At 41.7% G+C, this 144,179-nt stretch overlaps 1 protein-coding gene and 1 long non-coding RNA gene across 2 annotated transcripts; both read left to right on the forward strand.

Annotated features, from left to right (window-relative positions):
- The first annotated feature begins 43,245 nt into the window (after window positions 1-43,245).
- Window positions 43,246-44,848, forward strand: LOC125459908 (uncharacterized). The gene is made up of 3 exons (XR_009446746.1): window positions 43,246-43,291; window positions 44,388-44,498; window positions 44,639-44,848. It is a non-coding gene; the product is annotated as an uncharacterized LOC125459908 (long non-coding RNA).
- Window positions 44,849-63,085: 18,237 nt separating this feature from the next.
- On the forward strand, window positions 63,086-90,057 carry LOC125459911 (uncharacterized). Its single transcript, XM_048546898.2, has 7 exons — window positions 63,086-63,209; window positions 74,837-75,148; window positions 76,272-76,577; window positions 85,627-85,740; window positions 86,179-86,222; window positions 89,423-89,533; window positions 89,673-90,057. Exons 1-7 carry the CDS (start codon window positions 63,086-63,088, stop codon window positions 89,805-89,807), a joined length of 1,146 nt encoding a protein of 381 aa, XP_048402855.2. The 3' UTR covers window positions 89,808-90,057.
- Window positions 90,058-144,179: the final 54,122 nt, after the last annotated feature.

The following is a 144,179-nucleotide window of genomic DNA, read 5'->3' on the forward strand; positions in this document are numbered from 1 at the left end:
TACAGCACGTCTGTGGAGGGGTTGGAGGAGAGAGATGGTAGAATGTTGCTCAAAAATGAAATGAGGAGAGTAAAGCATTCATAGTGTTCATGCCGGAAATACCCTGCTGAAGATGAGCACTTGACTCATTTTCTGGTCGGTTTTCCAAATGAACTGGAATCTGAGAGGAATTCTGCATGAATGTTATCTAAATAGCATCATGTGACATCTGATTGCAGATGTGTGCTCAGATTGATACCTGTCGATGGCCCTTCAGTACTTTGCACGATCCTGTAGAGATGGAAAACTTCCTTCATTTTCACCACCATTTCACTTTTTGAATGTGCAGCGCTGGTTTAAAATTCACGACAATGCACATTATTGTGATGTTAGGAATGGCTGACTGTCCTCAGGCATATTTCCTCCATCCACTAAATTTGTTACATTTCTCATTTTCTAAAGAGAAAACTGAAATAACAGCACAGAGACTGGAATCCAATCACAAACCCTCCATATATTTACATGTGTACAGTACACTGGCTGTGGCCATTCAGCTCAGAGTCAGGGATAAAAGTAACGTTGCTGGAAAAGCCCAGCAGGTCTGGTAGCATCTGTAAAGGAAAAAACAGAGTTAACTTTTGGGTTCTGGTGACCCTTCCTCTGAACTGATGGTGGCTGGGAAAATATCAGTTTATATGCAGAATATGGAGTGGTTGGGGGGTGGGTAGGGAGTAAATGTTAGGATAAAGTCTAAAGAGAGAGAAAGACAGCTGGGCAGATAAAGGAGTTGCTAACGATCAGTCTGCGAGGGTGAATAGTTGTTAATGAGGACTGTTCGTGATGAACAATGGAAAGGTGTGTAATGGCAGGCTATGTGGTGACAAGGCCCGGTGTGTGGGGTAGGGGGCTAGGACATAGGCCCAAAAATTATTGAAAATGATATTGAGTCCGGAGGGCCATCGGGTCCCCAAGTGGAAAATGATGTGTTGTTCCTCCAGCTTGCGTTGGGCTTCCCTGGAAGACTACAGCAAGCCAGAGACAGAGATGTTGGCCATGGAACAGGGTGGTGCATTACAGTGGCAGGTGACAGGTAGTTCAGAGTCTTTTTTGTGAGCACAACGTAGATGTTCTGAGAAGCGGTTGCCAAGTTCACACTTTGTTTCCCCATTTTGTAGTCAGCCAAGAGGGAGGAGATTCTGAATGCTATATTTACAGTCTTTTTCCAAAATAACCAGTACACTACTGCAATACAGGACAGTTTATTTTCCAGAGCACCCGTGTTTGTGTGTGTGTAGGAGCAAGACACAGTAAAAACACCAGTTGTATCAATAATTTTATTAATATTCCACCGCCTGGAAAAACGCCAGTGACAGTCAGACCACTGGCTGCGGCAATATTCATGTGAAAGGAAAAGTGAAGTGGTGGGGGGGGATGAAATCCAAATAGAATTGGAAGGGGTATAAAGTGCCACAACACCCGCAGTGCCCATTGCTCCCTAAAGGCATCGAGAATGTCAGTGCAGACCATGTGCTCCTTTTCCAGGGACACCCGAGCTTGAACATAGCCATGAAGAGAGCAGACGGTCAGTTTAAATAACCCCCTCCATGGCGTGCTGTGTGGTTCTGATAACGACCAGCTTGGCCAGGCCTGGGAGCAGACGCACGAGGGGATCCTCTGACCCATCCGTCCCCTTTCGCATCGGGTGCCCAAAGATCAGGATTTGAAGTGCCACCAAAAGCAGAGGAGAAGGCCTTTAAGGTAAGTGAAAAAGGAGTGCAAATGCCCACACCCAATGTTCACATGGTCCACGGACTCCATAGTGCCACAAAACAGACAGTTGGGCTGGGAGTCTGTGAAACACTGAAATCTGTGCTTACTTGGAACTCTGTGTGCAACACCCTACTCCCCCAGACCCCTGAGGGAAAGGGGAGGGCTCCCATGTCGAGAGCCCTCTTCTGGGGATCCCCACCGCCTGGTGGTAAATGGGCACAGCAAGGTATGTCCGGGCGGCGGATGAATGAGAAGAGGTGGATGGTGTACAGCAGAAGTCTGTACAGGGGTTGCCCTACCTATATTGGTCAGCCAGGGCTCCCTAATTGGCCCAGGTTAACAGCCTCAGTCAAGGACCTCACAGTCAATGAGATTCACTTCATACCGGTCATTACACAAGTAATCAATTATTTTTCCAGACCACCTCAACTCTGACTTTCCTCGAACAAATCGAAACTGTGTTTCCACTTGAATATCAACCCTTTTTTATTCTTCCTGATCTATTTTCAGATTTTTAGACAAATGACAATGGAACAAAACTCCAGGTATTCAATCCCACTTCCCTATTATTTCTTCTCTTTGGAGCTGAATTATTTGCTGTGGACATTTGTATATTTCCACCTTGTTATATTTGGAACAATCAAGGGATCTTTCTGGCTTCTAATATTTCTCATAATCACGTTGCTTCTAAAGGTCAACATATGGAAATATTGCATCCATTCCCATGTGTATATTGTAGGACACTTGGTGTAAGGTCATAATCCCATCTTTACACCAGTGTACTGCCCCAAGACTCTCAGGGTGATAACTATTATCGGGTTAACTGACAAAACATTTCCTCAGTCAAAATGTTTAGTCTCCACCACAGATGCCTTTTTGATATCACAGAGTCCATTTATTTCATGAGATGATGTTGCCAGGGTTGGAGTGTTTGAGCAGTAGGGAATGGCTGAACAGACTGGGGACATTTTCCCTGCAGTGTCAGAGGCTGAAGGGTGACAATATAGAGGTTTACAAAATCATGAGGGGCATGGACAGAGTGAATGGTCAATGTCTTTTCTCCAGGGTGGAGAGGCCAAAACATGAGGGCTACGGTTTAAGGTGAGAGAGAAAATATTTAGATGTGACTTAAGGATCAACATTTTCGCACAGAGGGTGGTGCATGTATCACCTGGGTTGCCAGACAAAGTGGTGGAGGCTGGTACCATTCCAATATTTAAAAGGAATCTGGATGAGTACATGGATAGGAAAGGTTTTAGGGATTATAGGTCAAGTCCTGCCAAATGAGACAAGATTAATTTGAGCATTTCTGGTCAGCATTGAAGAGTTGAACCAAAGGGTCTGTTTGCCAGCTGTACAACTCTGTGACTCTATAATAGGTCTTTTACAATGCACGTAAAAGTCTTGCGGAGAATTCATATCAAAGAAGAAATTCTAACCAATGTCAGAAGGCTGATACGATTCCAATTTCAAAGGATAACAAGTTGAATTTATATTGCATCTTGTATATCACAGGCTGGAATCAAGGTAAATATTGACTCAAACTTAGCATCAACCCCACACTTCAGTTACAATTAAAAATGTAATTAATGACATGTATGCAGTATGTTGCCATTTTCCCAAGTTTATTGATATATTTGAAACCTCATGTCATTTGAAGTGCATTGCAGCAGCGTGTAAATTTATTAGCATAAATAAGGCAGATGGAAATACACATTTCCCCTTAGTAGAGGCATCAATAACAAGGTGTACACCTTTAAGATGAGGAGCAAATGATTTAGAGGGGTTTGAGGGACTTCATTTCATACAGGGAGTTGTGGGTATTTTGAGCTAACTGTCGAAAAGAGCATAGAGATGGGAAACCTTGAGACATTTCAAAAAAAATGTAGGTGAGAAGTTGAAACCATGAAGCAGACAAGGCAACAGGCCAAGTGCTGGGAAATGGGATTAGAATAAATAGACATAACAAGGCGTAGAGCTGGATGAACGCAGCAGGCCAAGCAGCATCTTTGGAGCAGGAAAGCTGACGTTTCAGGCCTAGACCCTTCTTCAGAAATGGGGGAGGGGGAGGAGGTTCTGAAATAAATAGGGAGAGACGGGTTTGTGGATCGAAGATGGATAGAGGACAAGATAGGTGGAGAGGAGACAAACAGGTCAAAGAAGTAGGGATGGAGCCAGTAAAGATGTGCATAGGTGGGGAGGTAGAGAGGACATAGGTCAGAGGGTCTAGGCCCGAAACGTCAGCTTTCCTGTTGAAATGCTGCTTAGTCTGCTGGGTTCATCCAGCTCCACACCTTGTTAAACTCATAATAGACTTCATTTTGTGAAACAGATTAATCAAAATATAACCTGACAACAATCTTATGTTTGATCTGTACGTGATTTCAAACACCAGAAAGTAGCTGGGAACTGCAATACTATAGAAAGCTACACCGAGTCACAAATAGTAATGTGATACAAGCAAAATCAAGGAACCTTCACTTTTTCTCAGAGCTTATTCTGATGAGTCCATTTGGGCCAGCAATCTCCAAGCATTCAACAATAGACTACAAATAGAGTTTCTGAAACTGAGTTCATAACATAGCACCTTCATGTCAGAAAGAGATCTTCAATCAAATGATAGGTATGTGGAGAAAATAAATTGACTCTATTCTTCTGGGCTGGACTAGAGTAACAAATTCATCACAGATAAGCACAGCAGTTGGGTGAGGCGTTATGGGGAAAGGTTGTTGATGAGCATTGACAGTAGGTATATGGATAAGAGGGGAAGATCAGTTCAATGGGGTCAGATGTCTAGGCCTGTGGTGGGAGTGTTAGATATCTACATGTAGTACTTAGTTCCTTTGGGTGAGGATCAGTTTCCTGGAGTGGTCTAAGTTAAACAGATCTGGTAAGATGGGGCTGTCTGCCAAGGTGGAATGCAATCTGTTAAACAGGAGTCAGATTTTTCATTCAACATGGGTTACAGCAAGTTTTATTCTTTTTTTTCCCCTCGTGACACACAGAAACGTAGAATGTCGGAGCAGGAGCAGGCCATTCAGCTCTTTGAGCCTGGTCATTTCTATACAATCCTGGCTGACCATCCAATTCAGTCCCCGTTCCTGCTTTCTCCCCATGTCAGATGGTCTGTTAAGAACAACTATATCTACACGTTTCTTGAAAGTCTTCAATATTTTAGTCTCAACAGTTTTCATGTAATTAACAAGTAACATGGAAATAACAAACAGATATTGTGCTCAAGAGCCTCAATGCATTTGGCAGTGCCTGTGCAAACAAAAAGAAATAGAGTTAACACTTCCTGTCCAGTGTGACTCTTCTTCAGAGCTGCTAAGTTAGCTGGAACCCTCTGATGCCCTTGACCATAATTCAAAGTGTGATCTGTTTCAGGAGGCTCCAGGCACCAGATGACTTCCTACCGGAAATGTCAACGTCCCAGATACGTAACAAAATATCGGTAAGTCGTGGCTTTCAGACATTCCAGTCACACCTAGTCTCCGAGTATCCAGAAACTGGAAGAGCTAAGCTTCATGCAAATACCCAATGATAATCATTGTATTGGTGAATGAATAAACGCAACTCATGCTTGTTTATATGACTTTTTTTCCTGTACATTTCATTGCAACGTTTTTTTTAATCGCACCTCAAACTGGGCATTTACCAAAGGTGAATGTGGTGCAAGAAATATTTCTCAGATACCAGACACCCAAGTGTTTCTTCGAATATTCTTCATATAACAAAAATTTCTTCTCTACTGAGAGCTACTTTATGAATTTCTAATTCGTTATCAAAGAGACCACCTGCTGACGTGCATATGTGCACAACCCAGTTAAGGTCACTGCATCAAGGTGAACTGCCATCTGTGGCAACTGACAGCAGGTTTTGCTGAAAAAAATGTGCAACATGGAACCATCTACATTTCGGTTTATTGTACAATACGTACCTTCAGCTGAGCTTACAGGCAAGTGGAAATATTGTAGGGCTGAGCTGAATACGTAAAGCACAGGGAGGCGATGGACTAGTGGTATTATCACTGGACTGTTAAGCCAGATGCCAGGTAATGTTTTGAGGACCTGGGTGCGAAACCCATGATGGCAAATGGTGGGACTTGAATTCAATGAAAAATCTGGAATTAAGAGACTCATGTTGACCGTGAAGCCATTGTACAACTGTCAGGGAAACCCCATCTGGGTCACTAGAGTCCTTTAGAGAATGAAACAGCCATCTTTACCGGGTCTGGTCTTCATGCGATCCACACTCAGAAGAATGAGGTTGACTCTTACCTAACCTCTGGGCAACTAGGGATGGGAAATAAGTGATGGCTTAGCCAGTTAATCTTCATCTGATCAATGTTGGCAAAAACAAAATTCCATTACAGACATAATTGTTTTGTTTACTGATACTTCCACTGAGCATCTAGCCTTTGAAATGTTTTAGATTTCAACTACTTACACATTTTGTAATTGAACTGCAGAGTTACTGGCTCTCTTTCTACTCCAGGATTTATGCTAAATGATCCGAACAACATTGCAGCAGATCACAGTTCTGTCGTCAGTCCTTTCACATTTATTGATTGATGGAAAACAAGAAGGCACATGCAGATTCTCCAGGATCTGCAGTTCCCACTGTCTCTAAAGCACAGGCATGACAGGATGAGGAGACATCATCTATTTAATAGTGGGGTCAAGTTATGATTGTGGGTCTGGTCTATCCAATGTGCTTCTGAGAAGACCATAGGTAATTTGAATCCAGGAGCAACTCAGAGGATCACAATTCAAAGGTGGTGATCCATACTGTGACTCGGGAAGCCTATATTGTTTACAAGGAGTACAATTGCATGTTATTATAGAACATTTCCACTCGCAATTATCTTGATGAATGCAGCTGTAACAACACTCTAGAGAATGACATTGTTCAGGACAAAGCAGCTCGTTTGACATAAAAACACAATATCTTAAATTATCACTTTACCTCATGGACAATAATAGCAGTTTAGAAGGAAACAAGCTGATCTGGACAGTCATTAACATGGTTCACACAGACAGTGAATGAATATGAATAACACATATAAACAGCAATTCTGTTATGTATTTAAAGTGAAATATTCCATATTATACTAAACCTACTTCTGAACATCTTTGTGAGAAAAGGAAAACAACAAATTGAAACAGTCACTGATTTACAGCCATTTACATGTTCCAAGATACTTGGAATGCCAGAGAGTCAATGGATTCCCGAGACAGAAAATTCTCAGTCAAGTTTCCTGGTGATGGGAGTATGTCGCAATCGGACTAAGGCAGAACATTGGAAAGAAGGTTGTAGAAGCATCAAAACAAACAAATCATTCAATCACCAATTCATAAGTCATGTCAATGAAAATATTTAGAAATATACATAAACACAATAAAATAAGTAAAAATAAGTAACCCAACATAAAGATCAAGTCCTTCTCAATTTTAAATTTGTGATTAATATCAGTTATTTGATAAGTCCTAGAATATTCCTTGCACCAATCTGGTGCCTTCCTCGCTCTGAACAAATTGTGAATACCAGTTGTTGGTGAAAAGGTGTTACTAGACAGTAGTCATTGATAACAACTTGTATGTAGATTGTTCGAACGAAATGCAGTCAAAGACATGATTCTCTAACGTAGAAACTTTTAAAAGTAAGAAGGAAAGGGATTTTGGCAGGTTAATCTAACATTGCTGCTCAGTTCTTTAGGATATAGGAGTGAGAGATTTGTAACTGCCTCCCACTTTCCTGCTCGCATTCTCAGGATGCAGTAGTAGCTCACCTCCATGTCCCTAAAATTGCTACAGTTACAGTAGTCTGCTTCTTCACAACAGTTTTTTTTTAGATTAGTTTCTCTGCAGTGTGGAAACATGCCCTCCGGCCCGACAAGTCCACACTGCCCCTTGGAGCATCCCACCCAGACCCATCAGCCTATAACCCACACACCCCTGAACTCTATGGGCAATTTAGAATGGCCAATCCACCCAACCTGCACATCTTTGGACTGTGGGAGAAAACCGGAACAAACCCAAGCAGACACGGGGAGAATGCGCAAACTCCACACCAACAGTCGCCCGAGACTGGAATCAACCTGGGTCCTTGGCGCTGTGAGGCTGCAGTGCTGACCACTGAGACACCGTGCCGCCTAAGTTTCATTTAAGAAGTTAATCACACTGGAAAACAACAACACTTGATTGTGCCCACAGAACAAGGAGCCAACAAATCAAATCATATTATCGAGGATTTAATGTGAAGCATTGCACTTAAAGGGCACGTCCAAGCAAAAAGAACTTGTGAAATGATCAATGGTGTCTGTCTCTGATATCCGTTCAGGCAACAGGTTCCAGATAACTCCCACACTCTGGCATAAACTGTTTAATCATCTCCCCGTTAAGCTTTTCCATCAACTTCTTTAAATCTATAATTCCCAAATCACTGACCTCAATATAACGGCTAATGACCTCTTCCTCATCTACTATGTCTCGGCTCATCTCTGTTTTATGCATCCCAATGAAAATCGCTCTGAGGCTCGTCTTGTTTCAACGTCAAAAACTTAATCTAATCCAATCAAGTCCCAACAACAACCTACTTCATACCTCTGCACCGCTCGGAGTGTCATCATTTTTGTGGCGGTTTTCAGTTACAAAATCAGCAGTTCATAATTGAAAAGACATGCAGTTTTTGAAGTCAAAAAATAATCATGTGCTTGTTGACTCACACATACGTAAGTGTTTAATCTGGAGACAGAGACAAGCGTTTCAGAAGCATTTGTCTTTCCTGTTCTCAGTCACAAATGATGGTCTCAGATTTTACCCGCAACATGTCTGTGTGGCATTTACTATGGGATGTTTATCTGCTGTGTATCTTGTGTGCAGGTACACATTTCTTGTGCTGCGCATTCGCTGTTCGTGATCAAGTCGCAACGTGCTCTGACAAGCACGTTTAATAAATGAATGGATATTTCTTTTTATTGTTGTCTCTTTCTTTCAAGTATTCCCAGAACTCGTTTGACACTGGGTCTGTCAGAAAAAAAAAATCAGTTATGACAATAGTTTAAAAATGGGAAAATTAATTGAAAAGTAAAATTTGGTAAATTGCTTTCGCCACAGTGACCAGGAATAATGATGTTATTTGAATTGTGCAGAACGTCCTTCTTGCTTAATCTCTGTGTGTTTCCTTGGTTGACAGTTGCTGTGGGCAATTCGGCCAAAGAGAAAATGTGCAGAGAGATTCTTCAGTTCGCATGCAATGCCCTTTCTCTTTTGAAATCGATCTCTCAAATGTTGTTGCTTACTGGTGGAGAGAAGGTAACAATACCTTTCTGAAGAAGGATGACAGGAAGTTATTCGCTGTCGTTCGCGGAGCAGCCTACATTGGTCTTGTGAATGTGACTGCCCGGGACGCTGGAACATATCACTGCGCAGTCACATTTAGCATCAAATGGTTGGTAAAAATGCTGCTGTGCAACTTGCTGTATATGGTAAGTGTCACCGCAGATAAACACGGAGTCTTAGCTGCTTAAAAACAAACAACAGCAGTAAACATATCAATTTGTTAGATCCAGACATATTGTGCAAAATATTTGCACTTAGTTAAAATGAAATGTGTTCCAGAATGCGGAAACTTTGAAGAACCAGTAAAGCATCAAAGTTTCAGACCTACATTGTATTAAAAATAAATCACTTGTGGGATGTGGGCATCACTGGCTGGCCAGCATTTATTGCCTGTCCCTAGTTGCCCTTGACAAGGAGATTGTGAGCTGCCTTCTTGAACCACAGCATTCCATGTGCTGTAAGTAGACTCACAGCATCATTTTGGTGGTAAATGACAGGTTTTGATCCAGTGAAACTGAAGGAACAGTGATATATTTCCAAGTCAGGATGGTAAGTGACTTGCGAGAAACTTGCAAATGCTGGTGCTCCCACATGTTTCTTGCCCCTACCCTTCCAGATGGTCATGATTGTGGTGTTGGATGATATTCTCTCAGGGTTTTTGGTAAATTTTTGCAGTGCATCCTAAAGATACACACTGTTGCGACTGAGTATCTGTGGCGGAGTGACTGAAAGTGGTGCCAATCAAGTGGGCAGCTTTTTCCTAGATGGTGTCAAACTTCTTGAGTACTTTTGGACCTACAAGCATACAGGCAAATGGAGAGCATTCCAACACACTCCTGACTTGTGCCTTGTAGATACTGGACAGGCTTTGGGGAGCCAGCAGTTGAGTTACTTGCTGCAGTATTCCCAGCCTCTGACCTACGGTTCTATTTAAATGGATGGTCCAGTTCTGTTTCTGCTCAATGGTAGCCCACAGAATGTAGATAGTGGGGAACTCACTGATGGTGATGCCACTGAATGTTAAGGCATGGATGGTTAGATTGTTTCTTATTGGAGATGGTGTTTGCCTGGCATTCATGTGGCCTGCATGCTCCTGACAACATTTCAGTCCAAGCCAGGATGTTGTCCAGTTCTTGTTGCACTTGGACATCGGTTGTTTTAGTTTTATGTATTTATGCATTATGCAGGGAAATTGATAGCAATACTTTAAATTTTTTTTGTATTTGAATATGGAGTGACAGGATGAATATCCTTGAAATTATTTGCAGTACTATGTGTTTTGAAATTGACGAAGCCAAGTTCTCAGTCCCATCACTTGGATGGTTTTTAGTTATTTTCTGGGATCCGGGTCCAATTCCTCACCCTGTTTGCAAAAGAAAGGTGCAGTATGACTAATCAATCATGTTTCTATTCTTAAGTAGTAACAAATTCTGGAAACTCTTTTTTCTCTAAAAACACAGGAAGTATATTGAAAGTAATTGAAGTTTTTTTTAATTTAATGTGACAAATATGATATCAATTTCCTGTGCTGCTCATAAGTATAAATAATGCAACTGTCGCGCAGGAAATGAATTGTTTTGTTCATTTGAAAAGTACGTATTTTTGATGAAGACGCAACGTTGATTTTACTAATTTGTATTATTTTCCATTCAGCTCCACCAGCTCCTCAGAAAATTGTCTCCATGCCATCCAAAGACTTCCTTTCTGCTTTGCTCAGACTCTAGTGCAGGACGTCTGACTTCTACCCAAAAGATGTTAACCCTACTTGGCACTAAAATGGTGCAAACAGCTTGACAGGATTTAGGAATGAACAGCAAGCAAAAACTGAGGATCTTTATGAAGTCATCAGCACCTTGGGATTGCAAGAGTCCCTTGCGAGCGGGAAAGTTTAAACTTCTTAAGTATATCACATTTCAAGCTTATTTCCAGCAAAAGCCAGCTATATTGTTATGAGTGTAGGTAACATTTTATAGTGTGTTACATTAAATGCTCATGTGTCATTCAAAATGGTGAAATACGTAGAAAGTGGTTATGATAGTTATTTGCATGTGATTGTGTCAAAGTTGAATTTGGTTGCACTTGTAGGGATTAAGAGTTTTCTTCGTCTGCGTTGTTAGGAGCTGATGTGCAGTTATCATGTATGACTTGGCAAAAACAAGAGATCTCTCCTGAGCAAAGGCCATGGAATTAATTTTATTTATAAACTTACAACGGGCTGAAAGGTCAATGTTAATTCTTGAAAAAGAATGGTCATATTGAATTTAAGTTTTCCATGAACCCCTCTCATCCAATAGTTCCAATTTGTTTTCCCATTCTTCAGATTGCCACATGCTTGATTAAATTCTGAACATATATTCAGAGCTGATTGGTTTGTAGCTGCAGAGAGAGTAAAATTATAAACTGAAGTTTATACCTTCGAGACACTCAAGCAAATCTGAAAATAAGAGACAACAAAGTGTGGAGCTGGATGAACACAGCAGGCCAAGCAGCATCTTTGGAGCACAAAAGCTGACGCTTCTGGCCTAGACCGTTTTTCAGAAAAGAGGGAAAGGGAGAGGATTCTGAAATAAATAGGGAGGGGGGCGGACCGAAGATGAATAGAGCAGAAGATAGGTGGAGAGGACAGTATGGAGGGGGGGAGGTAGGGAGGGGATAGGTCAGTCCAGGGAGGATGGACAGGTCAAGGGGGCAGGATGAGGTTAGTAGGTAGGAAATGGAGGTGCTGCTTGAGGTGGGAGGAGGGGATAGGTGAGAGGAAGAAGAGGTTAGGCAGGCAGGGACGAGCTGGGCTGGTTTTGGGATGCGTGGGGAGGGGAGATTTTGAAACTGGTGAAATCCACATTGCTACCATTGAGCTGCAGGTTTCCCAAGCGGAATATGAGTTGCTGTTTCTCCAACCTACGGGTGGCATCATTATGGCACTGCAGGAGGCCAAAGATGGACACATCATCTGAGAAATGGGAGGGGGAGCTGAAATGGTTCGTGACTGGGAGGTGCAGTTGTTTATTGCGAACCGAGCGTAGGTGTTTTGTAAAGCAGTCTCCAAGCTTCCGCTTGGTTTCCCCAATGTAGAGGAAGCCACACCGGGTACAGTGGATGCAGTATACCACATTGGCAGATGTGCAGGTGACCATCTGCTTGATGTGGAAAGTCATCTTGGGGCCTGGGATGGGGGTGAGGGAGGAGGTGTGGGGACAAGTGTAGCACTTCCTGCGGTTGCAGGGGAAGGTGCCGGGTGTGGTGGGGTTGGAGGGGAGTGTGGAGTGGACAAGAGAGTGCCAGAGAGAGTGGTCTCTCCGGAAGGCAGACAAGAGTGGGGATGGAAAAATGTCTTTGGTGGTGGGGTTAGATTGTAGATGACGGAAATGCTGGAGGATGATGCATTGGATCCGAAGGTTGGTGGAGTGATATGTGAGGTCGAGGGGGATCCTGTTTTGGCGGTTATTGCTTGTATGAAGGTATAATACTTTTTCATGAGACAATCGAAAATACGTTGCATAAGTTCTCAATGACTTCCTACCGTCGTTGTTCTGTGATAAAAACAAGGCTTTTAAAAGCTTAGCAATTTCAGAATTAAAGACTTCCGGCTGCTTCTGACGAGAGTTTGAGTGCCATAGGATCTCAACAGTCAGAATGAAGTGTTTCTCATAATCCGATGTCATTCAGTGAAACATGATTTGAAACTGGGAAGAAGTGGATTAAAGACAAGTTAATAACGCAAAATCAGAAATTCCTGAAAAATCTCAACGAGTCTGGCAGCATCTGTGGAGAGAAATCAGAGTTAACGTTCACGTCCAGTGACCCTTCCTAAGGATTCAATGACACAAAGTCATCCAGGCGAACCGAGCGCCAAAGGATGTAGAATTACTTTCCACAGGTCCTGCAGGAGACAGATATGCTCCACTGGGTGGGACATTAACGGAGATGCTGTTTAGGTAATGGTAGAACTGGAATAGCATCATTGCGTGATGCATGCATGAAGTATTTTGGAAATACAGAAACAGACAAACGTTTGAATAGAGAATGGGTTTTGACAGAACAGTTTTCTGTCAGCAGGTGGAATTGGGGATGGGGTGATGAGGGGCGGTTGATAAACTGAGTACATCAGAGATTAGGTTTAACTCCGAAAAGTAAAATACCCGACTTTAAAGGAGGCTATTTACTTTGGAATTGGAAAATGGTTTGATGTGTTAGTTGTGAAAGCACTTGGCAATTAATGCATTGATGGCCAACGGCCCAATGGTATTATCTGGAGACACATGTTCAAATCCCGCTGTGGCGACCGTTTTCCAGATCTGGAAAAGATCTTTCGTGGGAGAAAATCGCCTCCCTTCTCTGGTCTGGCCTGTATGAGACTCCAGACTCATTGTAAAGTGGTTGACTCTTAACTGCTCTCTGGGCAATTGGAGATTTTGATTTATTATTGTCACTTCTACGGAGGTACAGTGACAAATGTTGTTTTACATGCTTTACAAGTACATCGGAACGTACAGGTGCATCAGGGTAACAAGATGCATGTTCGTCCGTCCCTTTGTTTTGCTGTTGGAATGTACTAGTAGTGTTTTAATACATATTTCCATCAATTTATTCGCTATGCCACCAACTCCACATCTGCCCGATCAGTTCCTCACTCTCCTCTGCACAACAGGGGAAATTCATGTAGTTTGGTATACATCTGAGATCAACGCAACAGAAGTGTGGAAAGAGGGGAGTTTGTTTAAAGTTCCCAGTGTTCTCAATCGTGTGGAGAGCGGATCGGCTTTCCGTGCTAGATTTTCCACACAACACTCAAGCCCCCAGCTAGTGTCAGTTACACGATTCAAGATGAGAAATGTGAGCCTTTATTACTGTTTCTCAGACCCTAGTGTTGTGCGACATCCCGTGACCTATTTGATTCATTTTTAAAGTGTGATAGTGAAAAGCGCCACTGTCTGTAGCTTTTGCTTTCTTTTTGGCGAGGAACCTGACAACATGGCGTGATGTAAATTTGGTGGTACAACTTAGAATGCGGACTATAAATTTCGTAGCTAATCCATTTCATTCTCATGGCCTGAATTATTGACGATAGACCAGTGACATTGTGCATTTATTAGACATCACTTCATTTCACAGCATCCATGGACTTTCTACATCAAGATTTTTGCATGGCTTCTAATGACAGATGCAGAAGTGCAGGTCAAAGAATTGTTGAGAATCAAATTAAAAAAGACTTTAGTTCGATTCAGATGTGATCTAAACTCGATTTACATTTGGGAGGTTGCATAAAGTTTGCTTTGGCAATGTAATCGAAATAAACAGGGCTCATGACAGGTATGTTGGGGTATAAAATAAGCGTGAGTAATAGAGCAGAGAAACTGCTGTCATTACGTTCAGAAAACTAAACGCCTGAAATCACTGGTATGACAGTGTAACAAAATCTAAAATACTGGTTGACTAATAGAGCCAAATCAATAAAACAAAATGGCTTTAATTAACCTGTCATTAGTAAGTGTCGTCTTGATTCTGTAACCCAGTCCTGGGCACTTGGTGAGAAAAATCTGAAGAATGTCCATCGGTTACTATACGTTTAAAAGAAAATTTCCAAAGTTATTGTGATTTCAGCATTTAAAATGGATAAACGTCAGAAGGTATTAATTACACAATGAAGGGGCCAGACTGTGTACATGTAGGTTTTATTTATCATCCCATTCCTTTTATTAAAGTCAATTGACTTTTTCCTGTATAGTTGTGGTTAATTTTTGAGCCACAATACAATAGTTGGCCGGTGTGCAAAAGCCTACCTAGATCCTCAAAGGAGGTGGGCTCTACCTGCTGCGTGTGTTGGTCACTGTTTTCAAAACGATCTAATTCTCAGCTGTTTCTATTATTTTTGTCTAATTACTTTTCTGTAATTTACACAGAGCTATTTAATTAAATTTAATAGACACAATGATACTTAGAGATATGACACACAAATAAACAAACTTGCAGCAATATAGTCACATACATACTCTGAACTTGATTAACATTTGAAAATTATTCAGAATTGATAGTCACGTTATATGTTATCATCTGTCACATTTTGTCAGGCTCAACTTTATCCCGAATAATGAATCAGGTGGAGCGTGCGTTGTACCCTCCATGAGAGACGATGTCCAAGTTATCGTCCTGGCTTTTTATGGTAAATTTGCTTTATTATTTATAACAGTCTTCTCTGCTGAATGGAAACATTCAACTTCTCCTGCACCTTCCAGGCAACGGCAACCGTAACTTTCCAGACGCGTTGGTGCCTGAATGTGCAGTGGACGGGTTAATAGGTTTATTGTCTCTTGTTGCAATTCTTGTCAAGCGACGGATATCAGGCAAAACTGCAGGCAAGTTCTGATAGAACTCTGTTTAGTTGTTTTGTTTGGTCTACTCATTGTTGAAAGTTGTAACAGGGACTGGGTAAAATCCAGACTCAGATCTAGATATTCAGAGCAATGCAGATATCATTCAGAATGCTTGGCTTTCCTGGGTCTCAGTGCTCAAAAGCAGGCAACGCCTGAAGAGGAACCCTTAAGAATAATATGTCCATATCTCGATATTAATGTGAACCAAGGCTTTGGTCTCTAGAATAAATGCCAATGATAATGTAGCTAGTCTAGATTAAATACCTTTAATGCTGAAACAGGGAAGGGGATCAATCGTGAATGAGAAAGTGTGAAATGTGCATTTGCAAAAGAATATATTGGACTTTAGACTAAATCGAATCCATAAGTCGAACCTGATGTTATTTTCTATTGATGTCAAATGTGGCCACTTTAATCCAATATTGGGGAGCTCTTCATGCATCAATTTCATGATAACTTTTATTGTTGATATGAGTTTCATTCTCCAATAGGAACAGAGATTACTGAGGACGTACCAGACCAGCTGGAGCCACAGGTTAGTTTCATTCTCATCCAATCAGAACTTAAAATATGGTGCACCTTGGCACCATAATTATAGGAATTGCACTGAAATAGCAGAATTGTTTTCCGTTATGGCAGAACAATCCGTGAGTCTGGCCGAGTTAGCGTATCTTTTACTTCGCTGTGGCGCAGTGGTTTAGCACTGCTGCCTCAAAGCGGTAGGGACCCACGTGTGACTCAAGCGTTGGGTGACTGTCTTTGTGGAGTTTGCACATTTTTCCCGGGTGCTCAGAATGTCGCTGGGATAGCGTTTCTTTTACCTCGTTATCTTTCTACCCATTGCTAGTGGAATCAGTACCTTATTACTGCAGCAGCAGAACTTGCTTTCAGTTAATCCACCAAATCTCACAGACTTCGATGCTTGTTCTGCTGTTTTCTCGGATCCAGATGGACAACTATTCAAATGTGTGAAGGATCCCATTCCAGACCAGTTCTGTTTCAAGCAACATTCTCATCCACAGTCTTGTACACAGGCTCTCTCTGTGTTGATCTCTGACCCTGGGACGGGATAACCAGCTGAGCTCTTTTCTCTGCCAAGAGCCACTGAGACCAGGGAAGCCTTACTGTAATTCTACAACTTGCTGGTAAGACGACATCTGGGGTACTTTGAGCTGTTTTGATCCCCTAATTAAAGGTAATCTATCTTTTCACTGGAAGCAGGTCCAAACAGTTGTCGTGTCTGAATTAATACTGGTGACAAGTGCAAGTTACAGTAGGAATAGGAGGACTGAGCAGATAAATTTGTGGTTGAGGAGCTGGTGCAGTGGACAAGGATTTCAGATCATTGGAATCTCTTCCAGGATAGAAGTGACCAGTATAAGGATGGGTTAAACCTGAATTGGAAGGGGATATTCCAGTATATACTGGCGGGTGATTTTCTAGAGCTACACGGGAGGATTTAAACCAGTTAGCAGGAGACTAGGTAGGACTTAGAGATATAGTGAGGGAAGAGAACAGTCTGAGGCTGGTGTAGCTGGAAAAATTAACCAGTCAAACAGCCAAGGCGTGCAGGAACAAAGTAGAGAATGAGGTAGGACTGATTAATTAAATTGCATTTATTTCAGTGCAAAATGCTTCACAGATAAGGCAGATGAAATCAGGGCATAGTTGGGCATAAGAGGCTTGGAAATCATAACTGTTACTGAGACGTGGCTCAGGGATGGACAGGAGTGGTAGCTTAATAATCCAGGGTAGAGATGCTTTGGAAGGATAGGATACTGGGGTGGGAGGGGTGAAGAGAGGAGTGGGAGTAGTGCTTTTAGCTCATGAAGTTATTTGGATGGAATTGAGAAAAAAGAAAGGGAGAATCACATTGTTGTATTTGTACTGTAGACCTCCTTTCATCTGAGGTAAATTGAGAAGAAAATGGTAAGAAGATCTCAGTTATCTGTAAGAATAATAGAGTGGCTATGGTAAAGGATTTTAATTTACCAAACATAGACCAGGGCTACCATCATGTAAGGGTTTGGATGAAAAGGAATTTGCTAAGTGTGTACAAGAAAATTTTCTTATTCAGTATGTGAATATTCCTACTAGAGAAAGAACAAAATACAACTTTCTCTTGGGAAATAAATAAAAGCAAGTGACTGATTTTTCAGTAGGGGAGCACTTTGGAACCAGTGAGCATCATTCTGTTAGTTTGAAATCAGTGATGGAAAGGGATAGACCTGATCCAAAACTTAAAAGTTCTAGATTGAAGGAAAGCCAATTTTGACAGTATTCAGCAAGAACTTTCAAAAGTTGATTGTGTTAGATATTTTCTGGTAAAGGCACAAATGGAAAATGGGAAGCTTTCACAAATTAGATATTGAGGTCCCAGAGATAGTATGTTTCAGTTTGGGTGAAGGTAAAAGCTGGTAGATATAGGGAAGACTGGAGAAATTGAGTTTCTGTTCAAGAAAAAGAAGGAAGCATATGTCAAGTATAGACAGCAGGGATTGGATGAATCCCTAAAGGATTTTAAAGGCAGCAGGAGTACACTTGTTAGGGAAATCAAGAGGGCTAAAAGAGGACATTTGCTTTTGCAAGTGGAGTCAGTGAAAATCTGAAGGGATTCTACAAACACATTAAACTGCAAAACAGTAACTTGGAAGAGAATAAGGCCCCTCAAAGATCAGCAAGGCTGCTTCTGAGTGGAATAGCAGGAGATGGGTGAGATACTGAGTGAGTATTTCACATCAGTGCTTACAGCACAGCAGGATAGGGAATTTAGAGAATTTAAGGAAATAAATAGCGATATCTTCAAAAGTGTCCATACTGCAGAGCAGCAGATGGAAGATGTCTTAAAATGCATAAAGGTGGAGAAATTCCCAGTACCTGATCAGGTGTACCTGAGAACATCTTGGGAGGTGAGGGAAGTAATTGTTAGGTCCCTTGATGAGCTATTTGTATCATTGATAGCTACGGGTGGGGTGCTGGAAGACTGGAGTTTGGCTAAATTGGTGCCATTATTTAACAAAAGTGGTAAGGTAAAGCCAGGGAACTATAGACTGGTGAGCCTGGCATCAGTGTTTATTGTTGTTTATTGTACAAATTGTTGGAAGGGATTCTGAGGGATAGGAATTACATCTATTTGGAAAGGCAAGGAATGATCAAAATTGACAACATGGCTTTGTGCATGGGAAATAGTGTCTCACTAAATTGATTGAGATTTTGAAGAAGTGATGAAGAGTATTGATGACTTCAGAGTGCTGAATGTGGTCAATGTGGACTTCAGTAAGGCGTATGACAAGTTTCCACATAGTAGGCTGGTTAACAAGGTTAGATCACATGGAATACAGGGAGAACTAGCCATTGGATACACAAGTGGCTCAATGGTGAGAGACAGAAGGTGGTGGTAGAGGGTTGCTTTTCAGACTGGAGAACTATGACCAGCAGTGTGCCACAAGGATCTGTGTTGCATCCACTGCTTTTTCTCATTAATATAAGTAAGTTGGATGTGAACATAGGAGAAAAGGTTAGTAATTTTACAGCTGAGACCAAATTTGGTGATGTAGTGGACAGTTTAGAAAGTTATTTCAGGGTACAACAGGACCTTGATCAAATGGGCTAATGGGCTGAGGGGCAGGAGATTGGGAATGCTGCTGAACAAGGAGACTTTGGAGTTCAGGTTCATAACTTTGAGAGGGGAAAGATTTAAAATAGCACTCAGGGGAAAAATGTTCATGCAGAGGGTGGTGTGTGTGTGGAATGAGCGACCAAAGGAAGTGCTAGAACTGGTACAGTGACCACATTTATAAGGCATCACAATGGATATAGGAAAAGGAAGTGTTCAGACAGATCTTAGATCAGATTAATTCAGGATATCTGTTTGACATGGACAAGCTGGGCTGAATGACCTGTTTCCATGCTGTTCATCTCTATGATGCCACGGCTGTCGGACTACAAACTCATGTGCAGAGAATCAACTATTCAGGTTTCCCTTCCATCTCTTGTACAGATTACTATGTTTTTGTAGACAAACCATTTCAGTCCCAAGACATTACTGCAGAAGATTCTCAACATACTCTGATTGAACCAACCTAATTCCTTTTTTTATTTCATTCTTTCCCATCATAATGTAAGAAGTGGTGATGTTCAATGGCCATTGCACAATATTCAAAGCAATTCACAGCTGCTCAGACTTTGAAGCTGTTCATGTTGATATGTGTCCAGCTCTACATTCTGGCTGGAGCTGATAAATGGTAAACAACATCCATGTGAGGTGTGAGGCAATGACCACCTGTAACAACAAAGAACCTTAGCATCTCCTCATAACAGTCAATCACATTGGCAACAGTTACTCTCTGTTTGGCTAAGCTTCTGTGCTTCTGTGGAAGAAAACCCATCACAACAACTTATAGAATTTAACATCATTCAATGTCAATAATAATGACCATGGTAACTAACCATTGATGAAAATTTTCATCTGATGCTCTAATGTCCCTCTAGAAGGGAAATAATATATCATTAACATTTCTGACATCTAAGTTAATTCAGGCAAAACAACATGTGCTGCCTCTTCACTACATTCTTACCTAGTCATTAAGGGAAATTATTAATATGCACCCAAAACTGGAATGGTGCAATCAACCAGCACCCCATAAAGCATTCAAAAAAGTCAAATGTGAATACACTGTGTAATTTCCCCTCCCAGCCCCACACCATCCTGAATTGGAACTGCAGTAAAAAGCTGCTTCTCCACAGTCACTGCATCAGAATGTGGGAACTACCATCCCACATCAGTGTGTATACCTGATATTGATGTCAGATCAAGAATGTGCATCATCAGCATCTTCTCAAGGTCAATCATAGATGGACACTGTTCTCAGGAGAAATATCAAAAAAGAGTCTTGAGTTCTGTGCTCCATTGCACAAGCAATCTTTAATCAGGGGTCTGTTACCACATATGTGAGTAAGGTCAGCGTCCACTCTTAATCTGACTTTCATGTGGCGCCCAGTTGCCCTCTTAAACACAGCTCGGATCATAGGTTAATGACACACTGGGTTCCGCAGCAAAATGCAACATTTTTATACTTTTGCATTGCCATATTTAAATGTAACACTGATGCAATTCTTAGTCACACCCCCTCGTCTGTACATCCAATCCAGTGAACATGCAATCAAGGATGAACGGCTCTATCGACAACCCTAGATCCTCCCATAATATCATGATGTCTACCAGATCATCCATCATCTGTCTTTGGGATCGTATAATGCTTCTGACAATTATATTCCTTCCCAGACATTTGCCAGCTGCACCACACCATTTACCAATAACCTAAATAGCCGCTTATCACTAAGACGACTTTCAAATTCTGAACTAACTTTAGTATGACACAAGAATAGGGATATTACTTGCTACAAATTGTTACAAAGTCTCTAACATCAAAGCTAAAGTTATGATCACAGCTGACAAATTGAGAACACCCCCTCTCCCAATTCAGCCTGAGAGATCAAATAAACATTCCTTATGACATGACGGCATTTTACAACTCCTGCTATTTGTGTGCTGCAAAATAATTAACAGCTGAAGTTTCATTTTCAATAAATCTTTTCCAGTTCAACTCTCAACACTTTCTATTCCTAATTATATTTTGCTTCCTGCAATACATCTATTTGAATTCCATTAATGAGAGTGAAATTCAATCACTTTATAACTTTATCAAGCCATTAAATAAAACTTGTTTAGATTAAACAAGCAACACGGGGACACAACCATATCTTCACTTTGTATGTTGTAATCTATCTCTGACATTCATCACATGACCTTTGGATATAAGAATGTATTCAAGTTATCTACATCTGTAGTTAAGTTTCAATAGTTTATCTCATGTCAGTCATGATCTCTTTTTTTTACACATTCCACTGCCCTCCTCCTGTGCCAATTTATTTTTTGGCGGTCATTCATAAAAAATCTCCAATAATGCAATAGGCCTCTATAACGCCAACAAAGATTTCTTCAAGGAGTGCAACTAACCTTTTCACACTAATTTGTTGTTTGCCTTTCTCATTCCACAATTACTTAAGCAGTTCAGAACACTGTAGGATCAGACTTTTCCTTCTACTTTTTTTCAAAATAACAAACTCGAGACTGTGGCTAAACTAAGCCCTTTAAAACTACTCTATATTAAAATACTAATATGTTTAGAACTGCCTGTTTACCAAAGCCTAATTAACTTCCATCATGTTTCTTCCAGAAAGAATCTCATCTTATCCAATGTATCTGTATGGAGACTACAAATCAAGCTATGAACAGCTGCTGTACGTAACTGTCAAGCCTTTTTGGCCATCTTACATTCACAAAAAATATGCCCCAAGCAGCCATGATATCAAGTTTTGGTCATGTGCTGCTACAACAGACACTAATTTACAATACTTGGAGACAATAATGATCACATAAATAAATGAAAAATCTACTTCCTCCACAATAGCATGCGAAAAAGCAACACAACTTTTCACTTATAGGCATGATACACATCTCTATGTCTCTATTACTTCTTGAAGGTCAGTAATGCCTGGGGATTGCTTCTCTCAATCTTTTCAGCCACCACCATTAATGTATACACAAATGAATTCAGGTTCCTTACGTCCAGACCGTTTCTTGTTTGATTATATTCTGAATTTTCAAAGCATTAGATGATGCAATATGTAAAGCACCTTGCTGTATCAATGATTAAATTTGTATCAATTCTGTATTTTCCAGATTCCCCACAATCCATGAACACTTACCTGTCTGTGTACATCCTGGTCATATTCCTATTTCAGATATAACATCTTTGTGTAACATTGAAGGTCATGGAGTCGCAAAGCATGGAACCTTTGGATCAACTCATCCATGCTAACCAAGATCCCAAACTAAACTGGTCACACCTGCCTGCATTTGGCCAATATTCCTTGAAGTATAAGTGAGCAGTAGTGATAAGGGACTCTGAAGTCAGTGGCACAGGTGGGCATTTCTGTGGCTACAAAACAGCATTCAGCATGGTGTGTTGCCACCTTGATGCCAGAGTCAGGGATGTCTTGAGCAGGGAAAGGACATTTGGAAGGGAGACAGTGAGCTGCCAGGAGTTGTAGTCCAGATTGTTCCTGATGACACAGTCAGAAAGAGGGATAAGGTCCTGCAAAGGGAGCTCAGGAGTTAGGTAGAAAATTGAAAAGCAGGACCTCTAAATTTCTATTCTTGAGATTTGTTCTTGTGCAAGCGTCAGTAAGGCTAGGAATTGGGTAATACTACAGTTAAGTGTGTGACTAAAGAGCTGGTGAAGGATGGAGGGCCTTGGGTACATGGATCAGTGGAATGTTTTCCAGGCCATGTGGAACCTTGCACCTAAACTGGAGGGGCACAAATATCCTGGTAAGGAGGTTTGTTAGTGCTATTCTGGAGGGTTTAAACTAGTGTGGCAGGGGGTCAGGAACCAAAGCAGTGGGTTAGCAAGTAAAATAACTGAGGAAGTGACAGAACATGAGGTCAATCAGGCTAAAAGGAACAACAGACAAGGAGAGGTTACTGAAAACGATAGGGCTGGACGTCTGTGTTGTAATGTTGAACTGTGAGGAGTATGACAGGTAAGGAAAGTAAACTTAGAACATGGTTTAATACACGTAACTATGATGTTGTGGCCAATGCTAAGACTTGGTTCAGAGGTGGACAAGACTGGCAGCACAATGTTTTGGGGTTTAGATGTTTCAGGCGAGATAGAGAGAGAAGAAAAGTGATGGAGGGTATTTTTCCAAGGGTAAAAATGTCAGCTACTCAGAAACACAGATGTAAAGTAAAAGGGAGAAGTTTAAAGGAGATGTGAAAAACAAGTTTGTTACACAGAGTGTGGTAAGTGCCTGGAATGTGCAGCCAATAGGCATGGTCGAGATGCACACAATAACAATATTTAAGAGGCATCTTGACACATATATGGAAAGGCAGGGAACAGAAGTAAATGAACTGCATAGAAGCAAAAGGATTTTAGTTTAGAAAGCCAAAATGTGTTGGCTCAGTCTTGGTAGGCCAAAGGACCTGTTCCTGTGCTGTACTATTCATTGTACTTTGCTCCTGGTAATTTGTGTATTGGGTAAAAAAGGAAGTTGGTTACGTTATTTGGAGGTTAGCCATTCCAACTTCGGGATTTCACTGCAAGAGTTCCTCAATCCAAGCATCTTCAATGATTTCATCAATACCTCTCCATCATATGGTCAGAAGTGGGGATGTTCACCAATGATTACGTCAATGTTCAAAGCCATTTGCAACTCCTCAGATACTGAAGCAGTCCCTACTGAAAAGTAGCAAGACCTGTCCAAAATCCAGGTTTTGGCTGACAATGCAAAGTAACATTTATTCCATAAAAAATTCCTTCATTCCAAATAATGAAGCTAACCAATGACAGAGGATATAGACATTGCCCCGTGATATCAAATGACATCACAATCACTGAATCTCCAACCACTTACAGGAAACTGAATGAAACTAATCACATATAACCACTGTCAATCTACTGTAAATGATTGAATATATTTCTCAAAATCACCAAGCCAAATCTCTCCTCATACTTTCGGTGTTGATCTTAGTTACACTGAGATTTAAATAGATCTTTTTCAACCTTCATCAAATTTACAGATTCAAGTAGATCTTTTTCAACCTTCATCGAAGTTTCAGCCGTACTATGGACAATAACCTATGCCCTAATGGTTTCTCAACACAATGCTCTATAAAACTGCTCTGAACACAATCTAAGGTAAATCCTGAAATATTTATTCTCATTACATATCTCCAGTCTAGTTAGACATTCTACTTGCTAGGTGCACACATATTTCCTGATTTTTGGCATGCGCAATATTACCACTACTATAACAACACCTTTTGATCATTCCTGCATATTTGCTGTCAAATATTGTTCCTAAGGTCTACTCTCATCTGATTTAAAACCATGCTTTTCACAATGGAGATGTCTTTCCCAAATGCATTGAATCTATCCCCTTTCTAGCATCACCTAACTCCCTTTCCTGATTGCATAAATTCCAAGAAGTGTACATATCTGACTCCGTGAGTAAAAATACATAGCCATCATCACCATTCTAACTTAGGAAAGTGTAAATCTCAAGTGCTTTTCGTTAAAAAGTTCAAAAGTGCATAATTGGCTTTAATATATTGTTTTCTGCACTGATTTGTCCTTGATTATGGTATCAAATTGTCTTTGCATAATGTTAAGTGGTTTGATCCAAAATTACTAGTTATTATTACATCACATATTTCATTCAAACAGAATAATTATATTCATGTATTCCATTGACCACTGCAAAATCTGAGCTTCAGTTGAGGGACAGACATGAAACTCAACAGCTGCCTTTGAATAGCTGTGTGTAAAGGCCAAATAATGTCATCCTGCATGGTTAATCCAATTATTATTGTGGTTTCCTTGATTTCACTTCTTGCAGTTATTGTGGCAGCAGCCTATTGCTTCCAAACTGTCTGTAGTTAGAAATAATAAAATGACAAATTAGGAACAGTGATAGTCCACTCTGGAATGCTGGCATCATTCTTTGAAGTAAATCATCTATGACTCAACTTCAATAAAGTGCATTAATCTAAGACTTGATCTCATCATAGAACATAGAACACAGAAAAATACAGCACAGTACAGGCCCTTCGGGCCACGATGTTGTGCCATGGATTAATCCTAATCCAAAAATAAAATAACCTAATCTACATTCCCCTCAATTCACTGCTGTCCATGTGCATGTCCAGCAGTTGCTTAAATGTCACTAATGACTCTGCTTCCACGACTACCACTGGCAAAGTATTCCATGCGCTCACAACTCTCTGGGTGAAGAACCTCCCTCTGATGTCACCTCTATACCTTCCTCCTAACACCTCAAAACTATGACCCCTCGTGGCAGTCAATCCTGCCCTGTGGAAAAGTCTCTGGCTATCGACTCTATCCATGCCTCTCATTACCTTGTACACCTCGATCAGGCCACCTCTCTTCCTCCTTCTTTCCAGTGAGAAACGTCCGAGCTCAGTCAACCTCTCCTCGTAAGACAAGCCATCCAGTCCAGGCAGCATCCTGGTAAACCTCCTTTGCACCCTCTCCAAAGCCGCCACAGCTTTTCTATAATAGGGCGGCCAGAACGGGACACAATATTCCAAGTGTGGTCTCACCAGGGTTTTGTAGAGCTGCAGCATAACCTCGCAGCTCTTAAACTCGATCCCCCTGTTAATGAAAGCCAAAACACCATATGCTTTCTTAACAACCTTATCCACTTGGGTGGCAACTTTCAGGGAGCTATGCACTTGAACACCAATATCCCACTGTTCCTCCACACTGCCGAGAACCCTTCCTATAATCCTACATTCAGCATTTAAGTTCGACCTTCCAAAATGCATCACTTCTCATTATCCAGGTTGAACTCCATCTGCCATTTCTCAGAACAGCTCTGCATACTGTCAATGTCTCGCTGAAGCCTGCAATAGCCCTTGATACTATCAACGACACCTCCAACCTTTGTGTCATCAGCAAACATACTAACCCACTCCTCAAACTCCTCATCCAAGTCATTTATAAAAACCACAAGAGCAGAGGCCCAAGAACAGACCCCTGCAGGACACCACTCAGCACTGATCTCCAGGCAGAATACTTACCATCTACAGCCACTCTCTGCCTCCTGTCAGCCAACCAATTCTGAATCCAGACAGCCAAATCACCCTGTATCCCATACCTCCTGACTTTATGAATGAGCCTGCTGTGGGGAACCTTACCAAATGCCTTGCTGAAGTCCATGTACACCATATCCACTGCTCAACCCTCGTCAACCTCATCAATTAGCTTAAAATTTGTGGTATATCAATAGAAAAGTTTTTTTTTGATTCCCAGCCTCTGTGTTAATTATGTTTCATTCCTCAATGACATTCTCTGTGAATTCACACCAGAAATTTGGCCTACAAGAACCTGTCATGATTTATATATTGTCAAACCACGATCATATAATCAATTTGACTTAAAAGCATACCAGAGCGATACAACACATCCTTTTAATGCAACCCTGATGTGTTCATGATTCTGCAGTGTCCATCTATAAGGCCAAGCAACTTCACCAAAAAGTTTGACAGTATTTCACACTTGGACTGGAAACTGCAGTGATTGCTCCCAGGTCAGCTGGGTGTACCTCGTAGAATATAAATTCCCTGTTTGGGGCTGTTAATCTGGTCCAGTCGGAGTGTCCTGTCTGATAAATAAAAATAGGAATGTCAGAGGCCCTGTTCACTCTGAGAGCTGGCTCTGAGGGAGCTGGGCCAGCGTCAAGGACTCTCCACATGTAACTAAAGGGTGACTTGCTGAGGGGATACAGGCCTCAGTTGAGTTGTCTCAGTGGTGACAAGAGAAAAACATACCCCTGAAGAAATTTGCTTGCAACACACCCCTACTGAAGCCAACCTTGAAACATAACATTTTGCAAGGTTATAGTTACAGCAGGAAGAATGTTCTCGCTTATTGAGATTGAAATCATAAATTTAAAATATTCAAGGTGTCGTTTCATGCCTTAATCTCCTCTGGGCCCACTTTCAATGATTCTGTGTGCAGGTTGTGAAGGATGCTGGTCTCTCTGCTGTCAAAAAATATAAATTGATCAAAGTAATTCAACAATTCACAGCTGTGAAGGAAAGTGCATTGCTCCTGACCATCGGACATTTCCTAATATGGCTCTGAAACACATTTCTAACTAATCTGTCAGTCCTCTTTTGTTTTGCTATGTTGTCCCATAGTATCCGACATTTAGCTTTCAACATTACTGATTTGCTCTTTCGTTATCTACGACCGTGTTTAGAGTTTGTAAATAGAATTCGCGCTGCTTCCGGGTCAGCAAAGACTCCGTGCTTCATTGCAAACCTTGAACTTTAAAGCCTCTTACTGATCTCATCGCCTTTTACCAGATAACAGATTTGTCACTTTTACTGTTCTCGTGGTTTCTCAGTGTAGCGAGCTACATCTGCACCTAGAGTGTCAGCTGCTGTTTAAACTTTTTTCCCCTCAATGCATGACATTGAAATGATCTATGTTATTAACGCTGACGAATAAAACCGAAATTAACTTTCTCGTGTTACCCGAATGTAGGTAATTATTCATGATTAGATGTAACAGAATACAAACTGTGTTAATTCAACAACCTATTGTGACAGAATGCTCAGCAGGAATCAACAGGGGAATGAAAATTAAACCGGCACAGACCTAACACGCATGTGCCACAGACATGTAGAAATGGAAGAATTAGCTGTTAAATAATCCGAAAGAATGGGGGAGAGATTTGTACAGACAGACACAATTAAATCAAGCACAAAACTACACACATATAAAAGCATGTTGTGGAGGACGCACATAAAATGTACACAAACAGGTGGCATATTAATCAATGCAAACATGAAATATTAGCTTGGAAATTCACCGAAATAAAGCTTTTGAAAATAGAACAAAAAAGAGCAAAGAAAATTACAGCACAGGAACAGGCCCTTCGGCCCTCCAAGCCTGCGCCGATCAAGATCCTCTGTCTAACCTGTCATCTATTTTCTACCTGTCTGTATCCATTTGCCCCCTGACCATCCATGTACCCGTCCAAATATATCTTAAAAGACACTAACGTGTCTGCGTCTACCACCTCCGCTGGCACCGCGTTCCAGGCACCCACCACCCTCTGTGTAAAGAACTTTCCACGCATATCTCCCTTCAACTTTCCTCCTCGCACTTTGAACTCATTACCCCTCGTAATTGAGTCCCCCACTCTGGGAAAAAGCTTCTAGCCGTCCACCCTGTCTATACCCGTCATGATTTTGTATACCTCAATCACCCCCCCCCCCCCACCAATCTCCGTCTTTCTAATGAAAATAATCCTAATCTACTCAACCTCTCTTCATAGCTAGCACCCTCCATACCAGGCAACACCCTGGTGAACCTTCTCTGCACCCTCTCCAAAGCATCCACATCCTTTTGGTAATGTGGCGACCAGAACTGTACACAGTATTCCAAATGTGTTTGAACCAAAGTCCTATACAACTGTAACATGACCTGCCAACTCTTGTACTCAGTACCCCGTCCAATGAAGGAAAGCATGCCATATGCCTTCTTGACCACCCTATTGACGTATATTGTCACCTTCAGGGAACAATGGATGTAAACTGCTCACAACGACGGAAGGTTCAAAAATTGGTTAACGCCGCTTTTATGGCGATCAGCATAAAATTGAGCAGTGACACGGTGAGCAGTATGTTTTACACAGGGAGTGTTCAGGCTGGAGAATGAGCTATTCCACGTCTGCTGGGCACACAGAATCGAGACCTTCCAAACAGGATGGGTTAGTTGTCTGGAGAGAAACCCAAGCGGCACCAGAAATGGAACTCATCACCGCAAAGAGCTGTGGAGGCCAAGTCATTGAGTGTAACTTAGACAGAGATAGATAAGGTTCATTTTTGGTGAGGAGATTCTGGGATACGCGGAGAAGGCGGGAGAATCAGGTAGAGAAATACATCAGCCATGATCGAACAGCAGAGCAGTGTCAATGGACCGATCTGCCTAATTCTACTCCAATGATTTATGGTCTGCCGTGGAAAAGTGACCCACAGAGTCACTCCTGCGGAGAGTCAGAATGATGACAGCCCTTCCATGTAAGCTGTAATAATTCCATCGTTATTTCATTATTATATATTACAATCAGCAACAACCAGCCCCGATTGTAACACACAGGCATCAGCACTGGCGTCCAGTCATTAGCATCAGCTTCACCCGGACTTCAGCACTGGCACCGCAAAGTCACAAGTGGTATTAGTAATTCAATAGAAGCGAGACAGTCAGTAAAACGCCAGATTTCGATTTACAGCTAAGAGCATCGCGGTTTGAAAAAGCAGACTGCAGTGAACAGGCTTACATATTCTTCAACACTACAGCCCTAGCTCAGCCTCCCACGCACCCATTGTACATTCGCACCTAAACTTCAATTACGCTCATTATCACTGTCACGATCACAACCTGCTTGCTCATTGCCACATTAGCTCCATGCCACCGAGAATAATTATGTAATCTCCATCTGCATCATTTAGGCATTGGAGAAAATCCCATTCACCAACTTTGCAAACGCCAGCAACGGCAAAAGCCAATTAGGAACAATATCAAGCCACTCGCCAACAGCATCGCCCAGTCGCCAACAACTAAATACGTTGATGGGTAAGACCATTTATCTGTCAGAAATATCAACAAAGACACTGGCAATCACATCCCTGCTCAAGGGCAGCATTTCCCAGTCACATGCAAAGCTACCTAATGTGCAGTTACACTGTGCTGACACTAACAATATGAGCCTGTCACCTTCCCTCATCAAATGGACATTGACGATTGTTATTCCATCAAACTGTTTTCTGTTCTTTGAGAAACCTATTGCCTAATTTGGACTGAGGCTTAATTCTGTATATTTTTTTATCAATCTGACTGGTATTGCAATCGATTGAGTTTGAAAGGTCGTAATTTGTTACATAACAGACAAACTATTCCAGACTCGCTTGCAATGACCTTGATGTAACTTTTCAAAGTAATACGGTAAGAACAACATGTTATGTTCTCACACGGTTGTGTTTCCGCTTTATTGTCACAGTTCTCTCACGCGAAACATTGCGGGCAAACTCGACACCGCTCTGACCACACCTGCACGAAAAGCATCAGCAACAAGATCATCGAGTTTGCAGTTAATCAATTCGGAAATTATCACGTGATACAAAAATGTTCCATAATCTCTGGAAGAGCAGCAATATGTGAGGTGTATTTAACTCCCACGCTGAGTTCATATATTTGGTGGAAATGTAAAAGCACCAGTTCGTCGAAGTTGTGGCTTCATTCACTTTTTCAAACGCTCTGTCACAACTTGCTCATTGCCACATTACCTCCATGTCGTCCTGTACACTTCTGAATAATTTTTGTCCTAATTTACAGTGAGCTGATCGAGTTTGCTAAAATGGGAGTGCTGAATATCCTGTGCTCTATCTCAACCCTCGGCATTTACGCAGGTATTTCGACTTACAGAGGTCGAATAAATATTAAGGGGCATTGGGATTGTGTACACATTACTTCTGTTCAATGCGCGTGTTGCTTTTTTTAAACAATCTTTTTTAACCGTTATATTCTTTAACACATTGTTCACTCACTAACAGCCTTACGAATCATTGTCTGTTTGTGCTTATTTCTCACAGTAGCTGATGGGAGCTCTCTCCGGATGGTTCAGTCCCCCATCCGTTTGACGGCGGTGAAAGGTACAAATGTGTCCATGAATTGCTCTTACACACTTTTCGATCCTAAAGCAATCCTGGATGTTTCCTGGTCGAGACGAAACCAGAACAGGTCATTCGAAGTGACAGCAGACAACAGGGAAGTAGTGATATATTCGAAGCCATCAGCGGCCGAGTTACACCTGCTGAATGTGGATTTTCAGGACACCGGAATCTATCAATGCAGCGCGAGAGACTGGAAACATAAAATTTCTTCTGGGAGTGGGACTGAACTTACTGTGCACGGTGAGTGATGTAAAGGGTATTCTGCAGGTGTATTTTCAACAAGCATGTTCAACAAGAGGGGCAGCGAAATATTGCTTCTGGGTTTCGAACTGTGCTTTTCATTTTCACCGCGTTGCTGCAATCGCTGTCTTTTCGCACAGGCGCGTTGTTTAATGCCCGCAGAAATCAGCAAATAAGGTTTTAGACAATAATTAATGCCATTTCAGTATCAAGAACCGAAAGAACTGCGGATGTTGGAAATCAGACACAAAAGCAGAAAATTCAGCAGGTCTGGCAGCAAATGGGGAGAGGAATAGAAGTTATATGCTGAGACTCAGCTCCTGTTCCAGATTCTCCGGAATGCGGATTCAATTGCTCGTATTTAACCGGTCAAGCCCTTTCTGAATATTATATTTTTCAATGAGATCAGCTCTGATCGCTCCAACCTCCAAATAAAAGCGACGGAAAATACTCATCCCCTAAATACAGGACAATTCCGTAACAGCGGCGACAAACAGTTATTTTTCGTTGCTCATCCTCCCATTCAAATACAAACTCTTTTAAACATGGAGACCAAACTGACAGTTAGCATTGTCAGAGTGGTTTAACCGAAGCACTGTGAAATTGCCAAAAGGCTTATTTCTGACCTTGTAGTTCCTGTCCCCTTGCACGAAAAAATGTTCAGTTTTCCTTCTTAATTGCCTATCTCTCCTGCATTCTGACCTTCCAAGCTTCTTGTAGGATAGTACACAAATGCCACTGAGCATCTAGACAAAGAGTTTTGCATATTTCAAAAATATTCTGTTTAACTATTCATTTCCCAAAGTGCACAACATCATACTTTATAATTAATCCGCTAACCTCTTCCCTGTGTACAGCCTTGCTACGCATCTTGCTCACAGCTTTATTTTGTTAGTTTATTCTTTGGATGTGGACACCTATGGATATGTCAACATTTGTTGCCCACATTTATTTTTAATTTAACTGATTAACTCATACTGCACTTAATGGACCACCTTACTGTTGACAGGTACGATTAGTATTCTGGCTAGATTGGATAAATTAGGCAGAATTCTTCCTGAAGGAAAGCACTTGAGTCAGAATGGTTTTGACAACAATTGATGATAGTTGGCATTGACACAGTAATTGAGATTTGAATTCATTAAACATTGAAAGAATAATCAATGAAGAATTCAGTCGAAATTAGTAATAAAATAAATTTCTACCAATGCTAGGATTTGGATACACGTTCACAGGGCATTAATATGTGACTCTGGATTACTGAAAAGGTTAAATGAAGTACCCAGGGAGAGAGAAGACATGAAACCAAGGGGGAAAAAAACAGACAAAATGGAGATTAAGAAAGTGATAAGCACAGAATTCAAGTATAATAATCAATCAGGGCCACGTTGCAAAAATAATATGAACAGATCAAATTCTTAAAGAGTCATGCCTTAAGGACTTATTTCTTAATGGACATAGATTCACAATAAAGTGGATAAATGAGAAATGCACTAGATATCAAATGCATACTATATAGTTGGGATCACATGACTTGGTACAAATTGATGATGAATGCGAATTGAATATCCAGAGTGTTCAGTTTTTAGGAAGACAGATAGATAGGAAAATGAGGTTGTGTAACCTTGTTGGTTAAGGAGGGCAGTAACACAATACTGAGGCAGGATATTAGCTCACATATTATAGAATCTATATAGATATAACTTCAAAAGACCCAGGGGCATAAAATGAGAGTGGGGTATGTTCAAAGATCACCAATGTGCTAGCATAATATTAGGGAAAGCATTTGACAGGAAATTAGAAATGCAAAAGTTATAATGGCATTTGTAATTAAGGTGGCATTAATCTGCACATAGGTTGCGTAGTGCAAGTCAATAATAATATCATAGAGGCAAAATTCCTGGCGTGCGTATGGCATGGTTTTCTGGATCAATGCATTGTAGAACCATTGCCAATACCATCCTCAACTGGGTAATGAAAAGGGATAATAGGTAATTTGGCAGCGCAAGATCCCTTGGGGAAGAGTGACCATGGTATAACAAAATTGCTCATTAAGTTAGACAGTGACATTGTTGACTCTGAGACTAGCGTCCTGAAATTAAATAAAGGAAAATGTGCAGCATGCGATGGCAATGATGAATTAGGGAGTGTTAATTAAAGAGATGGTTGTGTAAAAGTGAAGAGAAGCATGTAAAAAGTGGCTTTAAGAGATGTGTTTTATCTTGGTTTCTTCCAGAGAGGTGGGGTGAACAAGTGACGAGCAGTCTTTGAGAAGATAAACAATCTGTGAAGTCTTTGGTGCCTTTAAAAAGAAACTGGAATCGTAGAAGCAGCCTGAAAAGATTTGGTCAAGTTCCAAACCACAAAACCAGGAATTTTTAGTTCTTAATTTACAGCAGAAATTGCTGTTCAAGTCTTGAACAAGTGGAGGCTATTTTCCCTTGTCTCGATTTCAGACTAAAGCCCAAAGTTCTGAAAACTAATAACTAAAAATCCCTGGTTCTGTGGGTGGAAACTTGACCAAACTCATTCTGTCTGCTTCTATTGTTCCATGTTTTTTTTAAAAAACACCCAATGTTTCACAAGTTATTTATCTTTTCATAGATTGTGGCACCTGTCTCCCAAAGTCTCTCTTTAAAAGAACCCAGGACAAAGGACACTTCTTAAAGCTTCATTGTCAAATTGGTAGCAGGAAACTGGCTTATTAGAGGATGGCAACAGAAATTGCTGGAAAAACTCAACAGATCTGGCAGCATTTGGGAGACAAAGCAGAATTAAAGTTTTAGGTTCAGTGATTCTTCTGAAGAATACTCTGAAGAAGTGCCACTGGATCTGAAACATTAATTCAGCTTTGTCTCCACATATGTGGCCAGACCTGCTGACATTTTACAGAAATTTATGTTTTTGTTTCTGATTTGTTCCAGGGTCTGCAGTTCTTTGATTCTTGAATACAGGATAGGTCTGGGTCATACTGTTTTTAGATACCAGCTGTTAAAGAACATTCACAAATGAATAAAACAAGTTACCAGCATTGCACTGCCAGTGCATTGCAACACTGGAGAATTTGGGCATCCCAGAAAGGCTGAGGACAGAATTATTCAGCCTAGGACTGGGAAGTAAGGCTGATACTATTACTCTGTTTGATGAATTCTATAGACTACTAACCAGGAAACAGAAAATCAGAGAACAAATTGAAAGCATAAATTATACAGAACTGCAAGAATTATGAGTTAGTTGTAAAGAGGCTGTTTAATTTTCCAAGCACAGACCAATATATAAACAATGCTAAATGCAAGCGTTTGTGGAGAGTTTCAATATCAGTATATTTTCAGTCCAATAGGAAAGAGTCACTGTTGGATCCAGTGCTGAGAAATAATTTGGCTCAATGGGATACACATCTACAGGGAGATAATTCGGACAAATATCTGTTATATTTGAAGATTTACATTGGCTCTGGGAATGTAAAAAACAAATTACAAGTAAAAGTAAAGTTTCTTTTTATTTCATTTGTGTGATGTTGGGTGTTGCTGGCTGGCCAACATTTGTTGCCCATTCCTAGTTGCTGTTGAGAAGGTTGGAGTTGGAGAACAGCCAAATGCTGTACGAACCTAATGGGTCTGGGCAAGATAATTGGCATTGAACGTGGCCAGGCAAAACTGCAAATGAACAAGAAATGACTTTTAAAAATGTAGAATTGTGTTTTATTATCACATGCACTCAAGGGATACAGGAGTGCAGTGAAAAGTTTACAATTCATGGTGCCATCTTGGGTACAAGGTACCTTGGTACAAAATCTTACATAAAGAGTAGAAAAATAAAGTTAAAAGTTCAACACCACTGTTCTTGTCAGTATAAAGTACTAAATAAGAAACAAAGTGAAAAGGTTCAAACTGCAGTCCTTCTCGAGCCATGGGCCTGCATAGGTTTTTACCATGAGCGCTCAGTATTTTTCACACACTTGGTTCAATCTTTCTCCCTGTGCTTGATCTCTCTCTGACACTGGGCTCAATCTGTCGATCCCCGAGCCTCAAGGCTGCCATCTCGTCATCGACCGCCTTTCACTGTCTCCTGCACTGGATGCAATCTCTTTACTTCTCAATTCCTGTGCTCCATAAACATACTTCAGGTAGAGTGAAGTTGCATTCCACAAATAGGTAAGGAAAAATAAAAGCTGGAATTTCTTGCATAAAGGAAACCATAGAGGGTAATTTGAAGCTGAAAGGGTGTGACAATGCAATTGAGAATCCACCTGATTAGAAGAATCTCAGATATCAGAAATTTAAAAAAATCTGAGAAGCAAATAGAAAGTATCAGCAGAGGATAGCAGGTAACAGAGAAAATAATCCAAACAGGTTGTATGGGTACGTGAATTGGAAAATTCAGATAAAATGATGTTTGAAATTGCATAGAGGCTGAAAAGGGAAGACAGGCACAAAGACATTTTGAAAGTCAGAGGAGTTAATTGGATACATTGTATCAGACTTTAATGACAAAGAAGATTCAGTCCAATTTGCAATTCCAGAGCAGAGAGTTTGGAAAATTGATTTAGAATTGCAGGAAAACAGATACCAGAACTGTTGGTTGTGTTTAAAATTAATAAATGTCCAAAAACAAATGAGGAGCTGTGTCACAACACCTAATTGTGAAACTTTGTAGATGACATTCTTTACTTTTGTAGTATAACATGTGAGGAACAATTTTAACAAGTTTCCATTAATTAAATCCCAGTGCCACCAACTCCTGTGAAGATTACTCATCAGTCCCATTCCACACTGCTCTGTGCAACAGCTGGCTTCTTTCCAAAGGAGATTAACATCACGTGGTATGAAAATTATACAGAAATTACAACTGAGTTCAACACAACTATAGAAAGGAACAAAGAAGGATTATATCAAATTTCCAGTTACCTCAGCCCTGTGCAGAATGCAGTGATGTACACCTGTGAAATTTCTCATGTTTCTCTCTACGTGCCAGCCAATGACAGCTACATGTTTCTTGATCAGGGTAAGATTCTCAGCTTGACAATAATCATTTGAATGGGATGTGTGCTTGATATAGAGGACTGTCTTGTTTTACTGGCCTGTAGCATATCATTCTTAATGAACTGAGTTTGAAAGACGCCACTGTGTTCATTGCAGTGCAAAGTACAATTCAGGTGGTACAGGACAATGTGGCACTTTTGAGCTTCAGTTGAGTGTGGCTATCAAGCATATTGTCTGCTATGAATAGAGAATATTTCACTCTAATGTGAAGAAGGTTGTTCCCAAGTCCTGTGGTGATTTGTGGAGGTTTGATAGGAATTTTGGTGATTGGAAATTGAGTGCAGATCTCGAGGTTACAAAATACGTGTGTGCATAGAGAATGAGTCATCAGGTAATGTACATGAACCCAAAAAACTGAAAGGTATTTTGTCAGAAAATCTAAACTGCAGCTTACTCTGGTGAAGTTTTAGTCAAAGTAGAGCTTAAATAAGCAACATAGAGATAAATTAATCAAGAAGTGCAGAGAGCCACAGGGATCAGTGCTGGGGCTTCTGCTGTTCGTGACCTATGTAAATGATTTGGAGGAAAACATAGCTGATGTTATTAGTAGGCTTACAGATAAGACAATGATTGGTGGAGTTATGGATCGTGAGGAGGATTGTCAGAGGATACAGCAGGACACACATCAGTTGTAGGCATAATCAGAAAAATGGCAGATGGAGTTTAATCTGGTCAAATGTGAAACGATACATTTTGCAAGGTCAAGTTCATATGATAAGATGTTAGGGCAGAATTAACCCATTGAAGTCTCCTCTGCCATTTGATAATGGTTGATATGCTCCTTACTCCTATCTTCCTGTCTCCTTCCCATAGTCCTTCAACCCATCACCAATTAAGGACCTGTCTCACACCTCATTAAATTTACTCATTGTCCCAACATCCACTGCATTTTGGGGTTAAGAATTCCACGGATTCACAACCCTTTGGGAGAAGTAGTTCCTGCTCAATTCCATTTTAAATTTGCTACCCCTTATCCTAACACTGTGCCCTCTCATTCTAGAATGCCCCACAACAGGAAGCATCCACTCCATGTCCATTTTACCTATACCTTTTATCATTTTGAATACCTCAATTTGATCTCGCCACATTCTTCTAAATTCCAGAGAGTATAGGCCTGAACTGTTCAATCTTTCTTCATACAACAAACTCCTCACTCTGGAATCAATCTAGTGAACTTGCTCTGACCTGCCTCCAATGCTACTTCATCTTTCCTCAACTAAGGGGACCAAAATAGTGCACAATACTCCAGATGCAGTCTCACCAATACCTTGCACAGTTGCAAAAATACTTCCTTACTTTTATATTCTATTCCTTTAGCTATAAATGCCAAGATTCCATTCACTTTCCTTATTATCTGTTGTACTTTCATGCTAGTTTTCTGTGACACATAAACGAGGACTCCCAAATCCCTCTGCACCAGTGCATCTCAAAGTCCCTCCCCATTTAGATAATCATAGAATCAGAGAAACATAGACACACTACAGCGTGGAAACAGGCCATTCAGCCCAACAAGTCCACGCTGCCTCTCTCAACAGCATCTCACACAAACCCATTCCCCTACCCCTGCATTTCCTATGTCTAGCCTACCTAACCTAAACATCCCTAGGCACTATGGGCAATTTAGCATGGCCAATCCACCTAACCTGCACATCTTTGGATTGTGGGAGGAAGCCGGAGCACTTGGAGAAACCCACGCAAGTATGGGGAGAATATGCAAACTTCACACAGGCAGTCGCCGAGGCTGGAATTGAACTCAGGTCACTGGTGCTGTGAGGCTGTAGTGTTAACCACTGAGCCACCATGCCGCCCAAAACAATAATACATTGCCTTCCCATTTTTCTGACCAAAATACATGACCTCACACTTATCCATGTTAAATGCCATTTGCCACATTTTGGCCCACTCTCCGAATGTAAATATTTCAATTTTTAGGGTTCTTATTTCCTCATTGCTATTTACCGTTCCCCTGTACTTTTGTGCTGTCTGTAAATTTGGCTATAGAGCCTTCTATCCCTGTATCCCAGTTGTGAATGGAGATTGTAAATAGCTAAAGCCCAAAGGTTAAACCCTGTGGCAGCCCACTAATTACTTTTTGCCATCAAGAATAAAACCCATTTATCCCTACTCTCTGTCTTCTGTCCATCAGCCAGTCACCTATCCGAGCTAATAAATTTACCCCTAATCCCAAATGATCCAACCTTGTGAATTAACCTTTTGTGCGGCACCTTATCAAAAGCCTTCCAGAAGTCCAGATATACTAATATACAGGTTCCTCATTGTCCACTTTGCTTGTTCCATCTTTGAAGAACTCTAGCAAATTAGTCAAACATTATTTGCCCTTCCTAAAACCATGCTAAATCTGATAGATAACACTTTGACTTTCCAAATGTCCTGATATTGCTTCCTTGATATTGATTCTAACTTAGCCAGCAACAGATGTTGAACTAACTATTCTGTAATTTCCCACATACTGCCTCCCTCACGCTTTGAATAGGGTGTTACATTAGCATTTTTCCAATCTACTGGAACCTTTCCTGTGTCCAGCGAATTTTGGAATATTGTAACCAATAGATTCACGATGTCCACTGATTCTTCCTTTAATACTCTACAATGTAGGCCATCAGGCAGATTAAGTAAAAAACATTAGTTCTGTAACTAGAGAAGGTATTTCTGAAAAATTGTCCAATGAAAAATATGGGTTGAAATTGGAAATAAAAAGGGAATAATCAACTTGATGGATTGTACTATAGACCTCCCAATAGTCAGAGGGAAATCACGGAACAAATATGTAGAGATACCTCGGGCATATGGAAAAATAATGAGGTTGTAATAGTAGGTGATTTTAATTTTCCAAATATTTACTGGGCCTCCCACAGTGCTAAAGGTTTGGATGGTGAAGAATTTATTACGTGTTGTCAAGAACGTTTTTTTTCAATATGTAAATATTCTCACCAGAGAGGGAGCAAAACTAAATCTTCTCTTGGGTAATAAGACAGTTCAAGTGACTAAGTGACATTTGGGCAACATTTTGTGTCTAGTGATCATAGTTCTATTTGTTTAAAATAATCATAGAAAAAGGTAAGTCTTCTATAAAAACTAAAAGTTTTTATTTGGTGTAAGGCAAATTTTAATGGTATGAGAAAAGAACCCTCAAAATTGCTTGGAGTAGATTTCTTCCAGACAAGGGACAACTGATAAGTGGGAGGTTTTCCAAAATATCATGCGAGTTCAGAGTCATTGTATTGCTGTTAGAGTGAAAGCTAAAGCTGGTGGGATTAAGGAGCTATGGATGAACAAAGGTGTTGAAGTTCTAGTCAAAAATAAAAAATAATCATTTATTAGGTATAAACAACTGGGTTCAAATGAATGTTTTGAACAGTTCAAAGAGTTGTAGGTGCAATTTTAACAAGGAGATCAGGAAGGTGAAGAAAGGACATGAGTTAGCCTCAGCAAATAAGGCTAAGGATAATCCAAAGAGATTCTACAAGTACTTTACGAGAAAAAGAACAACTGCAGAGAGTGTAGGGCCTCTTAAAGATCAAAGAAATTGTCTTTATGTTTAACTTCAGAAGATGGGAGAAATATTAAATGAATATTTTGCATTAGTTTTTACTGCGGAGAAAGAAATGGAGGCTAGTGAACTCGAGGAAATAAAGACTGATGTTTTTAAAACAGTTCACTGACAGAATAAGAAGTATTAAAAATAAAAACAGGTGGATTAATCTCCGAGACATGATCAAGCTTATCCCGGGACTTTGTGGGAAGTTAGGGAGGAAATTGCGGGAGCCTTCTCAGAAATATTTGTGTCATCTATGAATTCGAGTGGGTTCCAAAAGCCTGGACTATAGTTCACGTTGTATGTTTATCCAAGAAGGGATGTATGAAGAAGTTTGGGAACTATAGACCTGTGAGTCTAACTTCGGTGGAAAGTTGTTGGAAGTGATTCTGAATTATAGGATTTATACAAATTTTGCAGAGGCAAGGAATGATTAGGGATAGTCAGCATGCTTTTGTGGTGGACAAAGTGTCTCACAAACATAGTTGAGCTTTTTGAGGAAGTAATTGAGAAAATTGACGAGGGCAGATGGATAGACATTGTTTACTTGGACTTTAGTAAAGTCTTTGACAAGATTCCATATGTTAGACTAATCAGTAAAGTTAGATCACATGGATTCAAAGTGAACGTGCCAATTAGACAGAAAATTGCCTTAATAGCAGAAGATAGAGGGTGATGGTGGAGGATTGATTTTTGGACTGCAGGTCTGTTACCAGTAGTGTTCCACTGGGATCAGTGCTTCTGTTTGTTGTTTATATAAATTATTTAGATGAGAATATCCAAAGCTTGGTGAGTAAATTGGCAGACGACACCAAGATTGGTAGTATACGGGATAGTGAGGAAGGTTACCTGAGGTTACAAAGAGATTTTGATCAGTTCAGTGAATGGGCTGATGAGTGGTAAATAGAAATAAATTTGGATAAATTGTAGGTATTACATTTCAGTAAAACAAACAAAGAGAAAACTGACACAATTAAAAGTAGGGCTCTGCACAGTGTTGTAGAACAGAAAGACCTAAGGATTCTGGCACATAACGCTGAAGTTTGCATCACATATAGAACCGGTGGTTTCGAAGGCATTTTGTGCGCTTGCCTTTGTTGCTCAGACCATTGAGTATACGAGCTGGGACATTATATTTACATTGTACAGGATGTCACTGAGGTCTCTTTTGTGTCCAGTTCTGGTCTCCCTGTTATACGAAGGATATTATTAAACTGGAGAGTGTTCAGAAGGGATTTGCCACGATGTTGCCAAGAATGGAGAGTTTGAGTGATAAGGAGAGGCCAGATAGGCTGGCACATTTTTCACTGCAGTGTAGGAGGTTGAGAGGTGACTTTACAGAGGTTCATAAAATAATAAGGAGTATAAGTCAGCTGAATAGCAAGCGTATTTCCCCTAGGCGGGGGTATTTCATTTCAAGAGAGGGGCTATAGTTTTAAGGTCGCAGGAGGGAGATTTTAAAAAGACATTAGGAACAACTTTTTTTACACTGTGAGCAGTGTGTGGATTGAACTTCCTGAGGAAGTGGTGGATATGGGTACAGTTACAACGTTTAGAAGACATTTAGTTAATTACATGAACAACAAATGTTTGGAGGGGAATCAACCAAGTGCATGCAGGTGGAACTAGTTTGGAATTATGGTTGGCGTGGACTGCATGGACCGAAGGGCCTGTTTCCATTTTGCATGAAGCTATAACCCTTTCGTAGTTGGTGTTCAATTTCATATATTTCCATCCACCCCAATGCCCTGTGTTAAAATGCTCAATGATTTTCATTTTGAATTATTCTGGCTGACCTGTAGTTACTGGACAGAAACCTCCGCACGTTGTAACCTCAGATTAATTATTAGGCAGCAACCTGCAGTGACAAGGAACAGAATTGAAACCCATGTCATTCACACAATGACACCTGCCAACTTTCAGGGCCTTTGTGATGCATTCAATGCCGCTCACTATAATTTCACAGCCTGTGATTAAATTCCATGTAATTTAGTGTCCACAGTAGGCAAACAGTCTTTCTGGTTGATTTAATGTTCTGCACAGAGGTACGAGAACAGGGAGCAGCATCTTACAGATAGAGAAAACCAGCAGGCATATGTGCACTTTCATGCTTCGAACAAAAAGAAAAAGACAGGGGAGACAATCTCACAGTGGCAATCTGAAAGGGTTCAGGGCCCACTTTGACAGCTTTCAGAATTTAATGATCATGGATTTAAGAGGTATCTAATTGAAGTCTACATTCAGTAATGGTTATCACAAATCTCTTATTGATTGCCATAAAATGGATATGATTCACAAATGCCCTTAAGAGAAGGAAATCAATCATCCTTCTCTGGTCTGGCCTACCAGGCCAACAGCAAGTGAATGACTCTGATCTGTTTCCAAGAGATACTGGAAATATGCAGCAATTGCTTAGTGTCCAATGATATCATCAACCCATGAGCAACTGAAATTAGAAGAAATCTGCATGTTTGAAATATGGCAACTAACAGAATTAAATGTTCATATTAACACAAATAGATCATTTTTGTGTTCTTAATTTCTTATTGGACTTTATTCATGCTTCTGCAATAATTAGATTAGATTCCCTACAGTGTGGAAACAGGCCCTTTGTCCCAACAAGTCCACACCGTCCCTTGCAGCATCCCACCCAGACCCATCCCCCTATAACCCACAAACACCCCTGAACACTATGGGCAATTTAGCATGGCCAATCCACGTAGCCTGTACATCTTTGGACTGTGAGAGTAAACCGCAGCACCCGGAGAAAACCCACGCAGACACGGGGAGAATGTGCAATCTCTGCACAGGCAGTTACCTGAGGCTGGAATTGAACCCGGGTCCCTGGCGCTGTGAGGCTGCAGTGCTAACCACTGAGCCACCGTGTCACCCTAATGTTGCAAATTGGAAGGAAAGATAGAACTGCTGAATAGTCCCTGAGAGATGATTGCTTTAACATGTGTGTTACTTTTTGTCTGACATTGGCTTCTTCTCTTTAACTGCTAACATTTGACTTGTTCTCCCCTTTCTTTAGCTACCAGTGACAGTATTTTGCAAAAAGTGGCTGGATGTGCTGTAGCAGGATTACTACTTCTAGTGTTGGTAATTGTTGTGATACTTTGCAAACTTAATACAATTAAAGGTAAGACTTGTCACAAACTATGTTCAGAATTGGTTTTGATTATTTAGTTACAACTCAATGCTGCGGTGTCAGGAAGATTGATTAGTCATGTCTGGGGCATAGGTTTCCATGCACTCCAGCTTTGGGATCTTCTTCCCTCTGAAATCCAGTAGTCTAATAATAGAAGGGGCTAAAACCCAACCTACCCCTCATGCTAATTTTTCTATTCTTGAAAATTAAGATGAACCATATTTCATGCTTAATGGAAGGCAGTTATCAAAGTTCAGTGAATTGAAATCAGCTAATTCTGAATTATAAAACAAACTTATTCTCATTCTATAATAAAAGGGAATGCCACTGTGTTAATTGTGATGTGATTGGCCATGTTACTTGATCACAGCATAACTTTAGACTGACATGATGCCAAATGGTGTTTATAAATGAAATTGATCATTGATAAAAATGTTGTTCTCTAATAGGCACCAAGGTCACTTCAGTTAATTCCAAAGATAACAGCCAGTTCGAAGAACAGGTTTGTTTCTTGATCATGTTTGTTATTTGAGAAATAGAAAGTTGTTACAGCATACAACACACATACATCATTATTTCCTGAACTGCTGTGACATCAGAGCACCTCATGCCAAGCTCATCCATTCCTAATGATGCATTTGCCCTAAATACATGGTTAATGATCACTCAATTCTGCGATGACACCCATACATAACTAAACCACCAGTTTCTGCAAACTATTTACATTGTGTCACTGTAGATTGGATAGTTATTCAAGTGTACAAAGTGGCATATCCTCACTCAAAATATAACAGAAAATGTTGGCATATTCAGCAGAACAGGCCAAAGCTGTGAAGAGAAACATCTAAAGTACCTGGTGTAAGACATTTGATCATTTTCCATTAATTCTGTTATCCGCTTGTATTGCCCACATGAAATTCTATATGACATGCACGGATTGAAAGGGTGCTGTCATTATTCAAGTCCAGCCATAGTCTTTCTGTTCCATTGAATTCTAAAAACCGGGCATTTGTTTTGTTGTTCATCATTCCATTTCTATGTCTCAGGCAAGTCAATTGTGAATGCATATTCACAGAAATGCTTATTCTCAATTTGTATGTATTGACAAGTGGTTTGAAAATTGCCTGCAGGACACATATGCCTGGAAGCACACTTTTCACTGTTGGGTGATAAGGTTTTAAGTGCAGGTAAATGGCATCTGGGTGACGAATTGCTCAAGTGAAAGCAATTCTGATGCAAGATAACAAAGTGTGAAGCTGGATGAACAAAGCAGGCCAAGCAGCATCTCAGGAGCTGCTTGGCCTGCTGTGTTCATCCAGCTTCACACTTTGTTATCTTGGATTCTCCAGCATCTGCAGTTCCCATTATCACTGATGCAATTCTGATGCAATTTTGGTTTACTACACTCAGGCAGGAGCTTGTTCTTATCTTCCACGATCATAGAATTTGACTGAATCAAACAATAACAGTATAACCACAAGATCAATGCTGTTATCCTTTAAGCCTGATTTATCTCATGTATACTGTTAGCAATTTTTGATGCTGCACTGTACTTATAATTAAGACTCAGATGGTATTTCTATAATATTTATCTTCAGAGAATACAACAAGGAGAGATGAAGTTTCCATCTTATGCTCTTCTAAACTTCAGAGAATACAAGAGAAGTAGAAAGCACAGAAATAAGGAAGACCAAACTTTGTATGCAATGGTACGACTGTAAAACCAAACAATGTTTTCTAACTAAGGCTGCTCCAACACAAGTGCCTATTCCCATTGATGTACATTGAATACCTACAAAAGTTAATTTGACAAACAGCTGCCCTTGATATTTCCTTGTTACTTTTACAGATTAAAGAAGAGACAGAAGTAAATCCGACTTACGAGTCTCTGGATATGACCAATTTGCCAAAACAACAACAAGGAAATAGACTGAAAACGTGAAGATAAGCAAGTCCAACAGAGAATCCAGAATTGTATAAGAAAAATATCCAGTTTTACTGGGTCTAGCCATCTTCTTGAACAGATATGATGTCTGCCTGATTGAATTGGACTTATTATAAACCATATTATTGCCTATCAGAAAGGGTGCAAAGAATCAAAGATGCAAAGACAGAAATACGTTCACTTCTGGGCCTCTGTACTCCTTGGATAAGCCATATCTGTAAAAGTAAGGATTCTATGTATTAATTAACATCAGTTATTATAGATATTAAAGACAGTAGATGTCCCTTTTGTGCCCACTAGTTGATCACATTGGAGAGTTAGATCATCCACCTGAATCCACACTAATGCATTGCAGCCTTGCATTGTACCTTCTGCACATAAGAATCAGACCACACGCTCAACTGTTCTCTCCTAGGCTTTCTACTCCACCGAATCTCCACCCAACCCTGATTAACCTGAACCCACCAATCTATCCTTCTGTACATTTGTTCCTGATGTAGCTATCAAACTTCTCCTTCAGTTTCTTTGTGTTTATCACAGCTAAAAACCCTACCAATAGAAAATTGCATACACCAAACATTTGCTGTGTGAAGAGCTTCTTCACAATGTATCAAGTCATAAAAATATATTTCTGGATTATAGTTCTCATCACACTCTGAAGTCAAAGTACCATTTCCACACTTTTCTTTAAATAGTTTTCATCATTTAAAAGAAAACTGTCAGTTCACCTGAAGAAGGGTCCCAACCCGAAACTTCAAGCTTTCTTGCTCTTCTGATGCTGCTTGGCCTGCTGTGTTCATCCAGCTTCACACTGTGTTATGTCAGTTCATCCATTGGCTTTAAAACAAAACATTTACAGGAAGACAACAGTACCACTCAAACCAAAATCAGGAATGTCTACCCGATTGACTTTTCCAGAATACATATAACGCAACTCTTTTAATTTCAAAATGTATCCATCATTTCTTTGCCTGTTCTCAATGGTGGCATCTTCAAAAAGAGCTGAGGAGAGAAATCCAAATATGGACCAGACTTTGAGAAAGGTACATTCCTTTTCATCTCAGTCAGAATGTATTGGCTGTTTAGTCTGTGTCATGAATCTAGATACCACAGCTAGTGGCAAACTCCTATTACCATCTACTGATCAAAAAATTTAAACACTTTATGTTTCAATTAGACCAGCAGATGATTTTTTTTCTTTTCAAACTTGAAGCAAGATGGGCCTATTTCATCATTTTCACCATAACGAGTCAATAAAATGAAGTCCACTGCACTTCCTCCAGAACAATTATTTCTTCCTTCTGAAAGAAGACCAGATATCTGTGTACAAAAATTGAGGGATTGAGTTGATGCAATAAAATGAAGGATACAGACAAAAACAAAAAAAAACTTAAATATGTAAATAATCAAGAAAGACATACATAGTCTCGAAGAGTGGGCAAAGAAGTGGCAGATGGAATACAATTTTGGAAAATATGAGACTATGCAGTCAGTTGGGAATAATACAGCCATTGGCTCTTTTCTAAATGTGGAATGTCATCAAAAATCCGGAGCACAATGGACTTATAAGCCCTAGTTCAGGATCTTCTTAAAGTTAATATGCACATTCAGTTTGCAATTAAGAAGGTAAGTGAAATGTTAGCATTCATTTCAAGGAGGTGAGAATATAACAACAGGGATGTATTGCTAAGGCTATGTAAGGATCTGGTTAGACTGCATTGGAATATTGTGAGCAGTCTTTGGGCCCATATCTAAAGAAAGATGTCCTAAAATTGGATTGGGAGGGAAGTACATAAAAAGCTCAAAATACTGATCTCAGGAATGAAGGGCATGTCATACAAGGAGTGGTTGAGGACTCAGGGTCTCAACTAGTTGGAGTTTAGAAAGATGAAGAGAATCTCATTGAAACTTACAGAATACTGAGATGCCTGGATCACGTGGATGTGGAAAAGGTGTTTCCACACATGGAAGGATGAGGATCCAAGGTCAAAACATTAGAATGAAGGGCAGACCCTTTAGAACTGAGATGGGGGGAAATTTCTTCAGTCAGAGGGTTGTGAATCTGTGGAATTCACTGCTACAGAAGGTAGTAGAGGCTAAGTCATTAAGTATATTTAAGACAAAGGTAAGTAGCTTCTTGATTCATGAGGAGATTAAGGCTTATGGCGAGAATGAATGAGAAACCATGATCGAATGGTGGAGCAGACTCGCTGGGCTAAATGGCCTAATTCTCTCCAATATAGTATGGTCTTGTGGTCTAAGATGCAGTGGAGCGTAGATAACATAAAAGCATAACTGAAAGCTTTGCATTTCGATGCATGTAACATTTTTAACAAAGCAAAAGCGTTGACAACACACATTGACATGGCTAAATATGATGTGATTTATCCTTATGGAAATGTTACTACAGGATGGGAAGTTTTTAGTTCTGAATATTGATCAGTCTATGGCAATGAAGAAACATAGGAAGCTTGGTATAAGTGAAGAAGTAGCACTACGTCTCAAAGATGGTATGTGTGCAGCAGTTGGAGCTGACCTAAATTTAGCAGAGTAGAGTGGAGAATCGGTTTGTGAGGAGAAGAGGGATAGTAGGCGATGTACAGAAAGTAGACGAAAAAAAACAAGTTGGATGCTTTGGCTAAAGGGACAATAATCATGCCTGAATTTAACCTGTAAAAAGAAGTAGAAAGATTAATTTGGTAATAGTTAACTCATTGAAGACTCACAGGATTAATTTGAGATTGTTTCTTAAAACTGTACACTATGGAACTAACCATACACTCGGCTTGGTATTATGTATTCCCACAGAATTAGTTAATGATTTTCGAGTAATGCCCATCCTGAGCAAGCCATGATCATAACTTGATTGAATTATAAAGCAAGTTTGATACTGAAAAGACTCCGTTCAAGACTTATATTTTCAACTGTAAGAAGGGCTAAGGCGTGGGCAGAAAAGATGAGCAAGCTGAAGTGAACATGAATATTAGGCTATGAGATTGCTTAGGAGAGAATCAGTTGCCAATATTTCAGTAGATATTTCAGAATATTCAGAGTATTTGTTATCATAAGTAAAAATTTCAAGTGGATGATCCTAGTATTCTTCACTAAAGAATTCAGGAGAATTTCAAACTGTGGGTAATAACTATTTAATTGTATAAAACTGACTGGCCAGTCAGAAGACCAGTCAGAATAGTAACAAACAGCATAGAATGTCTCAAAGATCAAATGGACAAAATAAAGCAGAACATGTGATGAGCCTGTGTTGCTGGAGCTGCCTGGGCCCACTGAGGCTGTGTTGCTGGTGCTAACTGGGGGCCCGTGATGCTCTGTTGCTGGATCTGCCTGGGCCCACTGAGGCTGTGCTGCTAGAGCTGCCTGGGCCTACTGAGGATGTGCTGTTTGTGCTCCCTGGGCCTGCTGCCTTGTCTGGGGCATTTATAGTTTTCACTCTTAAGGTTCTACATGGTAGACTAATTAATAAAGTTAGGTCACACGAGATTCAGGGTAAGCTTGCCAATCAAACACATAATTGGACTAATGGCAGGAGGCAGAGAGTGATGGTGGGGGGTTGTTTTGCAGACTGGAGGCCTGTTACTTGCAGTTTTCCACAGGGATCTATTCTGGTCTTCTTTTGTTTGTCATTTATAAAAATGATTTAGATGAAACTGCAGAAGGCATGTTTAGTAAATTTGTGAATGACACCAGAATTGGTGGCATAGTGGACAGCGAAGAGGGTTTTCTCAAATTACAAATGGATCTTGATCAAATGGGTCAATGAGTTGAAAACCGGCAGGTGGAGTCCAATCTGGATAAATTGCAATGGAATTGCATTTTGGTACAACAAACATGGGTGGAGTTCATACAATTAAAGATAGGGCCTTGAGCAGTGCTGTGGAATGGAGGGACCTTGGGGTGCAGGTATATAATTCTTTGAAGTTTGTGTCACATATAGACAGAGTGTTTAAAAGACATTTGGTACACTTGTCTTCATTGTTCAGTCCCTTGAGTATAGGCATTGGGAAGTCATGTTGTGGTTATACAGGACATTGTAAGGTCTCTTCTGGAATATATTGCCAAGCTCTGCTTGCCCAGTTTTAGGAAGGATATTATTAAGCTGGGGGCAGAAGTGATTTACCAGGATGCTGCCGGCTACAGAATGTTTGAGTTATACAGAAAGGCTGGATAGATCTGGACTTTTCTCATTGGAGCACAGGAAGTAGAAAAGTGACCTTATAGAAGCTAATAAAATAATGAGGAGTTAATGGGGGATTTTAAAACTAAGGGCACGTTTTTAATGTGAGAGGGGAGAGGTTTAAATAAGACATGAGCAGCAAATCTTTTACACAAAGTTTGCTTCATATTTGGAATGAACTTCCTGAGGAAATGGTGGATGTCGGTAAAATTGCAACGTTTAAAAAGACATTTAGATAAATACATAGAAAGGAAAGATTTGGATGGTTACGGGCCAGGAGCAGGCAGTTGGGTCTAGTTAGGTTTGGGATTATGGTCGGCATGGATATGTTGGACTGAAGGGTCTGTTCCCGTGTGGTATGAGTCTATGCATCTCGGACTCTAAGAGGTGACCAGGGCCATCTCTGGCAGAGCCCAACCATTCCTACACTGTGGTAACTGCTGCTGCTGGTTTGGCCCCAGCTCTGACCCCATCACCCCGCAAGCTCTTTGTTCAGAGCCTGAGGGTAAAATGTTATGCCCACTTGGACATGCCAGCATGAAGGAGATGGCCTGTGTCATTGGTCCATCATCCATTTCACAGCATCTAAAATGTATGGCAAAGCTGTCTTTTTCCTTCAATTTGAGCAGGCTGGGAATGTGGCCTTGGAGAAGGGGTTAACGTTGGGCATCGCACATCTTGCAGCTTGCTGCCAGGGAGGTTCTCCTCCTTCCCCACTTGCAGCAGCTCTGGGAAGTGATGTCAGGGGTAGCCCTCATTCTACTTGGGCTGAAGGACAATGTCGTCTGCGACATCGACTCCTTGCCGTGACCGCTCCTCATCAGTTTGTCCTGGGAGGTGATGACTGAAAAAGCATTCACTGTGCTCCATGGTCGGGGGAGGTGCCTATTGTACCTGCTAGATGGCAGACATCATGTGGTTCCATGTCTGTAAGGAGCTGAGGGGTACATTAAAAAGTGTCACACCATCGCCAAGCCTCCCAGTCACACGGGCAGCTATGGCTGTCACTGCTGTGATCATCCCTCCTCTGAAAACAAAACCTCAAGCCCAGGCCAGAGCACGCCACTGTCCCAGCCTATGGTGAGGGGAGATGGGGGTGAGAAACCTCACAGAAGGGAGGTATGATACAATGTGAAGCATATAGAGGCAGCCCACCCTCCTCACCGCTCCACCAGAATGTGTCTCCCGCCACCTTGAAACTTCTTGCGCAACTCCTCGGGTCCAAATCCCAATCTGGGTTTCCCAGCACAGAAATGGCCTTGTGGCATGCACCAGAAGGGCCACAACACAATGGTGTCGAGCTCGTCCTTACCACCTCACCATGATAATACCAAACCCAGTCCCCAGTTATTAACATCACAGCACAGTAAACCTGAACTCAGTCATTAACACCTCGGCACGACAATCCTAAACCCAGTCAGTAACACCTCAGCATTGTAATCCTAAACCCAGCCTTTAACACCTCAGCATGATAATCCTAAACCCAGTCATTAACACCTCAGAGTGGCAATCCTAAACCCAGTCTTTAACACCACAGCACGACGATCCTAAACCCAGTCTTTAACACCACAGCACGACAATCCTAAAGCCAGTCTTTAATACCTCAGTCCAGTAATCCTAAACCCATCATTAACACCTCGGCACGATAATCCTTAACCCAGTCTTTAACACCTCAGCACGGTAATCATAAACCCAGTCTTTAACACCTCAGCACGATAATCCTAAACCCAGTCTTTAACACATCAGCACGGTAATCCTAAACCCAGTCTTTAACACCTCAGCACGGTAATCCTAAACCCATTCTTTAACACCTCAGCACAGTAATCCCAAACCAAGTCTTTAATACCTCGGCACAGTAACCCTAAACCCAGTCTTTAAAACCTCAGCACGGTAATCCTAAACCCAGTCTTTAACACCTCAGCACAATAATCCTAAAACCTGTCTTTAACACCTCAGCATGGTAATCCTAAACCCAGTCTTTAACACCTCAGCACAGTAATCCCTAACCCAGTCATTAACACCTCAGCACGGTAATCCTAAATCCAATCATTAACACCTCAGCACGGTAATCCTAAACCCAGTCTTAACACCTCAGGACTGTAATCCTAAATCCAATCATTAACACCTCATTGCAGTGATCCTGATCCCAGCCTTTAACACCTCAGCACAGTGAACATACTTCCCTCTGCCATTCATTACCTTGGCACATGTGTCCCAAGTTCAGCCAGAGATTGTGGTGATGGTCTTCCCTGGACTCATCTCTCTCCCGGCCTTTTATGTTTGTTGAGTGGCTCAAGAGGGTGCAAAACAGACTGAGGTTAATGGGAGGCTGGAAAGCTTTAGAGGAATACAGGCCAAATGCAGGCAAATGGGATGAGTTTAGTTTGGGAAATATGATCAACATGGCTAGGTTGGCCCAAAAGGTCTATTTCTGTGCTGTGTGACTCTCTAACTCTTGATATTCTGAATTCTCCAGAAGAGGCTGACTGCTTTCTGCTGAAATATCCCACATCTCTGTTGATCTGTTGTTGAGTCAACAACCTGGTGCCTGGGGTTTGTACTTCAGCTGTTTTGATCAATTTTGTGCAGATGCTGCTGTTCCTCAAGTTGCTCTAGTAAATTCATGATAGAATTTTCAACATTAGCTCAAAGTAGATTGCACTCATCATTATTTTCTCCAGGAAAAGCTGGAATTAATCTGTAAATTAAAAGCCAAAAGAACTGCGGATGCTGTAAATCAGGAACAGAAACAAAGTTGCTGGAGAAGCTCAGCAGGTCTGGCAGCATCTGTGAAGTTAAAAATAGAGTTATTGTTTCAGATCCATTGGCCGTTCCTCAGAACTGATGTTGGCTGGGAAATCATCAGTTTATATGCAGAAAATAGGGATGTGTGTGGGGTAGGGTTTAAAGGATAGAATAGAACCCAAAGAGAGGGAGAGAGAGAGAGACAGTTGGACAGACAAAGGAGTTGATAATGATCAGTCTGGGAGGGTGAACACTTAATGGGGATTGTTAGTGACTATCAACAGGGCATGTGTGATAGCAGGCTGGGTAGGGGGCAGGGATATGGGAGAGCTTAGGTCCTAACATTATTGCACTCAATATTGAGTCCGGAGGGTGATAGGATCCCCAAGTGGACAAAGAGATGTTGTTCCTCCAACTTGCATTGGGCTTTACAGGAACACGGTAGTAGAGATGTTGGCCAGGGAGCAGGGTGATGCATTGAAGTGGCTGGCAACAGGTAGTTCAGGGTCTTTTTGTGACCAGAACATAAATGTTCTGTGAAGCGGCCGCCAAGTTTACTCTTCATTTCCCCAAAGTAGAGGAGGCCACACTGTGAGCAGCAAATGCAGTAGATTAAATTCTGGGAAGTGCAGGTGAAGTGTTGCATCACCTGAAAGGTATGTTGGGCCCTTGTATACTCGGGAGGGAGGAGGTAAATGAGCAGGTGTTGCACCTTCTCTATTGACAGGGGAAGGTGCCATAGGGCTGTGGGGAGGTGTTGTGGGTGAAGAAAGTGTGGACCAGGGTGTCCCAGAGGGAATGACCCCTGCATAAGGCGGACAAGGGAGGGGAGGGGAAGATGTTTCTGGTGGAGGTGTTTCACTGGAGGTGGCTGAAATGGTGTCAGATGATCTTCTGGATGTGGATTCTGGTGGGATGGTAGATGAGGATAAGGGATAAGAGTCCTGAGGAAGGGTCACTGGACCCGAAGCATTAACTCTGTTTTCTCCTTCACAGATGCTTCCAGACCTGCTGAGCTTTTCCAGGAACTTTGTTTTCGTCCTTGATTTACAACATCCACGGCTCTTCTGTTTTTTTTTATTTAGATGATAAGGGAAACCCTATTGCTGCTGTGGGAGAGAAAAGAAGGAGTGAGGGCAGAAGTGTAGGAGATGGGTTGGGCCTGGTTGAGGGCCCTGTCAACAACAGAGCTAGGGGATCTTCGATTGAGGAAGAAGGTGGACACTTCAGAGGCTCTCTTGTTGACGTTGGTTTCTTCTGAACACATGCAACGGAGACGGAAGAACTGAGAGAATGGGATGGAGTCTTTACAGGAAGTGGGGTGTGAGGATGTATAGTCCAGGTAGCTATGGAAGCCGAAGGAGTGGGTAAAGGTCAGTTTGAGGAAATGAATGGCTGCTCATGGGGACCATTTGTGGCTGATAACTGGTAGTGTTCGATAGCAGCCAATGGGATAAAAAGGCCTGATGTGTGGGGTTAGGGGAATGCATGGGTTAAGGTGCTCAAGCTCTAAAAATGTTGAACCCATCTTGAAGAAATTCTGCTCCTCTCGCCAACCTTCAAGAATGGACTACTTCCACTTATAATTAGTATGAACATATGCTCATAGTTACAGATTTGTTCGTGGAATGCAATACTTAGAACCTTCTTTGGCAGGATTTGAAAGCATAGGAGAGCTTGAGAAATACTGGGCAAAGGCAGTGCTGAAGAATGTGAAGTCTAGGTGGACATGAGGGGTCTCAATTGTTAGAAATGGTTATTGCCTTTGTGTAGCATGTTTGTTATTCGCAAATTATCAACCCAAGTCTGAATGTTGTCCAGTTCTTCCTGCCAATGGATCTGGTCTGCGTCAATATCAGAGGAGCTCTGATGGTGATGAACATTGTGCAATTATCAGCAAACATGGCCAATTTCAGCAGCACAGTGGCTTAGTGGTTAGCACAGCTGCCTCACAGCACCAGTGGCTTGGGTTTAGTTCCAGCCTTGGGCATCTGTCTATATGGAGGTTGCACATTATCCCACTGTCTCTTTGGGATTCTTCTGGGTGCTCTTCTTTCCTCTCTCAGTCCAAAGATGTACTGGTTCGGTGGATAGGGCACGTAAATTTGCCTGTCATATCTAGAGGTACATGGACTTGCTGAATTAGCCATAGGAAATACAGGTAGAGGGTAGGGGGTGGGTTTGGGAGGGACAGTATGCACCTGATGGGCTAAATAGCAGGTTTCCACACTGTAAGGATTATCTTCTATGATTGAATTTTGTCTTATAATGGAGCAGTCGAAAGTAATTGAAGTAGAAGTCTACCAAAATAAAACAAAACCAGTCTGACACCAAATGAAAACACAAACACATTCTAAGCAAGGTCTCACATATAGCATGCATTGCCTGACCTAAAATGTCATCTCTTATTTACACTGATAAAACCTTTAGTTTTGATACTGTGGTGGCAGCAAGCTTGGTGACATGGATACAAACACTGAGTTGATGTTTAGACTGGTACAATTTGGAAGGCACACGACATGGAATGACTTTGCCAAGTAAGGGGGTTTATGCATGGGCTGTAACACAAAGGCAGATAAGTCAATTGTTTTTGACTCGATGAAATTGAGCGAAATTTTTATTTTTATTTTTGAATTGCTCACTTCTTATCCTGCAAGCATTCTCTTTTGGTTTACATTGTTTTTGCTTTGTCATTTTACTCTGCTTCTTTCTTATCCTGTAACTAATAATTCTTGGTTGCTGTTTGTTGGTAAGTATTAAAATGCTTCTTTGTGCCACCCACCAAGGTTGTGTTCAATATCATTGCAAGAACCTTAGCTCTTTCCTGGCTTTCAGTCATTTTGCAACGGGACTGCCTCTTACAATATGTGGAGATTATTAGCTTTTTATTTATGTTTTGCATTGTGATTTTTGAACAACTGCAGATTTCTTTTTTTGTGTGGCAATTATCATTTAACAATTCCAGAATGGTACACAGACATTCAGAAAAAGTTATATGTTCTGTCTCTCAGGCATCAAACTTGGAATAACAGAAGAAACTGAAAATGCTAACATGCTTATAGTGTTAGTGATTGGCACAGTTGTTTGGAGCCTATACAATCTGAGATTTGTATATAAATAATGCCTGAGGTTAATGGAAAATAAATTTGCCATTGGGCAGTCTTAACTGCGTGCATGTTCTGTCAGATTCCCTATGAAAAGGCACAGTGATATGTGATTCCAAGTTCACAAATCACACAAACATTACAAAGCTTAAGTATCAAATACTTATATTCCAATGACGTGGGTAGGTGAAAGTGAACAAATAATGCGTTTTATGTGAGTGCCTTTTGAGTGACCGTCTAGAGTACTGTGCTTCAAAGGAGTTATATATCGCCCTTTGAGATCTACAGGATGGGTTGTACAGTTTGCATTACAAGGGCATGTTCCGTCAACATGGTGTGAATTTCATCAATTTTGTGGCTTAATTGGTGAGACCAATAAATATGTTCATAATAAAGAAAGGAACTTGAGGACCAGATGCAGGTAAACTGTTTAGCTGGTTGGGAAATTCTCCAGAATGGACCTAAGTCAGAGTGAAATCCCAATTTACTTTGTGGCTCGGACACGATAAATTTGATTAATTGAATAGGTCATAATAATAGCAATTTACTTTAATTCAGGTGTGGAATCTGCAGATCTGGATCAAAGGTGACTAATTTAACTTGTTGCACTAATCAGCCTTGAATTTTTGAGTGATTGCAACATAAAGGACTGACAGTGTGGGTTTGAAATGCTGAATGGCCTGCTTTGTTTCTAATGTCTCATGAACTTTTAAAAAGGATGAGATAGGTTCGGTCTTTAACCATCAGAAGAAAAGGAAAGTAAATTTTGATGGGGATATATCCGCGAGACTTCTCAGGCTCTGACTAGTTTAGTCAGACATGGGTTACTTACTTCAATTACTGTTTGATGTCTAGCTTCATTGCAGACATTTGAAATTACTTTTGCCATTGTAATTTTCTAACAAGCTCACAAGAGATAAGAACAGGAGTAGGCTGTTCGGATCCCACAGCCAGCTTTGCCATTCAATAGTTGCATGGCTGAACCAACCTTCCTCCCCTTTCCCCTAGACACTTCATTGCCATCCTAATGAAGAATCTTTCTATCTCAACCTTAAATATCCACAAGGACTCTGCCCCAACGTCTCTCCATGGGAAGGGGTTCCAAAGATTCACAACCTGCTGACAGAAGAAATTCCTCCTCAATTCAATTTAAATTGGAACTCTTTATTCTGAGACTGTGTCTGGTCGGAGACTTTCATATGAAGAGAAACACCCTCTTAGCCTTTACTTTGCCAAACCCTTTAAGAATCTTCCCTGTTTCAATGTCATTCCCCTCTCATTCTTCTAAGCTCCAGTCTGTGGAATCTCAACAAGTTTTGCCTTTCCTCTCCATCCTTCCATCCTGTGGATCATCCTTGTGAACATTCTCTGAGATACCTTTCATAAAATGATAGATTACCTTAAATAACAGGACCAAAACAGCGCATAGTGGTCCAGATGTGGCCTCACCATTTTGTACATTTGCAGTAACACTTCCCTACTCTTATACTGCAACACCCTTGAAATAAAGGCCAACATTCCATTACCTGTTGTAAATGCATGTCAGTTTTCTGTATTTCATGCAGAATTCTCCCCAAGTACCTTTGAGTTGCAGCTTTCTGCATCTTTTCTCATTTAAATAATAGTGTTCTTTGTTCTCCTTTCCAAAATGAACAACTTCACACATTTTCCCACATGATATTCTATTTACCAACTTTTTGCCTCCTTGCATGATCTGTCAATATCTCTCTGCAGATTGTTTCTATCCTTGTCACAAAATGTCTTTCCATTTATTTTTGTTCTATCTGCATATTGAGCTACAGGACTTTTGAGCCATGAATGAATATTGCAATCAGTTGTGATGCCAGTACAGATCCCTTTGGAACCCCACTCATCACAGGTCACCAAACTGAAAAAAAATTCCCATACCAACTCTATGATTCCTGCTCATAAACCAATACTTCATACCATTATACTACCACCAATAACATGGGCTCTTATCTTATAGCTGAAACTTTTTTTGATGTAAATCGTTGAAAGTCTTCTGGAAGCCCAAATACAACGCATCCACTGGTTCCCCTCAATCCACTCTGGTTGAAACTGCCTCAAAAAACTCAAATAAATTAGTCAGCTGTGATTTGCTTTTCATGAAGCCATGTTGACTCTTCATAATAGATGATGACTTTCCAAATATTCTGCTGGTACTTACTTCCTCTACAATTTATTCCAATATATTTCCACCAACAGCTGTTAAATTTTTTGGCCTATAGTTGCCACTTTTGCCTCCCTTCTTTTTTTAAATAATGCTGAATTGCAGTCTCCTTTTAGCCTTTCCACATTCTTCCTGCCTGTCCTCACTTGCCTGGAAAAGATCATGTCTGGAGGTTTGCTTTATTCTTTTATGACCTGCAGGTAAGGCTGCTTGGGCAAGAATTTATTAACCATCTCAAGATTCTGTTAAATTGAATGGTTTATGAGGCTTGATTTTTAAGTGGCAGTTGGTAGCCAAATACATTGCCATGCGTCTGGAGTCACCTGTAGGCCAGGTCTGGTACAGATGGCAAATTTACTTTCCGAAGGGACATTGGTAAAGCAGATTTGTTGTGTGGTCACAATTAGGTTAACATTTTAATTCCTGATTTTTGTAACTGAATTCAAATTTCACCGGGTCCCATGGTGGGATACAAAACAATATCCTCAGATTATAAACTGGAATTTTTGATTACTAATCAATCCAGGTTTGTACTTTGGACAATTCTGTATACTCACTTAAAGTGGGTGAAAATTGGATTCTGCATTGTTCATGTGAGGTCCCTGCATTGAAGGAGCTGTTTAATCAGGAAGGCTTATGCAGATTGGACCATTGTCATTGGAGTTATCAACAATGGGAGCAGATTATTTTGAAATAGCTGAGCAGATTTGATAGGGTATAGACCAGAAAGATATTTTCGCATGTGCTTAAGTCTAGAACAGTGGGTTGGAAGATTTACAGAAAAGGACTCACCTATGTAACACTGAATTTTAAAAAAAGTTATTCTTTCAGCAGGTCATTTGACTGTAACATTCTTTTCCCCAGCAGCCAATTGTATTTAGACCATAGAATAAATATAATCAGCAGATGTTTGATGGACAGTAGAGTCAAAGGCTACAAGATGTGGGTACAGGGTGAAGTGCAGTGTGTTGTAGGTCAGAAATTTTGGTTAATGCCACGATAATCTGAATGCATGTTGGAGAATGTTCAAGGGGCTCGGTTGTCTACCACTTCTCCTTGTCGTGATTTTCTCATAGTTACTCAGGAAATACTTAATAGTTTCAGTTTGCTCCCAAGCAAAGTAGTTCAGATGATGACAATTAGTCTATTTCAGAAGGAGCTATATAAGTCCACGTGTTGCCAAACAAAGAGACATTAGGATGCAGGTTTGTGGTTCCTTCAAAGTGGATTCATGAGTAGACAGAATAGTGATGAAGCCATTTGGTATGCATGCCTTTACTAGCTAGTGCACTGAGTACAGGAGTTAGCAGATCATGCTGCGGCTCGACAGAGCATTGATCATGCCACTTTTAGAATACTGCATTCAATTTGAGTTTCCCTGCTCATGGAAAGATGCTGCAAACATTAAAGTGTTCAGAAAAGATTTATAGAAATGTCACCAGGGTTGCCTGGATTGAGCTGTAGGGAATGGCTGAATAGGCTGGATCTAGAAGTGCATTCCATGGACCATCAGAGGATAGGGGGGTGGGGTAATCTTACAGATGTTTATAAAATTATGAGGGTCTTGGCTAGAGTGAATACCCAAGGTCTTCTCCCAGGGTAGGGGAGTCAAATTTCTTTATCCTTTAATCGTTGAGAGGACGAGGGTGTCACTGGCTAGGCCACAATTTATTGCCAATCCCTAATTACCCAGAGGGCAGTTCAGAGTTAACCACATTGCTGTGGGTCTGGAGTCACATGTAGGCCAGACCAAGTAAGGATGGCTGTTTCATTCCTCGAAGGGTATTAGTGAACCAGATGGGTTTATTCCAACAATTGGCAATGGATTCATGGTCACCATTAGTTTCTTAATTCCAGATATTTATTGAATTAAATTCCACCATCTGCCACGACGGGAAACAAACCCGGGTCCCCAGAACATTACCCAGGTCTCTTGATTAACAGTCCAGTGATAAGACCACAAGGGTATTGACACCCAGCCCCTCACCTCTGCTACTACCACCATTCAAGGCAGAAGTTTAAGGTGAGAGAGGAAGGTTTAAAAGGGAACTTACAGTCATTTTTTTTCTTGCAGAAGGTGGTGCATATCTATAGTAAGCTATCAGAGGAGGTGCTGAAGTCTGGTTCAACAACAGCATTTCAAACACCATCTAGATGGATACATCAATATGAAAGGTTAAGAGGACATGCTCCGAATGCTGGCAAAGGAACCACATCAGTTGAGGATATTCTGGTCAGCATGAACAAGTTGGACTGAAGAGTGTGTTTCTATGTTGTACACCTCTATGACTATTAGGGAATGCTGATAGGATCATTTGAAGAATGTTGAGAGCATTTTCTTAAAGAACATAATGCTGTCAGGGATGACTCAAGTTGATTGAACTGCCATGCACTGCTCTTACTGTATAAATATGCTATATTTTATAATGCTGCAGAACTGACCCAATTAACCAGCCTCATCTACTCTTAACTGAACAAACAAACGCACCTCACATTTCAGTGGACCAACTTTAAAACTTTGATGAATACTGTATTGCGTTGTGTCTTTTGAATAAATGTTGATTTCAAAGTGCTTATGACTAACCAACAATGTACAGATAGTTTCCATAAGTCATGAGCCATTTGTGACCAGTTCATTGCTGGACATTAGACTTTGGATTCTTCATTTGGTTTGTTTAGCTTGATCTTTGCATATTCCATTCCCATTTTCTTACTGTTGCTTTTCTCACTTTTCACGCTCAAGTGTCAGTTTAATGTCACCACTTTGTTTAGTCTGAGGGAGTAACAATAAAAGATCAGTTGCACCTTACCTTCAAATGATTTGTTCCATTTTGTCAATATACATCTTTGAGATTAGACACTTGTACCTGGGCCCTCCTGGATGACAGACTCATACCAAGGCATAGATGGAGGGCTCTTCTACATGCCTGGATTTTGGAGTTTTCCTGTGCTTACCAAAACTGAGAGCTGCATTGGAAGGACTATTCACTTCTCTTCCATTCCTTGCCCGATGACAGATTTTTGAGAATTTTTTTTTGTGCACCACATGGAAAAAACACCATGCAGTACACAAGAGCCAATTCAGTCAGTCCTCACAAAGACAGATGAATAGAGCAGGGTAGATAGTAACTTTAACTCAGAAATACTCATGGTCTGTTCTGTCATGAGCAAAAATAGTACTGCTAACTCAGAGAGTCATTGTAATTATGGTACCAATATACAGCATATTTCAATTTCTGTTTGGTGGGAATGGAACTAACTTGCCCCTTCAACTGACCTGGTATGTCTTCGAAAATCTCTGTTCCTGTTGGAGAATGAAACTAATGCGAACAATAAAAGCAATCATGGTCATGAGACATGACAAGCTCACCAAAAGTTACATAATATTGGAACAAAGTGACCAGATTCAAAATCAGTTGAAAATAACATTGAGTTTTACTTATGGATTCGATATGGTCTTAGGTTCAATATATTCTTTTGCAATGCACATTTCACACTTTCTCACCCGGATTTGCCTGCTGCCTTGTTGCAGGATTAAAGATATTTAATTTACAGCATTCACACCATCCCCTTCAGTTTTTGCAGAGAGCAAAGGCATGGTTCACCTTAATACTGAGATGTTGACAAATTGTTCTGAAGGGCTCATTTTCGGACGTTGCCCATTTTGAATACTGAGACCCAGGAGGCCAACTGTTTTTACAAGTATCTGCATTGCTCTGAATATCTAGATCTAAGGCTGGACTGTACGCGTTCTCTGCTACAACATGCAACAATGAGTGGACCAAACAAAACAATTGAACACGATTGTATCAGTATTTACCGACAGTTTTGCCTGAAGTGCATTGCTTGATGAGAATTACAGCAATTAGAGTTATTAAACTGTCCACAACACATCTAGACACCAAGATGAGAAAAAGTTGTTTTCACTGCTGCCTAGCAGATCCGGTAAAAGTAGTATGTTTGCGTCTTGCATAAGTGATTAAGCAAAATCACAATAAAAAGTCAGGACAAAAACTAGGACATGCTTTCTTATGGAGGGTGCAATGCGCACTTCATGATATCTTTCAACGTGATGCATAATCGGGTAAATTTTCTACTGAAAAACTGTGACTGATAATAAGTCACACATGCATTATCAGTTCTGAATAAGTTTAAACTGTTAATCAATTTCATAGTACATATCTGATTATATTGCGACTGGGCTTGATGTGTATTTGTGTGCAATATCCCCAAGTATCATCATGCAGTGCAACTTCTATGAAATGTAATTGAATGGCTTTGCGCAAATTACAGAAAAGTAATTAAACAGAAATACAATAAAGAGTGGAGAAATTAGATCATTTTGAAAACAGTGACCATCAGGCAGAGCAGGCAGGTCTCCGCTTCCTTTTAGGATCTAGGTAGTCTTTTGCACAGAGGCCGACAACCCTAAAGTGGTACAAAAATTCATAAATAAAACTATGCAGGAGAAAATCGATTGACTTTAATGAATGGAATTGGATAGTTAAAAAAATAAGCTACACGTACACAGTCTGGCACCTTCATTGTGTAATTCACATCTCCTGGAGTTCATCCATTTCAAATGTTGAAATCACAACAATTATGGAGTTTCTTACCTGTGAATGTTCTTACGACGTTTTCTCACCAAGATACCAATCTGGGTTACAGTGCCGAGAAGGGCACTTACCAATAATGGAGGAGTAGGGCCTTTTTTTTAATAGATTTGACCATGCAATCACCAGTATTCAAACTGCTGTCACAGTCCCACGATTGTAGATGTTTAATTTTCTGCATGCAATCACATCAGTTTTTCTTACTGTTAGTTAGCTCATTCAGTTTATACCCCAACACACCAGTCGATCCCTATCATTAGCCCTGTTTACTTCAATCACACTGCCAAAGTAAACCTTATGCAACCTCTCAACTGTGAATCGCATCAAAATCGAACTAAAACCTTGATCACTTTGTTCCGCAACAATTCTTAGACCTGCACAGATTCATGCTTCATAAGGATTCATGCAAAAATCTCAATGTAGAAAGTCCATAGAAGCTGTGAAATGAAGTGAGATTGATGGCGGCAATAGATCCAAATTATCGCTGTTCTTCACGGTAACTCATGACATGAGAATGAAATCGTTTTGCTACGAAATTTATAGTCTGCGTTCTACGTCACATCATTAAATTTGCAGAGTGATATTATGTCACGTCCTGAGCCAAAAAATCAAAAGTTATGAAAGACAAGTCGCGCTTTTCAGTATCATTATTTAAAATTGCCCTTATAGGCCACAGGACACCACACCAAAATAGGAACCGGGAAACAGTTTTAAAAGTTCACATTTTTTTACCCTGAATCGTGTAACTGACACGAGCCGGGAGCTTGAATGCTGTGTGGAAAATCTGACAGGCGTAAACCGATCCTGCTCTCCACATGATCGAGAAAGCTGGAAACTATAACATTCGCCCCTCTTTCCATGCTTGCGTCAATTTCAGATGTAAACAGGATAACATTAATATACCAAATTAGATGAATTTCCCCTGAGAAAAAATGGAGCCGTTGTGCTGAGGAAAGTGACGGGCCGAACGGACAGATGACTAATCTTCACTGAAGTTGGTGGCACTTTGAACACATTGATTGAAATATGTGTTAAAACGCTATTAGTACATTACAAAAGCAAAATAAATAGCGAGTATCTTCGAGGAATAGAGATGAGATAACAATAAGAGTATTTCTTTCGTTTGGAAACACCAGTAAGCAAAATAAATTCACCAAGACGCCTGAGACAGCAGCTTGCAATCATAAGACAGCTTATCCACCCAGAAAGACAAAGGTAGCACATACATAGGAGCACCATCATCTTCACATTCTCCTCCAAGCCACTCGCCATCCTGATTTTGAAAATATACCACAGTTCACTCAGTGTCACTGAGTCAAAATCCTGCAATTCCCTCTCCAATGGCATTGTGGATCTGAATGTACTGAATGGACTGCGCAGCTCAAGAAGTCGGTTTCTCATCACTTTCTCTAGGGCAGTTACGGGGCAGGAGTAATAAACGCTGGCTCAGTTAGCGACCAGCACTTTCCATGAATGAATAATAAAAAATTAAAACATCAGTTGAGCATGGGGATTATACTTTCGATTGTCTTCAACAAACACTTGTTGATGGAAGCCACCATTAATGGGCTGCAACCGATGAAAGGCTCGGTTAAGCAAAATGTGCCTGTTCGATGTTTTAAAACTCCATGTGAGTCTTTCATTGTGATGGAAATATTCGGTTCTGTTTGTTCAATCATTAGAAATGTGTCGCTAGCACTTATTGCCCCTCCAATTCTACATTCATATAAACACTAACTTAGACCAAGTGATGGCACTGCAATGCGTAATTAATTTGGACAAACACTACGATCATGACAGCAGAATAAAATCAAACATATTCCGTCCGGCTGGGGGGAATCTGTAGAAAACAATGCCTCCCAGGACAAACTGAATCAATATATTTCTGAGTTAAATACGCATTGTGATAGTAGTGCACGCTGTGTGTAAATAAAACATTTGTTAAAATTAAACCAGCATAAGTAAAACAGCTAGTCGGTCAATGACCAGAACAACAATTGATCCAGTAATCTGTATTTTCGAAGATCAGTGGTCAACATTCCTGGTGTACGTAGTGAATTTCTGAAGCTCTATCCCAATTTTAGGCTGTGTTGAAAGAAAATGAGAAATTATTTTGGCTCTTCTCTCAGCCTCTGACATCGCTGAGGATTGATTTCTGAGTGCTTTATGTGTTGTTTCATTTCCTTTCCAGTTGCATTTCCGTCAGTTAAGAGTGAAAGGCACATTTTCAGTTCAATTTCAAGGCCTTTTGGTCCAATCTCACATCATTTTCTGAGTTACTTAATCGTTTCTCTCGAGGCTTCTTCTGACTTGGTCTTGACTTTCATGTTTGACCTTAAAATGCTTGGCGAATCTGTGGCACAGCATTTTAACACAAAGAATTAAACGCACATTTTGCCAGCAGGTCTTTGAAAGAGCTCACACTGATTCTAACAAACAGAATTTCGTGTTCTTTAATCGAAACTCTAACAAAGAGGCGAGTTGACAGCTTGCATTTTTTTTGTTCATTCACGGGATGTGGGTGTCGCTGACCAGGCCCAGCTGCACACCGTGTTATCTCAGATGCTCCAGCATCGGCAGTTCCCACTATCTCTGCAACAGTTGTTACTCACTTTGTGTCTTTTTATCCGACAGGTTTTGGTTTGTGTACCTGTGTAAATAATGCCCAAGACTGAAACGTATGAGGCACTTTCAAGTACAGACATTTTGACCAAAGTCGATAAAATCAAACTCTCTCTGCAAGTCGCTGGAAAATATCATAAACGTGCGGTACGGATAGAAGTACTTGAAGATAATATGGTATTGAGGGTGTCGCAATAAATCTTAGCAAATGTAACTGTTTCTCCAACATGTGGGCTCTGGTTTCTGTTTGACGTCAGAGTTGACCGCGCATTGTAGAACTTGAAACATTTACTCTCTCATCGACCTTTAACACAATAAGCATTTTTGCATGCTTCAAACAATTCCGATTTGCGGCAGCTCTGAACGAATTGTCAAGTTGACCAGCTTGTGTTCACATATCCATGGCAGTGTAATGAAACAGTCATCTCCATTCACCGTTTTCACTGCACCTCCAAGCATTTGGATGGATGTGTGCTGTGGAAACTCAACTGTACGTCTCAGTAGCACTGTGACTTTTCTGAATAGGAACGGTGTTTTGGTTTTGAGTCCTTCAGTTGACAAGGCACTCTGCAATTAATTGGCACGCGTGATTCTAACCACATTCATTGAAATTATGGAATGGAAAATCATCCCAAATCTCACAAAACGTTGATCAAATGTCTTTCACACGCAATAACTTTTAGGGAAAACAGTTTTTCTAATTGCCCAGCACATGTTCAGTGTACAGTGCTGCTGGTGATTGTGCAATAATTGTGCACTTATTGTTAGTTTTTTTTTCTGCTGCCGACCTGTTTCCTGTGGTTTACTGGGTCAGAGTACTGCTGCTAGCAAGGTGCAGTTACTGAGATGGACCTGATGTATATTCTTGTGTCTGGCTGAGACAAGTGCTCGCGATGGAACATTTGCTATCGATCCTTTCTGTCTTCCATTGGTTTTGTTGGTTCTTCCGAGGAGATTTTGTTTCCTGCTGACTTATCACTTCTGCTGCTGTAACTTCATAATGTTTAACTTTGTGACGGTGATCCCAACGAGTGTTTAGTGTTGTTGACCCTGTGTGTGCGTTCTTTTCGTGGAAACTCGATGTTGCTGGTCATGCTTCAGAGTTTCTGCTGGGATTACACTCGTGCTGCAGGTGATAGTGCTACTCAATCCTACTCATTAGTGTGGTCTGGTCATCATGTTTATTTTTTAATGAATCCCACTGCTCGTTACCGTGTAGATCATTTTTCGCGATTGGGTGTTTCGACCATTGTTGGCTCAGTCGTAGTATTGCGAGAATATATGTTGACATGATTGCGGAAAATCTACATGTTTAAAAACATTCCCTGGTGAATTCTAACAGTTTTACTGAGCAAACATTTCCCAAAGGTGGCGTGAGTATATGTTTGTGACAAAAATGAGTAAGTTTTCTCGGAATAACATATATACCTTTTGAATGGGTGCTTCTTGTGATTTGGTTTAATGTTTCTGTGCGTATACCTTACGCGAGTGCCTTGTGTTATTTGTATTTGAAAGCCAATATGTGTGTTAGTATTATTTTTTGATTACAGGTTTATGGGTGGTATTTTCGTGTGAGTTTATCTTGCTCTGGTGGAATGATTGCCACGTAAATGCTTCACTTTGTATAGTTGTGTGTATATCAGTGCTTTAGCTGTGTTTTCTGTCAGGTATTGCACCCGTTCATAATCATTACCCAAATAATTGGTTCCAAACCAACTACAAGTATTCCCTTATGCATCTGCTCAACATTTGTTTATCCTTTCAATCTGATTGTTCCACTTATTACCTGGTACTTAATGCACTGATCAAGTCCTATTTTGAGGTCGGACTTTCAGCTGGGTCTCTGGTACCTGAAATACTGAAGACAGTGCCTTGTCTAGCGAGTTTTGAGAAGATTTGTAGCTCAGGTTGAGGTTCTGGATGTGATATTGCGCTGAGCTGGAAGGTTAGTTTTCAGACGTTTCATCACTTTTTTTATTTGAAAAAATATACTTTATTCATAAGATGTACAAAAAAAACATATTTATACACCTACCCAGTCATGCAAGCCGCTCCGGGTTACCCAGGGGGTACATACATCAACTAAAGGGAAAAATAAAACAAAGAAGAAGAAAAAAACAAAGCAAAAAAAATACCCCAGCAGGTGTCACCCCACACAGTCCCAGTTGGCCCCCTGACCAGTTGAGGAAGGCGCCAGCTGGGCCCAGGTACCAGATAAGGCCCTTTTTTCTATTCTGGACGAGGGGTTTCATACCATGGTCTTTTCCCACCGCGCCTTGGCGGCGGCTGCCCCAAGCTTTAGCGCGTCCTTCAGCACGTAGTCCTGGACCTTGGAATGCGCCAGTCTGCAACATTCGGTCGGGGCCAGTTCTTTCAGCTGGCAGACCAGCAAGTTGCGGGCAGACCAAAGAGCGTCTTTCACCGCATTGTTGGTCCTCCAGGCGCAGTTGATGTTGGTCTCAGTGTGCGTCCCGGGAAACAACCCGTAGAGCACGGAGTCCCGCGTCACGGAGCTGCTCGGGACGAACCTAGACAAATACCACTGCAACCCCTCCAGACCTCCTGCGCATAGGCACACTCCAGAAGGAGGTGATCGACAGTCTCGTTCCCCCCGCAGCCACCTCGAGGGCAGCGTGCGGTGGCGCAGAGATTCCGGGCATGCATAAAGGATCTCACTGGCAGAGCCCCTCTCACCACCAGCCAAGCAATGTCCTTGTGCTTGTTTGAAAGTTCTGGCGATGAGGCATTCTGCCAAACGACATTGGCAATCTGCGTGGGGAACCACACGACGGGATCCACCCACTCCTTTTCCTGAAGGGTCTCGAGGATACTACGTGCTGACCACTGCCTGACGGCCTTGTGGTCAACGGTGTTTCCTTTCAAAAATTTCTCCACGAAGGATAGGTGGTACGGAATGGTCCAACTACTTGGAGCATTCCGCAGCAACCAGGCCAGGCCCATCCTTCGCAACACTGGAGACAGGTAGAACCTCAGTAAGTAGTGACACTTGGTGTTTGCATACTGAGGATCTACGCACAGCTTGATGCAGCCGCATGCAAAGGTAGCCGTCAGGGCGAGGGTGCCATTCAGTACACCCTTTCCCCCATTTTCCAGGTCTTTGTACATGGTGTCCCTGCAGACCCGGTCCATTTTCGACCCCCAAATGAAGTGGAAGATGGCCCGGGTGACCACAGCGGCGCAGGTCCAGGGAATAGGCCAGGCCTGGGCCACATACAACAGTACCGAAAGCCCCTCGCACCTGACAACCAGGTTCTTACCCGCGATGGAGAGGGACCGGAGCGTCCACCTGCCCAGCTTCTGCTTCAATTTGGTGATACACTCCTCCCAAGTCTTAGTGCACGCCCCAGCTCCACCGAACCAAACACCCAGCACCTTCAGGTAGTCTGTCCTGACGGTGAAGGGGATGAAGGAGCGGTCGTCCCAGTTCCCAAAGAACATGACCTCGCTCTTACCCCTATTGACTTTGGCACCCGAGGCCAGTTCAACCTGGCCGCAGATGTCCAATAGTCTATTCACCGACCGACGATCGGTGCAGAAGACAGCGACATCGTCCATGTACAGGGAGGTCTTGACCTGACGGCCTCTGCTACCTGGGATAGTCACGCCCTTCAGGCTCACGTCCTTCCTGATGGATGCGGCAAAGGGCGCCACACAGCACACGAACAAGGCAGGAGAGGGCAGCCCTGCCTGACTCCCGATCTAACAGGGAAACTGTCTGATTCCCACCCGTTGATCGAGACTGCACTAATGATGTTGGCGTAGAGCAGCCGGATCCAATTGTGGATGCCCTCCCCAAACCCCAATTTGGAGAGGACGTCCCTCATGTAAGCATGAGAGACCCTGTCGAATGCCTTCTCCTGGTCCAGGCTGACGAGGCAGGTGTCCACCCACCTGTCCTGTACGTAGGCGATCGTATCCCTGATGAGCACGAGGCTCTCAGGGATCTTTCTGCCCGGCACAGCACAGGTTTGGTTAGGGTGAATGACCGACTCCAGGACAGACCTGACCCGGTTGGCTATGACCTTGGCCAGGATGTTGTAGTCCACGTTCAATAGTGAAATGGGATGCCAATTCTTAATTTCTTCCCTCTCCCCCTTCCTCTTCTAAATGAGGGTGATGATGCCCTTCCTCATGGACTTGCAAATTTCCCCTGCCCAAAGCGCACTATCGTACACTTCCAGCAGGTCCTGGCCGACCAGGTCCCACAGAGCAGAATACAGCTCGACCGGTAAGCCGTCGCTCCCGGGAGTCCTATTCCTATCCAAGGACTTGAGGGCTCTGTCAGGTCGTCCAGGGATATCGGCCGGTCCAGCCACTCCCTCGTGCCATCTAAGACCTCCATGATAGACGACAGGAACTACTCAGAGGCCGTGCTGTCTGTAGGCTTCATGTCATACAGTCCGGCATAGAAGGATCTGCTGATCCTTAAAATGTCGGGCCAAGACGACGTCACCGAGCCGTCATCCTCCTTCAGCCGGCTAAGCACAGAGCTCTCTTTGTGCACCTTCTGAAAGAAGAAATGCGAGCACATCTCGTCCTGCTCCACGGAGTGGGCCCTGGACCAGAAGATTATCCTGGAGGCCTCTGTGGTGAAGAGCGAGGCTTGCTGGCCCCTCACCTCGTGGAAGTCCTCCGTGACATCGACCCCCAATCAACTGCAGAATGAACAGGTTCTGCACCCTTTTCTGGAGTCACGACTGCTTTCCCCGCCTCTCTCTCGCCTTCCGAACACCCTTGAGGACAAAGAACCTCTTGATGTTCTCCTTCACCGTCTCCCACCAGTCGCCCGGAGACTCAAAAAGGGGTTTCATGGTTCTCCAACGGGCATACTCTTAAGTTCCTCAATGTTCTCTGGGGTCAACAGAGTCGTGTTGAGCTTCCACGTCCCTTTGCCGGCTGGCTGGTCATCCTGTAAGTGACAGTCGGCCAGCAGGAGGCAGTGGTCAGAGAAGAACACCGGCTCGACGCCAGTGGACCTGACCGAGAACGCCCATGACACAAACAGGAAGTCTATCCTTGAGCGAATAGACCCGCCTGGCCTTGACCAGGTGTACCTCCGCTGCGCTCCATCTGCAGGGGTGCTGAAGACATCGAGCAGCTTGGCGTCCTTCACCGTGCCCATCAGGAATCTGGACGTGACGTCTAGTTGACTCCCCCCACCCGCTGTCCCCACGCCGGATCTTCCATCTGCGTCGATGATGCAGTTGAAGTCTCCGCCTAGGATGACCGGCCTGGACGTAGCCAGCAGGGATGGAAGCCACTGCAGGACAGCCAAGCACTCATTCCATACCACTGGGGCGTACACATTGATCAGCCTCAGGGGAGGGTTCCTGTAGGTGACGTCAGCCACTAGGAGGCGTCCCCCACCACCTCCTGAACTTGAGAGATGGTGAAGTCGTGCCCCCGCAGCAGAATAGCCAGGCCCGAGGACCGACAGTCGTTATCCCCCGACCAGATCAAAGGCCCACAGGTCCAGGCGCTGGACCATTTCCCGTACCTGCCGAGGTGCGGTATCCCGCACTCCTGCAGAAACAGGAAGTCCGCCTTGACGGTGGTCAGGTAGGCCAATGTGGATACACATCTTGCGGTGGACTTGACACTGCGCACATTAATGCTCGCAACTCGTACCCCCATTGTGGGCAGTGACCGCAGTACCCTCCAGAAGTCCAAGGTCCAGCCCCTCCATCTGTCCCTTCATGACCATTGCCCGGGTTAACTGCTGGACGCTCTCCGGGCTCAGGAAGCCATCCGTGCTGCCTTCCGGGTGGCATCCCCCTGTCGGGGGTGCGGAGGCAGGAGGGTCCGGCTCTGGGTCAGGCTGGGGACGCGCTGTTTCCACCTTCCCGCCTGGAAGTTCCAGGGTGCCCTCCAGTGCCCCAGCGGCACTTGACCGGGTGTCGGAGGGAGCCTCAGGACACCTCCCGTCACCTGGAAGTGTGGTGCTGCTTTCCTTCTCCCTCGAGATCTTTAACTTCTGCTTCAGGCAGGACCTCTCCGAATTCCCCTCGTCAGAGGAGCTCTTATAGCCCCCCTGTAGCTGCCTCTTCCCACCTGATGGTTGCGGTTCCTGGGCCCATCAACGCACCTTCCTCCTCGCTTTCCGGACTGTTGTCCACTCCCCTGGGTCGCCTGTCACCGCCTCCATCGACTCCAGGTTGTCGGGGGGGAGCGGAGACTGCAGGGGCGCTTTGCTGGCCTCAGGCCCATCCTGCAGGGCTGGGCCCTCCTGCACATTACTGCGGTCCTTGCTGGGCCCTGGTGCCTTCCTCTCCTCTGGGGGGGCTGGCCCCACATTGCCCCTGCTGGCAACCTGGGCATAGGTGGTCCCCCGCTGCGGGCATGCCCTATAGAGGTGTCCCGCTTCCCCGCAAAGGTTGCAGCTTTTCTTTTGTGGGAAATCCTTTGCAAGGTGTCCCTCCTCCCTGCAGTTTCTGCAGATGGTGGCTTTGCAGTCGGCCGCCACGTGACCTGACCGACCACAGGCATGGCAGACTTTGGGTTGCCCTGCATAGGTCAGGTAGCCCTTGCTCCTGCCGATTACGAAGCTGGACGATGGGTGTACGATGTTCCTGTCCGCGCCCATCCTCAGCGTCACCCTGACCTGCCTCTTACTGGTCCAGATGCCAAAGGGGTCCATGATGTCAGTTAGGTCTCCTTCCACCTTCATGTACCTTCCAAGTAAGGTCAGGACATCAACTGCTGGCACATGCGGGTTGTACATGTGTACAGTCACCATACGGCTCCTCTGCACTGGCATCACAAACAGCGGGACAGCGGTCAATACAGAGAGGGGACCCTCACCTCCTTTCTCCTTGAAAACCTCCAGGAAGCGCTTGCAAAGCTTGGCACTCCTGAAGGTCACATCGTAAAAACCTCCTCCGGGGAAATCCTGCAGGCAGTAAATGTCCGCAGCAGCGAACCCACAACAGTCCAACAGGACCCTCTTCATGAAGAAGGTGCGGCCCACAGGTACACATTCATCTACCTTCTTCACGGCAACGTGGATGGTGTTCCGGACCCCCTGACCTGGGGCACGAGCACTTGCCACAGCCATCGTTGCAGGTTGGCTGCTCCCCTGAACCAGAGTTAGGACGAAGCCAGCATTAAGATCCACTGGTCGCAAGGGTGCACAGCCAACCTGACGTCTTCCTTTCACCTCCAACACAGCACTCTCCTCCTCTCGGTCCACAAGAAGAGTGGGTCTTTATTTTATTCCAGATGTAAGCTGGTTCACTGTGCTTGAAGGTTTGTTCCCAGATGTTTCATCACCATTCTAGGTAACATCATCAGTGAGCCTCCGATGAAGCGCTGGTGTTATGTCCCACTTTTTATTTATCTGTTTAGGTTTCGTTTGGTTTGGTGATGTCATTTCCTGCGTTGGTGATGTCATTTCCTGTTCTTTTTCTCAGAGGGTGGTAGATTGGCTCCAAATCAATGTGATTGTTGATGGAGTTCCAGTTGGAATGCCATGCTTCTAGGAATTCTCGTGCATGTCTCTCTTTGGCTTGTCCCAGGATGGATGAGTTGCCCCAATCAAAGTGGTGTCCTTCCTCATCTGTATGTAAGGATACTAGTGATATTGGGTCAAGATAATACAATGTGAGGCTGGATGAACACAGCAGGCCAAGCAGCATCTCAGGAGCACAAAAGCTGACGTTTCGGGCCTGGACCCTTCATCCAGGCCCGAAATGTCAGCTTTTGTGCTCCTGAGATGCTGCTTGGCCTGCTGTGTTCATCCAGCCTCACATTGTATTATCTTGGAATTCTCCAGCATCTGCAGTTCCCATTATCAGTGATAGTGGGTCATGTCGTTTTGTGGCTAGTTGGCGTTCATGTATCCTGGTGGCTAGCTTTCTGCCAGTTTGTCCAATGTAGTGTTTACATTAACATTTACAGTAAACACCGTTTTCTCTGCACTGACTTTCTCCAGCAATCTGTGTTTTTGTTTCAGGTCCTCAGTAACCCCAGCTCGTTGTTTGATATCCTGCCCCAAAATTAGAGCACTAGCTCATTCCAGCCAAATAACTTTAGAGCTCCTACTCTCGTGCATGACCACAACGATGGAAGTCTTCAATAACTAATAATAGGCAAGTCAGTGCATTAAAAATAAACACAATTTTTTGTTTCGTTTATGTTTTGCAGCATCTGTGGAGAGAAGCTAGAGTTAACATTTCGGGTCGAGTGACCCTTTCTCAGGAGGAGTTTTCCAGTCATTTCTGTTTGTGTTGCTGTTTACAGCATCCGCCGTTCTTTTCGTTTTTATTCAGCATTTATTGTTATGCTTTCTTGGAACATGGACGTTGTTGGCTTGGCCAGTACTTATTGGAAACGTCTAAATGTCCCTGAGAAAGCCGCCTGGGGCTGCCTTCTTAATCTGCTGTCGCCAATGTGGTGCAGATAAACCTAGTGAGCAGTTAGGGAGGAAATACAGGAGGGTTTCAGAAACGGGGATGGGCTGGCTCTTTGTTGATCCATATCTTTACTTGAAAGTGAATTACTTCTCTGTAAACAGTAGAGTTTAGGAGTTTGCTGAAATCTGGCTTCTTGCCCGAATGGCTACATCTCTGATGAAGGGTCTAGGCCCAAAACGTCAGCTTTTGTGCTCTTGAGATGCTGCTTGGCCTGCTGTGTTTATCCAGCTCCACACTTTGTTATCTTGGATTCTCCAGCATCTGAAGTTCCCATCATCACCGGCTACATCTCCCACAGAACTGGAAAGAACGGCATCAGAATAAAACAGTGAAGTTGAAGGCAAGACACTCATTGTCTTAAAGCTTCAAGAAAGAAGCACTGTCTCTGAGGCTAATTGTCAGAAATCCCCCAAAACCGTGAATAAACAAAATGTTATTCACTATTATTTAATTGCAATTAACAATTTAATTGAGTACATCTCAACTTACGTCTAAATTCGCTTCTTAACTGAAGAGCAGGAGCAGACTGAAGAAATCACTGTTCGACAACTTTACATGAGTTCCATTACCATGGTCACGATTTGGATTTGATGGATGTCTGAGCGAAATAGTCTAGGTGAATGTCAGTGGGTGTCACCGCCAGGGAAGGTGGAAACTTTGTAACAGGGCTGCCCGAAAAAATCAGCAAAATTAAGCAAATCCCCATCATTCACCAGCCGACTTGACATTTACTTCATTTCATGGAAACCGACTGCGATTTGCACAAAACCTTCTACGTTTTTACACAATTAAGTCATTGAGCCAATGACCAGGGAATATACATATGAAATTGAATGCATGATTTGGAGCATTACGGAATACATCCTGGTACTTTTGAAATTCTAATTAGATTACGAATGCCTTTGAATCATGGAATCCCTTCAGTGTTGTGAAAGGCAATTTCGCTCATCGAAACTGCACCGACTCACCAAACAGCATCCCACCCAGAACAGGACCTCCACCCTTACCCCATTACCCCACACTCCGCAACTCCGCATTTCCACCGGTATCTTTACTGCTAATTACCAAACACTACGGCCAAATTAACATGGCCAATCCGCCAAGCCTGCACATCTTCGGACTGTGGTAGGAAACCAGGGTACAAGGCAGAAATCCAGGCTGACAAGGCGAGAATGTCCAAACTCTACACGACCCAAGGCTGGACTTAAAGGGGGATCGCTGTCTCCGTGTTCGAAACACGCTTTTTCTTTGATGCGGACTTTGTTGTATCCTGTTACTGCAATTAAATTCTAAGAGAAAAGTTCTCAAAGAAAAAATATGATTGTTATGTGGAAACAGATTTTAAAAAGTAAGGGGCGGCGTTTTGCACAAGTCTGGCTGATATTGTAAATAAGCCTGGAGGGCCAGGAGTGTGACAAAAACAGAAGGTGCTGGAAAAGCTGAGCAGGTCTGGCAGCACCTGTGAAGAGAAATCAGAAATAACGTTTCGGGTCCGGTGACTCTTCCTCTGAGCTGGAGGGGGCCATGTCTTTGAATTGGGTAAAATTAACATCTCGTTTTTCTGGTAGAAATATGAGCTGTGACAGTAGTTTCACCATCTAGGTCAAGATTTTGCTATAACTGTAGTTGGCTGTCGGTGTTATCATTTCCGCTCACTGTGACCACAGCAAGATCTTATATGAAAATACATGCATGTTGTCCACTCGGCAAGGAATTAGTCACGTGCTTGTTGACTTCATCTCGACGCAAGTGATTAAAATCGATGCATAACTGATGTTCCAACAAATTTTCACAGTTCTCTTTTTATATTCAATGTATGATCTGCCAGAGTTTCGTTGTCGCTATGTTTGTGAGTGGATCGCTGTGGAATTTATGTTTTTTGTGCATTTCGTATCCAGGCACATGCTCCTTCTTACAGTGTTTGAAATATTCTTGATCGAGGTGTAAGAATAATTGAACTAATTTGTGACGGATAATCGGATACTTCATGTTTTTCACATCAGTGTTCCTTTTCCTAGAAAACCTCTGGATACGTGAAAAAATATTTGCGACAGTTCAGTTAGGGCAGGATTTCAGATAGTGGAGCAGGATTCAAAGAGCAAGGCATGCTAAAATTCTACTGTGTGAGTGTATTGGATTAATTATGTTATATCATGTGGTCCATCTTCCCTGTTTCATCAGAACATGTATCTTTTGTTAACAGTTGCTGTGTGCACTTCGAACAATGTTACTCCGAATGTTATGCTAATAAGGACCCTGATACAGTCAACAGTTACCATGCGATGCCCTTTCTCCTTCGAACTCAACCACTCAAACATAAATGTTTACTGGTTCAGAGAAGGTAAAAAGATGCTTCTCCAGGACGACAGCAGAGCACTCTTTCATGTAAAGAGAGGGGGAGCCTACCTTCATCTCTTCAATGTGACTGTCCGGGACGCTGGAACATATTTCTGTGCAGTCAAAAATCAGCATCAAACGGTTGATAACAAACCCTCTGCGCAACTTGATGTCTACGGTTAGTGCAAACAGAGTTAAACGTTAACGTTTGGCTCCAATGAACGATGAATGTGTTAGCAAAAAATTTTTTCGTAAACATATACAGTGCATATAAAAGCGTTCACTTCTTTGGAACCTTGTGTTCAACAATGTACACAACAAAAACACATCATAGTAACATTACACAGTTCAGCAACTGCACTATGTCAGCAACTGGTTTTTAGTTATGGAGTGGAGAAAGCTAATGCAAAACTTTCATGTGAGGCACTTCTTACAATGTGAGCTTGGAGTAACGGAGTGAATTTGTCTGGAGCTTATTGGCAATATTAAGCATCTCTAAGGCTTTTGAGTAGGTTTGTAGCTCGGGTTGTGGATGTTGTGGTTTGTTGGCTCTTCCAATTGGCTCGTTGTTCCGCAGACGTTTCATTACCCTGCTGGGGAACATCATCACTGTCTTTCCGGGAAAGGACAACAGTGCTTCATCGGAGGCTACACCATCGATGTTCCCCAGCAGGGCAATAAAAAGTCTGCGGAACAACGAACCAGCTCGGCGAGCCAGCCAACCACAATGTTAAGCATTTTAAATGTCCTTTTATTTTTAACTTTGAAAAGCCAAATTCCTATTCCCCTCGTTTAGATTGTGGCCGTCTCATTTTCTATGATCCAATTGCCAAACCGCTGATTGCGAGGAGGGAGACAACGCAAATGTATTTGTATTGATTAAGAGATAACACAGGGTGGAACTGGAGGAACACAGCAGGCCAGGCAGCATCACTGGAGCAGGAAAGTTGACGTTTCGGTCGGGGTTTACCCTTCCGAAAAAGGGGTCTCCTTCTTTGTGCTCCTCCAGCTCCACGCCGCGTTTATTTCTGATTCCAGAATCTGTAGTTCTTACTATCTCGTTGTATTAATTAATATGGACACAAGGTAGTATCCAATTTTGCTGAACGTGCAGGTAATGTACCAATTGCATTAGGACGTCGCGGCATGAAAAATGTAATAACAACTCCCGCCACTATAAGTAATGACGATCATTGCAGCTGCCATATCCAGAAGTAACAGCTGGTTAGTTCATTAAATCATTTAAGTTTTGGTATAGAAGCCCAGTGTTCACATTTATGTGAATTTTATTTACAATACAGCTTCACCAGCTCCCCTAAACATTGTATTGATACGTTCCGAAGATCCTTCATCTGCTTCTTTCAAGCTGCAATGCAGAACATCTGGCTTTTATCCGGAATACTTTAACCTGACTTGGCACAGAAACGGGGCACAAATCTTCACTGGATTTAGAAATGAAAAACAGGCAAAAGGCGAGGGACTTTATGAAGTGGTCAGCTCTTTGGACATACCAAATATACCGGAAAGTGACACAGTCTACATGTGTCATGTGTATCACGTTTCAAGCGCATTTCCAGCAAATGCCAGCTGCACTGTGACGAAAGACGGTAAGATTCTATGACACGATGTACGTTAATCTTTCAGACATTGTTTAAAAACGTTGACCGAGTAGAAAGTGGTTGCTAAATTCAGTTGCCTCCCTTATGTCAATCCCGAAATTTGACACGATTGTACAGTTAAGGGTTTCCTTACTGCAACTTATTCCGAAGGTGTGTGGTATATTGTTAGGTCAGATACTCCAATACAGGACATTCGTCATCGAGGGGTCCCGTAGTTTAAGTACATTATGTTGCAATTTACTGTGAATAACTGGAAATCTTAAAGAGGGACAAAGAACTAGAGAGGAATATCAACACGTTATCCAGCACAGATGAGGCCGTTTGATCCATTGACTGCACTGTACCTATTTACATTCATCACACTTTCCAGCAATTAGCCCATAACCTTGAATTTTATGACAATTTAAATGCTCATCCACGTTCATTTCGTAAAGTTTTCCCATCTGTATTAACCCCCTCCCCCCCAACAGTACGTTCCTGATACTCAACACCTTCGCTGAAAAACTACTCCTCAGATTTCACTCTAAACCTCTTGCCTTTCCCTGCCCAAATTATAACATCTCGTCGTTTGCCTTCAACTGAAGGCTACAGAGATAGTAGGAACTGCAGATGCTGAAAAATCTGAGATAATAAGGTGTAGAGCTGGATAAACACAGCAGGGAAAGCAGCATCAGAGGACCAGGAAAGCTGACGTTTCGGGCAGACCCTCTTCTTCAGACCTTTTCTTCTTTCTGCAGAAGAGGCTGAGCCCGAAATGTCAGCTTTCCTGCTCTTCTGATGCTGCTTGGCCTGTTGTGTTCATCCAGCTTTACACCTTGTTGACTAAAAGGAACAGTTGCTTTTATTCCACCCTGCCCATTCCTTCATTATCGCAGGCACCTCAATCAGGATTCTCCTCAACCATCTCTGCTCCGAAGAAAACACTCCGTGTTTCTCCAAACTCTTCATGGCGAAAATGTTCCAAACCAGACAGCATCCTTGTAAATGAGAGATAATGGGAACTGCAGATGCTGGAGATTCCAAGATAATAAAATGTGAGGCTGGATGAACACAGCAGGCCAAGCAGCATCTCAGGAGCACAAAAGCTGACGTTTCGGGCCTAGACCCTCTCTGATGAAGGGTCTAGGCCCGAAACGTCAGCTTTTGTGCTCCTGAGATGCTGCTTGGCCTGCTGTGTTCATCCAGCCTCACATTTTATTATCTTAGCATCCTTGTAAATCTCCTCTTCACCCACCTCAGTGCAATCAAATCTATCTGTATTGTTGGGCTGAAAGTATGTGGCAGATTATTTTTAAGCCTGATATGAAATGATTACAAGAAGATGTGCACTCATTGTATAGATAATTTGTTTAGTTAATACTTCACACATTTATGAATTAATTGTCGCCATTTTAAATTACGGATAGACATTAAAGTGAAATGGTTCTGTTAAACTATTCAGAAATCTATTTTTAGAAGTGTTTTTCACACTGCCTTTTGGATCACGTGAGACTTTGGCGTTGGCAGCATTTGGAGCTCTGTCCCAGATTCCATAGTGCCAGTTTCACGAACTCTAGCCCAATGGCGAAAGGTCAATGACCAAGGTAAAGCCGCTGATATTAAATTGTGTTTGAATCTGAATCTGAGAGGCATGGATAGAGTCGATAGCCAGAGACTTTTCCCCAGGGCAGGATTGACTGCCATGAGGGGTCATAGTTATAAGGTGTTCGGAGGAAGGTATAGAGGAGATGTCAGAGGGAGATTCTTCACCCAGAGAGTTGTGAGCGCAATGAATAGTTTACCAGTGGAAGTCGTGGAAGCAGAGTCATTAGTGACATTTAAGCGACTGCTGGACATGCACATGGACAGCAGTGAATTGAGGGGAGTGTAGTGATAATGGGAACTGCAGATGCTGGAGAATCCAAGATAATAAAATGTGAGGCTGGATGAACACAGCAGGCCCAGCAGCATCTCTGATGAGAACCTCTGATGAAGGGTCTAGGCCTGAAACGTCAGCTTTTGTGCTCCTGAGATGCTGCTGGGCCTGCTGTGTTCATCCAGCCTCACATTTTATTATCTGAGGGGAGCGTAGGTTAGGTTGTTTTATTTTTGGATTAGGATTATTCCACGGCACAACATCGTGGGCCAAAGGGCCTGTACTGTGCTGTACTTTTCTATGTTCTATGTTCTATGTTACACGCCATATCACCACTTCCAGTACTTTTCCACGTTTTCCGCTGTGCAGAATAGAAGCTGAAAACATCTTTCATCGTGTCTTTTTAGCTGCACATTATTCTGTTCCCCACCCATCCAAGGTCATGTGGGTACCTCCCAACCAAAGAAGGCCGTTTTTACGCGAAACCTGTAATTTTGCACTTGTCTTCAATTGCTGATTTTCATGTCCAATTAACACTTAATGATTAGCCCTGAATAGTCTGGTTTCAACATTTTTTTTATTGCACACTACAGACCACTCTGATATTTTCAAGATAGATCATCAAAACCTTATTCAAGCATGTACATATTGCTCAATAGATTCAACTTGGTTATACATGTGGTATAGTTTACAGACCATTACACACGTGCATAAAAAATGAAAAAAAATTAACAATATTGTAACAAGGGTGATACCATAAGAGTGAGAGTACTGCTGAAGCTTTTGGTAACTGTTGCTGAAATATGACCCTCTAATGATGCGTAGTAAAGGTTCCGCAGTTGTCTACTTTGCGAATGAATTGAGCATGGCAGCAAGTCATGGCAGTTTCGTGCTGTAAAAGTCATGGTGTGCTTCTGCCAGTGGGAACCAATCTGCAGGACAGCCTGCTGTTTCTTAAAGATCACATGTGGAGATACCAGACTCAATTGGCTAGTGAAGTTATAGTGAAGTTATAGTGAAGTTACACAGTTATAGTTTCCTATTCTTTGATAATGTGTCTTCATTTCTAATTTCATCATAGATAACGCACATTTTGTCCCTAAGTAGGCTGGCGGATGTTTCCTCTCTTTTATCATTAAATTTTATGACACAATGTGAGTGCTGATTGCACGCTTGCGGGTCAGGTCAGTTTCATGGATGATCGAGTCATTAACGGTAACTTCCTGCGCGAATATCCCTGCCTTGATGCAACAATACAAAACATGCTTGAAAGGTAGAAGGATATAAAAGGCATGCTAAGCTTTCTGGGGCTTTGTTACTATAAGGTCTAGTTGCTGTTATGCAGCTATTTGCCTGAAAGTGAGCATATCCCCAAACAGATGAGGTCGGGTGCTGAACGGGAACCACAATTACTGTTGTGTGCTGTTTAAAATCACAAGAACGGCATTAGATGCTGTGACATTGCAATTGCTCTATAGCACATCAGGCATAAGTGTTCAGTTAGTAAATGGTGAGGTGAAAAAAATTTCTAATACAGCAGCTGTACGGATAGCAATACTTTGGTTAATTGATGTCACTGTGCGAAAACTATACAGTTCGAGCAGATTACAATGTACTCAGTTAGTTTCGGCAGGTAGATTCATCTGGGCGTGATACATTTCCAAAACAGCATTTTCAGCAAAAGTCCATACCATGCCGTTCAAAAACCAATTTGCTAAGTCTCTATGGACTAATTATTTGGTCACCGCAACGAATAGTTTAATAGGTTCCTCAGTTATTTGCCCAGTTTTAGCAATTTTATGTTTGGAGCCTCAACACCCATGGAAGTTAGCAGACCTATTCCTACTTCTGATCAATATAGAACAGTGAAGAGTACATCCCTCCTGCCTTACCTCTAATGTTAACGGTGTGTTTACAGAGCGGCAATGAGAAGGTAATTTTTCCATTGTTCATCTCCACTGTCAAAATTAAAACAATATCCTGTTTGAACACAAGGGTACAGACTATTGGAGTACTACTGGAGATGGGGTAATTGAATTGTACTTAATGGACCTGGATTTATGGCCCACCAAGACGGTTTACACCCCTTTTATCTCTCGAGCATTTTGACACAACAGCTACTCAACCCGCATACGAGCCACTGCCAGGCAACATCTCCCTTCGGCGCTGTGTCCCAAGATTTCAGTAAGAAACCAGTCCTGTGGTGAGTTCTAATTAGGTTAAGTGAGGCACATGCCTGCTTCAATAAGACAGCATCGCCACAAAGCTTTGGGCCATTTCTTTAGCAGTCCAGGCCTGCACCTCACTGATTTTATTTCTCATATTGTCAGGAATCACACGCTCTCCCCGGCCCATTGTATTCTCAGCAAAATAACACACCGGCTTGGTCCCTGGATTTTCTTAGGATTAATTTCTCTGCCTTTATTCTTGAGATGCTAAATCAAAGTTGCTATGTCTTTGGCTATTGCTTCCATTGAAGGGCGATGTAGCAATATATCATCAATATAAAGGGTTAACTCTCGCTGGAGAGAGGGGACATCTCCAGATCCTATTAAACCATGGCAGAGAGTTGGAATGTGCAAGGAGCCCTGTGCAACCCACAAACCGAGTGCTGTCCTCCCACCTGTGTGAAAGCAAACTGATTTTGTGAATTCTTATCAAGGAAATGAAAATATTTGAGAGGTAGATTCCAGCAAACCATTCATCAACTCCCAACGACAGTGGCTCCGGTAATGTTACAATCTCTGGGAGAGCCAATGTCAATGCTGGGGTGTGTTGGTTTAACTGTCAGCCATCTACCATCATTCTCCAGTTACTACCTGGTTTCTGCACTGACCATGCAAGGCAGTTATACAGGAAGACAGCAGGTCATACAACTCTTGCTTTCACTGACCCTTCAATAGTATCTGCGATCTCCTTGTGTCTTCAATACTGCTTGCCGTTAACATTTCGCAAAGGGAGTGAAATGTATTGGGTTTTCCACTTAGCTTTCCCAACCACGACATTCATCCTTTATACATCAAAACAAGACGTTCCTGTTAGAGTCCATACTCCCATTCCCCTAACAACAATTGCACCAGAGCCTGCACCCTCGGTCTTTCTGCTCTCTCAAACCTATTAAAAGTGATTTTATTTCCCGCATGTCTAGACCATAGCAAGCCAGGCCGCAATGTGCTGTTTATTTCCATTTCTCCAATGAATTGCGATTGGGATGTGTGATCTCTCTACCGTTGAGTCGACTCCCCCTTTTGGTCGCATCTCAGTGTTCTGGCCACCTTCTCAGTCTCGGGGATTATTCACTCTCCACATCTGCTCCAGGTCCTCTCATGTAGGGTACAGAAGGAACTCTGATATATCCTTTTAATATTTTTTTCTGGGAAGTAGCATCTAAATCAGAATTGGGTCCTCACAGCATGGGAGGGGTCGATGTCCCCTTTTGTCCCTGACCGGATTTACCAATATTTTTTCCAGAGGGAACACATAACACTGATGGTGATACCATGCATTTTCTGTCTATTTCAGACCTGTCTGTGCCTGTTTTCCACACAGCAGCAAAGATCTCATTTTGCTGATTTTCTTTTTTTGTTTCCTGTCCTTCCCTGGGTTTCCCTTGTTACCGCTCTCCTGCATTATGCTTGGCGCACTTCCGCATCCACTAACTGTCCAAACAACATTACAACTTCACCGAATGGTCTGCCCTGAGCTCGCCCCAACATTGCCAGCAGCGTCCCTCTGAGATGCGTGGCACGATCTGGATTCTCATTCGGGTTGCGAAAGCTTCCGGGTCCGGTTGCAAATCGTTTGTACACTCTCCTGTTTGTCTCAATCAGGCACTTCCCTGTGATATTGTACGGCATGGTACAATTTCCTGCTCCCAATCCATGGTGTCCAGGTAAGTAATTCTGACTGCTACACGTGTACATGCAGCTAATGTTCCAGGCCCATAGGCCTATATAGAACATTATATGTGGCTTCATTTGAAAGAAAGTCTCCAATATTCTGGAGTCCCTCATTATTGAGAAACATTAGACACGCACAGGGCCCCAAAGCGGGTTAATCCAGCTCCCAGTGCCCTACTTTTTGATGGAATATTTTTCCCAAATCCTGCAATCCTGTCAGTGGGTAACCCGGCACAATGCGAGCATGCTGTGGCGGGGTGGGGGGGGGGGCGGTTGCTGCTGGCCGCGCCCTTTAGCTGTATTAGTTACTAACTGGCGCGCCGAGGGGGCATAATATCACCGTTAGAGTCTCCTTCCCATCAGTCCCCTCGTACTCCGAATGGACGAATATCACTCTCAGTGATCGGGGACCCGATCAGTTGAAGCGAATAAAAAGGGCACTTGAGCTAGATTCACTTTCCAGTTTCTTTTTCCCGGTTCGCCCGCTTTTTGTGCTGGACTGTGGCCAATTTGCAGGTTCTGCCGGTCTGCTTCTTCTCAACTTTATGCGCGCTTTCCTGAGCAGTCCGAGCCACCGTCGCCAGCCCAGCGGTCAATGTACCATTCGCCTCCTTTCAATCTCGCACCTCCCGGGGCAGCATACGGGAGGCCACTCAGTAGGATCCACCCCATGTGGGTGACACCCTTGATTTGCTTTGGGAAACCTACTTCCCTCAGACAGCCCTTCATGGCACAGAGTCATCCTTTGGGATTCTGCTCTAAATTATTTTGTCTGCTACAACCAACCTAACCCATTGAATTAATCACGAAAGGACCATCCCAGGACACCGAATGTTCTTCAAACTATCATTTTCTTGAACGTTTTGCTCAGATGCTGCTCGCATAGCCTAATATTTTGTTCAGCCGAAAGTCCCTAACTGGTTCTTGTAGGTCTGATCAAGAAAATGCGTGCACTTCAGTAGAAAGCTAATTATAGGGTTGAAATATTTCACATATATATGAATTAGTAAAGTGAGTCTATTCGATATATAGTTCAATACATATATAAAAGCTAAATCGTGAGTTTAAATGACTGAGATGTACATTAACGATGCGAGTCTCACACTGCCTCTCTGCTCCTTGGGGAGTTTGGCGATGGCTGTACTTGGAGCTCGATCTCCGGTTCCACGGCACCTGGCTCACGCCCAACAATGAAAGTTTATTGACTGGGGCTAAGTCCACCGACATTAATACTATTCTGAATCTAATGTTACACGCTGTTTTACTGTTTTCAAGTGTCTTTAGTGGTTTTCCAGGCATTCCGCTGTGCAAAAACAAAAAATGATATGGAGGTGCCAGTGTTGGAGTGGGGTGGAGACGAAGTCAGAAGTCACACAGACCACGATATAGCCCAACAGATTCATTTGAAATCACAAGCTTTCTAAGCGCTGCTGTTTGGTCAGGTCCTCTTCACCTGATGAAGGCGCAGCTGTTGGAAAGCTTGTGATTCCAAAACAAAACGTGTTGGACTATAACCTAGCGTCTTATGACTTCTAACAAAAACTAAAACATTTCCAAAGTGGATCTTTTTTAACTGCGCAATAGCATTCCCCTCCAAGCCAAAAGAAGCTGTTTTGCCATAACCTTGCGTTCTTCCATTTGCCTTCAATTGTACATTTTCATGTCCAATTAACCTTTGAGGCTTAACTCTTATGGTCTGTTTTGGAAATGCTTTAAGCAAAACACTTAGGATAGTATGGTGACCCGAAACGCTCACAGTGCTCAAGCTGTGGTCTAAGCAAAGTCCTGTAAAACGTCAACCTCGTCTCCTTGCTCTTATAAATCTACACCGTCACTGGTAAGACCATATGCCACGTTTGTCTTCTTAACCACCCTGTTGAACTGCCCTGTTACCTTCAGGGACCCGTGGACAGAAGTCCAGACCTTTCCTGTTCGTCTGAGCTCTTTGTCTCACGCCGTTCAGTGAGAATCCCCGTCTTGTTACTTCTTCCAAAGACCGCTGAATACCTTCACACACGTTCAGAGTGCGATGTAGGCAAGGGTGTACCCATTCATCCCAAAATTCAACAGAGTCTAGTAGATCTTCTGATTGCATTGCGATATTGTTTACTGGGAGCACATTTATTGCCCATATGCAATTGCCAAGAGCGCAGTTTACAATCATCCAATTTTCAGTGAGTCACATGTAAGACAGTTAACATTGGCAGAATTATTTCCAAGAGGATCAGGCCATACAGTCATAGAGATGTACAACACAGAAACAGACATTTCATTTCAACTTCTCCATGCAGACCAGACATCCTAAATAAACTTTGTCCCATGCGCCACCATTTGGCATATATGCCTCCAAACCATTCCTCAAGATGCCTTTTAAATGTTGTAATTGTACCAGCCTGTACCACATCTTCTGGCAGTTCATTCTAACCATGCATCGCCCTCTGCATGAGAAAGTTACTCCTTCGGTCCGTTTTAAATCTTTCCCCTCTTACCTTAAACCAATGCCCTACAGCTTAGGACTCCGCCACACTGGGAAAAGTACCTTGACTATTTACCCTATCCATGGCCCTCGCAGTTTTACAAGCGCCTGTAAGGTCCATAAGGTCACTCCTCAGCTTCTGCGGTTCCAGAGAAGATAGCCCCAGACTATTCAGCCTCCCTCTGTAGCTCAAACCGTCCAAACCTGGCAATATTCTAATATATCTTTTTCCAAATGCTTTGAAGTTGAACAGCATGTTTCCTGTAGCATGGAGACCGGTAGTTTTACGACAAATGCCATTCCGGGTTTTTATTGAATTCAAATTTCACCATTGCACTGGTGGCATTAAAATCTACTTGCCAAGAGCTTGTAGCTCGCTCTTGTTAGTCCAGTGAAGTACAAGTATGCAATTGCCTCCCCTCAACAGTTAGATTGGATGCACATGGAGAAAGATTTCCTTTGAAAAGGTGTCAATTAATTTGTGCTCCAAAGTGAATCTCAAAGAACGTCATCCCATTATAACTGTTATCTGATCTGAACTGTTTTTATTTGAATATTACCAGTGTTGGATATATTAATTATCTTTATTGCTTCATCTGCCTTTCTTTCTCCACATTCTTATGGTTTGCCCTCTGTATCTAACTGCATTTAGGAACGCTGAGGGGAGAAATTGACATGTGAAATTTCATGTACAGTAGCAAAATATTTACAGGGCAGTTTAATGGGAAACAAAGCATGTATTATTTAAATTTGTACGTCTTGATTTCCAATACAATTTCTCATTTTAATGCTGTGTTATTCTAATAGATTTTGCCTCTAAAATCAGTATTCCTGTTGTTGCTGGATGTTCCACTGGAGCACTTGCAATTCTATTGTGCACAGCGGCGATTGTCAAGTGTCGTCTATTCATTATAGCTAAAGGTATGAACAATGATAGGCATTCTAAATGAAATAACTTGCATACAAGCATTGAATAAACAACCTGAAGTGCATGTACACAATGAGGTAATGAAATCTGACTCGTTCAGTTAAATTAAATATGTGTTGTAAAAGTATTTGAAAACATTTGTGTCACTTCAACCTTGCATTGCATATTCAGATTCATAGCTTTAGTATGCTAATGCCTATCTTTTCAGATCTGAAGTTAGTCCAGTGAATTTCACTGATGAAGTAATATTTTCACTGTGTCAACACAAACTAAATAATGTTACTTGTGCTCAACATTTTGAGATACACCCTGAATCTAGTTAACCTCTTATACATTTTGTCTATGTGAATGGCATGGCATTTTGCCATCAGACTGATGAACGCAAACATCACACCTTTCTTGACAATTAATGCCAAATTTATTGTCACTAGGTTCAAAGGAAGAAACAAGAAATCCTACTAAGCACAAAGATGAGGTAAGGTCTCCAGCCATCGACTTTGCTTCAAAATTTATCTGAATGATTCAGAGACTGCAATCAAAAAAAATCTGTTCTGTAAAACTACGTAAAAATCTATCTGGATGGAGGTGAAAAGTTTTATTATCATGACCAAATTAGCCTTTAATATGAAAGGAACACAGAGAAAGAAATGCCTGGAAGTATTAGTCACTGAGAACTATCCTACTTACAATGAATATATCCATCATTGTACAGTCATTCATGTTTCAAGATTCTCTTACAATGTTATTGATTATCTTTTGTCACATGTTGGTGGATGGACATAGTTATGTAGTCTATTCCTCAACAAAACTGCTCCAGAAAAGTATACCTACCACACTCTTAAAGTCATCCTTCACAGCCTTTGCACTCGTTAATATGTCTTGATTGAATCCAGCCATGATTGTTGCAAAACCTATGTACTGCACTTCACTGATCTCTTTATTTTGCCTATGCATCACCTTACTACTGGTGTTTGTGGCTTATAAGCTTCTGCCAATGTTTCCTCTGCTTGATGTTGCTTAGCTCCATGAAAGCAGATTCCTCATTTCATTTTACAGTAGTAGTTCTTTGATGAGGTTACAAGACAGGTTGACAAGGGTCAAGCAGTGGATGTGGTGCACATGGACTTCAGCAAGGCATTTGATAAGGTTCCCCATGGTAGGCTCATTCATAAAGTCAGGAGGTATGGGATACAGGGTGATTTGGCTGTCTGGATTCAGAATTGGTTGGCTGACAGGAGGCAGAGAGTGGTTGTAGATGGTTAAGTATTCTGCCTGGAGGTCAGTGCTGAGTGGTGTCCCACAGGGCTCTGTTCTTGGGCCTCTGCTCTTTGTAGTTTTTATAAATGACTTGGATGAGGAGGTTGAGGGGTGGGTTAGTATGTTTGCTGATGACACAAAGCTTGGAGGTGCCGTTGATAGTATCAAGGGCTATTGCAGGCTTCAGCAAGACATTGACAGAATGCAGAGCTGGGCTGAGAAATGACAGATGGAGTTCAACCTGGATAAATGTGAAGTGATGCATTTTGGAAGGTCGAACTTAAATGCTGAATATAGGATTAAAGGCAGAATTCTCGGCAGTGTGAAGGAATAGCGGGATCTTGGTGTTCAAGTGCATAGCTCCCTTAAAGTTGCCACCCAGGTGGATAAGGTTGTTAAGAAAGCATATGGTGTTTTGGCTTTCACTAACAGCGGAATCGAGTTTAAGAGCCATGAGGTTATGCTGCAGCTGTACAAAATCCTGGTGAAACCACACTTGGAATATTGTGTCCAGTTCTGGCTGCCCTATTATAGGAAAGATGTGGAGGCTTTGGAGAGGGTGCAAAGGAGGTTTACCAGGATGCTGCCTGGACTGGAAGGATTGTCTTACGAGGAGAGGTTGACTGAGCTCAGACTTTTCTCTCTGGAGAGAAGGAGGAAGAGAGGTGACCTGATCGAGGTGTACAAGGTAATGAGAGGCATGGATAGAGTCGATAGCCAAAGACTTTTCCCCAGGGCAGGATTGACTGCCATGGGGATCATAGTTTTAAGGTGTTAGGAGGAAGGTATAGAGGGGATGTCAGAGGCAGGTTCTTTACGCAGAGAGTTGTGAGAGCATGGAATGCGTTGCCAGCAGCAGTTGTGGAAGCAAGGTCATTGGGGTCATTTAAGAGGCTGCTGGACATGCATATGGTCACAGAAATTTGAGGGTGCATACATGAGGATCAATGGTCGGCACAACATTGTGGGCTGAAGGGCCTGTTCTGTGCTGTACTGTTCTATGTTCTATGTTCTATGTTCACTCAGACAGTTGTGAGTGCATAGTTTACCAGTGGTAGTCATGGAAGCAGAGCCATTAGTGACATTTAAGCGACTGCTGGACATGCACATGGGCAGCAGTGAATTGAGGGGAATGTAGTTTAGGTTATTTTATGTTTGGATTAGGATTATTCCATGGCACAACATTGTGGGCCGAATGGCCTGTACTGTGCTGTACTTTTCTATGTTCTATTACTTTGATCTGTGATCCAAAAATACAGATCCCCTCCATTACTATTGATGCAACAGTAGCAGATCCTGTTTTCCTTTATCTGTCCTAAATTTCATTGGATAATCAGTTTTCCTGATCATCCTACAGCGATTTTTCATAAAATTAATTACATCACAGCAATTCATTTCTATTTTTTGGCTTTAAATCATTTACCTTGTTGTCCCTGTTACATGCATCGAGTAGACAGCCCTTGAAATTGTGTTATTTCTCGTGATTTCCAGCTTTGATAATACTTACCTTCATTTCCTCTGGCCTTGTTGGGTTGTCACTCCATATTTCAATGACTCAGGTACAGAGGTGCAGATCGCACGTGAAGAATTGCCAATATTAAAGCAATATTGCACAAAAGTCTGAGTATATATGTCAAACAAAGTTGATATTTTGTGTTTTGTTCTATGAATGAATGAAATTAACAGTTAAATTATGTCACTGCTTTATATATGGCCAGGTTCCCAGTTAATCTGTTGCCTCATGTTTCTATCTGAACAAAAAATCTTCAAATAGAAATTAACATTTTGCTGGAAAATGCTATGAATCATTTTGTGCACTTTAAAGCTTCAATAGAATTGGATTGTATGTTCATCATCACTAAAAACCTTACTGTCCTATTTATTACCATTCAAGCTGGACTATTGAAAAAAAATTACTGAGATCTAATTATTTCATTACTATTCAACTTGCCAATAAATATTTGCTTCTTACAGTATAATTAGATTATTAATTTAAGTATTGAACGGAAAATACGCGGGATGCTAGTTTGAAACCAATTAATACAACCAATAGAGTAGAGTTTTAGTTATTACACACAGTTTGAATTGTACTTTTATTTCCAAATGAAGGGATATGTGTATCGGTAACATAATTTACATTTGTAAAGGAAATGCAGATCAATTCCATCAAAATCTACAGCAAAATCTTCACAGCATCTGCAACTTGTTACAGGATGTAATGTTGAATGATTTTTGTATGAATGTTGAAAATTGATAATGTTGAATGAATGAACTGGATACAGAAGGTTGCATCTGTTAAGAATGTAACAGAGTGCTGTAGCAAACCCAAGGAGATAAAGTAATTCTCATTGATTACTACATGTTAATTTTTGACTCCAGAAAATATAAATTCATGTGTGTTAAACTTTTACTTTCCAGAGGAAACAAGAGACAGCTGAAGCCAGATTAATGTATGCTGATCTTAAACTGGTCCACTCAAAGGATGCTAAAATTCTTAAGCTCCAGGCTGAAAGCACAATATATGCAGAGGTACTTTTCTGTTCATGTGTTAGAATTCAGTAATTGTTTTCTTGATTATAAGCACTTGGTTTCAAGACAGCATTGAAAAATTCTCAGCATTTTATGAAATTTGAAGCAAAAATGAACTACTTTCAATGTAATCTTACAGACCAAAGACAGCATGGGAAAAAGCCAGCCAAACTATGCTGCTCTGAATTTGAAAGGTCCCAAGGTAACCTTGAAACCAGAACAGAAAACTGCAACTCCATTGTATGCAGCGGTGAAAAACAGCAGCCAAATTTAGAGATGTATGGATAAAATCAAATGGTATTGGTATTATGTGTGGTTTGTATCCAATTCTGTCCGGTGCAGTTCTCTTTGTAGTCTTTCACTGCTTTCAAAAAGCCATCATTGACCTTTTATCTTCCTTTAATGACTCATGAACCAACTCAATTTTGCCACCAAACTTGCTTAAAATGTAACATTTGACTTAGCAACTGGCTTCATTCAAATTATTAAACTCATCGTTCTCTTAAACTCTCTGCTATGTTTCACATAATAAGTAAGTACCATTGTTTTTAAGCAGCTTTCTAAAATCTCCTGTACTGTCAGATTTTTCTTACCATTTTACTGTTAGTTACATCATGAAAATACCAATATTTTCATTTCCTTTTGTCTTTTCTTTCAGTGTAGGATGGCTCTTGCTGCGTCAAACATATGTTTCAGTTGTTCATTGTTTCATTCTTTTAATTTGTTGATGTTTTGTTGCATTTTTTTAATTGACTTGATTGTTCAACCCACAATCATTCAAGCAATAGTTCTGATTTTATCAGTCCTGTCTATGTCATTCTTGTTCTGCATAAGTATTAATGCCTTTCTTTTTTCTTTTGTGAAGCTGAATAGGCCCAAGTGATAATTGGCTACAATTATTGTTCACTCATAGTTGCATCTAAACTTGTCAGGAATGTTTAGGAAGCCAGTAAGAGTCAATCACATGACATTGGGTCTTGAATCACATTTTGGTCAGAAAGAAGAAGATTCACCCATTTCCTTCTGAAATGGCATTAATAATCCCAATACCTTTTTATTTTTACAAAAGTCATGAGGGTTATATGACCAGAATTTGAATAAATTTCAATTCTGGACTTTAAAATTGGATTCAATTTTCCCCTTCTTCCATCACAAAATGTCAACCCAGGATCTAAGAACATTAGGTTTGGTTCAATGAATTACGAGACCATGAATATGACCACCATGCCAATGCCTCCTTGACTTCATTAATTGTCGTCTCTTCGACTCAAACATGACTGTAAAAGTGCATGTAACGGATAGTAGTGCTCTGTCCATCCAATGTTTATACCAATGTTTCAACCTTGATAACCCACCTATCTGGCTGCCAACATTAATGACAAAACACCTCCATGTAAAGCTACTTACAGCATCTCAGAAATAAATACCTTGACAAATCAAGACTGTTTCATCATGAGAATCATCATTTCATTTGCATTTCTGAAATCTACAGTTACTCTGGTTTCATCCTAGTGTCAGGCATAATTTGAGGAATGTCCTGTTGATTGTTTTACTCCAAATCAAAATGTCAAGCATTATTATGATAAATAAAGCAGAGATATGTATTCACCAATTTATACTTTATTCAGTCCTACCCTTTCCCTGTGGGATTTAAATACACATAATGCTCAGTGTGGGATTTTAAAAGAAATAATATTTAGTGCAAGATTAAGTTTCTGATTTTGTGTTACTAACTGGGTATTTTTGAAATTCTGTATCTGAAGTTAATAATTGACTTGGACGTTTTTTTTTAACCATGACAATTGCTTTACAAAAAGACTTCACAAAACATGGTTGTGGGATGATTAGGTTTTGTGCACTCATGGGCTTTTGTTTGTCACAGACTTCATCCAAACTAGCAATGTTAGGGATTGAGTCATTGAGACAAAGAGCTATACAGCATGGACATTGACCCTTCAGTCCATCTTGTCCATGACAACCAGATATCCTAAATTAGTCTTGTCCGATTTGCCAGCATATTTTCCCATCTCCCTCCAAACCCTTGCTCTGCATGTACCCATCCAAGTGCCTTTTAAACATTGTAATTGTTCCAGCATCCACCTCTTCCTGTGGCAACTCATTCCATATATGTGCCAACCTCTGTTTCAAAAACCTGCTTGTTAGATCCCTTTTAAATCTTTCCCCTCTCACCTTAAACCTACGCCTGCTAGTTTTGGATTCCATCACCCTGGGAAAAAGACATTGGCAATTCATCCTATCTATACCCGTCATGATTTTATAAACTTTTACAAGGTCATTCCCCAGCCTCTGATGCTCCAGAAAAACTAACCCCAGCCAATTGAGCCTCTCCCAAAATCTCAAACATTCCAACCCTGGCAATATCCTTGTAAATTGAACATAGAGTTGCAAAAGTAGCCTTTGGGATATCAAATGCTTGTTAGAGAGTGTCAAAATTGTCTTGTTTAAGATTAACTGAAATGTAACTATGCTGACAGTGATCCTTTGAATAGTCAAATTCAGTCTGCTTCTTGGAAAAGGATGGATTCACAATCAGGAACTGATAGATGTTGTGAATTAGATGACATGGAATGTAGAGTTTGTGATAGTTAAAAATAGAAGTTTTGGGATTACCAAAATATCCAACTTAACATAAGTTCAGAGACATTCAGGTGTACGTTAGCTCTCGGGAGAAATTCTCTAGTCTACAATTTGCCATGGCAATTGGCTTAGACTTGCCAAGATGTTACATACAAATGATTTGCATTGAGTTAGATGTATAGTACATTGGAAACTGCACTAGGATTTTGATTTGGGTTCTACTCAAAAGCTAAATTCTTTCTTAGATAGTAGGAACTGCAGATGCTGGAGAATCTGAGATAACAAAGTGTAGATCTGGATGAACACAACAGGCCTAGCAGCATCAGAGGAGCAGGAAGGCTGACTTTTTTTGGGACTTGCACCTTCTTCAGTTTTTTTTCTGGACTGTACGCTTTACTGTGTGCTTAAAATCTTTGAAATTGTTTAGGAAATTGATAGTTTTGATTATCCTATTTGATCTTTGTTCTTTTGTCGTGCACTTAATTTGTTAATAAAATAAAATATGTAGTATACTGTGCTTTTCTTTCCATGAGATGATGCTTTGTTAAAACCAAACAAACAAAACAATGATCTATCAAGCCAAATTCCAAACGAGATCTGATTTTTATTGGTTAAAAGCAGACATCAGCTGGAATCATCACAATGGCCACATCGTGCATCCTTAATCCATGCTTATCTCATCTCACAGTTTGGCATTGATAAGCATGTCCTTTGTCATATCTACTTCCGATCTCAAAAATATAAAATACTTCAATTCTCTAGACTGTGTTCTCCAGCTGATAGAAGTATCCTGAGAATTCAGTCATTTATCTTTGGAGATATAATTTCACTACTTTAGTTTCTGATAACGCAGTGTTTAACTTTTTAGGCATCAAAATTCCTCATTGCAGGAAAGCATACTGGGACATTGAAAAATCATATTTTTTGACACAGTTGCACAATTTCTGAAAATCAACATCGAAGCAAAAAGGCAGTATTTTTCCTTTCATTAAACATGATGAATAAGTCGTGCAAGTGCAAAGGGTTTTGATGAGATCTCAACTGAAATACTGCACAATGTTTTGTTATCACTGTCTAATGTAGGATATATGTTTGCTCTACCACATGCAATTGTAAAATGTCAGTCATGAGAAGACCATAGAAAGGGTACAACCAATCGAAAATGCACCAAGTTCTGGAAAATGATTATAGCTTTGGTTCAAACATGTACAAAAGAGCTGCCTTCCAGAGGTGAGATGACAGCAATAGTCCTTGACACAAAGGCCACATTCAACTGAGTGTGGCATCAAGGAGCCCGAGCAATATTGGAATCAATGGAAATCAGGAACAAAATCTCCACTGGTTGGAGCTATACGGGGCACATAGAAAGATGGTTGTGGCAGCTGGAGGTCAGTCACCTTGACTCAAGGTCATCTCATCAGGAGATCCCATCATGAGTTCATCAGGATCATATACTCGGCCCAACCATCTTCAGCTGCTTCATCAATGACCTTCCCTACGTAATAAGGCCAGTGGTAGGGCATTTTCCATTGATTGCAAAATGTTCAGCACCATTCAAAACTCTGCAAATATTCAAACAGTTCATGTGCAAATGCAACAAGATCTGGACAATAAGGCTTGGGCTGGCAAGTGGAGCATAATTCTTGTGCAACACAAATGCCAAGCATTGACTATCTCCATTAAGAGAAAATCTAACTACAGCTCATTCACACTCAATGACACTATCATCATTGAACCCACCCCCCCAGCCGTAGTACAAACATCACTGGGGTTACCATTGACCAGAAACTCAGCTAGACTTGCCACATAAACACAATTGCTCCAAGAGCAGTCAGAAGCTTGGAATACTGTGGTGAGTAACGCACCTCTTGACTCCCCAGAGTCTGTGCAACATGTGTAAGGCACAAGTCTGGAGTTTGACAGAATGCTCCCCTGTTGCCTGGAAAGGTGTAACACCAAATACACTCAAGAAACTTTACACCATCCAAGACAAAGCAGCCCACTTGATTGCCATTAAATCCCCAAGTATCCATTCTCTGTGCCACAAGCACACAGTAGAGGCAGTGTGTAATATCGACAAGACATACTGCAGAAATCTTCAGGCAGCACCTTCCAAACCCATGACAACTTCTGTCCTGAAGGACAAAGGCAGCAGACATATGGGGACACCACCACCTGTAAATTCCCCTCCAAGCCATTCACCTGACTGGGAAGCATATCGCCATTCGTTCACAGTTGTTGGACTAAAATCCTAGACTTCCCTCACTGAAGGCATTTTGGGTCAGTCTACAGCTGGTGGATTGCAACGGTTCAAGAAGGCAGCTCACTAATGCCTGCTGAAGAGCAACTACCGAACAGCAACAATACCTGGCCAGCCAGCAGTGCCCATGTCCCACGAGTGAATAAAGGACAATGTCATGAGGATAGTTTAGTGGTGATTTTTGACCAACACACACATATGGGCTGAAACATATTTTTTGTGTTATCCATTTTGATGAGTCTATGAGCTGTGACTCTAAAAACACAAACAAAGTTGAAGATCCTGGATAATGTAAGCTACGAAAACTAAGAACAAGCACAATTTATAATGTTCCAAAAAAGGAGTAAGCTCAGGATGATTAGGAAGTAACTTATCTGAGTTTGAGGGATTTAAGTTCAAAATCCCAGACCCTAAATTATTGCTTAGAACTTTGAAGGTGATACTTGGAGCTGAGCGTACTTCAGTATTTTCTGTGAATAATCAGAAGAGAGGCGATCACACTGTCATGACCAGGGCTTGAAATAAGAGGTTAGGTCAAAGCTACAGATGCGAGAGGGACAAAAACTTTTTCTGGTGTTGCAGCATAATTAAGTGATAGGTTGATATTTATGAAGGGACTTTCTAAACTGTTTAAAATATGATACATGTAAGTCACTTGGATTATTCTATTTTTGCTTCATTTAGAATAGACGAATCATAGAAGCCCTACAGTATGGAAGCAGGCCATAAAACCCATCAAGTCCACACGAAGCCTTCAAAGAGCATCCCATCCAGACTCAGCCCCTCAGCTTGTCCCTGTGACTCTGAATTAACCGCGGCTTATCACCTAGCCTGCATATCTTTGGAAACTATAGGCAATTCAGCATGGCCAATTCAGCTAAGCTGCTCATCTTTGTTCTGGGTTGGGGTATCCAGATTTATGAGGGCTGTTAGAGCTGCACTCATCCAGGCAAGTGGGGAGCATTCCATCACACTCTTGGCTTGTGCCGTGTAGATGGTGAACAGCCTTTGGAGGGTCAGGAGTTGAGTTACCCCCTGCAGGATTCCTAGACTTTGGCCTGCTCTTTCTGTTATTGTATCTAAGTGGCAGTCCGGTTCAGTTTCTGGTCAATGGTAAACACCAGGGTGTTGCTAGTAAAGGATTCAATGACGGAAATGACATTGAAATGTGTTGGGACGATGGTTAGATTGTTTCTGACTGGAGATGGTCATTGACTGGCATTTGTGTGATGCAGAGGGAGGGTGTGGTGAAGCAACAGAGAGAGAGTAATAGTGACAGAAAGAGGGGTGGGAGTGGACAGGAGGACAGAGAGGGCAACAGGGAGAGTACAAGGAGGAAGGGAGAGGTAGAATGAGGAATAGGGAATAAGAGAGATATAGGAAGAAAAGGAAGAACTGGCTGAGAGAAGGAGGAGTAGTTGAGCAAGGATGTGGGTGAGATTGCATGGGAACTTGAGGCAGAGAAGAAGGGGAAGTGTGGCAGGATGGCCTGAGACAGAGGGTATGGGTGGTGGGTAGGGACAGGGGAGAGAGAAAGAGTGAGGTGTTTGAGGGAAGAGGAATATGGGAAAGTCAGAATGAGAGCGAGGTAGAAACAGAGGGCAGGTGATAAAGGAAAAGAAGGGAGTGCAGGTGAGAGAGAAGCTGAGGGAGTTGGGGGGGGAGGGTGAGTGCAATGGATGGGGAGAGGCATGTTGGTTCCAGAATGAGTGCATATTCTGTTCAGAGAAAAAGAGTGCTGTAAGATAGCAGCCTAGACAAGAGAAAGAGGGAGAGAGCAAACAAGGGGGAGAGAGAAACAGCAAGAGAGAGAGAGGGCAAGAAATAGGAGTGCAGAATGGAAATTGGAAGAAAGATTGGGATGGACAGAGTGTGGGGTTAGTCGAGGTGATATAGGAAGGAGAGAGGGGATGGGAAGGTGAGAGGATGAGGAGTCAAAGAAGAGAGAGAGAGAGAGAGAGAGAGGTGAGGGATGGACAGGTGGAGAGGTTGGAGAATTTGGGATTGTTCTTCAAGGAGAGAAGTAGGTCAAGAGGAGATCCCACAGAATGTTCAACATTATGGCGGGTCTGGAAAGAGTAGATGGGGGTAACTGTACCCATTATTGACAGTAAATTGGATAATTGGAAGTAAATTAGTTTCTGTTTTAATTGCCATGGAGAAAAAAGCCAGACTTTTAATATAAATCAATACATGGGTAAATATGAGATATAGATGAAAACATATATCTCCAGGTGCAACATAAAGAGCAAAACTGCGAGTAAGAATTCAATGTACCAAAGAGTTTCTTGCATGTCAAAACATTACACTGGATTCCAATGTGGACATTAATGTGGTCTTCTATTTTACTCACAGCACTGTTGGCAACATATCCATTGTGAGCAGTTAAATTGATTCAAAAAGTCCATTCTTGTATGATTGAAAGAAAAACAGTGAAGTGCTTTTCAAATAATTTAGATCATCAGACAAGTGGCAGTGAAGATGAGTAAATTAAGCAAACATGGTTATGAATTAAATGATTCTTTCAGGCGATTATACAGCTAGACTTAAGTCTGATTTGGAGAAAGTCAGGTGAGGCCCAGACAGCAATGTATTGCAATGTTCCTTTGAGATTACAATGTGAAACACCATCTTTATGATGCTTTTCAACTACTTGCTGTGAAACACCCCAGAGTTCACCGCCTACATTCCTAAACTATGTACCAATTGGTCTTTGACAGCCAGGACTTCATCCATGCCAAATTGGTATATGCAGCAACTGAGAGACATGGCTAGTCAATTTCACAGTGAGCAGTTCCAGTGTATAATTTTCAGTACTACCACATATAATTTTGAGAGATTTGGAGCAATGAAATAACTTACTGGAGCAGTAGGCTCCACAAACATTCTCAAGCTCGATGATGTGGGAAACCAACACATTACTGCAAAAGGTGAGGCTGAATCGTTTACAACAAACGTCAACCAGAAGTGTTGAGTGGATGAGCATAGTGGACTCCTCCAAATATCTAAAACATCACTAATGCCAGTCTTCAGTTGATTTGATTTACTCTACATGATAACACAAATGCTGCAAAGGTTATTGGCTTTGACAACAGTCCAGCTTTCGTACTGAATTGGTGTGCTCTAGATATGGTAGGATACTGGCCCAAGCTGTTCATGCAGAGATACATCGATGCATTTTATCAGACAATGTGGAAAATTGAAACAAATAAAAACAGAAATGACTAGAGAAACATAGCAGATCTGGCAGTTCTGTGGATAGAAAAACAGAGTCAGAGGGGACACAAGTTTTTGTTGATTAAAATGCAAATTCCAGAATCTGATTCAAATCACTGCCCTGAGATAAGGTTTTATCAGTGTCTGCCGAGCTTTCTAAACTTCAATCAGACAGAGATGCAAAAGGTGACATCTTACATCAGGCATGATTTGAAAGTGTGTGGCCTCGCTCACAAACTGTCTCCAAGTTATAACCAGGAATCAGGCTGGTTTTATTCTGAAAGAACGAATTTATGAAATGACACACTGACTGACTGCGACTACAAATTGTGTGTTGTGTAAACAAAATAGAATGCATCTGCAAATAGACAAACATCTTGGATGAAATGATTCACCCCGTGTGTGTGTGTGTGTGTGTGTGTGTGTGTGTGTGTGTGTGTGTGTGTGTGTGTGTGTGTGTTTGAGAGAGATGGCACTGTCAAAACAGGATTGTATGGAAGATTTTGCAGTGACAGGACAGTGGTGGGGTCAGCAGTAGCATGACATGAACCCTAGGTCACAGTTGATGCCATCTTCATGGGTACAGAATTTGGTGATCAGTCCACCTTGGAGGGTGCTTAGCCGAAGAATAGAAACCAAATGCTGTTGACTGCTGATGTGTTCCCTGATTTTGTGCAGTGTCCATTCATCGATTTCTGTCATGTCTACATGGTCTTGTCAACATACAATAACTTGGGGCGTGCTTGTCCGCAGTGTATGCGATAGACGACATTGGCTGAGCCACATGAATATCTGCCATGGACATGTGGGGTTGTGTTCCCATGTGTCAAGATGCTCTGACTCATCAATGACATGTTGAAGGCCACAAAGAACATGGCAGAGTTTCTCCACTCCAGGGAAGTACTGGGCGAAGAAAGGTATCCTATCTGTCATATCCTGCATCTGTCTTCTGAGGAGATTGTCACAGTTTTTCACTGTGGCACGTTGGAACTGTTCATCAATGGGTTGAGCATTATATCCCATTCCTATGAGGGTGTCCTTCAACACCTTCAGAAGTCCACCACATACCTCCGCATCTGTTCACATCTTGTGTATGAGCAGGGCTTGTCTGTAGGGAATGGCTTTCTAAATATGTCTAGTGTGGAAGCTAGAGAAGTGCAGCATCATGAGGTTATCCATGGGCTTGCAGTAGAGTGAGGTACTAAGGTGTCCATCCTTGCTGGAGATGCATGTGTCCAGGAATAAAACTGATCCTGAAGACTAGTCCATGCTTAGCCTGATGGTGGGATGAAACTTGTTGATGTCATGAAGTAGTTTCAGTGATTCCTCGCTGTGTATCCAAAGGATTCAGCCTCTGATCTTCAGGTAAGCATCCTCTGAGGCAGACTTCAGGATACACAACAATGCAGAATCACCACATTGAGATTGATAACCAAGGGATCCTTAATGCGACTCTTGGCCAAATGCAGCCTTGATGCCAAGCACCGTCACTCTCATCTCATCTCTGAAATTCAGATCATTTGTCCATGTCTGAAACAAGTCTGTAATGAGGTCAGGAGCTGAGTGCCCCTCAGCCAACTGAGTATTACTGAGCAGGTCATTGCTCAGCAGATGCTACTTGAGATCATTGTTGACACATTCCATCACTTTACTGCTGATCGAATGGATGCACTGGACAATAGTTGATTGAGTTGGATTTGTACTGCTTTTAGTGTGTGAAATTACTTGGGCAATTTTCCGTGTTGTCATGTAGGTATTTACAGGTATGCTAGAACAACTTGGCTAGGGGTGCGTCAATTTCTGTAGCGCCTGTCTCCAGTGCTAATGTCGTTGTTAGGGCCTATAGCCTTTGCAGTATACACTGTTTCTAACTGTTTCTTGATATTACATGCAACAAATCGAAATGTCTGTAGACTGGCATCTGTGATGAGGTTCTCAGAAGGAGGCTGAGAAAGATCACCCACTGGGCACTTCTGGCGAAGGCTGCAGCATATCCTTCAAACTTGTTATTTGCACAGAGGCACGGGGCTCTTTCCTCATTGAGGATGAAGGTACCCATGGAGTCTCCTCCTCCTGCAGTGAGTTGTTTAATTGTCCACCAGCATTCATGACTGGATGTATCAGGACTGCAGAGCTGAGATCTGATCCATTGGTTGAGGCATTGATTACCTCTGTCTATCATTTGATGCGTATACCGTTTGTCAGTCAAGTTGTCCTGTCTGGTAGGCTCACCTCATTTTTAGGGAGTCTTGGTGCTACTCCTGGTATGTCCTCCCGTGTTCTCCATTGAACCAAGTTTAATCCCCCTGCGTGATGGTGATGTTTGAGTGACGCTGCACTGGGCCATGAGTTTGTAGATTGTGTTGAAATACAATCCTGCTGCTGCTGATGGTCCACAGCGACTCATGGTTACCCATTCTTGAACTGCTAGATCCATTCAAATAACCCTACTGCATGGCGATAGTGCCACACAAGACGTTCAAGAGTATTCATGATGTGAAGGCTCTGTGCTTTGTTAAATCGAGGAACTTTAATCCCACAAGTGCCATCATTTGTTATGATTCCAGCGATGTTATTATTGAACATGTCAGCTCTCAAAATGAAAACGAATTGATTGATCATATCAATAATAGAGGAGATGACAGTGGTGTGGCCTGGAATAGCAATCTGGAGTAACAATAATATTTTGGGCACCTGAGTTTGAATCGTGCCATGTTTCCAATCAAACATGTTTCAGTGTGTCCCACGTAACATTACAACAGGAACTCCCTGTCCCATGGGGCATCAGACTGATTTTTCCTTCATAACTAGTGTGTGTTTGTTCTGATCAGTAAACCTTACTGCAACAAAGCAATTTTTTGAATTTTGAAAATGATTTTCAATGTTGGTAAGAGTTTTATGGAAGTGGAATATACAATAATGGAAAAGTAAAAGTTTGGGCAATGCCCAACTGTGAAGGACCGTCAATGAATTGGAGATGGAATTTTTTAAAAATTCATTTACAGGATGAGTGCATCACTGGCTACGCAGCATTTATTGCCCATCCCTTATTGTCCAGATGGCAGTTAAGAGTCAACCACATTGCTGTGGGTCTGGAGTCACAAGTAGGCCAGACCAGGTAAGAATGGCAGTTTCCTCCCCAAAAGGACATTGTGAACCAGATGGGTTTTTCTGACAATCAACAATGGATTCGTGGTTATTACTCAACTCTTAATTCCAGATTTATTGAATTCAAATCCACCATCTGCCATGGTAGGATTCAAACCCAGGTCCCCAGAATGTTGTATCAGTGATAATGGGAACTGCAGATGCTGGAGAATCCAAGATAGCCCTCCCACCCCAAGTCGCACCTCCATCTCCTACCTACTAACCTCATCCCACCTCCTTGACCTGTCCATCTTCCCTGGACTGACCTATCCCCTCCCTACCTCCCCAACTATAGTCTCCTCTCCACCTATCTTCTTTCCTCTCCAGCTTCGGTCCGCCTCCCCCTCTCTCCCTATTTATTCCAGAACCCTCACCCGTCCCCCTCTCTGACGAAGGGTCCAGGCCCGAAACGTCAGCTTTTGTGCTCCTGAGATGCTGCTGGGCCTGCTATGTTCATCCTGCCTCACATTTTATTATCCCCAGAATGTTGCCTGGTCTGTGGATTAACAGTCCAGCAATAATACCACTAGGCCATTGCAGGATTAAGAACGGATGTGGATTTTCAAATTACTCAATGTTTCCAAATGGAAGAAGGAGAAAAGAAACTTTGATGACCAAACTGGAAGAAACCAATACACAACTACAATTTTTAAAAAATATATGGAACAGAAAAAGCCAGAGAAAACTGAAAAGACATGAGTTAGAAGGAAAACAGACACAGCAAAAGCAAGGAAAAAGAAAAAGTGGATAATGAGCAGCGAGTAAAAGAACAAATATAAATCAAAGAGCAAAACTTGAAATGAAAAGTAAGGAGAAGAAAAAGCAGAGGAAGATGAAATATTAAATAAAAGCTTGAACTCCACAGGGATAGAGACCATAAGATATAGTAGAAGAAGGAATAGTGACTCAGTGGGTCACTCTGCTTTTCACAGCGACAGGAAACTGGGTTTGATTTCAGTCTCAGGTGATTGTCTGTGCAGTTTACACATGCTCCTTGTATCTATGTTGGCTTTCATTAGGTGCTCCAGTTTCCTCCCACAGTCCAAAGGTGCACACGCTAAAGTGTCTGTAATGTCCAGGGATGAGTAGGTAATGTGGATTAACCATGATTAAATATAGGGCCATGGGGATAGGGTAGGAGTTTGGGTGGGATGTTCCTAGGAGAGTTGGTGCAGACTTGATGAGGTAAATAGCCTCGTTCTGCTCTGTAGGCATTCTAAAATTCTAACACCATTTCATCCAATAAGCCTGCTTGCTATTCAATAGTATCATGTTTGTCTGGTCCAATCTCAGCAGCTCTCAGTGTTAAAGAAACTCCACTGATTCTCTAACTGGTCCTGGTCTCTCCCACAGGGTTAAACAATCTTTCTATATTTCTGTCGCCAAGCGCCTTAAAAATATTATCTATTTTAAGGAGCTTCCCTTTCATTCTTGTAAAGTGTAACGAGGACCGCCCCAATCTATTTCAGTTCTCCTTGTAAGCACATTCCACCATGTCAAGATCAACACAGTGAAGTTTCTTCAGCCTGACTCCAATGCCTGTGCTTATTTGCTCAGACGAGTGGACAAAATTGTTCACTGTTATCCAGCTGTAGTCTAATTATTTTCAGCAAAATTTCCCTATTATTATATTCCATTCACTTCAAAATAAAGGGCAATATTTCATTTGATAGGGGAGGTGGTGATATGATAGCAATGTCACTGGATTAGTTATTGAGAATCCCAGGCCAATGTTCTGGGGACATGGGTTGAAATCCCATCATGGAATGGGGAAATTTGCTTTCAGTAAAATCTGGAGATAAAAACTAACCCAATGACAACCATGCAAATTGCTGTACAAACTTCATAAGACCATAAGACCAAAAGATACAGAGGCAGAATTAGGCCATTCAGCCCATTGAGTCTGCTCTGCCATTCAATTGTGGCTGATATGTTTCTAAGCACCAATCTTCTGCCTTCTCCACATAATCCTTGACCCCCTTAGCAAACAAGAACCAATCTATAGCTTCCTTTAATGCACTCAATGGCATGACCTCCACAGCGCGCTGCAGCAATGAGGTCCACAGATTAATCACGCTCAGCTGAAGAAATCCCTCCTCATTTCAATTCTAAAGAGTTGTACCTTCAATCTGGGTTGCACCCTTGCGTCCTACTCTCTCCTGCATCTGAAGACAACTTCTCTACATCCATTCTACTGAGGCATTTCAGTAGTATGTAAATTTCAATAAGGTCCCATCATCCATTTAAATTACAATGAATATAGACACAGCATCCTCAACTGCTCCACAGAAGATAAATCTTTCTTTCCTGGAACCATGCTTGTAAACCCCTCTGGAATGCCTCCAATACCTGCATGCCCTTCCTTAGATACAGGGCCCAAAACTACTGATAATATTCCACTGGTGTCTGATCAAACCTCATACAGTTTCTGCTCTTGACTTCTTTGAAATGAATGCAAACATTACAGTTGACTCCATAACCACTGACTGAACCCATATGTTAACCTTAAGACAGTCCTGAGCTACGACTCCCGAGTCATTTTGTGTTTCAGATGTTTGAAGCATTTCACCATTTATAAAACAGCCTGTACCTCTATTCTTCTCATTAAATTGCATCACCTCATGGCTTTCTTGCATAGTATTCCATCTGCCACTTCTTTGTTCACTCACATAACATGTTCAAGTCCTTCTGCGGTCTCCCCACTTAATCAACACTGCCTGTCCTTCGACCTACCTTTCTGCCTTCAGCAAACTTGCCAACAAATCCCGGAGTTCCTTTGTCCAGGCGATCAATACATAACATGAATCGCTGTGGACCAAACACTGACCCTGCAGAGGCCCACTGGTAGTCTCTAGCTACCATTCTGAAAAAGTCACCTTTATCCCAATTCTCTGCCTTCTGCCAGTCTGCTCATCGGCTATGCATGCTAGTATCTTTTCCCTAACACGATGAGCTCTTATTTAGTAGCCTCCTGACAAAGGCCTTCTGGAAACCCAAATAGATCGTGTTCACTGGGTCTCCTTTGTTTAACTTGCCTGCTAAGGCAAGAATTCTAACATATCTGTCAGGCATGAACTCCCCTTGATGAAGCCCTGCTGACTCAGCCCAATTTTACCATGTGCTCCCAAGTCCTCCACAATCTCACCCTAAATAATGGCGTCTAAAATCTTACCAACAATGGAGTTCAGGCTAACTGGCTTAAAGTTTTCAATCTTCTGCCTTTGTCCCTTTTTAGACAGGGTTGCTCCATTAGCCATTTTCCAGTGCTCTGTGACCCTTCCTGGCTCCAGTGCTTCCTGAAAGATCACTATCAATGCCTTTACAATCTCCTCACCTATTTCTTTCAGAACCCTAGTTTGTACTCCATCTAGTCTACATTATTTATCCATCTTCAGAGCGTTCAGATTTCCTGCACCTTCTCCTTACTGATCTCCATTACACTTATGGCTGCCACTTCATTCTCTTGAAGCTCTGGTACGCTGATGGAGGCTTCCACTGTGAAGCCAGAGGCATAGTACCTATTAAGTTCCTCCTCCATTTCTTGTTGCCTAATACTAATTCTTCAGCCTCATTTTGTGGGAGTACAAACCACTTGCCATTCTCTTACATTTTCAATATCTAAAAAAACTCTTCCAATATTCTTTTATAAAATTGCAGGAGACAGCATGAAAGGCTGTGAGAGGGACAATGTACATAGATGGGGGGATTGGAGGATGGGGAGAGGGAGGGTTCAGGTTGAGCAAGGTGGTGATGTTGACCAAATGAGAGGAATATCTGGGAGGGAGCAAGGCAAGTCAAAGCAGATGAATCTAGAGACCAAGTGATAGCGACAGGATTAGGATCAGGGAGGAGGTGAGGTAGATGAGGTAGAGAAATATGAAGTAGGGGAGAGCAATGAGGAAAGGGTAGAGATAGAAAGGGAAAGAGAGTGAATGAAGTTTGGAAAGGTTGGATGGAGGTAGGAGTAGGTTTGTGGGGGAGTTTGTGAGAGAGAGAAACAGTAATGGTGCAGTAGGAAATGTGAGGGAAGGGATAGAGGAAGCAGAGCGGGAGTCAGAGAGAGGGACAGCACTGAGAAGGGAAGAGAGTGAGGGGAAGAGTGAGGAGTGTGACAAGGGAGAGGGGAATGGGAGAAAAAGAAGGAGAACTGGTGAAAGAGAGAGAGGGAAATGAGTAAGGGAAGAGGAGAGAGAGAAAAAAAGGTAAGGCATAAGTCGGGATCGAGATTGGTGAGAGGTGAAGGCAAGATATAGAGAGAGAGTGACTGGGTAATAAAAATAGGGGAAGGGTGCAGATGAGGGTGTGTGACCGGGAGTGTGACGGGGAGGCAGAGAGAACAGAGGAGATAGGTTGGATGAGGGAAATAGAGGGGACAAGTGAGGATTAGAGGGTAGTGGGAGGGAGTGGTAAAGCAACAGAGAGAGAGTGTGAGAATGACAGAGAGGATGTGGGAGTGGGCAGGATGGCAGAGAGGATAACAGGAAGAGTACAAGGCAGAAGGGAGTGATAGAGTGAGGAACAGGGCATAAGAGAGATGGAGGAGGACAAAGAGCTAGGTGAGAGGAGAAGGAGGAGGAATTGTGCAAGGATGTGGGTGAGAGTGCATGGGAGCTTGAGGCAGAGAGGATGGAGAGGTGTGGAGGGAGGGCTTGAGACAGAGGTTATGAGTATTGGGTAGAATCAGGGGATAGAGAAAGAGTGAGGTGTTCAAGAAAAGAAGAAAATGGGAAAGACAGGATGAGTGTGAGATGGAGAAAAATGGGAGGGCAGGGGATAAAAGAACTGGAAGGGGTGCAGGTGAGAGTGAAGCTGAGGGAGGGGGAGAGAGTACATTGGATGGGGAGAGGAATGTTGGTGAGAAACTGAGTACACATTTGGAGAAAGGAAAAGAGGGAGGTAAAATGACAGGGGAGGGGAGAGAAGGAGAGAGCAAACAACAATGCAAAGCAGGGGAGAAACAGTGACTGGCAGAAAGATACTGTTTGAAAAAGGGAGAGAGAGCATGCCAGAAACAGGAATTCAGAAGGGAAAGTGGGAGAAAGAATGGCAAGGACAGAGTTTAGGGATGCAGAGAGGATATTGGGAGGAGATAGGGTAAGGGGGGGCGGTGAGAGGACTCGGAGTTGAATGGGAGAGAGAGAGAAGTGAGAAATAGGCAGGGGGAGAGATAACAAAGTGTGAGACTGGATGAACACAGCAGGCCAAGCGGCATCTCAGGAGCACAAAAGCAGACGTTTCGGGCTGAGACCCTTCATCAGAGAGGGGGATGGGGACGGAACTGGAATAAATAGGGAGAGAGGGGAGGCACACCGAAAATGGATAGAGGAGAAGATAGGTGGAGAGGAGTGTATAAGTGGGGAGGTGGGGAGGGGATAGGTCAGTCCAGGGAGGACGGACAGGTCAAGGAGGTGGGATGAAGTTAGTAGGTGGGAAATGGTGGTGCAGCTTGAGGTGGAAGGAGGTGATAGGTGAGAGGAAGAACAGTTAGGGAGGCAGGGACGAGCTGGGCTGGTGTTGGGATGCAGTGGGGAAAGGGGAGATTTTGAAGCTTGTGAAGTCCATATTGATACTATTGGGCTGTAGGGTTCCCAAGCAGAATATGAGTTGCTGTTCCTGCAACCTTCAGGTGGCATCATTGTGGCACTGCAGGAGGCCCATGATGGACATGTCGTCTAAGGAATGGGCGGGGGAGTTAAAATGGTTCGCGACTGGGAGGTGCAGTTGTTTATTGCGAACCGAGCAGAGGTGCTCTGCAAAGTGATCCCCAAGCCTGGGCTTGGTTTCCTCAATGTAGAGGAAGCCACAATGGGTACAGTGGATACAGTATACCACATTGGCAGGTGAACATCTGCTTAATATGGACAGTCATCTTGGGGCCTGGGATGGGGGTGAGGGAGGAGGTGTGGAGGCAAGTGTAGCACTTCCTGCGGTTGCAGAGGAAGGTGCTGAGTGTGGTGGGGTTGGAGGGGAGTGTGGAGCAGACAAGGGAGTCTTGGAAAGAGTGGTCTCTCCGGAAGGCAGACAAGGGTGAGGATGGAAAAATGTCTTGGGTGGTGGGGTCATCCCCCTCTCTGATGAAGGGACTCAGCCCAAAATGTCAGCTTTTGTGCTCCTGAGATGCTGCTTGGACTGCTGTGTTCATCCAGCTTCATACTTTTTTATCTTGGATTCTCCAACATCTGCAGTTCCCATTATCTCTGATCACAATTTTAACCTCACTGCAAAGCCTCTTCCAGGGATGCCTAACCTGAAGAAGTTACCCTCCTCCCTCCGAACCAACATCAGGGAATCTCTATCCATCTTCGGTCTGCCTCCCCCTCTCTCCTTATTTATTTCAGAACACCCTCACCATCCCCCTCTCTGATGAAGGGACTAGGCCCAAAATGTCAGCTTTTGTGCTCCTGAGATGGTGCTTGGCTGGCTGTGTTCATCCACCTTCATACTTTGTTATCTTGGATTCTCCAGCATCTGCAGTTCCCATTATCTCTAGGCAGGGAGAGAGAAGTGGGTCAAGAAGGGATCCCGCAGGGTGTTCAACATTATGGAAGGTATGGATAGAGTAGATGGGGAAACAGTTCCCATCATTGACAGTAAATCGGATAAATGGAAATAAATTGGTTTCTATTCTAAGTTGTTATGGAGGGAATAATCAGACTATGAATAACTGTCGATACATGTGGGTAGATAAGAGGTACAGATGAAGACATATCTCTTTAGATGCAACATAAAGAGCAAAATTGGGAGTAAGGGTTCAATGTATCAAAGTGTGTTTTGGATGTCAAAATGTTAGAGTGGAATCCAATATGAACTTTACCATGGTCTTGTATTTTAATCCCAGCACTGATGGCAACATACCCATTGTGAACAGTTAGATTGATTCAAAAGTCCATTCTTGCATGGTTGAAAAAAAATACAAGGAGAAGTGTTTACCAAGCAGCCTGGGGAGAATCAGACAAAGTGGCAGCGAAGATTTGAAAACATGGCTCTGAAGTGAATGATTTTGAAGGCGATTGTCCAGCTGTGCTTCGGTCAATTTTGGAGAATCGAACCGGTGCTGTGAGGCTGCAGCGCTAACTAGTGAACCACCGTGGAGCCCTATTCTGCAGTTCACCTCAGCTCATCGAATACAATTCCCGTCGACTGCAGCTTTCATACTACAAATAATAATTTCGAACCGTTTATATTTCACACTCTCGGTTTTGATCAGTTTTACGTTTCCGTTATTTATATCTCATGACGTTAAACATCACAACAACGGCCGCTCTTTGCTCTACACACAAAAAGTAGGGAATCAGGGAATGTGGAAACTTTATACCACGACTACTCGAAACATCAGCTAAATTAGGTAAATCCACACCACTCATTAGCCGGCGTGACAGCAACTTCATTTAATTAGAGAAACGACCACTTACAAGAAATAAGACAGAAATCACACCACACCAGGATACAGTCCAACAAGTTTCTTTGAAATGACAAGTTTTCGGGGCACTTCACCTAAAGAAGGATCAATACTCCGAAATAAACATGCAACTCTCTCAAATAAACATGTTGGAAAGTAACCAGGTGTCGTGTGATTTCTGACTTTGAACACCCCAGTCCAACTACGGAACCTTCATCGCAAGAAATAAGAACGTTGCCTTTTTACACAATTAAATCATTGATCCAATATTCTGGGCAAGTAATCACTAAGATTACGCACGATTTACATCAGTGACTTAATAAGCCCTGGTATCTTTCAAACCCTAATTAAAATACAAATGGCTTTGAATAATAGAATCCCTACAGTGCAGAGCATCGACCCTCTGAAGACCATTCCGCCCCATTCCGGTTACCCCACCAGATCGCCACCCCGCATTCCCGCGGTTAACCCACCTTTGCCTGCAGATCCCTGGACACTGCGGACAATGACCAACCCACCGAACCTGCACATCTTTGGGCTGCGGGTGGAAACAGTAAAAACCCACTCAGACACGGGAAAAATGTGCAAACCCCACACAGACAGGCACCATCTCGAACACGGATCCCTGGATCTGGGAAGCAGTAGTGACAACCACTGAGCCACCGAGCCACCGAAACCTGTTTTCCTTGAAGGGACCTTAGTTGAATCCTGTGGCTGAACTGAAATTCTGACAAAAAATGTTCTCAAAGGAAGGATATTGTCGTTATGTGGACACGGGTAAAAAATTAAAGGATGGAGTTTTGTATTGGTCTGGTCAATATTGCACCCAAGCTTGGTGGGTCATGTGAGTGGACTACTCTGACAGTAGTTTCACCATCTCGGGGTAGATTTTGCTGTAACTGTGTCGGTCTGTGTTGCCATTTCCGCTCACTGTTACCTCAAGAAGATCTTATATAAAAAGGCATGCATGTTGTCCACTGGGCAAGCAATTAGTCACGTGCTTTTGCCATCATGTAAACGCAAGTGATTAAAATTGATGCATAACTGATGTACCAACAAACTTTCATCAGTTCTCTTTATAATCAATGTATGAGCAGCCAGATTTTTATTGTCGCTATTTTTTTGAGTGGATCACTGTGGAACGTATGTTTTCTGTGCATTCTGTACATGCTCCTTCTCGCAGTGTTTGAAATGTTCTTTATCAAGGCGGAAGAATAATTGAACTGTTATTTGAAAGATAATCGGTGACATTTTTCGTATGTTTTTCACGTCAGAGTTCCGTGTCCTGGGAATCCTCTGGACAAGTGAAAAAATGTTTGCGGTAGATGCATTCGGGCAGAAATTCAGTTAGTGGAACAGAATTTAAAGAGCAAGACATGCTAAATTGCTGCTGTTCGAGTGGATTGGATCATTTATGTTATTTCATGCTGTAGGTCATCTTCCCTGTTTTATCATTGCGCATATCTTCTGTTAACAGTTGCTGTGTGCACTTCGGACACCGTTACTCCGGATGTTAGGCAAATAAAGACCCTGATAAATAAAACAGCTACCCTGCGATGCCCTTTCTCCTTCGATCTCAACCACGCAAACATAAGTGTTTTCTGGTGGCGAAATGGTAGTCAAACGGTTCTGGAGGAGGACGGCAGAAAACTCTTCAAAGTAGGGAAAGGTGGAGCCTACCTTCATCTCTTCAATGTGACCGTGCTGGACGCTGCAACATATTACTGTTTAGGCAGTTATCAGCCTCAAAAAGCTTTTCATAATCACACTACTCAACTTGTTGTCTACGGTAAGTCTTACCACAGTTATACATTAAGTGTTGATTCTAATGAACAGTAAATGCAAGTTAGCAGTTACTTTTTCATAAGTATAGACAGTAAATATAAAATCGTTCACTTCTTCGCAGTGACATGTTCAATAGTGTGGTTTAAAAAAAGCATCACCAGCGACATGACAGAGTTCAGCAATTGTACTGTATCAACAAATGGTATTGGAATTTGTGTTACATTGAAAGCTAATGTAAGGCTTCCAAGTGAAGCATCTTTTACAATTTCGGCATCGGGCACCAGTAAATTGTCTGGAGATGATCGGCAATATGTCATCTTATTTTCAACTTTGAAAAGCCAAATTCCTATTCACCTCACTTGGATTGCCGTTCGCTCATTTTCTGTGCTCCAGTTCCCAATTCGCTGATTGCCATGAGTGTACAGTTTGAAATCTCAAACATATTTGAAGAATTAGTACAAACACAAGGTAGCATTCAATTTTGCTGAACGGACAAGTGAGGTATCAATTGCATTAGGGGGTGTCGCTACATGATAAAAGTAATAGCAACCCCCACCTGTATAAATAACGACGATCAATGCAACTGCCATACACCGAAGTAATGGTTGATTAGTTCACTAAATCGTTTAAGTTTTTGAGCAGAAGTCCAATGTCCACATTTATTTAAATGTTATTATTTATAATGCAGCTTCACCAGCTCCCCTAAAAATTGTATCGATACGTTCCGAGGAACCTTCAGCTGCTTCTTTCAAGCTGCAATGCAGGACGTCTGGCTTTTATCCGGAAGACTGTAACCTTACTTGGCACAGAAACGGTGCACAGATCTTCAGTGGATTTAGAAATGTAAAACAGGCAAAAGGCGAGGGACTTTACCAAGTGGTCAGCTCCTTGGCCGTGCCAAATATTCCGCAAAGTGACACAGTCTACAGGTGTCAAGTATATCACATTTCGAGCTCATTTCCAGTAAATGCCAGCTACACTGTTCGGAAAGAAGGGAAGATTTTATGACACATTGTACGTTAATCTTTCAGACATCATTTAAAAAGGCTGACGAAATAAAAAGTAATTCATGCAGTCATCTGCGTTTAATTATGTCAATCCCGAAATTTGACATGATTGTATGGTTAAAGGTTTCGTTTCTTCAACTTATTCCGAACGTGTTTAGGATATTGTCAGTTGAGGTACTGCCAAAAGTGAATATTCGTCCCATAATTTTAATAAAATACAAGTAATGTTACAATTCATTTCCGAAGATACATTCAGTGTTAAATAACTGGATACATTAAAGAGGGACAACGAAATGGAGAGGAAAATCAGTCAATAAATGTGGAGCTGGGAAAGCACAGCAAGTCAGACAACATCCTGACGAAGTGTCCAGGTGGAAACAGTGACCTTCCTTCTTCTCTGACATTGTCCGATCTGCTGTGTTTTTCCATTCCCACATTTATCGATGCTAGTTTCCAGCATCTGCAGTCCTTACCGCCTGCGAGACGAATATCATCAGGTTATACAGCACAGAAAAAGCCCTTTGGTCCATTGAGTGCAGCCCACCTATTTATACTAATCACACTTTGCAGGACTTGGCCCATAGCCTTGAATATTATGACATATTAAGAGCTCGCCCATATACGTTTCTTAAAATTTTCTTAATTGCGCAATCTCTCAGGCAGTGAATTCCAGATACCCAACACCGTCTCGATGAAAAATCAATCCTCCAATTCGCACTAAGCCTCTTGCCAATCCACCCTGTCCGTGCCTTCATAATCGCATACTCCTCAACTAGGGGTTCCTTCAATCTTCTCTGCTCCAAAGAAAACAGCCCGTGCTTCTTCAGAAACTTTATAGCTAAGATGTTCGAAACCAGGCAGCATCCTGGTGAATCTCTTCTGCGCCCTCCCCAGTGCAATCAAATCTTTCTGTATTGTGCGGCCTGAAGTATCTAACGGATCATTTTAAGGTGTGATTGAAATGATTACAAAAGACGAGTGCACTCATTACATAGCTAATTTATTCGGTTAATTATCCATAGGTACATGAATTAACAGTTGTCATTATAAATTATAGATATATGTTAAAGTTAAGCAGTTGGGCTAAACGACCCAGATATGTATTTAAGAAGTGATTCTCATACTTCTTTTCGGACTCGGTGGGGACTTTGGAGATATCAGCACTTGGAACTCTATCTCAGATACTACGGCGTCGGTCTGACGAACTCCAGCCCAACGGTGAAAGTCTGATGATTGGGGCAAAATCCTCGATACGAATAAAGTTTTCAATCTCCTGTTGGATGTTTTATCACCATTTCATTCCGTGTGCTCCACAGTGCAAGAAAAAAATTGAAAAAATTCTCCCAGGTGGCTCCTTTATAACTGTACATGACTCGGTTTCTCACCCAGCCAAGGCCATGCAGTTAGCCCCCAGCCAAAGAAGGCAGTTTTTACACTAAGCCTGATATTTTCCACTTGTCTTCATTTGCTGATTTTCGTGCCCAATTCACTTTTAATGATTAACCTTGAATGGTCTGGTTTAGAGATGTCACTTGTAAGTCCCCACGACACACCATCCATTGATGTCTTCAACTTCTTTGAAAACCTTACACAAGCACGTACATGCTGCTCAATAGCTACAAGTTGTTTATACATCTGATATAGTTTACATGCCATTACACAGGTACATAAAAATGAGAATTAAACAATTAATAACAGTATAAACAGCTGGATATTGTAGCAGTGAGAATACTGCTGAAGCGTTTGTTGACCGCCCGTTAAATATGTCCCACGAATGATGCATGGCAAGGGCTTCTGAATTGTCTGTTTTGCGAATCAATTGGTCAGGGCTGATGTCATGACAGTTTCATGCTGTAAGAAGCCATGGTATGCTGTTGCCAAATGAGAAGTCATCTACTGATGCTTGGCAAGGAAATCCTGCAATTTCTTAAATATCACATTTGAAGCTATGCTACTCAATGCACATTTATCACCGTCCATTCTTTGTTTATGTGGAATTTATATCCAATTCATCAGAGATAACATGTACTTTGTCCCTGCATAGCTTTGGCGGATGGTTTCACTGCCTTAACATTGAGGTAGACAATATTAGTGCTGGAATCAAATATGTGGCTCAGGCCAAGTTCAGGACGATTGTTTCATGGTTGAAAGGAAGGAACATATAAGGGACATACCAGAACTTCTGGCTATTGTGCCCAGTGCGTCTAATTGTTGTTATCCACCCATTTTTCATAAAACACAGGCGTGTGCAGCATGCCACAAAACAGATGACTTAGAGTGATAAAATGGCAGCATATTTGCTGCTATGTACAACTTAAAATAAAAATAAATTGTCATTACGTCCTGTGGCATTGTAATTACTCTTTAACAAACCAGTCATAAGTACTAAGTTAGTAATGGTGAGGGGAAATAATTCTTTCCAAGACAACAGATGTCTGGATTGCAATACATTGGTCACCACGTCGTTGTGCTAAAACGGTACAGCGGGAGCAGATTACAATGTATTCAGTTAGCTTCACGAGGGTGTGATACCTTTCCTAAACAGTGCTATGAGCAAACTTCCACACCACGTCAGTCAAAAACCAATTTGCTAATTCTCTGTGGGCTAATGATTTGGTCCATGCAACAAATAGTTTAATAGCTTCCTTAGTTGAGGTTGCCCAGCTTTAGCAATTTTATTTTGCAGACTATCAATATCCAAGAAGGTAACACACATTTTTCTGACTCTATTCAACCTAGAATAGTGAGAAGTACACCTCTCCTGCCTCGCCTCTGTAATGTTAATGGTGTGACTACAGAGCGGCAATGGGAAGTTAATTCATTTCCATTGATTATCTCCACTGTCACAGTCAAAACAATATTTGGTTTGAACTTTGGAGCATAGGTGTCATACAACTGCTGCAGTTTGAGAAACTGCATGGCATTTAATAGACCTCGATTGATGGCCCACCATAATAATCCCCAAGATGGTTTACGCCCCTTTCTCTCAGTTGCATTTTAACACAGCAGCTAATCACCCCGCAAATGAACCACTGCCAGGCAACATCTCCCGTAGGCGCTGTGTCCCAAAGTCAAAGTAAGAAACCAGTTAAGTGGTGAGATGTTATTAAGTTGTGAAGGATGTGCATCTTCAACAACTCAACATCGCCATAAAGCTTTGGAATATTTCTTTCGCGGTCTCGGCTTGCACGTCACTGATTTTATTTCTCACTTTGTAAGGAAGCAAACGCTCTCCTCGGCCCATTGTATTCACGGCAAAATAATACTTTGGCTTGGTTCCTGGATTTTCTTAGGAGTAATTTCCCAGACTCTGTTCCACTGCTGAGTCAAAGTAGCTATGTCTTTGGCTCATGCTTCCTCTGAAGGACCACGCAAAATGTCATCAATATAAAGGGCTGTTATATCTCTGGAGAGAGAGAACATCCCCAGATGCTGGCTATGAAACCGTGGCAGAGATTTAGACTATGTTAGTAGCCCCAACAACCTACAAACTGTGTGCTCGCTGCCCTTCTGTGAGAAAGCAAACTGATTCTGCGAATTCTCATCAAGTGCAATGGAGAATAAAGTATTAGCTGGGTCACTTACGGCATACAAATCATCAGTTCTCAATGACAGTGAGTCCAGTAATGTTACTATATCTGGGAGAGCTGATGCCAACGGTGGCTCGCGTTGGTTTAACCTTCAGTCATCGACCGTCATTACCATCTGGTTTCTTTACTGGCCATAGATGTCAGTTATACAGGAAGATATCAGAACTACAACCCTTGCTCTCGCTGACCCTTCAAAAGTGTCTGTGATCTCCTTATGCCCTCAATGTTTGCTTACCATTAACAATTCGTGCAGGATACGGAACTTATTGGGGTTCCCAATTGACTTTCCCAATGACAATTATCATCCCTAATATACCAAAACAGGCTTCCCGATTGGAGTCCATAGTTTTATCCCCCTCACAACCCTCACAAATTCTATCCCTCCAATATTTTCATTTCCGCTTCCCATTAATACAGATACCATCCGCGGTGGGCTATTCCTCATTGCCAATCGCACCGGTGTCCGCACCGCCCGGGTTTCCGCTCTCTCAAATCTATTCATAGTTATTTTGGTCCCATTGTCTGGAAGGTATCGAGCAAGACCATAACTTGCCATAAATGTATCCAATGAATTGTGATTCAGATGTGTGGCCTGCAGAACCATGAGTTAAGTTCCCCTAATGGTCACATCTCAGTGTCCCGGCCACATTCCCAGTCGAGAGGATTACTCACTCTCCACATCTGGTCCAATTCCTCTCATGCAGGGTGTAGAAGGAATTCTGATGCACCCTTCTTTTTTTCTGGGAAGTAGCATCTAAATCAAAATTGGGGTCTCACACCATGGAAGGGGTTGATGTCTCCTTTGGTCCTTTGCCAGATTTGCAAATCTTCTTCCAGTGGGAACATGTAACACTGATGGTCATACCAAGCATTTTCTCTCTATTTCAGGCCTGCCTGTGCCTGTTCTCCACAACACAGCAAACATCTCATTTTGCTGACTTTCTTCATTCGCTTCCCGTACTTCCCTGGGTTTCCCTTGTTACCGCTCTCCTGCATGAGCTTGGCGCACTTCTGCATCCACTAACTGTCCAATGAACATTACAAATTAACCATAATAATAAAGTGTGAAGCTGGATGAACACAGCAAGGCCAACCAGCATCTCAGGAGCACAAAATCTGGCGTTTAGGGCCTAGACCCTTCATCAGAGAGGGGGATGGTGAGGGTTCTGGAATAAATAGGGAGAGAGGGGGAGGTGGCCCAAAGATGGAGAGAAAAGAAGATAGGTATCTTGTTTTCTCTCCATCTTCAGTCCGACTCCCCCTCTCTCCCTAGTTATTCCGGTTCCCTCTCCCCGTCCCTCTCTCTGACGAAGGGTCTAGGCCTGAAACGTCAGCTTTTGTGCTCCTGAGATGCTGCTTGGCCTGCTGTGTTCATCCAACTTAACACTTTATTGTCTTGGATTCTCCAGCATCTGCAGTTCCCATTGTCTCTATTACAAATTCACCGACTGCTCTGCCCTGAGCTGGCCCCAACATTGCCAGCAGCATCCCTCTGAGATGTGTTAGTCCAATGTGTATGAGCTGGATTCTCATCCGGGTTGTGAAAGCTTCCTGGTCCATCCGCGGAAATTGTTCGTATACAATCCCGTTTGTGTCGCTAACTCGGGAATCGGGCACTTCCCTGTGATATTGTATGCCATGGGACAGCTCCCTGCTCCCAATCCGTGAGAGATCCGGATACTTAGTTCTCACTGCTATGCGTATCCAAGCAGCTAATGCTCCAGTTCCTTGTGCTCCATGTCTAGCGTTATGTGTGGCTGTGTATGTAGGCAAGCCTCATTATTGAGAGAAACATTAGACGCCACGAGTCCCACAGCCAGGTTAATCCAATCTCCCAGTGTCCTGATTTCTGATGGAATATTTTTCCCCAAATCCTGCAATTCTGTCAGTGGGTAATACTGCACAATGAGAGCATGCTGTGGGGGGGAGGGGTGCTGCTGGCCGCGCCCTTTAGCTGTATTAGTTACTAACGGGCGCACTAAGGGGCACAACATCACCATTAGGGACTCCTTCCTCCTCAGTCTGCTCGTACTCCAAATCGGACGCATATGAGTCCCAGTGATCAGGGACCAGCTGAAGTAAATCAAAACGGCACTTTAGCTCGATTCACTTTCCAGTTTGTCTTTTCTTTTTCTCTCCCGGCTCGCCCGCTTTTTGTGCTACAACGTGGCAAATTTGCAGGTTATACAGTTTGACTGTAGTTTCTTTCCAGCCCGGCAGTTAGACACACCATTGTTTTGCCCTTCTCACATTCTGATCACTTAATCTGCGCCATCACCATCCTTTCCAATCCAGCACTCCAACACCACCCATCCATCCAGATATCACCAGCTCCGATGAAGCATCGCCTCGGCCGGAAACGTTTGCTTGCTCTCTCTCTCCATGGAAGCTGCCTGACCCGCTTTGATTCCAAGTACTTTTTGTTTCTGTTGCAGGCTGTACGAGTCTGCTTCTCCTCTACTTTATCTGCTGTTTCCTGAGCGGTCCAAGCCGCCCTCACCAGCGCAGCATTAACGTCCCGTTCGCCTCCTTTAAATCTCGCACCTCCCGGGACAGCATACAGGAGGCCGCTCAGCAGGATGAACCCCATGTGGGTGACGCCCTTGGCTTGCTTTGGGAAACCTACTTCCCCCAGACAGTCCTTCCTGGTGCAGAGTCATCTCTTGGGATTCTGCTCCTAATCCGTTTACCAAAACTCAGTGGTCCCTCCATAGCCAACCGGTCACTAACACACGGGACAGATTTTTTAATGAACATGAGTTCCAAAAGGATATTAACGCAGCTGACCTTCGAATTATAGAAATGGAAAGCATGAAAACAAATCTTTCCTTCCAACTTGTCCATGCCGGGTAGATATCCTACATTCATCTAGTCACATTTGCTAGCATTTAGTACATATCTCTCCAAGCCCTTTCTATTTATACACCCATCCAGATGTCTTTCAAATGTTGTAATTGCACCAGCCTCTACCACTTCCACTAGCAGTGCATTCCAGTGCAACACCCTCTGCATGAAAAAGTTGCACCTTGGGTCTCTCTTAAATCTTTCCCCTCTCGCCTTAAACCTATGCCCTCCAGTTTTGACTCCCTGCCCCTGGGGAAAAGGGCCATGGATAGGTATTCACCCCATCCATGGCCCGCCGATTGTCGAAGCCTCTGTAAGTTCACCCCTCAGCCTCAGATGCTCCAGAAAACAAAGGACCAGCCTATTCAGCTTCTCTCCCTCCAGCCCAAATTCTCAAATCCCTGAAAATATCTTTGTAAATCTTTTCTGAGCACTTTCAAGTTTAACAGCACCATTTCTACAGCAAGGAGACCAGTGTTTCTAAAGTAAACACCATTTCAGGTTTTCAATAAATTCAAATATCACCTTCTGCATTGGAGGCATAAAGATCCACAAGCCAGGAGCTTACTGCTCTGTGTTGAGAGGCCAGTATATTATAACTCTGTAATTGTCTCCAGTCAACAGTTAGATTTGTTGCACATGGAGACAAAAAGTTGTTTAAAATTGTGTCAATTACATTATGCTCCAAAGTGAATCTCGGACAATGTTGACCTATGATCACTGCTATCTGATCTGAAATCTTTACAACCAAATATTGCTGGTGTTGGATTTATAAACTATCTTTATTTTGCTTAATTAAAAGACGACCATTCAAATATCATCATCATTGCTGTAACTTCCCCAAAATCAGATGACTTGCCCTTTTTGTATTCAAGTGCATACAGGAAAACTGACTGTATAAATTGATATGTGAGATTTCATGAACAGTATTAGAATACTAAAAAGGTGGTTTCATGAGAAATGAAGCATGTGATATTAAAACTTATATATTTCTGTTTTCCAATACAATCTCTAATTTTAGTTTTATGTCCATCTAACAGATTTTGCCTCTAAAAGCAATATTGCTAAGGTTGCTTTATATGCCGCTGGAGCACTTGCAACTCTATTGCGCACAGTGATGAGTGTGAAGTGTCTTCTCTTCATTACATCTAAAGGTACAAATAGGAATATATGTACTGAATGAAATAACTTCCGTACAAGTGTTGATTAAACAACCTGAATTGCATTCACTTAATTGGGTACTGAAATCTGAATTCTCCAGCTAAAATAAATTTCTGATGAGAAACAACTTGCAAAATTACATGTTCATATTCATAGATTTAGTATGCTAAAGCCTATCTTTTCAGATCTGTAGGTAGTCTGGTGAATTTGACTGATGAAGTGATACTTCCACAGCTTCAAGACATAACTCAATATGTGCACTTGTGTTGAACATTTTGAGTTACATTCTGAATCCAGTCGGCCTCTTATACTATGATAACAAAGTGTGGAGCTGGATAAACATAGCAGGCCAAGCAGCATCGCAGGAGCACAAAAGCTAACGTTTCAGGCCCAGACCTTTCATCAGAAAACCTTTTCTGATGAAGGGTCTAGGCCTGAAACATTAGCTTTTGTGCTTGTAAGATGCTGCTTGGCCTGCTGTGTTCATCCAGCTCCACACTTTGTTATCTCAGATTCTCCAGCACCTGCAGTTCCAATTATCTCAGCCTCTTATACTATGTTTCTATTTGAATTACATGGTAATTTGTTGGCTTACAGATGCGTGCAAACATCATATCTCTCTTGACAATTTATGCTGAATTTATTGTCACCAGATTCAAAGGAATAAATAAGAAATCCTACTCAACACAAAGATGAGGTAGAGACTTTTGTCATCAACTTTGCTTTGAAATTCATCTGAATGATTCAGACATTGCAATCAAAATAATATGCTTTAATCTATCTGTATGAAGTCAGAACATTTTACTGTTTTGACCTACCTTGACTTCATTTTCTCCCCTTTGGTCCAAGCACTTCCCACCTACGTCCAGGACACAAACCATGCTCTTTGGAAACTTCCAGTTCCCTGCCCCCACTATTTCATCTTTACCATGGATGTGCATTACCTACGCATATTTATTCCCCACAGGAGGGCCTACAGGGCCTCAGTCTTTTCCTCTCCAACAGACCCATTCAGTTCACCCCCACCAATACCCTCTTCCATCTCGTTGAATTAGTTCTCACCCTCAAAAGCTTTGCCTTCAATTCTTTCCACATTCTCCAAATCCAGAGGTGTTTTATGCATCACTTCACTGCTGATCTATGAATGAAAGGAACACCATTGTTTATCCATTAAATTATTTCATTGCTCTTTGTATGACCATTAATGCTCCCATTAATATGTTGCCACATGTTTCTATCTGAACAAAAACCTTTAGATAGAAATTAACAATTTGCTGGAAAATGTTGTATGGCATTTTCTGTACTGTAAAGATTCTATACAATTGGATCGCAAGTTCATCTTCACTAAAAAATCTTCACTGTTCCATTTGTCATCAATCAAATGGTGCAATTGAAGTAACTATAGAGATCTAATTATTTCATCAGTATTTAACTCACCAAAAACATTTGCTTTTATCAGTATAATTAACTCATAACTTATACATTTCGCAAATAAAAAGAGAGAATGCCAGTTCTAAACTAATTAATACACAAATCAAAAATAGTGTACAAGTTTAGTAATTACATACAGTTTGAATCTGTACTTTTATTTCCAAATGGAGAAACATGCATCTAAGTAACTTCAATTATCTTTGTAAAGGGCATACAGAGCAATTCCATTTAGAAAATACACAATATGTGCAACTTGTTCCAGATTTCCATATGAGTGTTGAAAATTAATAATGTTGAATGAATGCAGCCATTTTTTGCAGAGGAGACTGAATTTAGCAGGGTTCCTCTTCTAAGTTTTACCACATTCAACCATGAGGTTATATAGTTTATGAGCAGGGTTGCTTGAGCAAATGACAAAGCTTTCATTTATGTTGAGTGGAGAGACGGAGATTGTATATAGAAGTTTTAAGCTATTACTAATGTAACAAAGAGATAGCAAACTGAAGGAGACAAATTTATGGCCAATGGTTACTTAGAAATTAATGAATGCTAAACCTTAACTTTTCAGAGAAAACAAGAAACAGCTGAAGATGGATTAATGTATGCTCATCTTGATCTGGTCCATTCAAAAGATGCTAAAATTCCTAAACTGCAGGATGAAAGAACAATATATGCCGAGGTACCTTCCGGTTCATATGTATGAATAAAGTAACCATTTTCTTAATTGCAATCATTTGGTTTTGAGATAACGTTGAATAATTCTTAACTTTTAGTGAAATTTGAAACAATAATTATCTACTTTCACTTTTGTTTTACAGACCAAACATAGCATGAGCAAATGCCAGCTGACATATGCTGCTCTGAATTTGAACGATCCCAGATTAACAGCAAAGCCAGAACAGACAACCTCAACTCCATTGTACGCAGTGGTGAAAGCCAGCAGCTAAATTTAATGATACTCAGACTAAAATCAAGTGATATTGGTATTATGGGTGTTTTCTATTGTTTTCTGTCTGGTGCAATCCTTTTTGTGGTCCTGGATTGCTTTCAAAAAATAGTTGTTAACTTTTCTCTTCACGCCTCATGAACTAACTTCATTTTGCCCTCAAACTTGCTGTACTGTTTGAGATAGCAACTGGCTTCATTCTAACTATTAAACTCATCATTCTCTTGAACTCTCCACTATGTTACACATAATAAGCATCATTGTTCTCTAACAGCTTTCTAAAAACTCCAATACCATCGGGTTATTCTCACCATTTTACTGTTAGTTACATTATGAAAATACTGATATTTTGATTTCTGTTTGTTTTTTGCAGTGTAGGATGGTTCTAACTGTGCCAAATACGCATCATTTTTTCATTGCTTTATTCTTTTTAATTTGTTCATGTTTCATTGCATTTTTTTACTTAAGTTTGTTGTTTGATCCACTATAATTCAGACAATAGTTCTGATTTTATTAGTCCTATGTCATTCCATTTTAACCATGTTCTGTAAAAGTATTTACGCCTTTCGTTTTCCTTTTGTGAAGCTAAGTAGGCCCAAGTGATAATTGGCTACAATACTTTGTTTTAATTTGTTCATTGGATGCACTTTCATTGGCTGGGCCAGCATTAATCATCCATTCCTAATTGCGCTTTAACTGAGTGGGTTACGAGGACAGTTCAGAGAGCCATTAAGAGTTGACCAAATGACTTTGGGTCTTGAATCACATTCAGGTCAGAGCTAGTAAGGACAGCACATTTCCTTCTGTAATGGGTATTAATGATCCCTTTTTTTTACAGAAGTCATGAGTGATACATTCTCACAATAAAACTAGCTTTCAATTCCAAATTCACACATTGCGTTTCGCTTCTACGATGGGGGCTTCACGTTGGTTTCACAGGTCGGCACAATATCCAGGGCCGAAGGGCCTCTACTGCACTGTAATGTTCTATGTTCTCTGTTCAATGGAGGAATTTTAATTCATGTTCTCAGAAAATTAGTCTGGGCCACTGAATTACCAGACCATTGACATAACCATAACGCTAACGCCTCCTTCCTGCTCAAACATGACTCTTCAAGTGCAGATATCAATAGAAATTCTCAATCCATCCAATATTTATACCAATGTTTCAACCTCAATATCCCACCTTTTCAATAAAGTGCATTCCTGCAAAACTATTTGCAGCATCTCAGAAATTTGCACCTTGACAAGCCAAGAACATTTAATGCTCATAATCTTCATTCTCTTTTTGCATTTCTGGAGTCCAGCAGTTACTCCAGTTTCATTTGACCATAAAACATAACTTGAGGAATGATCTGTTGATTGTTTCACAGCAAACAAAGCTAATATCAAGCTTTATATTATTTGGGTAAATTGGTCTGGTATTTGTTTCCGCTCAAGTTATTCTTCATTCAGTGCTACCCTTTTCCTGCTGGATTTACATGTATAATGTTTAGTGTGAGCTTGAGTTACTGTTTTTTTGTTACTAACTTGCTTCACCCCACTACTTCACCCCCCTACTGCTCTTTCTGATGTTGATAATTAGCCTGGAAGTATTTTGCTAGCAGGCAATTGGTTTTCTAAAACAATTTGCAAAGCAGGACTCTGAGGGGTTTGGTTTCTGTGCACTCATAGACTTTTGTTTGCCACAGATTCCTTGCAAACTAACAAGGTTAATAATGGGGTAGAGAGTTGTGAAAGTTGGTTTGCTTAACAGTCAGGGACATGTAACATTGCTGAGAGAGAGAGCCTTTGAGTTGTGAAGTTCTTGGGAAAGGATGGAAATATTGTGAAATGTTCATCAGCAGGGACTGATAGATGTAGTGAATTAGCTTACCTAGAAGTGTAGAGTTTTTGTTTGTCCAGAAGCAGAAGTATTGGGATAACCAAAAAAATTCAACTTGCATTAATTCTGAGAAGCTCAGGTATGAATTAGCTTGGGGAAGAAGCGATCATTGCTCCAGTCGAAAATTTGTTGTGTCAATTAGCATAAACCTACCATCATAATATTGTGTGAAATCTGTATTGAGGACTGCACTGGCATTATGTTTTTGATACTAATTAAAAGCAAATTCCTTTCTTATCAATTTATTGAGGGATGTTTTGTGATTAATGGGATTATACATTTTACTGTGTGTTTATAGCCTTTGAATTTGTGTGGAAGTTTAAAGTCTTGTTTATTCTATTTTAACATTGCTCTTTTGTAATGCATTTGCTTTGTTGAGAAAGCAAAATCTACAGTATCATGAGCTTTTGTTTACATGAGATGACACTGTTCAAACCAAACAAATAAAATGATGATCTATCAACTCGACCCTGAAGTGGTTTCTGATTCATTGAGTTAAAAAAATTCAGCTGGGAACATCACAACTACTATAGCAAATTGCAATCTCAGCATACACATCGTGCACACTCAATCTACACCAGTTATCACATCTCGCAGTTTGGCATTGATGACAGTTTTCATTGTCACATCTGCTTCCAATCTCAATAATATCAAGTTCTTCAGTATTCTAGACTCTGTACTCTTAACTAGCTGATAGGCATAGCCTGACTGTTCAGTTATTTACTTTTGCAGATATAATTTCACAAATTTAGTTTCTGATAATACATTGTTTAACTTTTAAAACATCAGCAATGTTTTACCTGTGCTCTGTGTTAAGATTTTGTTGTTTTTTTCTTTAAAAATGACTTTTGATGTCTCTGTAAAAGAAAAAATATAATGTGATATTGATAGAAGTCAAATGAGTGAAATGAGTGGTTTGATTTAGAAGCAATCATGTTGGCATACATCTGAATAAGACTTAAAACACAGAAATTAATGCTTTTGAAAAGCAACGGTATAATTAATGTAACTTGCCCATGATATGCAACTTAAAGGGTTACACCTCAACCAGAATTTCGTGAAACATTATTTTTTTCTGGGCCATATTACATAGCATATTGCACCAACCTAAGCAATCATTGTTTTCTTATGAGGTATTTCATTTATATATAAATTCAGGATATGATCTCAGAAGAGGTATGCTCAAGAGCATGGGGACAGTTAGCTGTAATATTAATATTTAAGTAAACATAGAACATAGGAGCACAAGAAGGCTATTCAGCCTTTCAAAGCTGCTCCATCATTCAATATAATCATCCAAGGTGGTATCCTGTTCCTGCTTTCTCCTGGTACCCTTTGGCTCCTTTAGCACAAGTAATTATATCTAAATCCTTCTTGAAAACATTAAATGTTTTTGTCTCAACCACTTTCTGTGGCAGAGAATTCCATAAGCTCACAACTTCCTGTGTGAAGAAATTTCTCATCATTGCAGGAATGTGTAATAGGACATTTGAAAAACCATACTTTTTGATGCAGTTACAAAGTTTCTGGAAGTGAATGTGTAAATAGAGAGGCAGCATTTTCCCCTTTATTTAAGGAAATAGGTGAATCAAATGAATAACTTATGCAAGTACAAAAGGTTTTGATGAGATCCCAGTTGCAAAATTGCACATGGTTTTGATTTCACTGTCCAATGTAGAATAGACCTTTGTTAGCGAAGATGGAATACCATGATGCCAGTAAAGAGAAGACCATTTAATGGGTACAACCAAACAAAAATAGATCATGTGCTGGAAAATTATTATAGCCTTGGTTCAAACATGGACAAGAGAGCTGCATTCCAGAGCTAAGATAAGAGGGACAGCACTTGACACCAAAGCCACATTCCACTGAGGGTAGCATCAAGGAGGACGAGCAATACTGGAATTGCAAGGAGCAAGTTTTTGGTGATTGGCGTCATACATAGCACATAGGAAAATGGTTGTGATTGCTATAGTTCAATCATCTCAGCTCCAGGATATCTCATTATGAGTTCCTCAGGATTGCATCATCGGCCCAACTATCTTCAGCTGCTCATCAATGACCTCCCCTACATTATAAGGCTGGAGGGGGGCAAAATTGCCACTGATTGCAAAATGCTCAGCACCATTCACAACTTTTCAAGTATCAAACCTGTCCATTTTCAAATGTAACAAGTTCTGGACAATATCCAGGCATGGGCTGACAAGTGGGAAGGAATGCTCGTGCCAGGCAAATGCCAGACATTCAATATCTCTATTAAGAGAAAATCTAACCATAACCCTTCACATTCAATGCTATTATCAACACTGAACCCTCCCCCACCCCTAGTATTAACATCACTGGAGTTAATATTGACCAGAGTCTCAGCTGGACTTGCCACATAAACACAATTGCTATGAGAGCAGGTAAGAAGCCTGGAATACTGTGGTGACTAACTTACCTCTTGATTCCCCAAAATCTGTCCACAACATACAAGGCACAAGTCAGGAGTTTGATGGAATACTCTCCAGTGGCCTGGAAAGGTGTAGCTCCAGAAACACCCAAGAAACTTTACACCATTCAAGGCAAAGTAGCCCACTTGATTGGCAGCACATCCACAAGCATCTATTCTCCTCACCGCAGACACTCAGTAGCACCAGTATGTACTATTGATAAAATGCAATGCAGAAATTCACAAAAGATTCTCGAAGAGTATCTTCCAAACCCAAGGCCACTTCGATCTTGAAGGACAATGACAGTAGATAAATGGAAACACCACCACATGCAAGCTGTCCTCCAAGCCACTCACCATCCTGTAAATTGACCTTTGAGACAGAAGTGGTTTTGTGTTTCAAAGGTGAAATCTAAGGAGCTTTATTGGATTCTTACAGTGCATCTTGCGATGAATCACAATGACTTTGCGGAACATCAGTACTGGATGGAGAATATACTTATGGGTTGCCAAACAAGTGGGTTAATTTGTTCTGGGGAAGGATATAGAGCTGTACTCATCCAGGCAACTGGCAGGCATTCCATCACACTCTTAACTTGTGCCTTGTAGAAGATGAATGGTCTTTGTAGAGACAAGAGGTGAGTTACTCGCTAAAGACTCCTGGTGTATTAAAATGGATAGTCCAGTTCAGTTTCTGGTCAATGGTAGATCCCAGGGTGTCTCTCATGAGGGATTCAGTGATGGAAATGACAATAAATCATGAGACAATGGTTACATTGTTAGTGACTGGAAATAGCCATTACATGGCATTTGTGTTGTGCAAAGTTTCTTCCTATTTATTCATTCAAAGTGGATGTTGCAGAGATCTTGCTGAATTCAGATATAGACTGCTTCAATACCTGAGCAATGAATGGTTAAAAAAAATGCACTGAGTTCATGACTGAATGCCCTCAATTCTCATTTTATGACAGAGGATAGATCATTAATGATACAGGTATAGAAGATTGGGCCTAGGACACTGCCCTGAGGATCTGCTGCAGAATGCAGGATGAGAGTGGGGAATGACTGACATTCGACCACCACAACCATCTTACTTTGTGCCATGTGCATCTCCAATCAATGGAGAGCTATCCCACTGATTCCCATTGATTCCATGTTTGCTAAGGGATCTGGATGCAACTTTTAATCAAATGTAGCCTTGATGTCAAGTGCTATGACTCTCACCTCAGCTCTGCAATTCGCCTCTGTTGTACATGTTTGGCTGTACCAACGCTGTAATGTAGTCAGTTGCTGAATGCCCTTCGGCAAACTGAGTATCACTCAGCAGGTCATTGCTCAACTGGTGGAAGATGAGAACATTGTTGTTGACACCTTCCATCACTTCACTGCTGGTCAAATCTATGCATGGGACAATAATTGATCGGGTTGGATTTGTCCTGCTTTTGGTGTATGAAATTACCTGGGCAATTTTCCATGTTGTCAGGTATTTATAGCTGTTCTGGAACAGCTTGGCTAAGGGTGTGTCAATTTTTGTAACACCAGTTGTCAGAATGTTAGAATGTTGTTAGGGCCTATATCCTTGTTTCCTGATATCACATGGAGGGCTGTCTCTCATCTGTGATGGTGGGGACCTCTAGAGGAGGCTGAGATGGATCACGTATGAGGCACTTCTGATGAAGGCTGCAGCATATCCTTCTGCCTTATCGTTTACACTGATGTACCAGGCTGCTTCACCATTGACAATGAAGATAGCTGTGGGACGCCCTCCTCCTGTGAGTGAGTTGTTTAATTGTCCACACTGGTCTCAGGGGAGGGAATGGCCTAGTGGTATTGTCACTGAATTGTTAACCCAGAGACCTAGGGTAATGTTCTGGGGATCGGAGTTTAAATCCTGCCATTGCAAATGATGGAGTTTGAATCCAGAAATATCTAATGATGGCCATGAATCCATTATCAATTGTTGGAAAAACCATCTGGTTCACTCATGTCTTTTAGAGAAGGAAACTGCCATCCTTACCTGGACTGGCCTACATGTGACTCCAGAGCCACAGCAATGTCATTGGCTCACCGCTGCCCTCTGGGCAATTGGGGATGGGCAATAAATGCTGGCCTATCCAGCAACACCCTTATCCGGCGAATGAGTAAATAAGAAATAACGAACCACAATCATGACTGGATGATGCACGACTGCAGAGCTTACATCTGATCCATTTGCTGTGAGACTGCTTAGCTCTGTCAATCACTTGCTCCTTATCCTGTTTGGCATGCAAATTGTCCTGTTTGGTAACGTCACCAGCTTGATACCTCATTTTTACATGTGCCTGGTGCTGCGCCCAGCATGAGGTTAATTTCCCTGGATTTTAAAGAGAACGATGCCTTTTTAACTTAATTGGTATTTGACTGTTCTGATCAGTAAACGTCATCACAGCGAGGAAATTTTGTGAATTTTGAAGATGACTTTGAAAGCTGTTGGAACTTTTGTGGACATGGAATGTATAACAGAAGATAACTGAAAACTTGCCAAAGCTAAACTGCAAAAGATTGTCAATAAATTACAGATGGAAGTCCAAGGAGGGTCATGAAATGATGCAGAATTCAAATTATAATCCAATATGTCCAACTGAAAAAGGGAAACTAGAAATTGTGGTGTCATAACTGGAAATAACTAAGCTACAACTACAAGTGAAAGAAGATTTAATAGAGAAAGTCAAGGCAAAATGTAAGGACATGAATTAGAAGAAAAAGCAAGGAAAATGAGTAGAAAGATAGCGTGGATAATGAGCAGTGAGTAAAAGAACAATGGGAGTAATGCAAATGTGCATCGATGAACAAAACTTGAAAGTAAAGAGACTAAAAAGCAGAGAAAGATGAAATATTAAATAAAAACTGACCTCCATAGGAATAGAAACCATAAGATTTAGAGAAGAAGGCATGGTGGCTCAAAGGTTAGCACTCCTCCTCACAGCGCTAGGGACCTAGGTGTGATTTCAAGCCTCAGATGTCTGTCTGTGTGGAGTTTGCACTTTCTCCGCATGCCTGTGTTGGTTTTTGTCAGGTGCTCCATTTTCCTACCACATTTCAAAGATGTGTGTGTATTAACCGTGACCAGGATTGTGCAGGCTAGGTGGGTGAAACAAGGTTAATTGTGGTGTCATGGATATACTGTAGGAATATAGGTGGGATTCTCTTTGAAGAGTCTGTGCAGACTCAATGGGGCTAATAGCCTCTCTCTGCACTGTAGGAATTCTATGATTCTAATGCCTTTGGCCCAACAAATCTGCTTACCATTCAATGGAATTGCTATGGACCAGACCTGACCCCCTCAAACTATTTTAAGTAGGTAGCCTAGACCCTAACTTTTTCTGATGCGAACTGGGTGTTCCAGATGTGGTGCAACTGGTCAAAACACTTGGCTTTAAGCAAAACAGTTGAAACATGAACAAAAGAAAGTGGAATTTAGAGTAACTTTATTATTGGGAAAAAAAATCTAACTGACCTGAAATAGCAATTTAACTAAATAACTATTCCAACATCATCACATTCCATAAACATACCAGGCCGGGAAAATTGTTTTTGAATTTTGGCTTGTGTTTTTCTTAGCCCTAAATGACCTCCGGCTGGTAATTCATGCGCTACCCACAGCACCTACTTTCTATAACCCAGTGATAATACAACTTGATGAACTTTTGCTCATTTCTCATCTACCTGAATATGTGATAGTCTCCATTTGCGCATCAAGACATCATTTTTAATATAGTAACATTTTTGGAATACAGTCAAATTCTTCCTCTGTGCATGCTTTTTGATACAATTGCTTCAGTTTTTCATCTTCAGTTAACAATTTGTGGTCTGGTTTCAATGTACATTTGTTCGTTGATGGTTACATGTTGTCTTGTGCAATATTTGTGTTTTCATTCCCTGTAGCTTGAGATCAGGAATGCTTTGAATTTAGGGATAACACAGTGGGCCAGGCAGCATCAGAGGAGCAGGAAAGTTGATGTTTCAGTTGAACCCTTCTTCAGAATGGGGGAGGGGGAATGGGATTCTGAAATAAATAGGGAGAGGAGGGGCGGGGCTGGTGCAGGTAGGTGGGATGGTGATAGGTGAGGACAGATAGGGAGTGGTGGGGATTGGTCAGTCAGGTGAGAGGAGTGGATAGGTGGGAGAGAAGACAGACATGTCATCCAGGGAGTGGGAGGGTGAGTTGAAATGGTTTGCGACTTGAACGTGTTGCTGTTTGTCATGAACAGAGCACAGGCACACCACAAAGCAGTCTCTGAGCGTCTGCTTGGTCTCACCAATGAAGGGGAGGCCACATTGGGAGCAGCGGACACAAGAGGCCATATTGGCAATGTGTGGGTGAATATCCATCTGATGTGGAAGGTTGTTTTAATTCCTTGAATGGAGGTGAGGGAGGGTGTAGGAGCTGGCGTAGCACTCCCTGCAGTTGAAGGGAAAGCTGCCTAGCTTGGTGGGGCTAGTGGGGAGTGTGGAGTGGATGGAGGAGTCACGGAGAGGCCGTTTCCTCTGAAAAGCAGATAGGGGTGGGGAGGGAAAAAATGCCCTTGAATGTGGGGTCAGATTTCAGGTGGTGGAAGTGGCAGAGAATGATATGTTGAATATGGAGATTGGTGGGGAGATGCTACACCTGCCCCTACACCTCCAAACTCACCCCCATCCCAGGCCCCACTAAAACCTTCCACATCAAACAGATGTTCGCCTGCACATCCACTAAAGTGGTCTATTGTATCTACTTCTCCTGATGTGGCCTCCTCTTCATCAGTGAGACCAAGTGAAGGCTCAGAGACCACTTTGTGGAGCACTGACGCTTGGTTTGCGACAAAAGACAACACCTCCCAGTCGCGAATCACTTCAACTCCCCCTCCCAATCCCAGGACAGCATGTCCATCCTGGGCCTCCTCCAGTGTCACAACGATGCCACCCGGAAATTGGAGGAATAGCACCTCATATTCCACCATGGAAGCCTACAACCCAATGGTCTCAAAGTGGATTTTACTAGCTTCAGAATTTCCCCACCTCCTGCTTCATCCCAAGACCAGCATCCCCTCTCTTCCCAGCCTCATTGATCCGTCCGTCTTCCCTCTCACCTATCGGCTGCTCCCACCTCACTCACCAATCCCCAACACTACATACCTACACTCACTTTTACTAGCTTCCTGCCCACCTCCTTGACCTGTCAGTCTTCTCTCCACCTATCCACTCCACTGTCCACCTTCTATCCCCGTCGCCCCTTCTTTTTTTTCAGAACCCCCTTCCTCTCTCCCATTTCTGAGTAAGGCTCCCCACCCAAAACGTCAAATTGCCTGCTTCTCTGAAGCTGCCGACCTGCTGTGTTCTTCCAGATCCACACTGCGTTATCTCCTATTTAATCTACTCTGTTCCTGATTTCTAGATGGAAGACGCCATCCCTTATTCTACCTGTATCTTGGGAATCAGGACTTCTAACTTATTTCCCTCTCCATTCAGGATGCACTGTAGCCGTTTCGTGAAACTCCTTGCGTGACAATATCAATGTCAGAATTCATGGAATGAGAGGATCGGCAATGACTCTGGAAGAAATTGTTTCCTGAGATGAAAAAAAAACAAGAAGAAACTGTTCCAAGTGAATTAAATGTAACATATGCAAATAATTAATTCCCAGGGAGTGAGGAGGTAACTCTTCTTGTAATCCTTCTGCCTCGTGACAAATGGGCAATTAAGAGTGCCTGCAGACAAAAATATCCCGAGTTAAAGGGATTTATTTCACATACACAGCTAACACTGAATGTCACAAGGATTAAAAAAAAAGGATCATCAATAACATCACACCATGAACTTGAAAGTCAGGAAATAACGCAAGGATTCAAATCCAGGATTCTTCCGCAGCAGAACTTCGAAGCACAACACCACACCAGGATCAAAGCCCCGATATTCACAGACAGATACAGTTGTTTGGAATTAAAGATAAATGCCATCCTTAATTGAGGAATAGCCAAGTTAGGTTCTGAGACTTAGCTTCGTCACTTGTGGGGTCTCAGTTTGGTCGCTGCAAGCAATTAACGTTTAAATTATTGTTTCAGTATACGATTGAGTTTTTTTTTCGAACAGTCGGATCAAAAGGATCTCGTGGTAATTTACATACACCACCTGTTTCCGGAGTCACATCTAGGGCTGCAGAAACGCTTGTCTTCACAGAATCACTACAGTATGGAAGCAGGTCATTCGGCCCATCAAGTCCACCGACTCTTCCAAGGGCATCCCACCCAGATCCACAACGCTGCATTTCACATGGCTAATCCACCTAACCTACATATTCTTGTTACATTGTGGACAATTTAGCACGGCCAGGCCACGTAACCTGCACATGTTTAGACTGTAGGAGGCAACCGGAGCACCCGGAGGAAACTTACGCAGGCAGGGGGAGAATATGTGAACATAAACCAGGCAGCTCAAGGCTGGAACTGAACTCGGGTCCCTGGCGCTGTCTTGCTCCTCCCTATTCCTGAGACACCATCACTGCTGTGGACTTTGCCATTGCTGCACTCGCTGTCTCTTTCACTGTCATCGTTTTCCAACACAGGGAAAAAAAAATTAGAGTAAAATGGTCTCTGGGGCTATCCTGTCTACCTCGCTTCTTTTCCTGGTGGTCCTCCACTCACAACCTGCCTGCAGCATAACTACTTCAGAAAACATTCTGTCACCAAGGTTATTTAGCTTCGTGGTCGATCCTCTGTGCCTCCAGAAACCAAGTCTTGAGGCTCGGCACTTGAGCTGTTTGAACGGGCAGCACTTCCCTGCAGACGTGGATATCCAGGCTGGCAGAAACACAATCACAGATTCCCACGCATGCTGCAAGACAGTGCAACACATTGCCTTGGGCTCCCCTGCTGTGCTCAGTTGAATTCGGCGAACTTTACCGTAGCAATTATTTTTCTGGGAACTGGGATGCAGATAGTCGAAGGTGTAGCAATATTTCTTGAGATTGGATAATTAGTCCAGTTTGCTAAGTGAGGTTCAAATTCTGGAGATGAAACTTTTTTTTGCGGGAGAGCAAGGGGAAAGGGGAGAGAGAGAGAGAGAGAAAGAAAAAATTGGGAACATACCTTCCAGCTGCTCAGCTTCGGAACTGGTCTTCTCATGTTGTGAAGACATAAGCATCAATGTGTGTAAAACCCTGAGTATCTGACAGACTGCTTTCAGTTTATGTTTATTGGTCTGAAAGGCGAAGATCAGGCTAATAAACGACACCATTGTGTATAGGCACCCAGTTTCCCACTCATTGCCTTCACCATTCAGGGGCCAATTGGTTCAGGGAGCCTTTGAAAGGACTCAACCTGTCTATTGTCACATTTACACCAGTGCATTTATAAACAATCGGTGAAATTTACAATACGACTTTTTAAGTGTCCTGTACAATGCGCGATATTACATTTGATATCAATGTGTAGATATTTTTGACATTCTTTGATTGTTGTCACTTCCGAGGAACCAATGCTTGAATTTAGTCGCTTCAGTTAACTTGCGGTTGGGGACATTGCAGCACGCCTAATTATCATCAATAATTTCCACCAGCAGCATTGCGCTGCAGTGCTTGCAGTTAATTTGGAGTGGGGTGACTAAGGTTATCAACTTAATGCAGCATGTTAGCTCTTGATCTGTTCAATTACCTTTCGGACTTTATTTACGTAGATATGTACATATAAGATTTTCAGATCAGTAGAACAGGAATATATTCAATGTTTACTGTAGTGTCCGATTACCTCTAGTTACATTTCAAAAGAACGGTTTTCTATTTACTCCAGCGAAATTATCTCTGTTGATAATCCCCACCTGTACTTACTTGTGATAGCTTGAGACACTCTAACCCGTTCCTCCGTGCAGCAGGTCCCAAAACGTGTGACTGGAGTGAAAGGCGAAAACATTTTCACTAATTGCTCAGAGATAGCAAGAACTACAGACGTGGGAGTCAGAGATAACACAGTTATGGAGCTGGAGGAACACAGCAGGCCAGAAGGGTCCAGACCCGAAACGTCAACTTTCCTGCTCCTCTGATGCTGCTTGGCCTGCTGTGTTCCTCCATTAGTCGCTCTGCGTCTTTTCTCATTCCCACTGAAATAGTGGAAGGGCAACTTTTGATACGACTGCAGAGAGAAAACTAAAATAGCGGTGCGTTTTCTTCAAGGGTCCTCCAAGTTGTATCCGATCAGTGTGAGATTCCAAGTTCGCGGGGTTTATTACTGCGGCGTGAGAGAAGGGGCAGGGATGATGTCCAATGGCAGTGGGGCAGAGCTCAGGGTAAACGGTGAGTGATACTGAGGGAGTGAAGGGCCTTCTGAAATTAGTCAGTGAACAAGCAAATAAAAATAACTGAATTTCTTCAGTGCTGGTTTATGGTTCTACTATCGAATGCTTTCTGGTGAAATCGCCATATTATTTGCAGGACTGTTGGTATTTGAATACTAGACTTTAGCCAATTATTTCCTTCTTACGGATTATGTGGGTGTTCCGAAACATTCCTTACTTTAAAAAATACTAAGAGTAAAGCCTGTATTGCCACTATTGGTTACTTACCCCAAATTCCCTTGAGAGGATGTTCTTCCTCCACTTCCTGGAGCCGCTGTCATGCCTAATGCTAAGGCGATTGACATTTTAATCCTACAGCATTTAACAACACGCAATGCATTTCGAAGGCATAATGGTGCCTGAGTTGCTCGGGTATTGGAGGTCCTGGTCTGCCCATTAGGATGTAGTCCTTGTGTTTAGGGATTTTATGGTTGACACAAAAGGCTAGGGACTGTTGAGGTGCAGTGGTAATGACCTTACCATTGAGTAAGGCAGCCTGAATTCAAGTTTCACTTGCTCCAAACATGCAGAATAATGCCCCTGTTCAAGTTAATTCAGCAATCTTAATGCACAAGGCACCTTGGTGAGGGGAGGCCCACTGCCACCTCACAACACCAAGGACCTAGGTTCAATTCCAGCCTGGAACGGTGGTCTGTATGGAGTTGCACATCCTCCCCGTGCAAGTGTGGGTTTGTTCCAGGTACTGTGAATGTCTCCCACAATTGAAATATTTGCACGTTAGGTAGATTGGCCATAGTTCCCAGGGATGTGCACACTAGCTGAATTAGCTATGGCAAATGTAGTGTTACAGAGATAAGGCAGGTCTGGATGGGATGCTGTTTGGAGGGTTGGTGTGGACTCTATGGGCTAAATGGCCTGTTCCCATACTGTAGGGAGTCTAAGGCAGAATGGATTTTGCAGTTGGCACAGACATGTGTATAAGGTGAAGCAAGTGACTGTTAAATTGGTAATTATATAAATTATGTTCTTTTTCTCGAAATGCTGCCTGGAATTACAACTAATCTCCCACAGATAACTGTAGAGCTTTCTATCAGATTCTCCCTTTGGGTTTTATTCCAATTCTCTTTCAAATGTTTCCACTGAAACATCTTTGCTGCTTTTAGAAAAGAGATTCCAAGATGTGACATGCTGTATAAGCAAAGTTTCCCCATTCCCTTTCCAAATGTTACCTATTTGTCTGCCAATCATACTAAATCTACGTCCTTGGATAAGCAACAATTCCACAACTGTAACTATTCCTTTTCTTTACCGTAACTAAGTGCTGATTTTGAGCAGCTATATCAATTTGCCTCAATCATTGCAGCACCATAAAGAGTGTTGCTAGCTTCTCCACTAATTTCACACAATGAAAATCCAATGCCCTTGGTGTCATTCTGGTGTATATATATATATATATATATATATATATATATATATAAACACAAATATATTGTGAGGACATTCAGATTCCATAATCTAATCATCCTGAACCCCACTTGGATCTCCATTATTCTTGCGAATGAAATGCACCCCTTTAATTTACAATTTTATTCACCAAGTCTGTTGCAGTTTTACAAGACGCCAGTGCTTTTGATTATCTCATAATTGGTACAAAGAGGCTCCATATATTCCAAGACACATCATTCCTGTGTATCTTTAACAACAAATGCTCCTCATAAAGAGAAGTGCCATTGATGGCTCTCAAAAGTGCCTGAATGCCTCTCTAGCTTATAGATACATGAAGAGAGACAGGCAGAAGTGATGAGTCATATTAAGCCCCACAAATATATTCACAAAATCCAGCATGGGCAAAACTTACTTCATAGAACATAAATATTAATAATGTTAAACATGATCATTATGTTGATAAATGCTAAAATGATCAGAAAAGGTAATTGTGTGTGCTTTAATCCATGTTTGCTCAGGTAACACTGCAATAGAACCTCAGGATAAATAGAAAGTCTATAAGCTCAATGAGAGGCGATGGGTTTGATTTATCAGTGTGGCCTATTATCACTTGTTTTTTTCTTGTTTACCATCATTTCTGCTTTAAATGCTTATGTTCCACATTCTCTGTCAACTTTAGGTAAAGAAGAAAGTGTCTTCCTGTATACCTTAGTGTCTAGCTGCATAGCAGGAGGTTTTATAATTTTAGCTCTGGCAATTTTTGTCAGGCGATGCAAAGTAGAGAGATCTCATGGTAATACTGTGGGAGTTAGAGAGGGTAGGTTATTGTATCAACTGGGATCTGGATTTTGAGATTGCAGGCCACTGTACAGAGATAGTTTGTCCTACTGGTGGTTGAGGCTTGTAAAGAAGAAAGAAACTAAAATGTACCAGGCAGATCAGGAAAACTTCAACAAACAATAACTGTATTGAGAGGTTTTTTAAAGATAACTGGAGATGAGAAGTTGAACCGAATATGCTAAATGTGTCTTAGGCTGAATTGAATAAAGAAGGCACAGAAACCATGAATCAGGAGTACAAGCTAAAAGTAAGTACATCAAGACAGCAATATTTTCAACCAGTCAATGGATCAGACAGCATCAGTGGAGATTAAGGCAAGGGTAATACTTCAGGCCGTGAACACAGCAGGTATGCTTAGTAAGCTGGCAGATGACACCAAAATTGGAGATGCAGTGGACAGCGGAGAATGTTACTTCAGAGTACAATGGGATCTTGATCAAATGGGCCAGTGGTACGAGGAGTGGCAGATGGAGTTTAATTTAGATAAACGTGATGTATTGCACATTGGAAAGGCAAATCAGGGCAGGATTTATACACATAATGATAAGGACTTAATGGGGAGTGTTGCTGGACAAAGAGACCTTGGAGTGCAGGCTCGTAGTTCCTTGCCAGTTGAGTCACAGGTAGACAGGATAGTGAAGAAGGAGTTTGGTGTGCTTGCCTTCATTGGTCAGTGCATTGAGTATAAGAGTTGGGTGGTCATATGATGGCGGTGCAGACCATTGGTTAGGCCACTTTTGGAATATTGCATGCATTTCTGGTCTTCCTGCCAAAGGAAACTTGAAAGGGTTCAGAAAATATTTACAATGATGTTGCCGGGGTTGGAGGGCTTGAGCTATAGGGAAAGGCTGAATAGACTATGGCTATTTTCCCTGGAGAATCGGAGGCTAAAGGTTGACCTTATAGAGGTTTAAAAGATCATGAGGGGCATGGATACAGTAAAGAGACAGCTTCTTTTCCCAAGGGTGGGGATTCCAAAACTAGAGGGCATAGATTTAAGGAAAAAGGGAAAGACTTAAAAGGGACCTAAGGGAAAACCTTTTCATACAGAGGGTGGTGCATGTATGGAATGAGCTGTCAGATGAAGGGATGGAGGCTGGTACAATTACAACATTTAAAAGGCATCTAGATGGTTATACGAATAGAAAGGGTTTGGAAGGATATAGGTCAAATGCTGGCAAATAGGAGTATATTTATTTATGATATCTGGTCGGCATGGGAGGGTTGGACAGAAGGGTCTGTTTCTGTGCTGTATATCTTTTAGACTCTTTGACTCTATAACACAGACATTAACTCTCTTTTTATTTCCATAAAAAAGTCTGACCTGCTTTGTTTCAGTAATAAAAATAATAGTCCTGCCTGCTAATGTCTGAACATCTTTTGAGTGTTGGCTGTTGCTGCTCTGTACCAGCAATTTAACTCCATGTGTTAGTTCAGAGCTTTAACAGAAAAAATGTACCTTCTGAATTAAGCAAACTCAGAACTTGAATGTCCACTAAGCTGGGAGTGGACATGCGCCAATCCATATCCCATTTGGTCAGGATGTGAAAAGGAACTATGAATTCGAATTAGCATTCAAATAGATGACACCAGCTCAAAGTTAGTGGTCTCCATTGTCCTCAGCAGAAACTTACTAATCAGCCAACGTCATTTAAGGTGGAAAAACAGAAATTGCTGGAAAAATTCAGCAGGTCTGGCAACATCTGACAGGAAATGGAGTTAGTGTTTCGGGCCAAGTGACCCTTCTTTAGAACTTTACAGAACTTCAGAAGGGTCACTGGACCTGAAACTTTAACTCTGTTTTCTTACCACAGATACTGCCAGCCCTGCTGATGTTTTCTTGCAATTTCTTGTTTTGTTTCTGATTTGCAGCATCAGCAGTTCTTTCATTTTCATTTAATTTAATGACATTCAAGGCCGTGATGTGTTGTGTTTGTTCACCCCAAATATGCTTTGTGCTGTTATTTTCCTTAAACAGTTTTGGTTTGGTGTCAATTTGGTAAGTAACTAATATTCCTCACAAATTCTTCTCAGATCATTCATGCTTATTTGCCAGTATTTGGCCTGTACCTCTCTAAACTCTTCCTATCCGTTTACCTGTCTAAATGTCTTTAAAATGTTGAAATTGTGCCCACCTGTATACTTCCTCTGGCAGCTCATTCCATGTAATCACCACACTGTGTATAAAAAAAGATGCTCCTCAGTTCCTTTGTAAATCTTTCCTCATTCACTTTAAACATATGTCCTCTAGTTTTGGGCTCCCCTACACTGGGGATAAGACCTTGGCTGTTCATATTATCCAAGCCCCTCATTATCGTATAAATCTCTATAATGTCACCCCTCAGCCTCCTACGCTGCAGGAGAAAAAACGTCCCTGCCTATCCCACCTCTCCTTAGAACTTCCGTTCTTAGTAATATCCTTGTAATTTTTTTTACACTCTTTCCAGTTTAATAACATCCTTAGGGCAACCAGGATTGTACACAGTGCTCCAGATGTGGTCTTACGAATGTCTTGTACAGCTGTAATATGACGTCCCAACTCCTGTACTCATTACTCTGACTGATGAAGGCAAGCATGCTAAATGCTTTCTCCACGATGTTGTCTATCTGTGCCGCCACTTTCAAGGAACTATGTACCTGCACCCCTAGGTCTCTCTGTTTGACAGAACCCCTCAGGGCCCTAACAGTGTAAGCCCTGCCCTGCCTTGTCTTACCAAAATGCAACAATTCGCATTTATCTACATTAAATTCCATCCGCCATTCCTCGGCCAACTGGCCCAGCTGATCAAGATTCCATCGTATTCAAATATACCTTCTACACTGTCCACTAAACCACATACTTTGGTGTCATCCGCAAACTTCCTAAACATGCCTTCTATATTCCTTGCAACTTATAGTGAAAATTTATTTCAGTCTAAATCGGGAATTAAGAAGCTGTCAACTGAAACGACTGCCACAGTATATTAATTAGGTAGCTTGCTTGAAATGTGTTTTTTCTAAACAACAATCTTATCTGCTTAGGTTTCTACTTTGCATAAATGCAGATGGTCTTCTATGTATGGGAATATGTGAGCTGGGGACAGCAGTTCCTCATTGGGTGCATATCAATGCAGTGTTTGCTTAGGAGTGCGGTGAGTGAGAGAATTTGGTGTGGTGATGGAGGACATGCTTTGCCTGAACTTTTGGTTTTAAATAAGAGCATTTTGTGTTCTGGATCAACTTTAGAATTACAGAACATAGTTCAAGGATTATCTGCGTGCTGAGGAAATGATTATATGCTGTTGAAGAGCATCAGGTGTATATTTGAGGTGAGTATTTTGCTTGACTGTCTTTGGAAAAATCATGTAATTTGTGTTTCTGTATAAGTTTTTTATAGCATTCATAAGGTTTACCAGCAAGACCAATTCCTATTTGACTAGTTATATTTATTCAAAATACCTGTAACCTCATTAAGAAAAATGATGCATTGATTAACAATTAATAAATAATGTTTTAGGACTGCTGACTGGCAGTTACCAAGAAAATCAATTGTGATTCAGTGAAAACATATCTTCGTTAACTGTATGTAGTATGAGAAGCTTCAGCTCAGTTTTGTTCAGCTGGAGGGTGAACTGCAGGTACAGTGACACTCAGTGAGGAAGTAGCTTGGCTGGAAAATTTGTTCTGGGAATAGTTACATTCCTTCAGCTGAGAATAACTTTAGAGGGTGTCAGTTGTTACTTATAGGATGTAGACTGCAGTCAGAGAGCGACAAGGAAGCAACATGCAATGGTAGAAAGACTTGGCCCTTGAAACTTGAGAAGAAAGTCATTGAGGAGAAGGACTGCAAGGTGGATGAGTGGACTGGCAATGTGGGAAAAAAGGTTCTGCTTTGTGGGAGTGGACTTCATAACTTATGGAAAAGGTGGGATCTTGTTTGATAGGCTCAACCTAAGCCAGACAGCAATGAATATCCTGACCAGTCATACATGCAGCACTGTGAACAGCTCTACAAAGTAATAGAGGAGATCAGGTGAAGAGAAGTCTCATAAGTGCAAAAGCGAATTTGAATCATTGGAATAGAATAGTAATTTTTGTAAAGCTAAGCAGCCAGGAAGAGGCAGACAAAGCAACAAAATTGTGCATCATCAAATAAGGCCTTTGTAAGGAATATACATTTTAAAAAGGTACCTCTATCAGCATGCAAGAAGCATTGGAATGAAAATGGCTGACTGACAGTTATAAAAATGGACAAGTGATTTGATTACAATCACAGGGAAATGTTTACAAAGTGGTGGATTTTGGGAAATAAATGCCTCAAGCTATGTAATATTTTGGAATGAGAGAAAGAATAGCAAACAAGAAGGCAGTTCCATGACAAAGCAGGACATAAGGACAGAATTGATACCAGATCTGGTCTCAGTGTTGGTGGGAATTTTGAAAGAAAAGAGTCAGGAAACATTGTTATACATGTTGATCATGGCCAAGCAGTATATATGACATTGAAGAGAAAATTAAAGATAAATTATTGGGCTCTACTGGGAAGATATGAACTGGAGGGATATTTAAATCTCAAATGGATTGGGAAATCACATTAGCAAAGATGGTCTCGAAGATGAGTTTTTTGAATATTTACACAAGAGTATCTTTTGCACCTACACATTGCAGAACAGATTTGTATCTTGTCCTGAATTAAGGTTAATTGTGACCCAATGCCAAAAACAAAGCCTGTAAATTAGTGATCAGAGATAATGGGAACTGCAGATGCTGGAGAATCCAAGATAACAAAGTGTGGAGCTGGATGAACACAGCAGGCCAAGCAGCATCTTAGGAGCCCAAAAGCTGATGTTTCAGGCCTAGACCCTTCATAAAATATCCTGTAAATTATGTTATAATCCTGTTATGTTGTGTTATGTTAAATCCTGTTATCCTGTAAATTAACGAGTATGACTTCATTGGATTCCATTCCAAATTTGAAAGTGACATACAATAATGCCATGCATGATTCTTAATCTTAAGAACAATGAATTACCTTGATATTAGATGCGAACTGCTCATGGTTAAGTGTAAATAGGCTAAGTGCCATGCAGGTAAATGAACAGTCAGAAACATTTAAATAAACAGTTCAAACATTGAATAAAAACAAGCTCTATTGAAGAACAGGATCTCAGAAAAAGATCTTATCTATAACTCGCTAAGGAAATTCAATGTGGTGTTTGTTTAAAAGAAGAAGCTTGAAATATAGCAAAAACAGTCAAAAGGTTAATAATTGTGAATGTTTTAGAATAGAAAAAAAAACATTGATTTGAACTAAAAGAATTAAATACAAGATTGAAAGATAAAGATAAAATCAGATTGCAAATGCATTAATAAACATATAAAATGCAGTTAGGGACTGAAATATGTGACAGACCCTGAGGAACACAGTCAGAAGAAATTAGCATGAGGAAATTGCAGAAGCGCCATTTAAAAGTTTTATGTGTTTTCACAGTACAAGATGCAAATTTCACACCAGAAGTATACAGTAACATCCTACCTGAAAGAAATTGATATAACAGTCAAAAAATATTGAAGAAAGATATGGTACTAAAACTTGACAAACCCCAAGAATGAGATGACCTTCCCCAGGTAGTTCTAAAACAGAAACCTGCAGAGAAAGTAGTTGCACTAACTATGGCATTCCAGTATCTCTGGGTTTTGTGAATGCCTATTCAAATTTTGCATTAGTAAGTCTTACATTATGGTTTAGGAAGCATAACAGACAGAACACATACCAATAAGTCTAACAAAATGCCACCGTAATCAGCACCGGGACTTCAACTATTTAGAATCTATGTCAATGGCCTAGATTAATAGACAAATAAAAATGTATTTGGCTTTGTTGATTGTGCTAAGCTAGTCATAACTGTGTGCAGTGAGGAGGTCATAGAAAAGCTAAAGAGTGACATTGGCAAGTTATGTGTGTAGACAACAAGTTGCCTCATGGTTTTTCAATGGAAAAGTTGTTCGCCTTGATAATGAGAATAGAAAAATAATGCATGTATAACAAATTTAAATTCATACAATTTTGAAGAATTGATATTTGGTGTGGTGGAGAATTTTGCTTGCTAAATGATGTAAAAAGTCAGCCTGTGATGCAACAAGCATTTGGAAGGCACATGGTTTGTCAGATTTTATTAGATGGCGATTGCAGTATGAGTAGGAAGAGGTCTTGCTGCACTTGTGGATACTTTTAGGTAAGAACACATTGTAAGCTACACATTTGTGTGTAGCTTTCAACCTGATGTCCACAAAGTAATTTTCTTACTGAAGATTCACTGAACTGCTCCCCAGCTGAAGTGGTTGTACTGTGTTGAGAGATTGAAAAAATTGGAGTTGACTTTTGAGGAATGGCAGGTAATTCCATTCAGACAAATATGACTCTGAAAGCGGAGTATCTGGAGAGTGGGTCAGTTTATTTCGAGTTGAATTGGGGATGACTGATTTCATTCATTTATTTCTGAATCTGTGGAATTATTTACCCTGTAAGGTTGTGAATGAGCTATTATTGAATGCACTAAAGGCATATACATAAATTATTCTGCTCTCTGAGCAAGCACATAAAGGGATATTGGCAGAGGGTGAAAATGTCAGCTGAAGTGAGATTAGCTGTGGTCACATTGGACAGTATAAGGGTCACCAAGCGCCGATTGATTCACTCATGCTCCCGTATCTTCTGTTCATGTTTTCCTGAGATAATCATCATTGCTTCCATAGATCAAGCAAGGAACAGATGAGAAAAACATCTTCTGCATTTTCAGATCTCACTGCTTCTGAGAAAATGTCAAGAAGGAAAAAGAAGAATAGTGGAGCATGCCAAGATCACAGAAAACTAGTGAAACAAAGACAGAGAAACCTGGATCTTCATGAACAGTTACAGTTATATGTTGGATGGGAGAATTGTGAGGGATTGTGTCCTTTCTATTGTTTGAATATTAACAGTGCATCTTGGGTTGATTGTAAAGTTACAGTAACTAAGTAGAATATGAGGGAAGAACAGGAAACAGAGAAGCTCTTCCATGTAGATCTTTGCACATTCTTGAAACCTTTGGTCATTGTAAGAACACTGCATTATGTATCATGCAATTCAAATGAGAAAGAAATTGTGGCCTCTGTTCCAGATCGGTTGAAGACAATAAGCTGGGTCACCTACTTCAAATGTTATGATATCACAATTCTGTGGAATATTTGCATTACTGGCTGTTAGTCTCAAGATGTCACTGCTGTGTTTATGCAATTTACACCACCCTCACCTCAACCTTGTTTATCAAACCCAATTGAAATAACTTTCAATTCACTTTCACAGCATGTGTTTCTCTAACCTGTCCTCCAATTCATCAATGTTCCTGGTGACCACATCTGTTGGTGGTAGCAATTTGCACATTCTAAGTGGTCCTCATTAAGGAGTTTTCTGGGAGCATATTCCATCCTGTGTTAGTGTTTTCTCATGTTTATGACTTCTATTTCTAGAACCATGTAGAGGTGCAATTGTTTACTTGATGCTTACTGTGTTAATCCTGTTTATAAATTTAAATACCTCTATTATATCAGCCTTCAACCTTCAAAGCATAAGAGGTAGAATTAGGAGTGCATTAATTTCCATGAACTTTGATAATGTTACTTTAGCTCCACCTATCGATATGATCCAAATACAGCAGTGTTTTCTTGGTATCCAGATATGTCCTAATTTGCCTCTAGAATATATTAAAAAAAACTAAAAAGTAAATTTCACAAAGCTTTTCATGGCCACCATCAGCCTTAAAAGCCATTACACAAACAAAATATTTCTGGAACTTTGCTCTGTATTGTAATATATGAATACACTGAGTAGTCAGCTTTGCCAGCTACATCTTCGGTCAAAAATTACAAAAAAGTACAACAGCTGGTGAGAAATAAGTCATTCTTCTCTTAATCCTGAGTGAACACGCCTGTTTGGCCATCTAGTTTGAGTTGTGCTAGCTATTGCTGGAAAATAGCCCATTAATTTCAGATTAGCAAGTTGGAGTGAAGGGTCTGTTTCCGTGCTGTACAACTCTATGTCTCTATGGCCCTAAAACAGCTGTGGGACTTGTGCCAGGCAGCAGAAGATCAGCAACCAGTAAGGGACTTAGAATCAAAAGGCCCTGCAAACATTTACAAACCAAAATCTGAGGCTAGGGGCAGAATCCTCATTCAGGTCACTCCAAACCAGGCAGGTTCAAAATAAGTGGGACCACACGACATCATCATGTGCATGTATATACTTAAAGGTAATAGCTGATGGAAACATTGGCCACAACTAAAATTATATAAAAGTGGTAAATGGCAGATTCAATAAATGTGTAGTGGCAGATCAGGA

The sequence above is a fragment of the Stegostoma tigrinum genome, chromosome 16 (genome assembly GCF_030684315.1).
Source record: "Stegostoma tigrinum isolate sSteTig4 chromosome 16, sSteTig4.hap1, whole genome shotgun sequence".
Classification (NCBI taxonomy): domain Eukaryota; kingdom Metazoa; phylum Chordata; class Chondrichthyes; order Orectolobiformes; family Stegostomatidae; genus Stegostoma; species Stegostoma tigrinum.

Coding starts and splice junctions, on each gene's coding strand:
- LOC125459911 (XM_048546898.2), top strand. CDS start 63,086: ATGGGGATTATACTTTCGATTGTCTTCAACAAACACTTGTTGATGGAA. Junction 75,149..76,271: donor TGCGCAACTTGATGTCTACG/GTTAGTGCAAAC, acceptor TTTACAATACAG/CTTCACCAGCTCCCCTAAAC. Junction 76,578..85,626: donor CTGCACTGTGACGAAAGACG/GTAAGATTCTAT, acceptor TTATTCTAATAG/ATTTTGCCTCTAAAATCAGT.